The 123,766-nt window shown below is 38.7% G+C and overlaps 5 protein-coding genes across 6 annotated transcripts; 3 read left to right on the top strand and 2 right to left on the bottom strand.

Annotated features, from left to right (window-relative positions):
• Positions 1–8,255: 8,255 nt before the first annotated feature.
• On the bottom strand, positions 8,256–43,917 carry RFX6 (regulatory factor X6; the record flags this gene model as incomplete). Its single annotated transcript, XM_080343025.1, has 19 exons — positions 8,256–8,419; positions 9,551–9,769; positions 10,768–11,277; positions 11,817–12,026; positions 13,394–13,516; positions 14,638–14,755; positions 16,778–16,887; positions 18,134–18,278; positions 19,679–19,838; positions 21,906–21,955; positions 23,984–24,097; positions 24,190–24,267; positions 26,598–26,705; positions 30,220–30,247; positions 33,168–33,245; positions 39,746–39,807; positions 41,513–41,636; positions 43,289–43,445; positions 43,719–43,917. 19 exons carry the CDS (start codon positions 43,915–43,917, stop codon positions 8,256–8,258), a joined length of 2,757 nt encoding a protein of 918 aa, XP_080199151.1.
• A 22,458-nt stretch (positions 43,918–66,375) lies between these two features.
• On the top strand, positions 66,376–78,283 carry GPRC6A (G protein-coupled receptor class C group 6 member A; the record flags this gene model as incomplete). Its single annotated transcript, XM_080342858.1, has 6 exons — positions 66,376–66,569; positions 68,218–68,521; positions 70,358–71,185; positions 74,040–74,252; positions 75,652–75,775; positions 77,163–78,283. 6 exons carry the CDS (start codon positions 66,376–66,378, stop codon positions 78,281–78,283), a joined length of 2,784 nt encoding a protein of 927 aa, XP_080198984.1.
• Positions 78,284–82,344: 4,061 nt separating this feature from the next.
• On the top strand, positions 82,345–86,265 carry FAM162B (family with sequence similarity 162 member B; the record flags this gene model as incomplete). Its single annotated transcript, XM_080341746.1, has 4 exons — positions 82,345–82,462; positions 82,907–83,018; positions 85,831–85,939; positions 86,167–86,265. The coding sequence occupies 4 exons, from the start codon at positions 82,345–82,347 to the stop codon at positions 86,263–86,265; spliced, it is 438 nt and encodes a 145-aa protein (XP_080197872.1).
• Positions 86,266–87,097: 832 nt separating this feature from the next.
• KPNA5 (karyopherin subunit alpha 5) lies at positions 87,098–109,570 on the bottom strand. 2 transcript variants are annotated; one of them, XM_080340924.1, is made up of 14 exons: positions 108,954–109,570; positions 105,923–106,056; positions 103,508–103,609; positions 103,326–103,425; positions 102,428–102,522; positions 101,455–101,586; positions 100,682–100,770; positions 99,395–99,494; positions 97,692–97,855; positions 96,552–96,630; positions 95,476–95,601; positions 94,290–94,417; positions 92,464–92,642; positions 87,098–90,750 (listed from the first exon to the last, which is right to left on the bottom strand). In XM_080340924.1, the coding sequence occupies exons 1-14, from the start codon at positions 109,552–109,554 to the stop codon at positions 90,563–90,565; spliced, it is 2,217 nt and encodes a 738-aa protein (XP_080197050.1). In that variant the 5' UTR covers positions 109,555–109,570; the 3' UTR covers positions 87,098–90,562. The 2 variants fall into 2 exon arrangements, with proteins under 2 accessions (XP_080197050.1, XP_080197051.1); XM_080340925.1 differs by having other exon boundaries at positions 97,692–97,761; positions 99,400–99,494.
• Positions 109,571–112,628: 3,058 nt separating this feature from the next.
• Positions 112,629–117,835, top strand: ZUP1 (zinc finger containing ubiquitin peptidase 1; the record flags this gene model as incomplete). Its single annotated transcript, XM_080341416.1, has 7 exons — positions 112,629–112,702; positions 112,948–113,110; positions 113,864–114,032; positions 115,498–115,686; positions 116,008–116,176; positions 116,699–116,850; positions 117,199–117,835. The coding sequence occupies 7 exons, from the start codon at positions 112,629–112,631 to the stop codon at positions 117,588–117,590; spliced, it is 1,308 nt and encodes a 435-aa protein (XP_080197542.1). The 3' UTR covers positions 117,591–117,835.
• Between the last annotated feature and the right edge of the window lie 5,931 nt (positions 117,836–123,766).

Here is a 123,766-nt window from a genome sequence, read left to right as displayed (position 1 = left end):
ACATGCCCATGTAGATAGACGACTGTTCACCCTTTGGTGTGTTTTACACAGCCTGCCCCACCAACCTGCTTCATGAACCTGTCTCAGGAAAATGGCAATTTATTCAAAATTCCTGGAGGCTGAAAGAAAATTGGTCAATGCAGCATATTATGTGGGTGAGAAATTCCATGTAATTCAATTCTGTCTGACAACAATAATCACTTGTATCAATGATATTGGCTTTCACTAATTTATATCCCACTTGTAAATAAATGGCATGTTTCTATTTATTTCCTTTTCTAAACAAGGATCCTTGTACCGTGCAGTAGTTGTGAAAAAGGTCACATTTTACCTGGTGCTACCACAGGCCAATAGCAGGAAGCAAGACCGGGTCCCCCTCCATGCCCACCCCCCGCCCTGTGAATTTTGTTTGTATCTCTGTGGCTCTTCATCACACACTTGCCTGGCAAAGCCATTTCGCTAATGCCAGTCAGCAGGAATTGCTGAGTGCACAACACTTTGGAAGAACTGTTTGCTTACTTGAGAAACTAAATGCAGATGTGGAAGCGTTGCCTTAGCTTTGAAATTGTGAATAAGCTGAAAGAACGGAGGCTGGTATTTTCAAGCTTTGGATCCCCAGTCTCACGAGTTTTTTGCATGCTTTCATATGTTGCTCTGCTCAGCTTGCAAGAGTAAAGATCTGTTTCTTTAAAGACAGAAAGGTAAGTATTGCTATAGAAGTAATCATAAAATCATAGAATACCAGGTTGGAAGGGAACTCAAGCATCATCTTGCCCAACCTTTCCTGGCAAAAGCATAGTCTAGACAAGATGACCCAGTATCCTATCCATCTGAATCTTAAAAGTGTACAGGTTGGGGAATCCACCAATTTCCTGAGGAGATTATTGTATGAATTTATGATTTTGTAAATTTTCTATAAATTAGATGTCTGGATATCTTCTATTACTTACAGGATTAAGGATTAGATTCTCATATGTATCAAAAACTCTCTGTACCCATAAGCATAAAGCTAAACTCCAAACTCATTTTTCAAAAATGCCCAGGCACTTTGTTAGCTTATCTCTCTGGTCACCTTTCAGCTTAGCCACCAGGACATGTAACACTTAGCCAGATTTTGATTAAACACACCTTCTCCACTGCACACTATCTGAACACCATCCAATTTAATCTGAAAACCTGTGTGACGCCCAGTTCAACCTGCTCTGCTAAGTGACTAGTATCTCTTGGAAGCTGGTGTTAACTCCCATTGACTGCACTGGTGCAGGGTTGCAGCCAGCCTGAGGCTCACAGAGTAGCCCAAGCAGGTGGGCAAACATCTTTCCCTGACCTCACAGATGTCACTGACACTTTCCAGGGCCAACTGCCATGAAGGGATTTAAAGCTTGTCATGTGGTAACTACATAACTGCTGCATGTCCTGTGGCCAACCAGACTTCTCAACCTCAACTGAGGCATCTAGGATCCACATAGGATGCATGGACAGGCTTGTGTTTCACATGGAATTCATGTGAGCCACAACTTTAAGAATCTGTGTGAGCAACAAGTGCTAAGCAAAGGGATTGGCTGAGCAAAAGCATCCCTCAGGGACAGCCACCTGCCAAACTCCATTTTTTCTTGGAGGTAGACGAGAAAGGGACACAGTTCCAGGCCTAAATAGTTCAGCTTTGCTTGTGTATGAGTTGTCCAGAACTCAGGGACGCATGGCATATCAGTGACAGACCATGCTTTGACTGCTGGCAGAAGTACTGTGAAACTCATTCCCAGGTCCCTGAAGAGGGCAGCAGACCGGAGAGACTACTCTTGGAAGACTGTGAAGGGCTGGGGAGGAAAATCTGGTTCACGTCAATAATGTAGAGTAGATGTGGACCCTGGAGTGGAGAAACTTTTGATTTATACTGTTTTCCTGCTGAGGGAACTACTTGGCTTGAGAGTGAAGCCAGGGTGTACTCCAGAAGTTATATGGGATGTGAGATATAATCAGGAGATAAAGACTACTCTGAAAGAAGAGAAGCAAACCAAGCTGACTATGTAGATGTGTGTTTTAGTTTCTCCTGATGACACTGTTCCACTTCATGTAAACTTTGGAGCAGAGTCAGAGGTCTACTTTTCTTCCAAATGAGCAAAAACCATGATCAGCCAGAATAGCTCACTATCAAACTTAATCTCTGGCTTGGTTCATATTTATTTATTTTAGCAAAGTATTACATCCCCAGTACAAGGATTTGAGTCCATTTGAGTCTCATCCTCAATATTTTACTCTTTAAAAATTAATTTCCCTAGAATTTTCCACATACCCTCATTTAGAATGAAATTCACCTTTCAATTTTAGAAGAAACTGAAGCAGAGCAGGTAGTTTCTTACATTCTCTTCTAAAAATATTTTAAAATCATCCATACTATTAATTATGCAATGACAAGTATTTTGTTATTTTCAGGAATAGAAGTGAAAAGATAACAGTTACATCCAGGACACTGAAGGTAGTTCAGCAGCTCCTTTTCAGGAGCCAGGAGTTGGGGAACTACTATCTTAAGCATGCCTGGAGGTTGGCCATGTGATCTCTAAAATTAAAGTGCTTACCAAGAACTGAAAGCTGGGAGCTGTCAGAAACTCATAGCTTCTGTGGGTGTGGAGGAGGACAGACCCCATATATCAGTCAGTGGATGGTGCACCTACTTGTGAAAAAAGGCACACAGAGTCCAAGTAAAGATGTCATTCGAGGATGCTGTATGTCTGGGCTACTTTTTGAAGGCTGATCCTACTTTGAAGATGAAGCTTGGTAAAGACTATATTAGAGAGAAAGGAAGGGTTGTTTATTGTCCATCCCTGTACTACATGCAGTTGGTACTTTTTGCTGTAGAAGAGATTTCTAAAATATGTAACTTAATTAATTAAGTTTTGTATGATCTCTATGTATCTTGATGTGAAACAGGTGACTAAACAATAAAGTCAGTTTCTGAACAAAACAGTTATATGAGAAAATGAAATACGACAAGAATTAAAAAGCCATATAATACCAAACTCTAAATGTACGATTTCACTGTATGTGTCTTTTTACTGTAGCAACCAGGGCACAAGGGCAGTATGAACATGTGGTCCTTTATTTGATCAAGGATAATAATCAACTAAGCCAAAAGGAAGGGAAGTAGATTTTCCTAGTTCAGCCACTAATATAGTCTTTTACATGTCTCCAAATGTGTAACCATTGCTCCATGCAGCACTGTAACATGCAGCCATTGTTAAATGGGGAAAAAATTGTGCCTATAACAAAGAACCCAGATTCAGAGAAATAGTATTTGATGTCACTAATTATGTGATGGGCTTGATACTCCACCTCCCTCCATTTCAGATCCAAGCGCTACTTCTCTCCTCTTTTGCCTGCTCACACCTCTGTTGACAGGCTCAGGTCCTGGTGAGGAGTGGTTCTGCTGAGCCTTGTAATTGCTGCAAATACGTGGTGACCATGGAAGCAGCATAGTTTGTGATAGCATCTCCTGCTTTCCTGATCTTTCACCATCCCAGTAATGTTAATTACTTGAGGTCTTCCGATTAGCGATGATGCAGCATCTCTCTAGAGGCTACAGATACCTATAGTCCTTCCATTAAGGATATCATTCTCCTCTTAGGCTATGAAAGATGCACCTCTTCCAGCAAAGAAGTTTCGGCTAATGACTACTTAGATGTGCGTTGGTCCTGGCACATACCACTACTGATCTAGCCCTAGCTTTTTATTCCAAATCTTAGCTGAAGCTAATGACTATGTCAATGACTCTTAATAATTTTAATAATGAGGATAGATCCTTGCAGATCTTAAATCCATAATTAGTTCAAATTTGTTGCTTTATGTTGACTTAAACTCTAGCAATGACTTTAAATCCCATAGTGCCAACCTCAGAAGTATGATTGACAATGAGGTCTCCATTACCTAAAACCTCAGTTTCTTCTAGAGTTCAGATTCTTCTAGAACTAGCTTTAACCTAAATAACTCATCTTTCATTTAAAAATAAAAGTTTCAAATCAACTTTAAGTCTACTGTTAAGACCAGACCTTAAATGAATCATAACCTAGTCTGGCAGCAGGTTTCATATAATCTCAACACCCACTGCTAAAACCAGAAACAATGCACTTTCACCAGTTCCTGCCCAAGTAAGTCCCAGTTTTAATTCTTACTATAATGTTAATCTATATTGGTCTCCCTACATTCTCTTTTCTCTCCAACTAAGCATAGTTTGTGGCTCCCTTTAAGCAGCAGCATTTATTGGAGCTTGATAGCCACTTCTAAATCCAGTATTGACTCATGGTCCCAGCTTTATGTTGATCCAACCTCTGAAGTTAGCCCTAATGCCAAAGCTAACTGTGACTTAAGCTCCACACTGAATACATCCCTAAGAAGAAAGAAGCAAAATTTCCTGAATTAACTATGTTAAATCAAGCATACCACGTGGGCCCTACTGGCAAGAGCCATAAAATGAGATCAGGCATTATGCAGGTTCATCCAACATACTAGCCTGAATTCAAGCCCATATACCCAAGTGTAGCTATTCCCAAATCCTACAGAGTTCATCATAAAAACTAGATCTGTGACCTCTTTCATCCTGGTGATTTAGAATAGTTTTGTAGGCCCTCGTTTGCAAAAGTCGTAAGACCCATACCAACCAGCCCACCCTTGTCCAGACTCCATCACCAATGCTAATATAAAATTTAATCCAATCCAGTCCCTACAGATAATAACTTGAATTGGACCATAGCCAAAATCTACTCATATAGAAGGCTAGCACTTACAATCTGGGGCATATCAGCCCCAAAACTAACCCTAAACTATCTATTCGCAGCTATCAAAACCATGTAAGGCCTCCTGCATTACTAGATGTAATTACTAGCAGGCAAGCCCAACAATTTTAAGTTTAGCTTGATGGCACTTTAAATTTTAGCACAATAGTATTGGGTACTGTGGATCTCCTGGCCTTCAGGAGTACATCTTTGTCCAGAGGGCTGACATCAATGGCCCACGTTGTTACTCTTTTTCTTCTAGAGATTCTGGTGTTTCTCTGCCTGATCTTTGATTCTGTTCCTAACAGATTTAGTTTTTTTAGCGTAGTATATCTACCCTTCTAAGAGTGATAACATCTCTACAGTTTGTTTTTTTTTCTTTAAGTGTTCTAAGTGTGGGGTGCTTTTTGTAGCTGTTTCTTCTCTAATCCACTTGCAACGTAAAATTAAGTCCACTCAGTTCTGATCTCACACTGAGGGAAACAACACAGCACTATGTCATACAAAACATCTGTTCCCATTCCAGCATATTTGTGATCTACTAGTCTGTCTTAAATATAAGGTTCAGCTAAAGGGCTCATCTCTACCCGCTGCAGTGCAGGACCCCTTCCTCTCTGTGACCATTGACTGCTCACATACTTCTCCAATATTGCTTCTTTTTGGATTATATAATTTGTATTAGAATCAGCTTTACTTTGGAAGTGACAGCAGATTTGATCTGTTCATCTACCTCTATTTTGCCTTTTCTAGCACCAGTTCCAATTCACTGATATTGGAAAATAGATCAAAAGGATTTCATTTTTATCTTTCCTTCTCAGAAAAAAAAAAAAAAAGGTGTGTTTTTTGTTTTTTGGGATTTTTTTGTGTGTGTGTGTTTTGTTTTGTTGTGTTTTCCTCTAGACAACATTCATTTGGCACTGATCCTACCCAAAATGTACAATTTTTTATCACAGATTTTTTGGTGTGTGTATATTTAAACCAACATATGAATGCATCCACTAAAAGGCAACTGAACTAAGACCACCAAGCAGTGACTCCATTGATTCTTCGTGTTATTTATTACAATGCTGCTACAGTACCAAAGGTAGAAATATTCCCATGGGGTATCCACAGAAGCTATGAATTATTTAATTTACCACTGACAAAACTTACCCAATTCGTCAAAGCACATATTTGACTGAACTAATGAGTCTAAAATAGAAATTTCTCCTTTGGCTTTGCTAGTTACAATTTCACGTTTGTTTTGTTCTGCAGCACTCTAAGACATTCCTCTTAAATTTCTATTTGAATATTAGATTTTTTTTTTACTGCTCTTTGCTGTTGACAAGGAAGTGCAATTAACAACAGTGTGATACTTCATGCTACTCTGCATTTTGCAGCCATCATGAGAATCTGCACATTTAATGATATTGTATTGTTTCTTATCTCAGATCAAGTGCAGATAAAGTAATTTACACCAAAAAAAAAAATCCCACAGTGCACAACGGTTCACATAAAAAAGAGAAAATGACTGGAAGTGATGCATGTAAATGACATATGAGTTGCTATGCAGCACAAACAGTGCTTTTTATTTAGGGCTTGATAGACTAAGACACTATTTGTTAGTGGCTGCCTACTTCCTCTAAATTCTATGTATTTCTCTCATGTAAATTCAACAGCCTGGAAGTTTCCAGCTTAAAGTAATTATCTATGCCATGTCATTGGTCAGCAGAGGGAGCCAAGCGTTTCAAGACAGTGAGATATCCCTTCCCTTCATAATCCCCTCCCCCATTTTATCTCACTTGGAATGGGAGGGATCTATCTCCATTAACTATAGATGTGACCTGCTTAGATAGGGAACTTGACTTTTATGGGACTAATTTTAGGAGAAAATATATACTGTTCTGAATAACCATGAAGAATGAACTCTTTTTCAGTACTTACTTCACTTGGTGTAAAGCATTGCCCTTGTTTGAACAGCCTGTATTACACTATATGTCATTGGGAAATTTTGTTGAAACCAAAAATTTAATGCATCATTATGGCATTTTTGGTCACAATGTAAGACTTCACCCTGAATTAGGAAGGACTTGAGCTGGGGTCTTCTATTAGTATTATTAGTAGTATTAATTTACATATCAGGAATTATTCATGAGCTAGTCCAGTCAATGCTCCTTATTGCTTTTCTGCTGCAGTCAGACTTCTCATGATAGAAAACACTAAAGAAATAAAAACTTCATCATGATATTATCCATTTTCTTCCACCAAAAATACCCTACTATCTAATTGCACAATATCCAGCATATATTCAATGGTTTGAATAGGAATATGAACATCAAATAGTCTCAAACAACTCAGAAGACTGGATTAAAATCCAAACCTGAATCTGAGGCAGGGAACAATCTGATTATAATCTGATTATAAAATAACATCTGTTCTTTCATGAACGTGTAGCACAAAGCTTATTTCGTAACTGGGTTCTTTTCTTTGTCCTCTTTAATATCATTAGTGAATATTCTTCACCTGGTTTCATTCTGGTTTCTCCAGAAACATATGTTTGTATACTGAATATCATTGTGCCTGTAAAATATATTGTTATTAAAATAGCTGATCTGGAGTGGCATAATATTTTTCATCATCTTTGCTATTTTGGTCTCAATATAGGTAGTTGTCCTAAACCTATTAAAGTTGATGTACTCCTTTTTTGTGGATTTCCACTAGTAGAAATTTTGGACTCGTACCCCAAGTAATTTTGAAATCCCACAACATTTTGTGGCACAGTTTCATTTGTTTCAGTTATCTGGATAGAGTGGCAAGCTACCACAATTGTTTAGCTTATGATATTTGCATGTTTTGTTGGTTTTACTTGAAAAGAAAGTGGCTTATTTTAAAAGAAAAAAAAAATCTCCACAATATGTTTTATTTTTTCCTGAGGACTTTCACTTACACAAATAGGCACTAAGCATTTGAAATTAACTTTCCAGAGCACAACAGTAAAAAACTTAAGAATTTGGCTTAGTTTCATTTAAAACAGTAAAAATTGACCTTGTAAACATTTCCATAGGAGGTAGGATGCATACATTTGACAATCTGTCAAATAAGAGAAAGTAAACAGTTACTCTGTGATCCTAATAAATAATGAGCAACACAGGTATTAAATAAACATTTTTATACAAAAAGACATAAGTGAAAGACTAAAATAGCATTTTTAATAAATTAGGAATAGATGTAATCATTTTGGTACAACTTAGTCTTCCTTACAAGTATCACTGACTCTTTCTGCTCACCGTGAATTTCTGACTGAACAGCCATAATGGTGAGAACAATCCTGAGTGATTCACTAGCAGGACCCACTCTAAATATAGCTATTTTTTGTGTGAAGAGCTGCTAATATCCCTAAAATGTCTCCTTTCACACCTGTATATAATACTTTTCCACCAACTTGAAGGGGATTGCCTTAATGTTTGGATTTGGAAAGTGAGCCTAAGGTATTGACATGTCTCCCCCAGTTCAGGTTCCTCCAGCAGCTGTACCCATGAAGACAGTGTTGATTGGCGGCAAAGATGACACCATATCTCTGCTTGGTGGGCCATGGGACTCCAGATTTTCCTGAGAATGGAACTGACCAGGTGTTCCATACATACACTGGGAAGATGTGGTTTGCATGTTTGAAGCTGTGGGAAAAAAAGATTACCATCATTGCAATTTTTCTATCTGTTGAATTTAATAAAAAACACAACCTAATTTCATCTGATGGAAACGCTTGTCTACCAGGTAAAACATCTGAAGGACAGAAATGTCAACACTTATGTACTTCACTCAATTTACCTATACTTCTAGAACTTTCCTTCAGTGGATCCTCACACTATCAGGGAATGGGTCAAAACCCATGTGTAAGTCTGCTAAAAATCCAGCTATGGGCTTGAAGCTTATAGCTTGCATACGAGCCATCTTCTATGAAAATTGTCCAAAGTTATTAATGTGCACTATGCTCATCTTTCCATATCCTGCACTATTCAGGTCCATATTCACTGGTGGCATCACTGCCACCACCTGGCACATATGGACACAGAATACTGAAGATACTTGATGGACACAGTCCCTGCTTGGTGGTACTGTTTTTTCCCCCCACCTCTTTAGTGTCCTTTAAAGAACTGAGCACTGAGTTCTTGCAGAGCCTTAATGAGGCAAGTAGTGTCTGATCTTCTATGTGAAGTTAACAGGTAAGTAGTAGGAAGAGGTAATCTTGTGGAGAAACAAACGGTGCCCTAGTTTGTGTTTTCCATGCATGCCTTTTTGGAATGTGAGGCCAAACTCAGCTGCCATTTGTTTAATGCATATACCAAAACAAACTCATTGGAGTTAGCGTATTTCACCTAAAATTCACTGTTACTTGGTGCCTTGCCTAACACACAGTTGAAGCATAAGACAGTAAGGGACCATACTACAAGTGTATATCTAGACATCCCTGATCCAGGGTTCATTTGATCTCTTTGACAGTGAAGATCCATAAGAGCCAAAAAGTGTTTCCTGATATGGATTTTTCTGCAATTCGGGCCAGCTATTCCACTCCTCATGGACAATGGATCATAGTCCTCCTTATGGAAGTGAAGAATTATTAAACCCAGTGTCCTGCAATTTTAAGGAAAATACATCTTATGATACATCCTAGCTACTGAGCTATTTTATCACTATGTTGCATCTCATATACCATATATATGAGCTACAGTTTAATCCTCAGCACTGGTTAGGGTGTTAGAAGGTTCATAGGTAATAGGTCTTGCTCAGTTGCTGCCTATACTTACGCATAGGAGTCCGACAGACAATTGAAGGTGAGGACTCTGTGTAGAATGAGCCTGTTTGTTTTCTTCCACTGTCATCCAAGATATTCAGTGGATCATGTATATCATTGTATGATGGCAATGATCGAATGCTGCTTACACTGCTGATTACAGAAACATGTTGATCCACCATTGTTCCAAGCCTGTGAGATTCTGGATAATTTATATTGTTTCCATAATATCCTATTGACAGGAGATTGGAGAAAAGCAGAGTGAAACTACTGTTGAAGAGAGTCAGTAGGGTAGTAGCATGTGATAACCTGGGACAAAAGGTAATTGTTACCAGCTGAGCCCCTTGAGAGTAAGATTATTTATGTACACACACAGCCTAGAAACATTAGTAATGTATGCAGTGACTGACCCAAAAGAGGGGTGGTAGCAAGGGTGCAAAAAATCCTAGAAGTTCTGTCATGCCTTCAGTACAGAACTGGCCTTCCATTCTAAGTTCAGAACCAAACAGTAGCCTGCAATAAGGGTGGTCATGAGAGACACCATGGGGACTCCTATCCATGATTCAGCGCTCCCTTCTGAAGCCCACAATCAAGGAAAGTATACTTGGAAAGAAAATCTGCATGGTAGTACATACTTCTTGCATATACAAATCCACGTAAAAGCAATATTTCCACTCTGTCTTTCCTCCAGAAGAGGGAAGTGGTTTTGCTGACTATATCTCTGAAGCAGATTGTGGCAATAACTTTACATTTGAGGTACGAGAAATATTAGGGCAAAAATCTCAAACTAATGCTAATGCACATTTTTATATTTCATTTTACCATGCTGACCCTGTGACTAGAACGGTCCATTATGCTTATCCCAGAGCCAAGTTATCTTTTGGCTGCTCTGTTTTATAGTAGATGTTCTGGGGGCTTTTCAAGATTGTTAAATCACAAGGCCACCCTGGTTTTTCTTCCTTTGCGCAAGACATGATGGTTGTGCCAAAGAAAGATTAGCATAGGTGCAGCAGATGCATTTGAGGTCAACAGAGGATTCAGCAGAGGAAAATAAATCCTTAAGTAGCTTGTTTAGCTGCTTTACAATCTTTATGTGTCATGAAAGAAGTAGAAAACAGGAAAGTATAAATAAGAACTGAAAACAACTTTCATAGAAAAAAGCAGAGAAAAAGTGTTCTACTCCAGCAAGGAAAGAGAAATAGAAGAGAAAAAGAAAATATATATTAATACCGTTGGAAGCATTAGCGGGATATGCTGCTCCTGGGCACGTAGACACTGAGTTGCTCAAGAAATTGAAACTCCCAGCATTCAGAAACTGAATATTGTGTGTGTCCTGAGACATGGATGAGGGAACATAGCTGGAAGGGGATCTGGCATTGTATGGAGACACAGCACAACTGTTGCTGAAGTAGTCTCTGGAGAAGTGCTGTTCACTCAAGGCATTGAATCGGCTGTGCTCTGCTCTGTGGTGGTAAACTCCTGAAGTGGAATGGGGCTGAGTTCTGAACATGACCTGGTAATTGGAATTATTTCCATAGTAATTCTGATTAGTTTGTGACAAAGTCTGGTAAAGGGGTTCTGAGTAGGAAGAGCACTGTGAGTGTGTGGATAGCACTGGACCTACACTTGGAGGTCTCACAGCCATTGGCCCCTGGTTGATAACACTTCCTCGGCTGACCATGGCTGGTGAAATGGGTGGAGTCATCAGATGACCAGTGCTTTGAGACAGCTCCATCTGACCTGTAATAAGTAAGCATTAGCCATGATTAGCATTCATACTGCAATACTGCTGAATAGAGCAGATCTGTTAAGACACTAACCCTCTGGTGAAGTGTACACTACCAACTGAAACCTTTACAAAGGATATGCATTGCCCCCCATCTATACAGTGCATGTTCTTTGATCCATGGCTTTAGGCTACAAAGATTCCTGCTTTCATTCTCCAGCTTGGAGGCTGCCACATGCAGTGGGAAATTCCAGCATTTATAATACAAGCCTCAGGTGCTCCAGGTGTCAGTGTTTATTCTCTCCTCACAAGAACCTCACCAAACCAAGAGGTATGGAACAGTTTTACCACTGTTCCAACAGGATCTATTACTGGCAGGGCTTTACAATTGCCACCTTCTGTAAATCAGCACAGAGGGTGAGCTCATGAAATATTATTTACTAGAGGTCTTTATAAAAGCATATGGTCATTGCTCCTACGGCAAAGCGTTACTGTGGACTGAAAGACTAACAAGCAAATAAGAGAAGGATAAATTAGAAGAACTGATCCATACCTGTCAGCTGCATAGTCTCATTATCTCCTGGGGTGAAGGGGTTCAGACCAGAAGCTACACTGCTGGGCTGGCTAGCTGACAAGGACACATAGGTTTGCTCTCCTAGACACTCATTTTTGACTGAAGTGTCACTGGGCAGAGGAGCAGCTTTGTTACGATTTGCTAGGAAGCAAGAGCTTGGTGATGCAGTAAAGGTGGCTTTGCTTGCATCTGCAAGAGTAAGCGAAAATTCTTGGTGGCTGTAATGTATGCTCATTGCATGTAAATTCACCACTAGTATATAGACAGCATATGAGCTGCCTGATTTGTTCATATCTTTGGTCAAGACCCAGTGAAACCTCCATATTTTGCATGTAGCAAATGAATACAAGTATTGCTCTAGCCTTGATCTCCCCAGTGGAACTGTTAGTATCATATTCCCTGACTACAGATCTAAACCACAGTGTCAGCTTCTTACTGAAGCCATCATAGTGAAGGTATGGATCAGATTTATTCCCTTGAAGTAAATGTCAGCAATGGAGTCAAGTAAATTGCACTGAATGAATCAGGTTCATGGCACTTCAGCCATGGCATTTCAGAATGGTTGAGCTCTGTTTTCATACTGATATCTAGAGAAAAGTATTTGTTATACTCAGTAGTTCTTCAGTTTTCTGCAGGCTACTGATAAAGTCAGTGGAAGTTTTGCTATTCTTCAGTGGAAACCATGACTTTACCTTGTGGTTTCAAGTACTTTGCCTAAGCATCCAAGGATAAGGCAAGTATTACATAGGACAAGTTTTTTCCCAAAGACTGAATTGAAAGAAGTGCAGCATCTGCCGTCAGACAAATTCTATGCAAGTTTCTTGCAGCAAAATGCAGATTACAGACCAACAACAACAAAAAAGATATAGATTTGTTGCCAGTGCTAATGTTAATAAAAAATAATTCAGCAGAACCCAGTCAAGTTTCACCAGATTTTAGGGTTTAACCTGCATCAGAACTTGATCCAAATAAATATTCATTCATTTTATAACAAAGGACATGGAGCATATGACTTCAAACTGTCTAATCTTGAAGAAACCTGGTAGATGGAAAATGTTAAGAATACTGTTTAAATTAATTTTGTTTCTCTTCCACATAGTAATACTTCAGCCAGATGTTAAATAGGGCTCCCAACTAGTGTTCCAATGTTACAGGGACATTTGCATTTTGGTAACATTTAATACATTCCTAGTTCAATATGTAATTACATATTTAAGTTTTGACAGGAAAACTGGATTAGGAATTCTTGCCCTTCCTGCTACTTATAGCTCTTTTCACACTTCAGCTTGTGGCCCTTCAGGTATACCTACAAGTGTTTGTTGCATCGAAGATAATTTCACTGATCCAGTGCATTCACATTCCCACAAAATGTTAACTGAACTGTGGTAGGAAGTTGGGAATGAATCGCTGAGTCACAAACTTTTCAGGTGAATTAGATGTTTCATATAACTACACCTTCAGGAGAAGACAGTAACCCTGCTTCTGTTTGAAGTTGAATGAACATGACAAGTTCTGAAAATAGAGGAGTGCATTCAAAAGAACTAAGCTCTAGTTACCTAAATTCTTCATATATTTGTCCAGTAGATTCTGGAGTTCTTGTTCTTTGTCATTGTGGAACTGTGTCTCCATGGCGAGCAGGATGTACTCATCTAGTAGCATGCGGATCAAATGAAAGGAACCTTTTCGAGGAGAAAGAGAGAGAGAGTAGCTGAGTTATCTTTGTGACCATCTCTCAGCACCCTACAAGAAGCCAGTGAAACAAACAAATAATTGTGGACTTTACATGACCTGGCAATACCAACAAGGAATAGTGCCTAACTTCTAGCTCTAATCTCTCTTTGCACTGGCCCACCTAGCTCAATTGTTTACTGTCCTGTAGGCTATTTGACCACTAATTACATCAAAGAAAACTACTGATGAAAGTGAGACATGCTTTATACTTGAAGAGGGCACACAGTGGAGCTAGATAAGGCTGAAGTCTGCTAGAATGCCTCTGCTCTATTTCTGTTTGCCTTGTGCTAAATAACCAGACAATAACTGGTGAAGTCTTTGACCTTATTTCAAGGATATATCACATTTAAGATGTGTGTCTCCTTACAGCTGTTTCAAACACCCTCTAAATTTTAGATAACAATGTACCTACAATGAAACTTAGAAAATTATATAATAGATTTAAAATGAGTTTCATTTGTTCTATCATCTTCTATTTTAAAATGGGTTCTTTCTGAGAGTCCCCAAAAATGTAAGCATTTCTGAAGATGGACATGTAAACCTTGATTTTTAAAAGCCACAAACACTGTTCAATTAACTGATTGCTGATCCCAGAATTAAGTTAGTGGTGATATGCCAAATTCATTTTGCTTTTATGAAATCTTTTATTTTTTTATGAAATCTTTCATGAAATGCACAAGAACTTCTATGGATCAGTAATTTTTTATCAAACTGACCCACATGTAAAACTAATAATTTAAATCTTCCGTCTCCAATACTGAGATATGCAGTTATGCTTTCATTGTTGTATCAAAACAGAGCTTCTAGCTTTTAAATGGTAAAAGAATGCCAAACAGCAATTCAAATGAAAAATGCCTTTGAAAAATTAACATACAACACAGGTCACCAACAAAATATTGCTAGCATTTACTGTGAAATAATAGTTAGAAAAATAAGTTACACAGCATTTGTGGCTTTGATCAAAGAATCTTTAGACCAAGACAGGTTCCTCTGTTGAGGAAATGGTGGAAAGCTGGTAAGTGCTAACACATATGTACAAAATATAAGTGTTTTTACAAAGACCAGGTACCAAAACTCGATGCGTTGTTTAGAGTTAGGTTATGCATCACTCGAGCACCGAAAAAACTCCATTTGAGGAGGAAGTCTTGAGCTCTTTTCTTTAATGACCTCCCATTTTGCTTGCTTGCCTGAAAGAGAACAGTAAAATACTGTTAAGTTCGTTAACTTGCTTTCTGCAGACAGGAGAAAAAGGAGAACTTAATATGCTTGAGAGTTCCAAGAGTCCTTGACTTAGGCTGATGCAGCAGGGTGCATCAAGCTGCCTGATTCAAACTGTCTTCATAATGTATGTCCTAGACTGATAAAGAAGAGCAGCATTCACTCTTTTCAGTGCAACCAGAGTAGAGCTCTGACAATGTTAGATAAATCAAATTGCTTACTGCTTGGGGTTTGTTGTGCCCTGGTGGTATATGAAATGTCTCATATTCTAGTATTAAAGATGCTAAATTATTCTATAAATATACAAGTGTACAGGGAAGAAAAACAAAGCAAAACACCAAACACCCTCTGGCACTATGTTATTCCGGATAAACAGGGAACAGAAATTGCTCTTTGTACTTTAATGTGATCAGTATAATACCGGCCAGTCTTTCCCTTACAAAATGGTATGTTTACTATTGATGCTTTTAATGCTGCTCATTTCATACTGTCCCTTTGCTCTGGCAGTGATTTGTTCATGTGGTAACATATGCCTTGTTACTTTCTCAAACAGCAAGCAGAGAGAAGCTGTTGTGCAAGTCTGACAGTAACCGCACTTTAAGCATGGACAGAGGCAGGCAGCAATGGAAGGATTACAGGTGCTGTAAATTATTAGCTTCTGCTTATTTGACCTAGCCACATATCAGGACTTGCAGGTTTTCTTAACCCTAATTACAGGAAAACAATGCTAGAAACTATACCTGTTAACTTTAATAATACAATATTGCATAATAGATGCTGAATGAGAGAATGCTTCACTTTTTCTGCCTGTCTTGTTTATCAGGAATTGTCTTCTGAAATTGTGGAATCAATTTTACACCATAACAATTCAGTTCTAATAGAAGTTGTAACTGCTCAGCTTCAGTGGGAGTTTTCTGTTTAGGTGAACGTGTATGGGGACTTGTTTTGGTTTTGCTGCCTTGAATCATCCAAAGCTCCTCACTGTGCTGCTCACACATGACAGCAAATGTTAGGAAACCCAGAGTGGTTTAAAAATAAATTATCACTGTCTCTATTGATATTTGGGAAAACAGGTGAATAAAGAAAAAATGACATGCCCATTGTTATTCTGTAAGCGGCAGTCACTCTTCTGCAAGTCAGTCAAGGCTAACTGCACTGTCTCCTCCTCTTGCATCCATTCATGTCAAGATGTTCCCTAAAACAATGGATAAGATATTTCCAGGTACAATGTGACCTGATGGGATGACCAGTGTTTAGCTACTAGCAAGCAATGCATTAACGTTTTATTCTGCTAGTTTACATTCATTAGAGTCACAAAATGGGTAAATATCTCTTGAGTTACAACTCAGAACTCAATTATTTTGTTCTGAACTTCAGTGTAATTGTTCCTGTATAACTACATGCGTATAAAATACTTCTAATTATAAAACATCTGGTAAATCAAGGGGGGAAAAATCCCATCAAAACCATCAATTACCAAGTTAAGCACCTTAGAAAGCTACAAAAGTCTATCTTCTATCCTGGTCTGTAGAAATCCTTCCACAGGTTAGCTAATTCTGAATCCATTTGCTTCATTAAGTTATACCACATACAGTAGATTCTGAATACCATGAAAGAAAGAATTGATTCTCTAAGAAACAACTTTTGTTCACCTTAATCACTGGGCAATACCCCTGTGATTCTGCACGCACAGATAAGATGGATGGGCTTCTTTCGTGTTTATGACAGGACGGACTTTAATGCTTTCGTTAAGATACTTCTTAGTTTGTCACACACATAAGACTGTTCAGCAGCAGTCAACATGATTAATTAGAACTAATGACACTAGAACCTTTCACACCAAACCAGAACTCCCCTGTTCCAATAAGGACATGGGAGCAGAGATGAGAAACCCGTGTGGGAAACCAAGACGACTATGTAAGTAAGAGATTGTGTAAGGAGAAAGGGAAGTAGGATTTGGTCTTGAGTCAGGCAGAACATTTGAAAGGTACCTTGATGACCCTTTGTTCAACCACAGTATCCAACCATTCAATAAAAGATTCCACAGTGGCATTCTTCTTTAGAAGGTCCTTCAGTTCTTGGAACACTGTAATAGAGTCATCTACCATGTAAAAAGGAGAACATATCATTGCACGCTATTCTGAATGTGAGAAAAAGCCACTCACCAGTCATATGACATATTGTAGCATGGAAAGAAAAGGGAGAGAATTAGAGCAGTGAAGAAATGAGCAATTCCACAGCAAAGCAAGCACACACACATCCATCACACATATATATTTTAATTACTTAAGTATTACAATCAAGCAGGTTGTAAGACAATGGAATTTTACAAGAAAACAAAATTTTAAAAAAAATCTATTTTTTCCATTCATTTTAAGATTCAGCCTTGAAAACCTTTCTATTACTAAGTTTAGTAGTAAAGCTTTATCTGTAATGTGGCAGACTTGTATACTGTCTCAGGTTTCCCGTATATTTTACATGTTTTTAACAATCAAATGTAAAGCTAACTTTCCCAATTCTCACTTTCAAAAAAGTACCTGAATGACCAGTTATTTCTCTTATCCTTTTATTCTTTTTAACCAGTGTGATAGAAGACAAAGAACAAAAATGGAAACAATTACAGAGAGAGTAAGAAATGGACAATTCAAATGAAAATATGAATAGGATTGTGAACTGTCAAAGAAAACAAACTTTGATGATCAAAGTAACAATATTTGGAAGACAACATATTGTTATTGCTCTCCTTTCAGGTCTTCAAACAGTAATCAACATGATTCCTGTGATGAAAGTTATCTTTTTTTTAGCAGAGAAAATGGTTACATCTTTTTTCAGCAACAGGTATATATATGAGAATTGAAATTCTCAATATTTGTACTTCACTCTATTCTGTGTATGAAAATAGCTGTTACATTTTATAGAAAATTATGTATTTTTTAAGAAGATCTGCTTGCAGAAAAAAATATTGTGTTTATACAGACAAACAAAAAAGTTACCTAGCTTAAAAATCCAAATACTGAGACACCTTTCAGGAATTGATCACCATATTATTAGGACAAAACTTCAAAAGAGATTTTATTACACTTAGCAACTGACATGTAATTATTTTTGCAGCAGCCATTTAAAGCCATCTGGTTGGGATGACTTCTCAGGGCAAGCTACTGTTCTTGTAGGACACACTAGGGCAACCAGCTGGTTTTCTTGAAACAATTGAAGTTAACACCAAGCTAGATTAGCGAATGCAGTGTCTACATGTGCCCTTTCCCAGTCCAACTTCAAGTAGACTAGTGTATCATGGATTGAAAGAGTGAATTACTTTTAATGATACAAATATATCACCATGGACTTACATTCACTGTAGACCTCACCATCAGAGTCTGTGCTCCCTGAGACTGCAAGGAGTGCTTGAGAGCCAATACTATTCAGATCAACTTTTTCAATATCTGACACCATGGAATTCACCACATGCTGATCGAAAAGGGCTGGTCGAGCAATCTGTAAGAGAAGGCAAAGTAAGTGCCGAGACACTGCTATGGTTTAAGCTCAGCCGGCAACTAAAGCACCACACAGTTCCTCACTCACTCTCCACCGGCCCCCATCCCAGTGGCATGGGGGAGAGAATTGGAAGGGTAAATGTAATAAAACTCATGGGCTGAGATAAAAATAGTTAATAATAAATAAATAAAACCAAATTGCAGAGAAAAGGGGGAAGAAAATAACAGAGAGAAAAATACAAACCCAGAACGACAAGCAATGCAAATGCAGACAATTGCTCCTGACCAACAGACCGATGCTCAGCCAGTTCCCAAGCAGGCGACCCCTGCCAACCTCACCCCTAGTCTGATTGCTGACCATGATGTCATTGGTATGGAATATCCCTTTGGTCAGCTGGGGTCAGCTGTCACAGCTGTGTCCCCTCTTTTTGTGCATTTCTAGCCTATTCATTGGGGGGGCAGTGTGAGAAGCTTTGAGTCTGTGTAAGCCCTGCTCAGCAGTAACTAAAACATCCCTGTATTATCAGCACTGTTTCCAGCACAGATTAAAGCACACTCCAATACAAGCTGCTATGAAGAAAATTGACTCTATCCCAGCCAAAACTAACACAGACCCACACTTGGGGATCACCTGAATAACTCCTCAGAGAAGAATCATATTCTATTTAATTTTCTTATCATGACTGGCTTTCTCACAGATCAGATGTGACAATGTTTCCCTTTCTTAAAACTTTTAATACTCTTCTAATGTGCCTTCCTATCGGATTATCTTCATGGTGTCACCCACATGCTACTTCTGTCTTTATATCTGTGAAAGAGAAAACCATGCCAGGATGAATATATGGTGCATCTACAGTTATTCATGAGTACTACCACCTCAAAACCCAAGCTGCCCCAAAAAGCATTCCATACTTCTGTAAGGTCTACCAAACCGTCACATGGGGATGTCTCTTGATTGCAGACACCTGCATCCTGCCAACATAGCCTTGGAGCCCTCAGCTACCTGTCACTCATGTATTCTCCTTTCAGTCAAAACTCAAAGAGAAATAAGCTCACTAAAGAACATCCTGGACAAGACAGTAAACCTTTGCTAGGCAAGAAGGATTATCTGATATTTTCTGATTTGGAACAAATACCCATATATGCCACTTCGTAATTTGATTGTCATGATAATATTTCATTATAACCATGGTCTTTTCTCTCTTTCCTAATTCTAAAGTTTGAAATTTTGATCAGATCTATTTATGGCCACTTCTTACTTGCATGGTTAACACTACAACAGGTAAGTCTTCCATGGTTGAAGTTGAACCTTGAAAAAATAATGCATTATATCTCAATAGCCAGCAAGGTGTACTGAATCTAATTGACAATTTTTTGGACATATAGTCTTATTCTGTTTACCTGTGCTAGGTGTAGGAATGACGTCTGTCGTTTTAAGGAGGAAACAAATCTTCGTGCAATAGGTAGTTTCTTATCTGTCAGGTTTTCTGGTAGATTTTCCAAAGAGGAAACAACCCACTGTTCCCAGTTTTTTGCAAAATTTCTTATATCTGCCAGTAAACTATAGGAAAAAAAGAATGTTTTAGAGAAACATCAATAAAAATTGCCTTGCATTAGTTTAAATAATTTGGTTTCAATCTATGATAAACAGATTCATGGATATACCGTGAATTACTTCTCAGATGTCACCAAAAGGAAACAGGAAATGACCAATCATCAAAAGGTGAAAATTGACTATATATTGATCTGTACCTCCTCTGAGAAAAAAAAATGTAAGCCATCTGCCAATTGAAATAGGTTGAGAAATGCTAGCTTTAAGAATAAGCCATAAGAAATCCATGAACCATTAGAGATATCACAGAATCACAGAACGTTAGGGATTGGAAGGGACCTCAGAAGATCATCTAGCCCAATCCCCCTGCTGGAGCAGAAACACTTAGATGAGGCTACACAGGAATGTGTCCAGGTGAGTTTTGAATGTCTCCAGAGTAGGAGACTCCACAACCCCCCTGGGCAGCCTGTTTCACTGTTCTGTCACCCTCACTGAGAAGAAGTTTCTTCTCAAATTTAAGTAGAACCTCTTGTGTTCCAGTTTGTACCCATTGCCCCTGGTCCTACCATTGGTTGTCACCAAGAAGAGCCTGGCTCCATACTCATGACACTCACCCTTTATATATTTGTAAACATTAATAAGGTCACCCCTCAGTCTCCTCTTCTCCAAGATAGAGAGATCCAGCTCCCTCAGCCTTTCCTCATAAGGGAGATGTTCCACTCCCTTAATCATCTTCGTTGCCCTGCGCTGGACTCTCTCCAGCAGTTCCCTGTCCTTCTTGAACTGAGGGGCCCAGAACTGGACACAATATTCCAGATATGGTCTCATCAGGGCAGAGTAGAGGAGAAGGAGAACCTCTCTCAACCTACTAACCACCCACCTTCTAAAACACCCCAGGATGCCATTGGCCTTCCTGGCCACAAGGGCACAGTGCTGGCTCATGGTCATCCTGCTGTCTAGCAGGACCCCCAGGTCCCTTTCCCCTATGCTGCTCTCTAATAGGTCATTCCCCAATACTGGAACCTGGGGTTGTTCCTGCCCAGATGCATGACTCTACACTTTCCCTTGTTATCTTTCATTAAATTTTTCCCTGCCCAACTCTCCAGCCTGTCCAGGTCTCGCTGGATGGCAGCACAGCCTTCTGGCGTGTCAGCCACTCCTCCCAGCTTGGTATCATCAGAAAACTTGCTGATAGTACTCTCTATTCCCTCATCCAAATCATTGATTAATATATTGAATAATACTGGCCCCAGTACTGATCCTTGAGGCACTCCACTAGATAAAAGCTTCCAACTAGACTCCACCCCACTGACCATGGCTCTCTGGCTTCTTCCCTTCAGCCAGTTCACAGTCCACCTCCCTACCCTGTCATCCAGACCGCACTCCCTCAGTTTAGCTGTGAGGATGCTGTGGGAGACTGTGTCAAATGCTTTACTGAAGTCAAGGTAGACCGTATCCACCGCTCTGCCATCATCCATCCACCTCGTTATGTTCTCATAAAAGGCAATGAGGTTGGTCAAGCACGACTTCCCCTTGGTGAAGCCTTGTTGGCCGCCCCTCATGACCCTCTTATCCTTGATATACCTTGAGATGGCACCAAGGATTTGTTCCATCACTTCCCCAGGGATGGAGGTGAAGCTAAAGGCCTTAGTCAGGCATAAACCCCCAAACAAGATGCCATTCATGGGAAAGATGGAAAGATTCAGCAGTAATTCTCCTCTTATTAATGTCTCGTTGAGAAAATGTTTGGATATTATGGTCATACATAGAATACAAACCCAAAAAGTACTCTGAAAAAAAGGTAACAATTATTTTTCCTTAAACAACACAAGGACATTTGTTTCTTTTTTTTGTTTGTCAGAAGAAACCTATTTCAAATTATCCAACAAGCCAGTAAAATTGGACAGTAAAGTACTGTGTGTTATTTTAAGGCAGTTCTATAGGTGTGTCAGGGCTGACAGTATTTTGCCATACGTACTCTGCTGTCCTAAAACTGAGATATAGAATTTCCACTAGTTACCTGGCATATGACTAACAAGCAGAATGTAGCATTATTATACAGTGTCAAACACCTACCTTTCTGGCATTTCTTGCATTGTTGCAGGGATGAGCACATCTGTAAGTACCTTCAAAAAGTCAATAGAAAATGATATCAAGCTTCCACTGACCATTTATTCATTCATGTCTGTCTTGTCTACTTAGATCGCAAAGTGATAAGGACAGGAAATTTATACAGAATTAAGCCATTCAACCTCTTGTTCAGATATTTATATACCTAGTTTTCTTCCATCACTATTAGATAGGAACACATGAACTATTTATATACCTAGACAGCTCACACTCCTAATGTGTGCCAGTGTGCCGATAAAACAAGAAAACGCTATCACTCATGTCTTATAGTAGGGAAATCAGCAGAAGTGAGACGCATAAACACTTTTCCAGCATCACTGTGAGTCTCAGTAAAGCATATACTCCAGCATCTCCCAAGCCTTTGAGTGCTATTAAACCTTTGACTCTTCTTTCTGCCATTCTGCACGTGGCACTGAAGGTGTTCATAGCTTGGGACTAATCCCCCATAGCTACATGTGATGTGGAACTGTTTTGTCAAAAAAATTGTGCCCTCTGACATGCTTTCTGGGGAATATTATTGCAGAGAGTAAAGATGTTAGCCTATGTCCCAAAAATCTGTTTCCACTACTAATGTAAATGGTTTGATAAAAACACAATAAAATTCCTCCTTCAATCTGCCAGATGTGCTGTCAAGAATATCTACCATGATTGTAAGTGAGAAATAGTGAGAGACAAAGAAGAGACACAATGGTAAACGTATGAACTTTTGAGAAATTCTGCCTTTTTCAATTTCTAATTTAGTGGTCCTGTAGTACTTCTTCTTCTGTCATATTAAATATTTATTACAAATAAAGTTAATATTGGATCTATTGGGACAGCACAATTGGAGCAGGAAAAACACTCATAAATTCAAGGTACAATATATAACCTCTACAAGTAAAGGAGGCTTAATGGCTCATCTCCAGGGTAGTAATTATCATCTCTAATTATAATCACCTTTGCTTCACTCTGCTAATTAAAATGTCTTCTTAGTTTGCAGTTTGATATGCTTCCAAGAAATGTGTGTTTTCTTATTTTCTGGATTTTTCCCTGCATTTTTGTACAGCAAAGAATGATAAATAGATGACACTCAGACACCAGTGCTAAACAGTCCCAAGTCTCCTGCTTCAACTGCTTGATGTTTGCTGTTAATGACAATAGTTATTTCTTCCCATTGATATGTGGTTGTGAAATGTGTTAGAGACAGGATGACAATCCTTTCCAATGTAATATGGTGTGTCCTATCAGAGGAACTTAAACACATCATAGCTGTTAATTAATGATCAGATCTGATTTTCCAAATTAAAAATTCAAGAAACTTTATTGGCATTACTTTCTTTATTTTTTCCACGTGCTCTATTGCTCAATCCTGACCTTGTAATACTCCTTATTTTCACTTAACTATTCTGTGATCATGCTGTGAACTAGATAAAAGAATTGATGTGGCACAAAACCAAAATTTTTTTTAAACCCAAACCAGTAAGGAGTGCAGCAGTTTTGCTGGTACATCTAGCAGCATTGAAACAGAAATGAGGTGTAGCAGGCAGAAGAGGCAGGAATATCTTAGCCCAGTATTGTTCTAACTCTGCAACATGAAACCACGGCCTGACATAACCTCTGAGTAGCAGATTCACACGTGGAATCCCCTCACTGCACTGCCACACTTTCTTTGCTGGTAGACATTGAAATAATCTTTTAAGTAAAAGCAAGGCCTCAGTTTTCATCCAGGCTTAATTTAGCCAGCCTTGTCAGTGAAGCACAGAAGCATTTCATTTAGCTACATTCAAGCAAGTAGGTCAGGATTTCACCATTTGTGTGTGTGTGTGTAGTCACACATCAAGTGTGCAGCAGAGCTGTGACTGGAATTCAGCTCTTACACGTGTCGGTTTTATGTTCTCGATTTCTAAGGAATCCTTGCTGCTTGACACAGGTAAGAGGCAGAAAGCAGTTGTAGCATCCTGTTATTCTAACTTCAACGCTGTTTTTACACATGCAAAAGCTGTTACATGGTTGAGATTATCCATGTAGCTAAATGTTTAACTTACCTTATACAGGATTGAGTCACAAACACAGAAGATGTCAATGATGATGGGATTTTCAAGCAGGGGAAGAAGATGGTCAGGCATTCCTTGCCAGAAATGTAACAAGAAATGCTGAATCTAAAGGAGTAGGAACCAAATTAATGACCATAAATTATGCTTTCTTGACTCCCTGTGTATATATACCAAGAATGTGTGTTCAAACAACATACCTCTTCAAAGTTCCCATTAATTGCATTGTCAAGGACACACTGACAGTGTGTTTTGTACATCATGATAAGAGTATCTACCTATTTTGGAAGAAAGAAAGATTAAACATTGTTTCTTAGCTCCGTACTGCTAAAGTTATCTGGGTTTCTGCTTTCTGTAGCTAGTATTTAAAAGTAGAATATAAACTATATTACAATGCATATTTACAAACAGGCAGTCTGTATAGTCAGCAGTAATGAGGAGGTCACTCATCTCTACTTTTTAGCAATATCTTGAAGTTGCAATGTTGTTGTCAGAAATGTAGCGTCTGAATCTGTATACAATCTGAAAATGTGGATATCAAAGCAAGGCAACAATTAAGTTAGCCAGGCAGATGGTAAATTCACCTTTCCAAAGCTAAGATTAATCCCAAAGAGTAGTGCAAGTTAATCATTAGGCTACTATAGGCGTCTATGAGTGTTCTGAAACATCATCTAGTTGGACAAATGAGAAAATAGCTGCCAGTCATTTGGTCAAAGTTTAATCACTGCCTTACACAAACTGAACTTTAAAAAGCAGAGCTCCCTTTCATCTCATCAGGCTGATTTATCCGAGCAGAATATTCCCTTATTTTAATAACTGCGCTGAAGTATTAGAAGGCTTTGTAAAAAATGTACTGTTTTTTTAATTTGTAGGAAATTATAAAACAAGAATTTTAATGTCTTTAAATCTAATGTATTTCATGTAAATTTAATGTATTTCAAGGACTTAAAAGTGCTAGAAAAACCATTCTCACAGTCCAGAATCACACAAAGTTTGTTATAGCTTGTGAACTTCACCAGCAAATCAATATCAGCTTTCAAATGAACCCAGTACTGCCTTATTTCAATAGGTTTACTATACAGATTTATTTGAAAATGTACAGTGCTGACTTTCAGACCTGCTTCTGTAACTACATATCTTTGAAAAACAATGGCAAATAGTAAGATTCAAGAACATTTTAAAGATTTTTTTTTTTAAAGGACTGATGGAAGTTTAAAGTTTGGGTAAATTTTGTTCAGAAACAAAAAAATGCAGAAATTATCAATCTATTTTAGCGCAGGCTGCTTCATTTATGAACTCTCCAGAGATTTCAGCTGCATGCAATTTCTTGGAAGTTTAATGCAAGAGTCAAACTTCATATATGGGCTCTCTTCATCAGAGTAGCTAAATACCTTAGGTTCAATAACCCTTCATCAGATAAGTTGAATGAAAAACAGGAGAGAAAACAGGAAATAAAAAAAAAAAAAAAAAATTTAAAAGTATAAGGAAAGAGCAGCAAGGAAAGACAGAGAAACACACTCACAGAAATTCATCTCTCTTTCCACAGTCTTGTCGCAAGTCTGTGAGTCTGTTCCCAGACACGTACAAAGCCCTGCCAGAGACTCCCATTATCTGGTCCCAATATCAGAGCAATTACATGTTGCTGACCCAAGACTGAAGAGAAAATCAGTTGCATCTTTTTCTTCATTGTTGGAATGGTAAAATTCAGTTTTGCTTACACTGCTATATCGGGTCTGCCAGGAACCTCAAATGCTCTTCAGATTTAAATGTTATGAGAATGTTGTATGTATGGGAGATGTCAATGGAGACTATAGTAGTAGGTGATGCACCCTGCTGAGCACATCGGTTCTTGGGCTTTCTTTAGGAACTGTAAGATTTCCAGCTAAGATATCTGTACTACAGATGGCTCCTTTTGTTTAGATCCTCACAACTGGAATCTCAGGCTTCACTACTTTCACAGAACAAACTTAAGAGGAAGGGCTCTTAAAAGAAAAAGATTTAAAGCAACATATCTCAAGACAGCCAGCATCATGATCCTTACCGGAGGCTAAACTGAGGAGTTCACAAGGTACACCAGAAGGTTTCTAGCACAGTTCAGGGATGCAGCAGTCCATAATGTGACCAGAAATGACACAGCAAGTAGTCAACGACATAAAATATATGCCAGCAATACTTGGGCCAGCAAACTCATATGCTCAGATTTTCAGTCTTTTTTCAAACAATTAATGAAAGAGAATGAAGTTTATCTAATTATTTGTTGTGAATTATCTGCTCTGATCTAATCAGAACAAAATTTACTTTAAATCCAAAGGCATTTGTAATGAATACAAGTCTCGGTTATTTGTTTGTTTTGCTCTTCTCGTCTTACATACCATCAGTTTGTAAAATACTAGGTCAGTTAATAGGTAAATAATTCAACCACCTTTCCAGTGGAAAGCCAGTTAATCGGTGTTAGTAAAGGTTTGCCCCCTCTATAAATCAGTCACCTCTGTTTGATTATGGACATTTCTGGCTCTTTCATGTCAATACCTCAAAGACCAAGATATGAAGAAACTTTCTGTGGCAATTTTTGATCGGTAAGTCAGAAGAGAAGTAGCTCACATTTTACCTTGTCTTTAGAAATGCACCCTTGAAGCAAAAGATGTTGAGCACTTGGAAATTCTGGGAGGAGAGTTCCAGTTTTGGAACTCAGAGAATATTTACGAGTGAAACCGCCCTGAAATGGAAGGGAAAAAACAGGAACATTTAAATAGCTAATGTAGATTTAACTGAAGCCAACAACTAATGTTAAATTTGTATATTATCTCATTAGTCCCTCCGTCTTCCAAAATAGTTACATTCAGAGAACCTTTCCAAAATATCGATGCTTATCCAAATCTGGATTCCAATGTGGGAAGATAATTAAAGCAATAAAATCTGTATTATGATCCTGTCCTTACTGACTGAATCATACTTATTCTCATAGGATCGCAGTCAAACCTAGAGAAGACTATTTGGCTGAAATCCTTTGTTTCATTTTAACCCACCCAGTCCTTAGATAAAGGTTGTGTACAGAGCCTTGAGCAAGTCTTCTACATATTCCTGTGGTAAATCCGTTACTTCTGTGCAGATTCCCTTTGTACTAATGGATGGAATTTATAATCATGCACTATATGTTTGAATGATACTTCAAGTCACCTTTCCCTACCCCTTAGCATACAGTCAGATTTCAGTGAGGTGGGAACAGTAGGTACACAGTGGAACGTATAGTGTAAAAATGTGCAAAATGGAGTTTTTTCCTGTACATACGACTCACCATTCAGCAGCCAGTTTCAAGTGAAATTTTCTCAAATACTGAATTCAGAAAACTATATCTGTAACTGACTTATTCACTATATATATATATCCCCATTTTTACAGGGTGATATGTCTGCCAAAACAGCAAGGCATTAAAACATACATTATGTAAACACACGTAGCCTGTACTGTCTATTATTCAAATACATACAAAGCTCTAAATCAAATAAATTGTAGAAATTTAGAAACATTAGTACTTCTTCATGTCAATACTTTTGCAGCTTAATAATTGTCTATCAGTATTCAGAGTGGTTTTTTTTTAATAACAGGAGCAATCTCAATGATTTCATTATGCAATTACCCATGAAATACATTAAAAGCTTGATTAAAAGGGACTAGTTCATTTAAAAGAAGGCAGTGGTGGTGGTGGGAGGTTTCAGAGAAGATAATCTGCAATGTTCTTTACCCTGCTAATGGACTTATATGACTGTGCCTCAGTTCTAGACTTAATATTTTAAACCACTGCCACTTGCCCTTTCAATTTAATGCCATCTGTTTCTAATGGCCATTTAACATTAAGATAATGACAGTAATATTATCTGCCTAATTAACCATGCAGACTCTAATGGTGCACTAACTGGTTAAGATAAAAGAATTTGCTGATATCTCCCCCTACAGAGAGAATACTAGAAAATGTGATAAAACATACCAGAAGTAAACAGTGTCCCTGGCACTCAATAAGTGTTCATTCAAATGCCATTTACTCAGTATATTTAGACAATCAGTGCTTTAACATCTTTTCAATGTCTTTATGTTCCTGCTGAGAATTACACCTTATGCAATCACTGTAAATCTTTCTGGAATACCTTATTGCATGTACTTTCAAGCAAATGAATAAGGATATATCACCTGTTCACTTTAATGGAAAGTATGTTGCCAAATTTTCAGATTGTCAAAAGTCAGTTTTGACCACCAAAGCTGGGGTTTTTTTATCTTTTCAGGCCTGCCTGAATATTTTCAGACAACACAGAGCTAGCCAATCAAACACACATACTGCTGTGCACTTTCTCACTTATTTCCACCGACGTCTCTGTGATTCTTTTTCTGGCAGGACCAAGGTGCCGAACTTTGTATCAGAAACAAGACAGGTTTATGGGACTGCCAATTCCCAAACAGAGTGGCAATGCCACATCAGAATTGGAAGTAAATGTGCATTCATTTATGCCAAAGGAAACAGAATTTTTCCATCTCAAAGCTCTGAAAAAATGAATGGTGTAGTGGTGTTCATGAAACCTTAAATATGTTGGGGATATCCCACAGCATAGCACTATCTTTTTCTTGGTAAGATCGCTGATTATCTGAGCAGGGAAAATGCAGCAGATGTAATCTATCTGAACCTCACTAAAATACTTGCCATGGTGTCACGGTGGGAAATGATTAGTTATGCTGGTGAGAATGGGGATTAGTACAAGAATGTAAAATGTTTAAGAAACTGACACTAGATGAAATGTTGTGTTGACAGGTAAACTACTGGATTGAAAAGGGACTGAAGATTCTCAGAGATTAGACTTGGGGCTGATCTCACTGAACATTTCATAGTTTAAATTGCCTGACATGAGCTAATGAAGTCACCGATAAAGAGGAAGACCAAGAGGTCATTTAGAAAGATCTGGATGGCTTTGAGATAATGGCAATAAAGTGGATGAAAATCAATAGAGCAAAGCTACACTCTTAGGGACCAATAGGAGTTTCTGCTGTCAGCTAGGAGTTGCTTATCAGGAAATGAAAAAGGAGAAAGACTTGCTGTGTATCAGTTGATCACAGGCATTATATTTAGTCTGGTAAATTAAAGGGTGTCAGGTAACGTTCCCAGGCAATACTGGAACAGTATTATTCCGAATGGCTCCTGGTATTCTTTTGGCCCATGACAGTTTGCAGTCTCCCAAACAATTCCTAGTCATCCTTCAACAGTTACTGCATGCAAGGGATTTTCCTCTGTGGCGATGTGGCTGAGATGCACCTATGCTGGTTTGTAGGTTCAGGAGTTTTATAACATGGATGCAGGCTACTCCATGCCAGTTGATCTCAGTGTCATAGAACAATCCAGTGAACAATCCTTAACCTTAATGTACCATAATCTGTAATTTTCTACTATAAATACAAGAATGACAGTGATTATACCACAGCATATAGAGGTGAAAATGTAGGCAACTTGTCAGGGGGAAAAAAACAACCAATCACCAGCACCACCACCAACAAAAACAAACAACAACACCCCCCCACAGTTCTAGGGTTCATAATTTCTAATAGAAATTTGACACATGCCATTTATGAGACTTCATGTGTGGGTTTTTTTTTTCTGTAAAGATATTTAAATATGAACAAGCACAATGAAAGGCTGTAAGGCTGATCCAAGGTGACTAAAAGCTGCTGTTTGTTCCATCTAGCAAGCAAAAGCAACAAAAAGACATATCACAGGAAATTGTCATAAAGAGTAAAGCATAGAGAAAGACAATCTTGACAAGGAGGTATAAAATTCAGTTCATTAAAAAAAAAAATAAAAATTGTCTTCCCATCAGACAAATGAGATTCCAAATTAACCCTCCTGCAAAAGCAATTGATGTGAAAAATTAAACTAGAGCTTGATCCTTTCCTCAAGAAAGTCTATCGTGAACCTCTGTGGTTATAGGGAATTGGACTGGAACAGGAAATGCAGAAAGTGCCTTCCAATCTTATTTTCCTTTGAATAATTAAATGAGCAAATACTCAGCTTCATGGGAAAAACAAACAAACAAACAAACAAACAAACAAACAAACAAACAAACAAAGTTATGCAGTCTAATATTTAATTAAAAATATTGTTCTAATTTTCAAAGAAATTAATGGGAAGAAAACCACAGGTCACATAAAATCTGGATTATAACAGAAACAAAAGGAAAGACTATAGCACTTACCTCATTTTTTAACTTGCTTCCAGAGAACCTTGGAGAAGAAACATATTTGATTATTTTGTCATAAGCAGAACATTCTTAGAATTTGTATATGTTTACATATACTCATATAAAATAAATATATAAAATAGATCAATTAGAAAAATGATCACATTTCTTCAAATAATAAAATTTGTGCTTTTTCTTAACTTCTTCAAATGGTTTGCAAGTGCCTGAAGATAACAGGAAACCTACTGATGTCTTCTAAAACATGAAGATTCAGATCGTTGACCAAATGGTAAAGTATATACCCGGTTTCATCTTTTTCTTTGGATCTTTGCAACTTCACAAATACCAAAAGGGCAGCATAGGTGCAAGTCCATAAGGTCTTTACCAGGAAATGCATGAAGTTTTTCATATAGCTGAGTAAATTCAGAACAGAAAAAAATATACCTAGGATTCATACTTCTCAGGAAATGAAGAAGTCATGGCAATTTTCCATTCTTTTTGATCACAGTATTATGTGATGCAGGTGAAATGCATTTCTGAGATCGAAGATTCATTAACTGTTGAAAATGTGTTGCAGTGTAGTGATGAGTCAAATTGAGATGTCCAATGAAGTCATTGGACTATCAGTCAGCTCTTCAATGAAGAAATTAGAAAGCATATATTTTACATTTTAACTACTAAACTAGAGAATGTGTAATGATAGAGATTCTAATGGATCAGTATAATGACAAATATTGTTTGATTATTGTTATTTTCTGCTAGATGCCAAGTGATAATAGTGTGGGCAACATGAGGTCTTACAATTACTAGTGGCAATGTTATGATTTCCTGCTGTTGAGATGCTCCGCTGGCAGTGGAATTCATCCCACCTAGGCCAGGCATGAGTGCCTGACATTTCCCATCACATGATGATCCAACATATGTTACCTGCACAGTCCCTTTGGTTGTTGATAGACGAGTATGAAAGACAGCATCACCCAGCTGATTACAACGTGGAACTAATGAGCTTCACGCAGTGCTGTAGCTACTAATGTTTTTTGGTCTTAGGTGTGCTCCTTTCACAGTGCAAGGCTTGATATTTAAAGGAATGGGGATGTCAAATTTACAGTGGAATTTAAGGCTTCAGGTATCTGCAACCCTGTATTTAAGGACGCTGTACTCAGTTCAGTTGCCTAAATATTAATACATAAATGCCAACCAAGTCTGAAATGGCAGTAGATGCCTACTTTTAGGCAGCTAAACTGATGCCCATTGCCGCTTTTAACTGTTTGACAGGCTGTCATCTAACCTGCAAGCTTTGTGGTACAGTCCTCCATATGCTTATATTTGTCCATAGGCATGATATGATCTGCTGTTACTGACCCATAGATTTTCTCTACCTATTTCTGCTCCAGGCTCAATCCAGGAATCATTTTATTGTTCACCTACCAGAACACACATCAGGCAAAGGACAGATTTTATGGTGGATCATTATATGCAGTAGCCATATAATTCACTCTCAGTTTTGAAACCCAACACTGTCAGACTTCTTACCCAGAAGCTTGTTCTTAACCCAAGGCTACTGCATCATTCTTTTCACACAGACAAATCCAACCACAGTAATGGCCCAGACCATGCAAAATGAGCTTTTGAGCTTGTGTTCTAAATCACCTAGTGAGACAGTTAGACTGCTGGACTCTGAAAATTCAGTATCTCATACGTGAGAATATAAGTCCTAACACAAAGGTTCCTAACCAGTGAATCTAGTGAATCTAGTGAGTTCTGCTGAAAATCTTAGAAAGTATCTATGCCATCTTTATATGAGCATACACCGTCAGAAATGCAGGGATGGGGAATTTCGCAAAACCTCCACTTCCTCTGCATTCACTGCTGCTAGATCGTGCAAAGACAGAGCTTTACATGGGGACATGTAAAAGGGCACTGGCAGATGTAAAGCAGAGAATTTAGAGTGTTTATACTCCCTTAAGTGAAAATAGCTGTCTTTTAGTCAATTAAATGAGCAATTTGTTCAAGATAATTGTGTATCATGAAAGAACCTCATCTTGCTGTGTTGCAGCAACATCTCTGCAGTTCTAGATAAACACTGGACAAGAAAATGGCATATTCCAGTCTATTATACCTTAAGTCCTGCAGTGGAGAGATCCCTCCTTTTAAGTATCATTGGCAACATTGCCCTCCATTTTTACATGTGTCCTATTGTTTGGAAAAGAGTCTCTTTGGATGTAACCTAAATCCACCAGCAGCTGAATTTTATAGGTGTGATTATAAACTCATTTATTCCTTTCCTTTCTCAGAGTCCCCACTTACACAGGTGTACTGCCGTAGACAATGAAAGCGAACATTCAAGCCATATGTGAACAGAGACATTTGTTTTACGAACTATTAATCTTTGGCAAACCAACAGGCAGCTATCGTAACGTATTGATCCTGCTAGCTGTCCCTTAAATAAATATAATTAGAGCTTCCTGGGTTAGGTTTAAACTGATATTAACCAGTCAAAGGACCTGTAAATATTAATCTACACCGACCCCTCCCTCCCGCCCACAGGTGCCAGCTTCACACCATTCCCCAGAGGTTTCATAATGGGAAGCTGTTATGGGGAAAGAACTTGAAGGGTGACACACAAGCAAACAAAATGAGACAAGTGTTCTGGAGATGGTGTTTTGGTGCCTCACATGAACTTCAACAAATATTCTGCTGGTGTAAGTTGATACAGCTCTACACTGACTGAGGTGGAGTCATTCTGGAAGACACTAGCAAAAGATCCAGATAAGCCTCTTAAAACAAAATTTATGTCTTTAGGGAGCAAAGCGCTACTTAAATCTAGAAATGCCAGACGTTGACATATGCAGCAATACCAGTTCTGGTATCAACAAAAATTAGTATCCTACAAATACCTTCCCCTAAAGGAAGTTTAAAGTTAGACCTTCACTGACTAAGTATCTGAAGTTATGATATTGTACCTGGTTAAACCTTTTCCAGAATACACGGAGTGGTAATATGCACTGCTTTCTTTAATGCCAATTCCATAATAGTGATACCTGTGGAAAAAAAAAGAGAGGAATGTTTATGAGTGACATGTCAAGCAAAACAAAATGTCAAATTGATCTTCAATGCTTTCTGAAAACTTTTCTTAACAGTGTCTACCAATTCCTTTCACTGACATAGAACACAGAAAACAGTGTCGTCATGATTTGATCCAAAATTCAAGGCTATGGTCTTCTTTAAATTAAAAACACTTAGAAGAATGTAGCTGGAACAGCAAATCTCCTAGAAATATGTTACATCTCTTTTCCCTAATATACATTCTCTTTAATTTTACTAGTTTTGTTGAAAGGGTGTTGGGTTTGGTCTACTAGGTATATTTCATCAAATTTACTACTGTTATATTTAGACAGTCCCACAGAGCCCTATTCAACTGAGAACAACTTGACAGTGTACCCTATAAATTAGTGTTCAGCTTTCTATGACTGAAAATGCCGACATGCCATTTGTTCATTCATTCATTCGTTCATTCATTCTTCTCTCAGGTTGTAGGCTGATCAACAGCTGAATTAGCTGCTTAAGCAGTTCTCATACACATGTGTCTCCCTTGCTACTTTACTGGAGATTACTGCCCGCAAAGAGAGCTCAAAGAAGGAAACGTGTTTATTGCTTAGCCTCTGCAGTGCTGAGGCTAACACCTTAATCAGAGACACTGAAAAGGGTGAGCTGGTGCTAAGAAAACTGACTATGCAGTAGATAGTTATTGCTTTCACTGATTTTGCTACAAAAGAAGTGACCTTCAGAGGAAGGGCCAGAGAGCAAGCTGGGGGCAGGTGTTTCTTTACTAGTCATAGCAAAGTTTGCTTGAGTTCATCTATCAAAGGTGATAGGCCCTGTCTTATAAATTCCACTCAATTGCTTTAAAAACTGATTGTGTTAAACAAAATTTGCCTAAGAATGTTATGGACAGTATACTCAAGATCATTTGCTTTTTTTACTAAAGTTATCTTGAAAACAGCATGGCAGCTGGTTTAACTGAACTGCTGCAAAGTAACGCTTGCAGTTCAAGTACATTGCATGTAAACCAAGCCTAACACAGAGGTAACACTTCCCAACACAATGCATCCGCTTCACTGAAACTTCTCAACATCTTAAAGAAATGCACTCTTAAGACACAAAGCCCCCAGAAAATAGTTTGTAGAACACGTAAACAAAAGTTTTCAGTTCGTCTCTGCTGTTCTTGCTGATGCCCATTAAAAAAAAAAAATCACTATCTTACCGTTTGTTCGTGTATGGGACACCCTCAAATATTTTATATGTACAAAGCTGACTAAAAGCATTAGATTCAAAAGATACTTAAGAAAATGTTCATTGGGGTGATATATTTGTTTAGCCTAGATACCTTTGAAAATCTCAGGTGAAACAGTCATTCTGTTTCTGGACAAACTCTTGTGTGTATTCAGGATTGTACAGCCAAGAACTGTGACAGAAAGTGGTTGCTATTAAACATCATCACTTTTACTTTTTGAAAATGATAAATCTATACAACACAACTAGATTGCAGCAGTACCTGATGACCTATTAGAAGGCAAAAGATTCTCACCTATTTATTTACTGTTAGTTTTCTTGCCTTTTAAGTGTATTTTTCTGGGAGATGATGATGTAGTGAAATTGACACCTGTTAATACTCAGAAGCTCACACATAGGATCATCTGCTCATAACAGTTCCCTTTTTATCCATTAACATCAGAGCTGGCTGATCAAAGCAAAGTGACACCTCAAGGTGTTTTAGTATGCTAATGGAACCTTTAACTAAATGCCATAGCACCAGACAGTTGTCCTCCATTTCACATACAGTACTGTGTCACCTATGTTGTGTATTATAGTCCTGAAGGTTTTCAACCAATACTTTTGTTTTAGAAGTATTAAAAAAAAGAGGTATGGGCCAAAGATGCGGATCTGGAACTTCCTAGTATTTGACAGAGTTCTGGCACAAATGCTAAAGGCATTTTTTCTTCTTTCATGAAAGTGAAGTAATTTTAGATATGACAAAAGAGGTACTGAAAATATACGTGTATGGATTCTTTAAATAACAAAATTTACTTAGTCTTGACATTTAAAAGATTGTGCATTAAGCAGGATGAAAAACAAAATAGAGCTGTTACTGGCTTTTAAACAATGTTATCTGCACATTTGCCATTGGTCATGCTAGAAAGTGGTGGCCTACATCTCATTCCAACACTCTAAATCTCCCAGTTTCAATCGCATGCCATTTTTTACATTCTAAAAATAAAACTTCACACTTTCACCACAAATATAGGATTTCCTCCTGCTAAAGTTGGAGTGGGCCAGAGGCCAAGGAAAGGCATTACTTCTTTGCAAAATCAGGATTCAATATCTCCATTATTCAACATTTAATTCAATATTAACATATTTGGGCTAGAAATGGAAAATATTGTATGATTTGGAATCTCAGGTTTCCAGTGGTAGGCAAAAATACTTGTCCCTGCTCTGGAATGCCCCACAATACCAGAATTCACCATTGCTGCATCCTGCTATATGGAGAACAGATATTCTCAGTACCTGTTCAGTGTGTATTAAAGGCACAGCAGTTATCATTCTAATTTCGTTCAGTGATCTGTGTAGTTAACATTTTAGTACTAAAAAATACAGCCTTCCAGTCATGACACAGAAGCAATTAAAAAAATTATGATCCATCCTCTTCAAGCTCTGTCTGGAATACTTCATAGAGCAATATAGATTTTTATTCTCTTACAAGTCAAAGTTATTAGCTAAATAGCTGATTTTGGACTCCGTGTTGAAAGTAGTATACTCATCCCAGACACACCAATAACATATTCAACCTACAACTTCAAGCGCCCTCTTTCTGTCTCTTCATACGTGTATTTCTATGTGTATGTACAGTATATATGTATTTTACTGTGTTATACTTTTATTGTACAATTACTAAAATGAAACTAGCCATCATAAGGAACTTAATTTTCTTAACAAACCTTTAAAAAATGAACTAAACTGCTTTCCTCTTTTTATTTCAGTGGTTTGTTGTAACATATGTTCCTATGCAACTAGTAGCCCTGATTTTAGCATACACTGACACAAATGATAGCTGATAAGGAAATGATAGGCTTAGGCTGTTCAGGGACTTGCAATAACTTGTTATCACAGGGCCAGCTGCCATATCAGTTTTATTAACCCACTAAATCACTCCTAATAAATAAGATAATAGTTTTCAGACATGATGGATAAAAGCTAAGATTTATCATTGATCAAAGTCTACAAAGAAATTAAATTGTAACTTGAGCTCAGTCTTCTCTCTGTATCATCTGAGCAGTATGTACATTTTCCCCAATAGCTGCTCCAGGTAATTCATGTACCATGAAGATTAGAACTGAGTTCTAGCAGCCATCACAGTATGTTCAACATTACCTGTGGAAAAAGGTAGATTCAGAACCTGCTGCACGGACAACTGCTGATTATGAAATACTAATTTAAGAGCAGTTTGATGTGTTTATTGTGCTGGGCCTTCTCCCAGTCACCAGGGATGTAGAAAACTTCCCCTACATTGAGCAGTCTGGAGTGATTAGCATGGGGATGAGACATGAATGAATTTTGTAAACAAAATTGCATCCAACATGTTGTACCTTCTTTGTCAAGTGTTTAAATGAGTGTTTTAGTATTGACACTTTTGTACAAATGGCTTGTTGGATGTAAAGACACAGAGAGACACTCTGAGGATCAAAGTTCCAGGATTTCTTAGACCCGTTTTTATGTCTCTCCTTTGCCCAAAACTGGAGATGACAAATGCTTCTTGGAATCAGAGAATGAACTAATATGTGTGTATCTATCTTGCACCTTAGAGCAGCACCTGCACCCCACACCTTAGAACAGCAGATCTTTCTCAAATCCAATTCATACTCATGAGAATGCCTTGTTTCAGTGTGGGAGAAACACAATTTCTGTCACCTTGAAGATAGTGGAAGAGGGAACTGATTTTCTTTGCTTTCTCCTGAACATAGCCAGGCTGTATCAATATTTCACTGTGTCTGCATGCAGTGTCCAGTAAGGGACTTTATTCCTGGAGAGTTAGCTCTACTTTGCAATATGAGAACAATAATTCCATTGGAGAGGAATTGTCCTTTTCCTTTCACTTTTTTGTAGCATCTGACTCAGTAGAGTCCTGGACAATAATCAAAGCTAGCATGCTTTAAAAAATATGATTTAATTGCTAGCAAGAAGTGTCTCTTACTAGTCCAAATAATCCAGGTTTTTTGCACACTGAAACAGCTTACAATATTTAGACCCCATGCTGATATAAAAGCAGAGGGTAACTAGTCATTTACCAAAACTGATGAACAGTCCATTAATTTGCTTATTAATTTAATGGAAATACTTCCATAAATTATATTTATGTGCCCAACTGCTACCTGGTGAAAATAGAAACTAATTTGTTACTTTGTTCAGTGAGTCCGTGATTCTGAGGGTAATATGTTCCACAACATCAGAGATAGATAGATAATCAGATATTATTGTTTATACTGTCACTTCTCTATGGCTACTTGCTGTTACATTCACCCTCTAACCTGAAGATATTGTCCTGTGTGCCTTTTGTGAGGTCCTTTTTTGCACAGCAAGAACAATGCAAATGTATCTTAGTAGAAATGAGAATTGCAGAGGAGAGGTCTGAGGAAAAGTCCAATAAAAAAAAAAGGTAGAAACAAACACCATATGTTCAACCAAAACCTGCTTATACCTCATCCCTCTGAGGAAATTGTTCAGGAACAGTTAATCCATATGAAAATATGGCACATAGTACTACCAAGGTCAGTAAAGATATGAGATTTGCTCAAGAACTATTGGGTATGAGGTACTTCTGTGCTAATACCGTTAAATGTCTTAAAGTAAAGGGCAATAGAGTGGCGCATGTCCCAGTGCAATTAATTTTATAGCTACATTTCCAAGTAAAATACTAGATTTGAAACATACTCCTTTACTTAATAGACATCAACTTACTATGCCTTCAATTATACAGATACATGATACAGGGAGAAAATCAAGCATAACAACATGAAACAACCCCCCAAATTTATGAAAGTAAACAATGTATCTTTCAGACATTCCTAGTATGTTGCAGAGCACTTAGGAAAACCACAGTCTCATAGGTTTTTATCACTTTTCAATCTCCTTTAATTTTGAGTTTTGCTTATAGATTTCTGAAATACAAGAGTAACTTTGTCTTTCAAGGCTACATCATTCAAAATAAAGAGTTTTCCCAAACAGACAGAATTTTTGAGTTTCTTCTATTACTACCAGTATTCTGGGTTTCTATCTTATTTGTTAGCAACATGTTTCTTGGCTAATTTTCTGAGCTTTAGTTTTGTTTCAGTAAGCCATCAACTGTTTGTGTTTCTCCCATAAGTCAAGGATAGTTTTGTGAATCTTATTCAGTAAGTACATACACACATTTTTGATCCTGGGGCTACTCAAATATTTAAAGGCATGCATCTCCAAAAATACAGGTATTAATACTAAATGTTTAACTTCTGTGTATACACAGAAAGCTGGACACAAAATCTATCCTAATTTGTTCCTTATAGCAATGTCTTACTTTTAGGAAAACCTATTTTGAAATCTATAGAAATATACAGATAAGGATCTGGTCTATATTTGATTTGGACTGAAATCCGTTAAGATTTCAGAGAATTAGTTTAAAAGAACAAAATTGTCTAACTACTCCTATTTTCTGTGGAATGATATGGGCACACTATTTAGGTTTAAATACTTTTTAAAACCGAATATTGATAAACACTGAAATAATAGTTTAAAGAACAACACTCAGAAAAGGTCAGAGCCAATCTTGATTTCAGGCAATACAGAAAACTGTTGTATTTGGGACTCCCCAAACAGGGACTGAAGTTTTATAGAAATACCTAACTCACAGGCTGACACTAGCAATACCCTAGAGCATTATTCTGACTTCTCTAATTCCTTACATCAATATACCACACAGGTTTTCATTTTCTTAGAAGTAGTATTCCCCTATTGAAAAAAAAAATTTAAAAAAATTCGAATGAGGACAATTCATCAGTCCTTCCTCAGCAGTCTTGATATCAGGATGTAGAAGAGAGGGCTCATGTGAGGAAATATCTTGTTGCCACCGTTCACCACAGTTTCACAATAACTTTATAATGGCAAAAACATAATGCCGGAACCAGCTGATACATAATTATCTATGGTCTATTCCTACAGCCTACGATTCCACAGATCAAATGTACAAGTTGATTGGATACAATATTTATGAAATGGCTGCACTATAGGTTGTGTACTTTTCAGAGTTCTTATACATTACCCACAACAAAGAACAGACGTATATTTTCTTCTCAGTTTAAGACAACGGTTTTCTATAGTGTGTTTAATCCACATTATTATATAGACAACTTAACCCCCCTGCCAATTAGTATATATTATGGAGACATGGAAATACATGCAATTCCTAGAATGGATTCTAAGAGTGGATACACAGATAACTGTGCCTTACTTTGAATGGCCCCTTGTTCCAAGCCGCCTTGTGGTAAGGAGAGGGAACTTCTGGCGAATGGTCTGAAGAGAAAATAACTGTATTAATTTCTAGCACTGGGGTAGGTTCTTAGCAATCTGTTCACAGAAAAAATTGTAGTGTAAATATATGGTTTGATGCAGTCCATCAATAAATATTTGCAACACTTATGTCACAACATAAAAAATGAAGCACGTTTTATACTGCAGGGGTTCTTCCACCCTTGTACACTTCGCTGTGTACCTCCAGTCTTCCCACTCATTAATTCCTTCCCACCCTTCCCACCTGTTATTCCTTTCTGTTTTCACTTCTACAATTTAAAATCTCGTTTTCTTCACCAGGATCCTATTTCATTCAGGTCCTTGAAGTACAGCTGTATCTTTTGCGTCAGAGATGTAAACAGAACCAGGGAAAGATATGCCCTCTACCTTTTCTGTTTTCAAAGTCAAACAACTAAAAATAAATTGATTTTTGATTTGAAAAGTGTGATCTGAAGGTTAAAGCAAGCAAATATTTGCCTCACAGGTACTTCTGTGTCCCCCACTATCAAAGTGCTGGACAGTCTTAGATTTATTTACACTCACTGAAACCGTATGAAAGTTTCTGTTAGCTCTATGCTGCACATAAAGAATTCATGTTGTGTGATTTAATTCAAGTCAAGCAAACCATTCTGTCAGTGGACTTCCGAGATTGAGATCAGTGCTCTAAAAAAAATCCTACTCTTTTTGCAAAGAATGATGTTTAAGACAAAGATTTATTAAGTAAGAAAGCAATTCTGTAATAGAGGTAGATTTAATAGATACATCTAGTAGATAGACCACTGTCAAAACAGTGTTTAAATGGAAAACTATTGTCTTGCTTATTTATATGGAAACTATGTAATCAAAATTAGACATAGACTTTTTCAGTATATCCAGTTGAAGAGGAAAAAAAATAGTAAGTGAACATTTTATGAACTTGATTTTAAATCCATTATTATTATTTAATTAAATTAATGCATTTTGCTATATATGAACAATGACTAGATCAGTAGTGTTTAAAAAAAGATGATCCTTGAAGCATTTTTGGTTTCTTGTTTCACTAACTACTCAGGATTTAATTTGGAGAGTTCACATCTCCCTTTCATTAAATGATTTCAGGGTTAATTGTAAGGAGGGGTAGAAAAGAGGATGAATCAACAATTTTTCATCCAGGAGCTCTTTGCGTTATTAACTTTTATTCCCCTTCTAGTACTGCTTCTTGTGTCACATCTCACTTTACACTGCCTTTAGTATAATTAAAAGTGTCTTCCATGTCAGATCTGGTTTTGTGGGAAGAACTCTATTAATGTCATCATCAAAAAAGAAAAAGAAAAAAAAAAAAGAAGAAAAAAGGAAAAGGAAAAAAGAAAAAAAACTCACAAACATACACACTAAAAAAAGAAAAAAAAAAGCAAACACATACAACAAAAAAAAAAACAAAAACAAAAAAACAACCCACAAACGCAAACCACCACAACAACAAACTCTAGGAGAAAATGCCTTTTTTTGTATGAAATGACAATAAATCAAAAGGGATTTCAGTGTTATTCTCCTAAAGCTGATGTACAAAAATCCCTTCACATATGGAACAGTGTAGTTAGTCTGATTCCATGATGTACATTAGCAACAAAAATCATGTGAATTGGAGAGGAATGTTGACACAGGTATACTAAAGTGTGATTCTATCAAATAATTAAGCTAAAATATTACAAAGACATTTACTTTTTACCTTCCCAAAAGTTGCAGCACAGGCAGGTTCCAGCTTTTCTTTTCTGCAGAAGTCTAAATAATGTGCATAAAGGATGCATCTTGGTAAACAAACTCCTTCACAAACGATGTAGTTTTCTTCCAGCCTGTATAGAGAAAGAAACTGCCACAGTAAGAAGCAACATGTCACATCTCCCAGTTTTGTTTTCCTTCTGGTTTTGTTTTGTTTTTTGGTTTTAATTTGACGGAAGGATTCCACAAGAGCACACAGATGAGTTTCTCCTGAACCAGACAGACACTGCAGACTGGCTCCACACTTGGTGCCCTGGTTAGTTGCAGCATAAGGAAAACCTGTGGTCAGCTGCCTTTTCTTATAGGACTTTTTAAATGTCTGGACTTTTTTGCTTTATAATGATCATCACCTAAGAGCTAGCCTTGCTCTGAAAATAAGAGCACTAACTAGACTATGAAAGATTTGGGTTTAGGTCTGTCCTGTGAATAGTACAGGGGCTTGAAGTTGCATCTTCTGTCCCATTGTATCTTTCATACTTGGGCTAATGTCTCTTCCTGCTTTTGCTTTTTATTTTCCAGACTGGACCTGAAACTGTTTCATGACCAAACCATACTGAAAAGCAAAGAACTGGCTTTTTCTGAATGGGATGCATTTTTATCTACCTTCCTAGTCCATTCACAGAATACAATGCCTAGCTATGGTCATTTAAGTAAAATTTTAAAAACTGGAGTGAAAAACTGTCTCACTTCACTTAAAGTGAACTCTTGGTAACAGCTGGGTATTTCACTGTTTTTCTGTTTCTTTTCTTTATCAGTTGACATTATTTGCTACTCTTGGGATTATGTGCAACAAATTTATTTCTCAGATTACACCAATCTGTAAGAAAATACTGTGTAGTAAATGCTGCATACCGAATAATTTTGCACTGACTCACCAGATTCAAATCCTTACAGTTTACACTCAGAAGTCAGATGTAAACTAGACTAATAAACTGGGTAATTTGGATTACTCTCATTTTTCAGTTAGAAGGAAAAAAAATCTAGATTTACATTCTGCATTTAGTAACTAAGTTCCCATTTCTTTCAACAGCACTCCTCCTTAATTTCAAGTGTGATTTAATAAAAATACTTATCAATTGATGTGTCCAGAATCTGACCTCTTATTTGGTTAATTTTTGCCCAGATAAAACGAAGTTAGAGCTTCCATGGATGGTAGAATATAATGTAAAAACATACATTATAAGACAGTGAAAATCTACCATTCATAGCCTTAAAGGATAATTAAAACATTCATTCACAAATATGATTCTTAAGTAATGTTTCATTTCTACATTTTTATATGTTTAATCGATTTCCTACGTTCCATCAATAGCCACGTATAGCAAAAATGTGATAGAGACTTCTGTTAACTTATAAACCTCTGGTAATCCTTATTTGTAGATGAAACTTACCTAAAAACCAAAATAAAATAAAACAAAACTAATAACAAACACAAACACACCACCATAAACGAACAAAATAAACACCAACACGCCACAATCTCATAAATGACAAATATCTCTAAAAAAGCTGTGAGATGTAACTCTCCTTGCCGGCTCAGCTTTAAAGAAATGTCCCTTTGGGCCTGACGGACACACCAGCTCGATCCTGCCGGTGTCAGCTCAGGGAAGATGCAAGTGTCCCCGCCGAGCGGTCGGACCTGTGGCTCCGCCACCGCCGGCCCCGCAGCGCGGTCGCTCCGGGGCGGCTCCGGGCAGGCAGCGGTGGCTCACGGCTGGGGCCCTACCATTGCAGGGTGAGCTGCGTCTGCTTCTTCTTGTCCTTCATGATCTGCGTGATGCTCTTCTTCGCAGACGGGCTCTGGTCAGCGGCTTTCAATGCGCCGTCGCGAGTATCTGCATCCTCTTCTTCCGAGGAGAGGGCTTCGCTGGTAAAGTCTGTTTCTGGGCGCCGGCGGGGGAACAAAAAGACAAACCCAAGGGCATCGTTACGGCCCGGCAGCACGCTACCTCCTCCCGACGCGACTGCAGCCCCGGCAGTCGCCCGTTTAACCGGCCGCCCTGCCCGCCGCTGCGTCCCCGCCGGCCCCCGAGCAGCAGCGACAGTTCGGGCGCCCGCCGCGCCTCGCCCTGCCCTGCCCTGTCCTGCCCTGCCCTGCCCTGCCCTGCCCTGCCCGCGGGGTGACAAGGGAACGCTACCGGCACCCCACCTCCTACCTGACTTGATGCCGGCGGGCAGCACCGGCTCCGGGAGCCCCGTCTCGGCGCCCGCCGTGGCGCACAGCCCCTCTTCGGGGAAGGGCAGCAAGCTTCGCCCCACCAAGTCCGCGTAGCAATCCTCCTGCGCGGCGGCGGGCACTGCCTGCGCGGCCGGGAGGTGCAGGAAGGCGTCCTCTTGCTCGGGTCCCCTGGCCATGCTCCTCACCGGCGCCTGCTCTGCCCCGCCGCGGCGCAGGCGGCGCCCATGGGCGGCGGGGAGTGGACAGGGCGGGAGCGGCGGCGGCCTTAGGGTGCGGGGGGCGCCGTTTGAGTCATGGGCAGTCCCGGCAGTTTGTGCGGGGCTTCGGCACCTCAGTGGGAGACGGTGTCAGCCAAGCGCCGACGCCGGCAGTGTGATGGGGAGGAGAGGCGATGCGGGGGCGGTGGCGGCGGGAGACAGGTATGCCCTACGGCGCCTTCCCGGGAGGCTCCATGGCTCCCCTGCGGGCAGAGGCGGCCGGGACCGCGGGCGCCACTCCCTCCTCACAGCAGCTCCTCCGCGCCCGCGGAGGGGGCTCCGCCTTGGACGGGGTCCCGTAGGTCGTTATCGGGTGGCAGCGGGGACGTGTACCCGATTTGTGTCTTTGCTTTACTCCGTTTCCCTGACTCCCGCTCCCCCGCCCGCCGCGGTGCTCAGTCAGGCTGGTCGCACCTGGCCGGGAGGGGACGGGGCATGGCTGAAGGCCCGGGAGTTTCAGGGGAGCTGGTCAGAAGCGGATCTGCCACGGACTTAATGATTAACTCCCGTCGGCTCTGGCTCTGGCTTGAGTGAGGGATCAGCGCTTGGCCTGCCACCTCACCGTGGCGAAGGTGAGGGAACGGCTGCGGGGGCTCCCCTCATCTCTTCGGGGCGAGGATGAGTGATGCTGGCGGGCACCCTGCTCCTGTCATTGGCCTCCGGACATCCACAAGGACAGGAAGAGAAGCTGGCCGTGCCTGGCAGGCTGCGGGACCCTCCTGGGCATCATCTGTTACTGTCAGTATTTTGTTATTTCACAGTGTAATTTTGTAGATGTTGGAAGAAAGCATCTTCATTTTGTACAAATAAATGACATTGATCTGGCAGATGTGTCTTTGCTTTGCTCTGTTTCAGCATGTTGACTGAGAGAGATTGTGGGGGACAGTCACAGAAATATTATTCCAGCTTTTTTAGGGAATGAAGTTGGCAGTAGGATGGAAAATTAATGTGATCGCTGCAACATCCACTGTTTTAACACAACCTCTTTAAAGCAAAATCTTGGGCATTGTCCTCCTCCTCAGTAAGGGAAATGTAGCATGGCTTGTGGTGGCAAGCAGCCCTGAAATGCTGTATCAGGTGAATGTCAGAGGCATTCTTCTAGACGTCAAGTAGTGTAGACAGAAAGCTTGTGAAGAGCTATTCTTCCTTCTACTGTCTTTGAAATTTTCTATTGCACCTCAAGTCATTGATCCCACCAGCAGCACAAAGCAGCAGAATATTAGCACTTCCACTTCTGCACAGATATATTATCAGATCAGCTACCAGCTATAGCTGTCACACAAGTATTTAACAAAACCCCAGCCTGTATCTGCCAAAATCAGAAACTTCAGAAATGAGGATGACCTGTAAGAGAGTCCTAGAGTCAAAAATGGCATTTAGCCCAAATTTTTTGCTGCTTCTACTGACACCTCTTCCCTTAAATGTGTAAAATAGATTTCCTTCCTTACTGGTTACTCTATTAAAACATTTCTTCACTGTTCCTATGTCCCCTTCTTACTTTATATGTAATGCTATACATGACTTTGTCCATATGCCAATGTCCACACATTGTTTTGTCAGTACATCAGTTCTTAGCCTAGCTCAAGGAGACAATTCAGCTCCTGGTTTCAGTGGCTTTGTTTTGAGGTTACGGTACAATGACATTTGTCTCTCTGATTTCTCAGTGACTTTTGGCTGGCCCAAGTACTTCAGAATTTGTCCCATGAGGATCAGCATTTCTACAGTATAATAAAAACTCCCAGGTGCTAATTATTATGTTGAATCTTTTGTGAGCAAAACTCGATGTGCCATTGTCTTTTTGGTAGTACTGAGTTAATGTGGTTATTTGTTGTATAAGAGCTGGACTCTCCTTTGCCATGACGTCAGAATATCCTCAATGACGCTAATGAATTCTAACCACCATCAACACAGGGATTAACCTAGTCAGGGGTCTGGTCCAGGGACCAGCTAGTTTCCCAGCCAGGGCAACAACCATTTGTAGTCCCTTCCTGTCCCTGCTGAGGGCAGGCACTGATGTAATTACCTTTACCTAAAACTGACTGTGATTTTAAGAGCTTTTTCAGTAAACAGAAGTTCTCCTTGGACCTACTAACCTTTTCTGGCTCATACAAACCAAGCTCTACTTGTTCTTTCAAAGTTAGTAAAAGATTGTTGTCTGGTATTACCAGCTTTGTAAAAAAACTAAGTTTACGTTTACAGTAGTGAAGAAAGAAAAGTGGATAACTCAGTGTTCCTAAGCAAACACAAAATGTTTACAGCATGCATGAGAGGATATCTACTCTATAATTAATAGAAATAAGTGTTTTTTTAATAAGTAACATACAATAAATTTGATATAAAATATTCTCCTGTGACAGGAGACAGACAGGACTCTTCAACAAGCTAAATTTTTTTTGAAAGTGCTCTATATGAAATCACTGGCAATTAAAGTAATTTATAGGATGAAAAGATTAATCCTGGCAAGCAAAGGGAAATTGTAGTGTTTGAACTGTTCACTCATGCAGCAAGAAAACAGCCAAATCTTTTTGCTTTATAGAAAATACTTTTCTATAGTTGGAGGTTGGTGCCATGTCTGTTTACAAAGTCACAGGGCCTGCAGCTCAGCTGAGCCAGCCTGTGAATCTTGTCATTATGGGTGTATCCTTCCCATTCGTGCTTGTGCTGTAGGTGTGCTGCGCAATGTGGACATACAGTCTTCAAGCTCAGTACCTCATCCTCTGCTGTTTATTCTTGCTGACTTTCTTGAAATTTTTGCTTATTCTCTGATTCAGTCTTATTTTCACAGTCCTGGACTATAGGGCTGAAAGACTTAACGGACCAAAAGAGATCATCTTGTCCATCCCATCCCTTCCAGTGGAAACAAGGCAGAATTACAGACAGATATCATTATACCCCTATGATTCCCAAAACTATTTGTCTCACTTGTTCTTACAGATCTCTGGTGATGGAGAGTCACATCATACCCAGATCATCTATCAATGAAAAATGTTTATTAGTGTCAAACAATCTCCCTTCAGTTTCTGTCAAGAGCTTTTTTTTTTTGTCTAAGAATACGATTACTTTTGTTCTCTTTTTATCACTTTTTCAGTGTTTGAGGACTGTTATCATGTGTCCTCTCTGATTCTGTGTCATTCCATTGCTAAAAACAAACCAGTATGATTAAACTGACTGCACCAGTTTCTTGCATCTCCTTGTGGCTTCCAGTGTTGCCCCTCTCACCCAACTCTCTTCAACTTATTTTTTCTCTTTGCTTGAACTTGGTTTTGCCTTTTCATATCACCATTTTCCATTCCTCAGAGTATCCTTACTCAGCAGTTACTATGTCGTGCTTTGATCTCAAGGAGTTCTCAGAGTGGTTTTTAATGTCATATTTCTGGTACCTGCATGATACCTCTGCGGTATTTTTGCTGGCACTTTGGAACTCCCAACATGGACTGCCAAACCCAGCCAAAAAGCTCAAGGAGCTGTCCACAGGTTTGCAGCCTCAAGTAATTTTCTTTGCCACTTTGCTATTTTATTTATAACTTCCTTAAAAATCATGATATCTTCACACTCTTGGAAATAAAACATTTGCTCTAACTTTACACTTCTTACTTATTTCATCCATCATTACCTTGTTTCAGACCATACCTGCTTCCATACAGTTCTTACCATTATCTTTGTACCATGTTGCTTCCATTTTCAAGTCCATTTACTAATCTGTTGAGTCAGACTTCAACTCTTCCTTCAGTGACACCTTTGATATTATTTTTGTTTATTTGCATGACTTCTCTAGAGCCTTTGCCTCACTAATGCATTCTGAAGTACTCACTCCAGCACAAGCAAATCATCATGAGTCTGTCTTCTGTTTATTGGGCCTTATATACGAGAAGTTATCACACCATCCTAGTGAAGGTGCTGATTTGAGGCAACTGAAAAGGTGTCTTACAAAATACACTCTTACACTCTTTTAACCTCAAGGAGTTAATTCCTAGCTTTCTGTTTAATGTAGCCTCAGAAGCATTTATCCTGATGGAAAGATCATATTTCTTATAAACAAAACATACTGCTTTCATTATTGCTTAGAATTCTTATCCTTGTACTCTCTTCCAAGGCTATCATGGCTAGAAAAGTGCTCTGAGTCCTTTGAAGCAAACATCTCTGAGTTGCAACTCCAAAATTTTCAAAACTGATTCCATGCTAGAAACAACCAGCTGGATTCCATGCTAGGATCTAACTCAAGTTTTGAGTTATTGTCCATCTATAGCCTCAATGTGCACAGACGAATGGACTCTTGGACTAATCCTCCTGCAGCAGGGACTGCTTTTCTCCCTGCACTGTGTGCAAATCAGCATAGCAGTATAGCAGTATCTCCACAAATAATGCAACAGATTGGGAGAATATCCCTGTACTTCAGTTGGTTACAGGTAGATATTCTATACTTGTCTAAGGAGTCAGAAGTGGCAATTTTAATGCATGACATTATGTATTTTGCCTAAACATATATATATATATATATATATATATATTTAAGCTAGTAATGTCACAAGAAATAAGACCCTTTCCCAAAGGCTAAATCTGATTCTCATTTGTGTTTCAAACACTTGTTGCCACAGCTAAGGAAAGGTAGGTTTCAACTTTCCCAGGAAGCTGGGATCACGACTCCCACCCTGTATTAGTCAGGAGATTTGTTTCTGCTAAGCAGTGCCTTAGACACAGGGATGGAAAACACTGTTTTAACGTCTCCTAACAGTAAACTCAATAGTACTGTGGACAGCTGAACCCTTGGGAGATGGCATCAGGGAGGTCCAGGGTGGTTTATGTTGCCTGGGATATCATTTTCATTTTTTCATAATGAACTCTACATTTGAGCTCTTGATTGACTTTGTTGTTTGATACAAGCTGCAGAATAAAGTGAGCCAGAGGGCACTGGGACCTCCTTGTCCCCTTTGCTATAATTCATACGCAATTGAAAGGTTTGCTACAAACAGTAGCTCGAGAGCTGCGAGGTGCAGACTGGAGGAATCAATCAAAATGAGGAGTTTAAACATTTGTAGTGTGAATTTTGGGGTTGTCCTATGCAGGAATAGGAGTTGGACTCAATTATCCTTGTTAGTCTCATCCAACTCAGGACATTCTATGATTCCATCATTCCTGGGATTAAGAGACTGACTCTCCCACCATTGCACCTTTACTCAGTCTTGTTTGGAGATCTACAGACCCGCTCTGAGCAGCAGCTCTGTGTGCTCTGGCTTTTTGCTGGAGCAAAGGAGGGACACCAAAAACTATGGCAAGTGGACAATCTGACCCGACATTTAAGCTCCCTGCTGTTGGGGTGGACAGCCCACCTAAGATGTGTGATCTCAGCCTTTGGGAGACAAAAGGGGGCAGATGCAGAGTGGGGCTAGCTGGAGCCATAAGTACCATGGACATTACAGCATTGCTAGTGCATGGGAATACTTATTGCCATTTTATGGTGTGCCCATTGAGAATTGTGATCCTATCAATAATGCTTATTACTGAGTGAAATCTAAATTATGAAGTAAAAATGTTAAAATATATATGCACATGTATCTGTTTCTTTATTATTTTCCTTTTAAAATATTGCACTTGTATATGTATCTCTGTCTAATTGCAATGATGGCATTTGGGATGGGATACCTTGTCTAACTTTATCTCAGAGCTAGTTTTCTGAGCCTAATCTGGCTACCTCAGTGTCTCTTTATAGTCAGCTGAGAAGAAAAGGTTTCTCCCAGGGATAATTTGTACCAGTCCATTATCTCACAAATCTATTTCTCTTCCTTGTCTGTACTGAGAGGCTAGGAAGTCTTGCTTAGTTTTAGGTGAATTTTGTAATGGCATAATCCCACCAAAATTCAATAGATTCTGTTATACAGCCTGAAGTAAATGCTCAGATACATGTGCTCTGCAGCACATTAGAATTATTTTTCAATAATTTACATGTGAATTATCTTTTATATTGGCACTCAGGTATTGCACAATTTCATCTTGCTGCAATGTTCCTTTTCTTTGGTGCCAACACAGCACACTGAAACAGAATGTTTTCAACAATCTACTTGAGGGATTCTGTGTGTTGAACCAAAAGAGGTTTGGAAGATAAATGCAGCAACAAAAATACCATTTGTTATTGATCTGTTCCTGTGTAACTTCATGAGGTTTACATAAGTGTTGGAAGGTGTTTCATCCCGTGTCCTCCCCAGATAAATGAACTACACAGAAAATCTGATACAATGTTGATGTCAGGACTCTCTGGTAGTCTCTAACACCTGTTTCTTTCCAAACAGGCGAAGAGTACAATAACAGTACAGTACAGTATGGTACATACCTGTATTCCACAAGGAAACAGTAATTTCTCATTATCATCACTGTTTGCCATTCTCTCTGCCTTGATGTAACACAAATCTAGCTCTTTCCAAAGCTTCATTTCTGATGTGACTCATCACAATGAATAATTTTAACTCCCAAAAATTCAAACGATATCTTTTCCTTGTTTGTTTTTTGGCCCTTTCCACATCTCAATGTTCACTTTTTGAAAGTATTTTGCTCTTGACCAAAAAGAAAAAACAAACAAATAACAAACAAAACCACCACACAAATCAGAAAAACAAACACTCAAACAAAAAAAACTTTCAGTGCATTAAACTGAAAGCTCCTGTGCATTTTGCACTGTCACTGTCAATATTTTTTAAAAGGATATATCCAGGGATAAGTTTTTCAATTACACAGACTTCTTTAGAGAAATAGCTATGAATTAAAGTAGGGGTGTCAAACTCATTGTCACTGAGGGCCACATCAGCCTCGTGGTTGCCTTCAAAGGACTGAATGTAATTTTAGGACTGTATAAATGTAACTACTCCTACATTTATTTCACTTGTGGTAAAAATTAGTTTGGCACTCCTGAATTAAAGGATCAGAACATTGAAGCACTGTCCATAATCTTAGGCTTATTGTTTCCCAAAGTTATCTAGTCATTAATTCTGACAACTAATTGCAATCACGGATTTAAATCGTCACTTGTTGTAAGGAAAATTTCTTTGTCTTTGCATGTCTGTTGCAGCTTTTTTTTTCCAAGTCCATCCCAAGGTGCTCACAGCTCAGCAACTTCCCCTAAATAATTTCTCTAAAGAATTTATTTACTTTGGGTGGCTTGAGTCACTGGCTGTGTGAATGCAACCAAATGAAGCCTTAGAGAAAGCAAAGGGAAACAGGAGGGTCCTCAAAGTTTTAGGACTTCTCCATTAGATCTCTCTTATACCACCGTGGAGGCTACTTGTATCACCTCTTACTGCCCCACAGTGCTGGGGCTTTTCTGAAACCTGAAGATAAAAGGAGATGGGGAGAGACAAAAATGGGGAGGAGGGGTGGCGCACCAGGCAAGGAAAGGGCCATCCTTAAATGAGAACAGAGGGACTTATGTCCTCTGCCCAGCAGCTGCAGCAGGATGGGAGTGCAACCTGCACTGGTGTCTTTTGCCCTCAGCAGGCTCTCTGAGCCCCACTTCTAGTCCTGGTGCTATAAAATCACACAAATACAATTGAACTTTACCTGTGCAGCCAACAGAGTGAGCAGGTAATGTTCAAAACTATGGAACTTTAGTCAGCACGAGCTACCTAGGGGGACAGCCATGCGACTCTGCTGCGTGTGTGTGTGTGTCTACACAAACATACCACAAACAAGGTGATTACCCAAAGGATACTGTTGCCCCCATGCCTGACTACACCCACCTTCTTTTTTAAAGTTCCCATTATGGCTTATTAACAATTTCAGAGACTGTCTTATATCACATTGAATTTTTTGAGTTTGTTTTCATAATGTTGAAAACCTTTTCCCAGACTGGTGCTGAAAAGGTCCACAAACCTCGGCCTGCCAATAACTATATGAGCAGTGTCAGATCTGCGAAAGCAGAGGCTTGTCTGACAAGTTAATTCAGCATAGAAGCTTAGGGCTCCCTTTGTAAGGAACAAATGGTGGTATCCAGTAGATGGTGGTGTTTCATAATGTATTTCCTGCTCTGCCTCCAGCTGATAAAGGCAGACATGTCTGTCTGCCTCTCTACATCTGGATGTTTTATCTCTTTCCTGTTCTTAGAATCTTTAAATGAAAAATCAATCTGCTTTGCATAGACATCGATGCTTTTGGTTTTTTTCCCCAAAAAGCAATCTTTAAAATAAATAAACAGTCATTATATATTTGTGTTACACTAACATCTTCACTGTTGACGTGTCTCCATCCTCTACAAACACAGGGAGACTCTGCACTCTATATGTAGCCAAGGTAAACTGCAGGTGGGGGCTTCACAGTCTGACCTTGTGTAGCTACATGGAAATAAAAATTTCCAGTGCTTAACTTTCTCTTGAGCTGATGTTAGACAGTTATCTCAGGTTGCTTATCTTGATTTTGAAACAGCATTTTTTCAGTATGTATTCATTTTTACTTTGCCAAATTGGGAGAAAATGTTTGTTTTCATATAAGTATGTGCTCCAACAAGCTTGCAGACTGATCAGCCACTTCACTATTCATGTATTTGCACTGTGCTTTGGTGGGCAGCATCCAGAAAAAGAAAAGTAAGGAGGCCAGCCAAGTTTTTCACTGAGCAAACATCCCCAGTTTCCTTGTGGATGATCCAAGAAAAGAACTGAGGTTAGAGAATATGTTCACCCTTGAAGAAGTGGTTTTGAGTGTTTCTGCAGATACCCCAAGCAGCTCTGTTAGCAACACTTGTTCTTGTACATTTAGTCTATCTGCAAATCACTGCTAAACAGGTGTTAACAGCAGCAAACCACTAAAGTGGAAGCACTATTCTTTTTATGTAAAGCTGAGTCCAAAAGGCTCTATACCAGTTGGGTACAGCTCCCTGAAATGCTGCACGCACAGACAGCTCACCACTGCTGGAAACAGGTTATTTTCCCCTTCTATGCTTCTCTGTCCACACCATTCCTGGCCACAGACTCCTGCTGCTAAGCTTGTGCTGGCTTCAGCCTCTGTGAGACATGTCTGTGAGCTGGTTTAATTCACTGAAGTAGCAGGAAATGAGACCAGGAGAAAAAAAAAATAACAGCTTTCTGACATTTCAATGAGTTAAATCAGCCAAGGAGTGCAATGAGAACCGGAATATGGGGGGACAGTGCAATTGGGACTGAGGGAAAGAGGAGGACGATGGAGTAGGATGGAGGAGAGCGTATGTGAGAATGGAGGGGAAACAGGATCTCCGCAGCTCAGCACCAAAGCTGTCAGATGTGGTGAACTGCCTGTGGAACCACAGATGTATTCACAGTTTTCATAGGTCTAATGCATCTGAACAAAGATGTTTGTTAGATTTATACAGCCTTCATTAAACAAATGATCTCATGCAGATACTGTGCAAAATTACAATTCTGTAATGTACAACTGACCTCTTCCTTCTTCTTGCTCGGCATGAACAGAAGTGTACCACACTAGGAATCTACTAAGTGCTATGACTGGGTTTATCTGAGTCTGGTGTTCTGTCACTTTGGATAATTCTGTTTTGTTGGGGTTTTTTTCACTTCAGGAAACATTTTTTTCTTGGAGCTGGTTAGACACAGTCTTCAGAAAGCCTCAGGGACAGGCAGTGACTTTGCTTGGAAGTTTCTCAGACCCTCTGCTAATCTGGAAACAAAACTACTGCTTGCCCTTTTGCATATTCATATTCATAGCATATAGTCTGTATCGAGATGTGGGAGTCAGGCTTTGAATATCCTTTACCTGGACAAAAAGAGATTGATACATTTGCTAGTGTCTGAGTTATAATAATTCCAGCAAGAGTTTTCTAAGGTTAGGAACAAAGTGTTTGAAGTTACCTGTCACCAATTGTCATTGACACTGGTGCTTGCTGGAAATGGATACATTATAGTCAGTTATTTTAAAATTTTTGGACAGAAGAAAAAATTATGTTGTTTTTCTGCAGGTTGTATTCGAATAATAATTTTTAAAGCATTTTATATATATATTATACTTAATGACATACAATGTCAGAACAATTCAATGAATCATCCTGAGGCAATAGTATTCTTCCCACTGCCTTCAATGGGCTCTTAATTAGGACCTTATTTGCTAAGTAAACAATAGATAGAAGTTCAGCTTGTTGCATGTACACAGTCACAGAGCTATTGTGCTCTAGGTAAAACCACAGCTTCTTGCTGGTAGCAGATTCTGGAATCTGCTCAGGAGGAAAATTGTCTCTGATGTCATGTCAGAGAAGCAATGTTGCTTACTGCCAACAATCTCTTATTTTCATCCATAAAGTGGTCACGTTGCTTTCAGAGCTTCTGAACATAAATACTAGCCAAAGACAAGACCCTGGGGATGCTGAGGATAGTGGACAGAAAAGCAGCCATGCCCTGGGGAGGGCTCAGTGTGAAGCTCCACATGCAGCAGAAGATTGAGAGATCTGTATTGGTACATGTTGTTTGCTAAACAGATACTAGTTATGCTTGGCGGTGGTCAGGCTCCTGCTGAGAAGGGCACTTCCCAAACTCCTAACATTAAATAAGCAAGCTGGCTTATTTCCTGCTTGCTTAACACACTGAGCCAAAGGAGAGTGAACATCTCCTCAGCACCAGCCAGCCTCAGCTAGTCCTTTCCTCAACCCAGAACACCTTCGACGCCACCTGTTCAACCTGCCACATGTTTTGAAAACATCAGAAAGGTCTTTGCTGAGTCTCTTATCAACAAATTAAGTGAACAGAACATTTATGCAGGATTTAGCAGTACATCCCACTGCAATCTAAACTAATGAGTGCTCAAGTTAATGACGTACTGAAGTGATGGGTGGATTATTATGATGGTACTTGGTTAAGGGTGCTATAAGAGGCAGGTCTCGTTTGCTTCCAGCATCTCTGGTTTGCCCTTGGAAAAGTCACCTGTTCTACCTGTAAAATAAAGTTAAATGGTTTCTTGGTTTCAGTGAACTTGTAAATCTTTTGAGGGAAGAACTGTGTCTTATTACGTGTAGTGCCTCGTATTGTATACATGCTGATAGTCTCAAACTACTGAAATATTACAAGTAATAGTATGTGCTGCTACTTATGAAAAGTGCTACTACAATTACCTTGCAGAAGACAAAGAAGTTCTTAAAGTCTTATAAGCACATTTTTCTCTGACTTTTCTATGCAACCTTCCTATTATTCTTTATAAGGACTCCAGAAAAGATTATCTCATCATACTTTTATTTCAACAGTAAGGGGAATCTCATAAGAACCTTGTTGATCCCATAATACTTTCTATTTCAGAGTGAAAAATGGTAAGTCATGATATCAGAGACCAGCCTTTGGTCTTTATCTAGCTACATTTTTAATTTTTTATATATGTACATATAAACTTGCAGAAAACAGATGCGGATTTATCTGCTCTTTATCTGAATTCCAATCAAATGCTACTGCTACACTTCATTAAAAACAAGGCACTTGGGCATGCACTGTTTATAAATGGGAAAGAATATAAATAAAACAGGCTGAATAAAGCTAGACCTGGTGAGAAGAGGAAAACTCTCATGGTAATGAGAAAACTGAAGATGATGGAAACTCTGGAAATTGTTTCTTCAAAACATTTTGTGTTGGATCGATGGGATTAAACAATTCTGACCCTGAAATTCACGTATGAAACTTTTGTTGAACACCTACATATTGATTTAAGAATGATGTTTTTCTCTGGTATTTGATATAGCTCACAACAGGCAAATTAATGAAACAGCAGCAACATCTTCAAATCATCTATTAATGTAGCCGTGGAAAGGCAGTCTGAATAAATACTTCTACGATTTCTGTGCCTAAGTTAGTCTTCAGACAAGGGTTATTACCTGTAGTGTGAACATAGAGGAAGTTCTGTTCTTATGTGCAAAAGAGGTTAGGAGAGAGATTGCCAGAGATGCTGCATCTGTGTTAAATCCTCTGAAACATAATTTTCTAATCAGTGAATATGAACTAGAGACATTTCCTTTTTTTATTTATTTTCTTTACTTATCTCACAGAATAAAATTGTTACAAATAATAAGTTAATATTTGTTTTAATATATACCCTATACTTTAATTTTGAAGATCTCTTCAATTCGTATTTTCTGATTACTGTGTAGTTACTATGCCAATAAATGCAAGATGACTCCAAGCCTAGAGAAGCATAGGTATGGGGAACCGCCGGGTGCCAGAGTTTGGGAGGTTCTGTGCAAAACAGATATAGACAATTTCACTCTTCTTGATGTAGATTGCGGTGCAGAGAGGAACAGGCCCAGGACGAGCACTCTGTTTGTTTGTTTGTTTTGTGCAGGAGAAACATTGATGGTGCCATCATAATCTTGAAATATTTAAATACAACAAGATAGTCTTTCACTGGCAGTCAAACTTGACATCTCATTGTCTACTACTCTGCTACTTCATATTTTAAATCAGTCCACCAGCGATCATTGAACGTTAGTCTGTGATGAAATGCGTGATCTGTGCAAGGACAGAGAATGGGAGGAATGGTAAGGAACTGCTGGATATACATACACTGAATGATGTGTCAAGAATAATAGTAAGAGTCATACTCATGACAAAATAATTTTGTAATTGTTTTCCTTGTTCTAGCTGCTCACTTTTGCTTGTTACTTGGATATATACACAACACTAGTATTTCTTGCAGATGAAGTATTTCCCTTTCCTTTCCTTTCCTTTCCTTTCCTTTCCTTTCCTTTCCTTTCCTTCCCTTCCCTTCCCTTCCCTTCCCTTCCCTTCCCTTCCCTTCCCTTCCCTTCCCTTCCCTTCCCTTCCCTTCCCTTCCCTTCCCTTCCCTTCCCTCTTTCCTTTTTCCTTTTTCCTTTTTTTTCCATTAGTATTTGTATCTTAATAATGCAATGCATATGTTACCCTGCCATATATTAAAAATGGTGTATTCAAAGAAATTGGTAGCTAAGAGTTTGCGTTGTTTTGAATTTGAAGGTGTGTTGGTGCATTCCTGAACGTGATGGTCTCACAGTAAATCTGGAGGTCTGTCATTGTTCGGTCCTGAAGCGTGCAGGTCAGTCTAGTATAACTAAACACCTCTGCAGAATTAAGCTGTGAATTTCTCCGGTGTAATTCAGAAAATATTTTAGTTTTCTGCTTCCTAATTTCTCACTAGTAAGTTAGGATTAGATGTGGCACCTGCACAGAGACCTTTCTTACTGCCTCACTTCTTGGAATGATAATTATGAATCAGCTTTCATTAACCTGTAGATATGTTCACAGACTCCAATGTAAATACTACCTGACATCACCATCATAATCAGCATCATCATCATGTTTTTATTGTGCCTGGCTGATGATTTATGAACACTTGTATGTGGAAATAATGATAATACTTTTTGAAAATAAAACATTGTCTCAAGAACAATAAGAATATTTTTGCAGCCTTTCAGTATCTAAAGGGAGTTTACTAGAAAGATTGAGAAAGACTTTTTACCAAGGCCTGTAGTGACAGGACAAGGGGAAATGGCTGTAAAATGAAAGAAGGTAGATTTAGAATGGATATATGGAATACATTTTTTATGGTGAGGGTGGTGAGCACTGCAACAGGTTGCCCAGAGAAGTTATGGATGTCTCATCACTGAAAGTGTTCAAGGTCAGGTTGGATGGGGCTTTGAGCAACCTGATCTAGTGGAAGATATGCCTATGGCATGGGCGTTGGACTAGGTGATCTTTAAAGGTCCCTTGCAGCCCAAACGATTCTATGAGTGTAAGAATCTGCTGTCCATGTAAAACTTCTTAGATAAATGTGTGTTTAAGCATTCTGCATCCATGTAAACAATAATTTTTTTCTATAGTTTTAAGGAAAGTTATATCTGTATTTCAATGTATTTGAGGTAAAGGAAGGATTTTAGTTGTTTTGGATATTAAAGTTTTTATTAGTTCACAGTACAACTTTGTCAGCCATTAGTTATGAAATTACAGCTGTAGTTTCATTTAAATCAAGGTTTTCAAGTTCATTTTTTGGTTTTCTGATGCACCTTACAAGTATGATTTTTCTTATGAGCAGGAATAAAGTGAAAACAGGAGTTCTCCAATGGGTAATGTAAATCTACGTAAGCAAGTTGATGAGTGAAAAGACGGAAACCATAGTGATTAAAAAACAAAACAAAAATAAACACCAAAACAAGCAAACAAACAAAAACAGATGGCAAAACAGTACATGCACTGGCCTCAAACTCCTGAAGTTCTTTTTTCTCCCTGTCCTTCTGCTATAAAACTCTTTCACTGTTGGAGCAACGGAAATCTTTAGAGTAACTTGTAGTACAATGTTTTATATTTATCCTTTCAGATTTTAAAGTGAATCCATCTAGCAGAAAACACTGGTAAAGGAATAACCTTTTAAAATTACATGTATTTAATTATGCCTCTAGGAAAATATTTGTTTTTTTCTTTTCTTTTTCAAATAAAACTTCGTTCCTTTTCTATGGAATCATGCAATTTCTGTCTCGCAGTGTGACAGTAACTCTTTCATTAACATAGTTCACAAAGGGAGTACCTGAAAATTGCAGGAAATTGAATGCCTGAAAAACTTCTCCTTATCTGAAAGGAATTTTTATGGGTGTCACCTGTTCTGCCTGTACTCTCTTTGCAGATGTATGTTTACTTTTATAACACAATCAGTTAAACCTTGTAAGATAAGCTGAGATCTTCTAAGATCTTGAAATAAAACCAAAAATAATTTTTTTAAGTCCAGACTAAGAATAACAATGACAACCTTGAATCAACTCTCAAAAAAAAAATTGACAAAATAATTTGAGAGCTGGAGTACTAGGGATGAAAAGGTTTTAGAGTCAAAGTTAAACATTTTTAAACATCAATCCTCAACTGAGTTACCTAAGGCATAAAACCCATCTACTTTCAGGAATCTTGACCCTCACCTGAACAGCTCCTTACAGCTAAATAAGGAGCTCCTAACAGCTTCAGGGCAAGTGAAAACCAGCCCTTTCCCTGGTGTACTGTTCTAGATCATGTCAGCCTGCACATTTGGGAGACATGGACTCAATTTTTTCTTCTATCTGAAGAGGTTTAAACCTATGTTTTCCAAAAGTGTTCTTGACAAAGTATGCTGAGGAAGGGAAGCAAATGATTTCTCATTCTTCCCTATAGTGATATTTGCACAGAGTAATTGGAGGCTTGGGATAGAGAAAAACCAAGTATTACATGATATCTATTAGTGATCAAGGCATTCCCTTAAAAGTAGGGCCCACCTGATTTTCAGTCCCTGCTCCCAAAACTGAACCTTTTCTTCATTTCTCTTATTCTAATTACTGTTTAATATTATAATTTCTGTTTCAGGTCCAAATGACTGAAGTGCTCATATTTTTAAATGAGTTTATGTGGGACAAGTACTGTAAGAGTAAAAACATCACTAGGTACTATTTACAAAAGTGATTCAATAAGAATAAACACAAGGTCACCAGGACAGATGTTTGGATTTAGGTAGCTAGCTGTCCCTTTAACAGACTATATCCAAAACTAAGACCTTTAGATCCCTCACAGTTAATTGGAGATGTCTAAAAACTATAACCATTATAACTATTTTTGAACTCAAAATCCCTGTAAGCCTAATTCTGTTTTAAGGCATGTTCAGTATTAATAACACTGAACGCTTTGGCATCAACTTCATACCTGCTTGCCATCAATGTTTTCATGTGAGATGATCTCCAGCCTGACTTTCTTGCAGGGTGGCATTTCCAGAATATACCAAATATACTAGGCAATATGCCACCAGCAGTTTCTGAATATACTGACTCTCTGAGGAGGTTTCCAAATGTGGAGGCTAGAAGGACTTTATCAAAAAAATCATCAGGGACATTCCAATGAGTAGAGGGCACCGGGAACAGAAAGACTTGAGTCCCCTCCTTTTTGTAGCAAAGATCTCACTTTAGGATTGTGAGCAGTCATTGGTAGAAGGGCTGGACCCCTGGCCTCTTGCCTCTCAGGAAAAAGCCCAAATATCTAGGCTACAGGTTTTCTTTCCCTCTGGGTGGCCGTTTTACTATAGATTGGGTCCAAATGTTGGCATAGTCAATAGAAGAATTACATTTTTTCTCACTTGTTTTCCAGTTGAGAAGAGAGGTGGAACAAAGGAGGGAAACAAAATCTGATGAAGCATTCTGAAAATAACATCTCAATCAACTGGGTCATGCTTGCCATGCTGGCTTTTATGAAAAACTGTCTTGCATCCATCCTGAGAGCTGACAATCTTCTTGGCTGGGTGAGATAGGAGCAGCCTTGCAAGATTATTTGAAAAACAAAACAAAACAAAACAGACCTAGTTTACTCATAGAGAAATTCAATTTTGGAATGGCTAAAAATACTTAACATCAGAAAAGTCAAATCCATTTGATCCTTCATTTCAAATTTATATTTGACTTGAAATTTAATCTAAGAGTATTAAAATGTTAGAGAAGACAAATGAACTCTCTGCTCTGAACTCAAAAGAAAGTAGAAATTGTATTTTCCCCTTCACAACTCTGCTTTAATTTCTTATAGCTCTATAGTGGCAAAAACAGCAGAGATACACTGAACATGCACAACACTGACTATTGACTTAAACACTTTCTGGAAAAGACATTACTGTGGGGCTGCCCAGGACTGTGCTGACAGTCTTAGCAGGAGGCTGAAGGGACAGTCACAGTCCTACTCTAGGTAGACTTTCCAGCATGCCAGTTTTCCACCAGAAGTACTTGAACAAGGCCATTTGCAGCAGGGGAAAATTCAGCTACCAGAGAACACGAGGAGGCACATTACAATATTGTGACCTGACAGAAAAAAACAAGACTCGTCCTCCCCATCATGCATCTCAGCTGACACACTCTAGAGGACAAACCCAATGAACTTGAAAATTGAGTTAGTTTGTTTCTCAGGAATTAATGTGACCGCCTGGCTTGCATCCAACTTCCATTTCACTGTTGATGTGGTTTTAATTTTTAAGGTTTTTTTTTAGTAATAGACCACAAATCAAAATAATGGGTATTCTCCTTTCCATTCTTTAATTCTAATGTTTACTATTAAGCTATGTAGAGTCACAGTAAACAGAATAATTTTTTAAAGATAATTAAGTAATGCAATACTTTTTTTATTTTCTCCATCATTTAAACTTCCTTAAAAGAAATGAAGAAATCCAAAATCATTGGATTAAATACAATGATTCTGTTGGTCTAGAAAGCTGGCAATTCTAACAAATATTTACTGTTCTTAATGTTTTGACCTCGGGACTATCTACTGTCTTTATTAATGTAGATGTAGTCTATCATATTGAAAGAAAATAGCTCGATAAACTGATTGCATGGAAAAAAAGAATGATTTCATGAGGGACAGCTCCTTACTGGCCTGGAAGGTGTTAGCATACTCATGGTTGGACATTAGGAAAAGGTTCTTCACCCAGAGGGACTGGAACAGGCTCCCCAGGGAGGTGTCACGGCTCCAAGCATGACAGTGTTCGAGACTGGACAATGTCTTCAGACACATGGTGTGAACTGTGGGGTTGTCATATGCAGGGACAGGAGCTGGACTCAATGATCCTTGTGGGTCCCTTCCAACTCAGGACATTCTGTGATTCTATGATTTGTAATGGCTTCCCTGCTGGAAACAATGGCTGCTTTCAATTACACAGGGATCTTTAGTGGTGATTTTAGAAACCAGTGCCACATGTGTTTTCCTTGCTATTTCTGGTTTTTGAAGTGTTCTCAAACACTGCTCGTAGTCAATATATACTGAGGTTCACACTTTGACTCTCTGATTTTCTTTTCCTCCCTTCCAGATTAGCTTTCAGCTGGCCTTTCAGACTTGCTGGTGAGGCTCACCAGCTGCTATGGACTTCTATAAGACCATGAGGGAGCATCTGGGCTACCTGGGAGCCTTCCAAGTATGCTGCTTACCATCCCAGAACAAAGGCACATAGAGAGGTGACTTGCTGGCCAAAGCGATGGGATACACTGTCAGCTCATGAGTGGAAGCGAGGTGGCAGCAGACATGGGCATTTCTACTGAACCACTCCCTGGTGGGTCAAGGCTTCTGTGACCACATCATTCACAGTACTGCCAGGCTTGATTAGAGTTATGTGAAAAGCAAAAAATTTTTAAATAGATGCCTCACACAAGATATGTTCCTTTGTTTCAGCACTGATTTATACTGGGACATGGCTTATTCTAGCTCTTCTCTTGCCTGGTTATGTTATTTATTACTTGTATCAAAATATACTATATAGTCTGGGGGGTCACCATAAGTAAAGGACAGTAGTTATTCTAAACAGTTTACGATCTGAATGGAAAAACAATATTGTTCTTTGTTTCACAGACATTATACAAATCAGAAGAAGGTTAAGTCTAGAGTTTCGAGACATCAAGACTACTTAATTTGAGAGAGAGATGGAGCCTTTTACAAACCTAGCTGTGAACACCTGACTGGGTTTGGGAAGTCATGGCAGAATTCTGTGCAGATCAGACACAAGAAATCAGTGGTAGAACTGGAAACAAAACACTCAGTTAAAAATTCTGGCTCATCTGCCTTTTTTCGTGGCTTATGTCTTCTCCAGGAACAATCTGAGAAGGTGTGGTCACTCAACTAATACAAGCATCAGCCTCATAGCAAATGACAGGATTTCATTTGAATGCTGCTGTATTCTCTAAACAGGGAAATCTCCCTTGTAGGTAGAGTAGGTCTTGTCTGAGAGAGGAGGGGTTATCCCACTCTTTTGAATAACAGTGAGAAAATCCAAATTATTCTCTTCCTTTCTTTTCCTTCTTTCTTTTCTTTCTTTCTCTTTCTTTCTTTCTTTCTTTCTCTCTCTTTCTTTCTCTCTCTCTCTTTCTTCCTCCTTTCCTCCCTTCCTTTTCTTTCTTCCTTTCTTCCTTTCTTCCTTCATTTCTTTTCTTTCCTTCCTTCCTTCCTTCCTTCCTTCCTTCCTTCCTTCCTTCCTTCCTCCCTTCCTCCCTTCCTCCCTTCCTCCCTTCCTCCCTTCCTCCCTTCCTCCCTTCCTCCCTCCCTTCCTCCCTTCCTTTTTCATATGGCTAGCAGAGGATTTAGCAATCCATTGTATATTAGTTTGGAAACAGCACACTTAGAAGCAGTTTAAAATAGAAAGTGACAAAAAATGTTCTTCTCCTTAACCAGTAACTGACCAGATGGGCTTCAGAGAAAAGGTATTCTTGTTGGAATTTAACCCATTAACTTCTCCATTGAAAACAACAGCTAAGAAGTTCAACCAAAATCTTAATGTTTGTTTCCTGCACAGTATAGTGTCTCTTTGTTTGATCAAGCTACTGACAGTTGCAAAACTTTCTTTTGCACAAAAGCCATAACCTATCGAGGTTTAAAGGCTGCAAAGACAGGAGATGTAGGTGGTCCATTTACAGGTATCTACTGCACTGAGGGTATACTTGGTTGGTCTCATATTCAAGTCTGCCTGGCTTCTTTTGTGAAGTTTGGATTCTGGAGCCTTTCAATAGGTGTGGCACTGTTGCCAAAAATGTATTAACTGTACATTTACAAGAAGCCACATGCAGGATTAGTGGTGAGCTTGACAAGGCCATCTTCCAAAACCCACTGGTTCTGGTTCTTCTCAAAGGGAAGCTGAAGCCCAGGTAGAATAAATAGCTATTTTGGCACTATAGCAGTTATCTCTGGGGCATACTGAGACACTAACAGAATATTTTTGTCTCCCATCAGATCCTCCAAAGCCTCTTTGAATTCATCTGTGGCTCTCAGAGTAGCTCTGGGTTCAGTAGGTCCTGGTTTCTGCCTTCTGTCTTCATTAAAGGCTGCTTTCTAGAGATGATGGTACTTCAGGACTTCCCCTGAATCTCATGCTTGATTGTACCTGACAGGAAACACTCCTATGCAGACGACTGTGGAAGTCCAGCAATGTCACAATAGTACATCACTAAATTTTAAGCAAAGAACATTTTGTACTATACACTTATTTATATTGGTACTTACGCACTTTGCAAACACTTCCAGTTAATTCTGCAGTACTAGATTAGGCTGAGCTATCTCAGTAACTTCTAAGTACTTCTCATCACTAGTAGCAATTATGATATAGGTCTTGAAAACAAACAATAACAACAAAAATCCTCCCTTGTGAAAATATTCGACACTGTGACATAAACTTAATGTAGTTGAATTTGAAGCACACCTCATCTTGTAGTGTTTTTATAAGTAACATGAAATCATGCACCAATTATATGTGATGTTTATTCTGTCAACTTGCACTTTCGAAAGTGACTGAGTAAAGATTTCTGTTTGTAGGTAAAATTCTCTTCTATAAAAACCTTTATAGAGACTGGCTAAAGTAAGTTTCTTTTCTGCTTCTAATAATGAATTATAAAAAATGTGAAATTTCAGATTAACAGTACTATATTTCCATTGAATCCTTGATGCAATACCGAGTGTTAGATCCTTAAATGTTACATTTTATACTGGAGGCATATGGCTGAACACTTATTGTGGGTTGCTTAAGGAAATTACTAGCTTCAATATTATGCTTTAATTACATAAAATATGCACAAAGTTTATAGACAAAGTTATATTCAAAGTCAACAAAAAGGAGACACCAGAATATATACAGCCACGCTTTAGGGTGCATTACCTGAATGGAAAAGAATCACTATATGAATATTTGCAAGTGAATGTCTCATAACTCAGGGCCAAAGTCTGACTACCCTTACACTGCTATAAGCCAAGAGGAAAGCATTTGGAATAACTGGAATTTTTGCAAGTCAGTACAGAAGCAGAATAAATCATCATCTTTCCATAAACGCATGTGATCAGATACATTAAAGAAAATGCCAGCAGCTGTTTACTTTATGCCCTGACCCAGCAGTGAGAATGCTACATGGAAAGAAAGAAGGCAGATGAAAGAAACACAAGCTGTTATGTTATAACAAAGGAGAGTCTGATTGGTGACTTAACTGGGGATTAACATTTGGATTTGCAAGTAATATGTCTGTTGCTTTTGCATTTGCAGGAGATGTCTCTGTTGTAAATGGATACTCTAACTACAAAGAGACTAGTGAGAAAAAAAAAAAGAAAAAGCAAAATGTAATGAATAAAAAAAAAATATATGGTATGTGTTATGCTTATCAGAAACAATATGTAACAGACATCCCAAACATCTCTTTTTGCTTGCTGGAAAATAAACCTTGTTTCAATTTTTTTGTGTGTGTAAAACCCAGCTTTTTGTATAGTACAACCATAGACAATAAACACTATGACTGACCCCGTTCTTCTGAGACTGTTTTGGCACACTACCAAAAGAAGCAAAATCTGAAGAAGCCATTATAAAAAAACAGATAAACAAGCCAATATCAAGAACAGAAAGGGATTATTGTCAAATCTGTGTCTCTTATGCAAATTGTTATTGTTTAGTAGAAACTCATGTTTCTGTCCTGCAGAAGTTCACTTTGGTGTTTATGGTTGGAGTTTATGAAAGCCGAGAGTCCAGCCCATGCTCTTCTTATCACCCAGTTGCCTTCTGGTGCAGCATTGAACTCCTGCGAATCTGAACAGAATGGTGGCACCAAGAATGGCTGCTTCCCGGTTCTGCCATAGCTGAGGAGCTGCTGCCCACATGCTGCTGTCTTCAGTGAGAGGCAGAAGACAGTCTGCTCCTCCCCTGTCAAAAAACTAGGACTAGTATGCTTTCCCACTGTTCTGTGTTTATGAGATTAACCAGCAGCAGATGTGGCCTGACTTGTAAATACAGAGTCTGATCCAAAGCCAACTGGTGTCCCTAGGGGCTATGCATTCTATTAGCTTATTAATATTAGCTTATTCAAACATTTTTTATACAAATATTTCAAAAATTATAAGAAAAAAGTTGAGAGAGAAGCAGTCTTTTGTTAGTTTTGGGGTGGGGTTTTTTTGGACTGGAGTCTGATCTGTAATAAAACACACTGTAGCAAGAGGGTCTTTTTTCAGTATGCTCTAGCCCAGACCCTTAAAATATGGTAACAGCAATATCACTACCATGTTATGTGATTGCTTCTTCTCACCCTGCACTCAGTGAATAAGTATTCAAGACCAGCCCAAATTTATACCAAAAATATTTGCCATGTATTTTAGATAAGGTATCATAAACTTCGAATACAGCAGAACAGATTTTATGTCCAACATTTCCTTTTCAACTCATTTATCGTTTTCCCTTCCTCTTCAGTCTCATACCCCTACACACATTTGACGTGACAGTGTTGCTTAAATACCTTCAATAAAATAGCCTCAGCCAGTGAAGCAAACACAAGCACCTTATGAGGTGTGGCCAACTTCTGATTGCAGCCCTTTTCTTTTGTTGCTGTTTATAGATGACATAGGAGCACTTGTTGACCCTGCAGCTCACTTAATTGACTTAAAGCTGGTAGTGAGTGAGGGAAACAGAAACATGACATTCATGAGCTTTTTGGTCTCCTGCTTTGTGATCAGCACTGATGTCGCTTTCTCTTGCCAGAATACCGATGACTTTGTGGGGGCCAGTTCTCCAGGGGACATTGTTATTGGAGGCTTGTTTGCAGTTCATAGTGAAATGCTGCATCCAGAAGAATATCCCATCAAGCCAGTAATTCAGAATTGCTCTGGGTGAGTAAAACTGGAACTGAATATATAACAAAGAAGAGATGACTGACACTGGGCATGTACCTCTTATATTAAGATCAACAAAATCTGCTTCTCTTGCATTTCTTAATCTTAAAAAAGACCTTGGACATCATATAAATTGTGCATAAATTAATATAGGATGATAAAGTATGGCAAAGTTATAGTAAAAAATAATGTGACTGTCTGAAGAAGGGAATGAGCTTTTTATCCTATTTCATTCTTCATATATAATCAAATAACCCTGGAGGTTTGTGCTGAACAATCATTTAATTTCCATGTAAATGCTAATTTGTTGCTATATGTGTGAAGTACACTGCTGTGCAGCTGTTCATTATTTGTTACGAAGTTGGACCTACCTGATTTGAACACAGGCGAAATGTTCCATTTTACCAAAGCACATAATGGAGTATGTCCCCCACCTCACAGGGCAGCTCAGTTGTAATCTATGACAGAACCTTACTGACTAGATTGTAATTATTGTTGTAATTACTGTAATTATTACACTTTGTATTATAATTGTGGCATTGCATTATATGAGAGACTATATGTAAACACCATGTCATGTATGCATTCAGGTTCAGATTGTGCATCAGAATATTTATTTTGTTGGCTTCAAATCCTCCCATGCTTAAAATGCCCAATTTTCTAGAAAGAATGCAAAGGAAACCTGGCGAAGAACTTCATTTTAAGTATTTAACAAAGCTTTCCTAAGCCCAGGAATTCCAAATATGTGTTTTCTTTAATTTTAATACATGAGCAAATCTTCAAATTTTATTTGAATTTTACATGCAGCTTAATCTCACTTCTGAATCTAATAATCAGCTGAACATCAGGTATCCATCTGGATTTATTTCAAAATGATGACAAAGTCGATAATTTCATCAGTCTTACATTATTTTTCTAGAGAGTCATCAATTGTCTCAAGCCCATTTGAAGTTTAATTTAGTTTATAAGATTTGTAAACTTGTGAAGCTTGTCTGAGAGGAGGGTTAGTTGTGTTGCAGACATTCTCTGTTAGCACAGTTCTGATTAAGCACCTCTTATAATATCCACTGGAGATAAGGGGAACAGCTGGACTAACTTCATCAGGTTTAGAGAGGATTTTAAGAACATAGATGCAACTAGCAGAAGATCTCTACTTCTGAAATATCTTCTTATATCCTGAAATATTTAGTGCTTTCTTTTCTTTATTTCATTATTTTGATGAAAGTAAATACATTTTTAAAATAGCTTACTGGGCAGATGAAGTAAATTAGAATACGCTCACTGACTTTGAAATATGCTTCCTGAAGATATCACTTGCAAATTTTCATGTAACATGAAAATTAATTTTTACCTTTTTGTTTTCAGGAAAACAAACAAACAAACAAACAAACAAAAACCAAATACTTCTATTCAGGTTTATTTTATGTTTTGTGTTTATTTTGCTTAATATCCCATTTAGCTGAGACAAAAATATCTGTTTTCTAATCTTTTGCACACTAAAACCCAATCAAATCACACAAAACATAGTATCCATCACTTCTTTTCAGTAGTTGTCAAGTTCTTAATGATGCTCAAAATGAAGTTTGCTTCAGCCTTGTTCCCAGCAATGTTTTTTCTAAAATGAAACTTCTGTGTTTTCTGACAGCTTTGAAATTCAAATTTTTCTTCAGACACTTGCAATGATACATGCTATTGAAACCATCAACAATTCAACGCTCTTACCTGGAGTTACTCTGGGCTATGAAATCTATGACACGTGTGCAGAAGTTACAAAAGCCATGGCATCTGCTCTGAGGTTTCTCTCTAAATTCAATTCTTCTGAGGATGTTGTAGAGTTCAAGTGTAACTACTCAGACTACGTCCCGAGAATTAAGGCTGTCATTGGAGCCAGCTACTCGGAGGTGTCGATGGCAGTTTCAAGGCTGTTGGCTTTGCAACTAATCCCACAAGTAGGTTTGAGGAAATTATTCCATTTTGGAGAGAGGGTCAAATTTACCATGCTTAGAATAAAGGTGCAGCTCTGATCATAGGGATTGCAAAAGCCGCGTGTTTGCTCCAGGGAAGGATTTGGCTCAACTGAAGGACATCAGAAGGGATTCAACTCTAAATGGAGGGCTTTATTCACTTGCCTAAACAAAGGCATGACGTACATGGCTCCAAGCGCAATATCAGGATGGTGCTGGGCTTTTGTCAGCCTGACAGTGCCATTAGTCCTGCATGGCTGTGCCAGTTGCTCCAGTGTACCTTGGATGACACTTAAGAACTTTGTTCAGGCAACAAAGCTACGCCCACCGTGTTTAGTCTGGCTGGTGGTGAATATGACAAAACCCAATCTCAAGCTGAAAACAAAGAGACAAAATCAAATTTGGCCAGAAATTTGGAAATTCTCTTTTGCCTGAAAGAGATCAGATTTTGGAGTCTAACTATGGGCAATGAAGTGAGGAATACTGTTCTAAACAACAGTTTTACTCCTGTTGCTCTTCAAGCAGTTGTAGAAAAGAAGGAATACAACTCTCTAGATCCACACTGGTCCTTCCCAAAACATCCTTCTCTATTTCTGTCCTCTCTATGACTATTACAGTCTCACACTTGTACTTAGGCCTACTTTCTCCATGGTAAAAGAGTTGGGGTCAAGGCCAGGACCAACAAGGAAAAAAGAGATCCACTTCCACACCTGCCTGTGTTACACATTGGGTTTGGCAATTGGACATAAATGACCTCACTGCAAAGTAGCAACATAGTAACCAAACATGTAGAAAAGATCTGAACTAAATATAACTTCTAACTGAATCTTCTCCTCTGCAACAGTAGGAAGCAATTATGACCTCCAGCTCCACCACAGGAGCAATAGTAAGTATGAAAATTAAAATGCCACACTTGAACATAATCAAAAGGCAAGTCATGAAACAAACCTGCACTGGGATGTAGAGGTGGAAAAGGTAAACCAACAGATTTTTCTCATCAATGGCATCTGTAATCTTCTGACATCAGTAAGATTTGGTATCCCCTCCAGACAGGTGACTCTCATTTTGGAAAGCTTAGATTTATTTTTTAAGAACTGTCAAGCAAGGTATGAAATATAAGTGTAGGAAAACAAGCAAACAAAACTTCTACAAACAAACAGAAATGCATTAAAAGTAAAGAGATTTAAAAAAAAATGTTCCATTTACCTTTGTTCTAGCTTCATTCACAAGGAAAAGGTAATAAATCTTTTATCTGAAAGAATCATAGCTTTATGTAATGTTGGTTGTTGCCTGGTTTTCTGGGAGATTCCTCTAATAGACTTAATGATCCTTTTAAAACATAGTAATTAAAACTTGGAGAGAAAATATATCTGTGGGTGAACCATACCTACATACTCAGTGACAGGAAAATGCCGCAAAGTGTAAGGTTACAACCAAGTTGAATAAATCAAACAATACTTAATGCTTCCAACATTTTAAATATTGTTTGGGATAGCATGTTGATGGTATTTGAACAGTGTAAAACAAAATCCATCTACCAGCATAACTGTCATATCCATTCTGGAAGGTTTTATGATCTGCCTTTACCAAAGTAATGATGTGCATGAGGATGAACACAGTGGAAGTGGTACTGGCATGAGTCTGCATCCAAAGAGCAGGGCAAAGGAACATGCCCCTTCTGGCTGCACATTACTGGTGTTCAGCCACAGGATGAGGGAGCTCTGGGTCAGGCTGGATGAAAGAGCGGTTGTGGCAGTTTTGGACTTCTTGGCATCCTTTGCAGAAGACCTCCTCTGTAACTGAATCGTTTGCTCCTCTTAGGTCAGTCCTGCGTCATCAGCTGAAATCCTCAGTGACAAAATCCGGTTTCCTTCTTTCTTCAGAACTATCCCCAGCGATTTCCATCAGACAAGAGCAATGGCCCACTTGATCTGTGAGGTTGGGTGGAATTGGATTGGAGTAATAGCCACAGATGATGACAATGGACGCTTTGCTCTGGAGAGCTTTGGGGTCCAGGCCATGGCAAACAACGTTTGCATAGCTTTTAAAGAAATGCTGCCTGCCTATCTCTCTGACAGCACCTTTCACACTAAAGTTGATCATGCAGTTGAGAAAATTGTCAAGGAAACCAAAGTAAATGTTATTGTTGTCTTTATGAGACAGTTCCATGTGCTTAAACTATTTAAGAAGGCAATTGAGAGGAATGTAAATAAAATCTGGATTGCAAGTGATAATTGGTCAACTGCAGTCAAAATCAGTACAATTCCCAATATCAGACAGCTGGGAACCATTGTGGGATTTGGATTTAAAAGTGGAGACATCTCAACATTCCAAGACTTTCTGAAAAATCTTCATGAAAAACCTACTGACAACAACAAGTTTTTACACGAATATATTATGCTTTTGTCAGCTTGTGCACACCTGGAATACCATGATTTTCAAGCATGTATTGCAAACCAGTCCCAGGATGATCTATTGCAAAATGTTGAAAATAAGCAGCAGATCTGGAGAGATGATTTTTTGAATGCTAACATTGAACCAGGATTTATCCATAGTACTATTCTTGCAGCCTATGCCATTGCTCATGCCATTAAAGGGCAATGCAAACACAGAAACTGCAAGGATCCCTCTGCCTTCGCGCCCTGGGAGGTATGATGATAATTCTTTCAGGAGTCGTTCTCTCTGCAAAACTTTAATCTCATTTTTGCTCTGACATTCCTGGATTTACTAGCTTGGTCCTTTTACTAAGTGGCTTTTTATTCCTGTTCCTGCCTTTCTTCACCAACTGAAATCACAGACCATGTGCTGGAGTAGCAGTATCTAACTGCTGTAGTGCTTAGAACTACAATCCAGTTTTGTCTCCCCTTTTTTTTGGGGAGGGGGGGGTTGGAGGGCGGGGTGTGCAATGTAGACACAGAAGCTCCTGGTGCTAAGCCATGGCTGTGTTCTGCTCTAGGTAGGGAATGATTATTGTTTTTCACATACAGATAGCTAGCTGATCATAACTGCATACCCACCATCTCCTTCTTCATGGATACAATAGCAATGCCTGTAAACACTTGACTCCATGGGCGCAGAAGGGATTTTTAGCTGCTGGGCCTCATTAGCTACCCTAACTCTTCCCCTATCCCCTCCAAAGGGCACACAGAGTAGGCACCAGCTTGGATGAAGGCTCTAGTCTGCAGACTACTTGCTGTAATGTGTTGCCAGGTACTCATGTGGTACAGAATAAAATACATGGTCAATCTACAGTCTTCCTATCAGCTGTTCAGCTACCAGTGATTGGTCCTTTTGCTGCTATAATACACAGCAATTAGTCCTCTTGAGAGATGGGGATATTGCAGGACAGGCGCATTCAGCAGAGTTTCAGGTTTCCTCTCTCACCATTGTCCCTGTTTTGTCTGAATCAAGTATTTTCCAATGTGAAAATGCAACAGACTATTTGTCTGTCTGATCTTTATTTATATTGAAGTGATTGGTAGGAAAATCAGACACAATCTTTAAATATGTCAGGTATTTCAAATCAAACTCTGCTGGGTGGGAAAATAAGAGGAAAAATCAGACAAGTAAACCTGATCTGACCTTTTGCCCAAAAACCTGCTCAGGAGTATTCACTTTCACACACTTTTGCTCAGAGGATTAAACAAAAGTTCATTTAAAAGTCAAACAACCACTGAAGCACTCTGACTTGCTCTGACCTCTTATCCTAGGTCAGGGCAGGTCAAACCAAGATAGAGAATTGGAAAAAAAAGTCCTAGTAAAAATCAGACTCATACATGAATTTGTAAATGTGCATGGGACAATTTCAGGACTGTTCCACAGGAAATGCAACAAATGCAACTGCATTTGCGTCATTGTTGAATTAATTCCCAAACCACCCAAATCAAAAGTCCGGTTAAGAGGCTAAGAACTCATGAAAAAAAATGAAAGAGATAGTTATGTCCCCTATGCTGTTTTTATAATACATTTCCTCTACATTAAATTTAAACCCTCTAGAAACAAATATAGATATAGGTATATATACAAAGCTTAGGATGCAACTAATCCATATCACACATCTCCACATACTGAGAAACAGCCGAGACATTAGTGTTACAGACTTTGCAGAAATAACCATCAGCTACGTCAAACTGTTGCTATTTATTAGGCCTTTCTGTCTGAATCTCAAGATGTATTCCAAAAGCTCTGTTTTTCCCATATTGTTAGAGAATTTGAAAAGTGGAGAAGAGAAAGATTAAATTACTAGCCTAAGTATATATAAAAATTATATATAGTTATATACAAGTATATAAAAATCCCCTTCAGTCCCACAAAGCTATGCAACACACAACTCAAATGCAATATTGATTAGAAACATGCTTTGATTCCTCATAAATTGGTAGAGATGCAGGGACAGTATGTGAAGTCTCAAAACAAATCCATGTTATATATGAAAAAATGACATTATATACACAGAATGTGTTATATACATATATTTGCCAAAGCCTATTGAAATAATATACTTGTTAGTCTGTTCAGTAAGTGCTACTTATATCACAAATGAATTCACGTAAGATCATGCTTTTCAAAGGGCAGTTAAATCCATCTCGTCACCAAAACCTTGGGGTTTTTCTTGTTAATTAATCCCTGTTGCAAAAAAAATTAATCGTTAGGCCTGCAAAGGGATAAAACTTTTGCTTCAGTTAAGAGCCATGGTATCTAAGGGAAGTCCTTCTGCGGTCTCCTCATGAATGGGGAGTGGGTCATATGTGCCTTAATCGGTCCTTTTCTAGATTTACACAGAATTTTTTGATCTGGCTGTTTGTGACAACAGAGACAGAAATTTCCCCTGTTGAACAGAATGTGTTGCAATATGAAGCCTTATCAAAGCGTGTTTGCTTTGATGTTTCCTAGAATATATCAAATATGGCCTTGTTGTTTATTACCATTGTGCCATTAATCACTTCATCTGAGCAAACTGGCAGGTATTGTTCACTTAACAGTTCTGAGTCTCACCTGGCAATAGACAATGCCAGTCAGAGTCACAGCTGAAAATAATGTTAGATATGCTGGGGAAGGTTACTCTGGAACCAAATATTGCCCAGATTGACTCTGGTGACAGTAAAATAACAACAGGAGCATCACTCACTGTCATTCTTTATGAGATGGGGAGTTTCAACATTAGTTCTTGTAAGCAAAAAGCTTTTCTTTTCCATCATCATACCAGAATTTCCAAGGCTGGAAAAAAATACTAGCATGAATATTTGCGCACATTGCATAGAGTTAAGAAATTATTATTCTTTTATTAATAGGTTTTTAGGGTCAACAGGATTGTCTGAATAATGTAATTCTGTGTCAGACATCACGTTAAACAGTTACGAAGATGACTTTTAATTTTAAGCTTTCTTTTACTCCTAAGAAGCGATATTTCTTTTAACTTGATACTGTATGGATGTTGAACTATTGACTTCATCACACTGACATGATGTTGATGTATGTTATCATTCCTCATACTTATGTTCAGCTCCTTGAAGAACTTGAAAAAGTTACATTCATTGATGATGATAAAGAAATCAAGTTTGATTCCAATGGAGATTTGAGCACCAATTACGATGTACTTCTTTGGAAAGAAATTGATGGCCACATGGAAATCACCACTATGGCAGAATATGACCCAGAGAAAGGTCACTTTATCTTTGAAGATGAAGAGAAAAAAAAAGAATTTCTGGATTTACGGGTAACTTTTCAGTTGTTGACAATAACATGTGAAATTTGTTTCATGTTTTCTTCTCCTCCCCGTATTTGCAACTGAAGTATGTGTCAGCTAGAAATCTCTCTTGTGGTTTCAAGTTCTACTTTTAGAGGAAAGAAACTTCTCTGTGTATATTCTACCACCTCCATGCACCCTGAGAAGCATGTCAGCCTGTCAGCAGGCTCAGCAGTTTGAAATTGTATTATTTCTCCAGAATGCTCCTAGGAGATTTCCTAAGATGAGGAGTTATGTCTGTCCTAAGGATGCTACTCCAGAATCTTGAGAAGAGGTTTTAAAACAAAAAATGACTGTGAATAAAAGCTCCCTCTCTTACAAGCACCACCACTTATTTTGTACAAGAAGACTCATATCTGTTGATTTTACTGTTTATATATATATATGTAGAGTTGTGTTGGTTATTTGCTCCTGTTGGAGCATGACTACACGAGCCTGAGGTAGGTGGTACAACCTGGAGCCCCAGCACTGGTGTAAACAGGACTAAGGGGTAGCCCTGGCCAGTTCCAGCTGGATAATCTGTCATCTGTGCATGGGTGGAGGTCTTAGTTCCTTGTGCAGCTCTGTGCTGCAGAGTGTTCACCACTAACAGGACAGGGAGAGGCTGCTTACTCAGTGAGCTGAACGCAACTCTCAGCACATGGACTCGGCTGATAGAAAAGGCTGAGGACAGAAGAAAATCTAAAATCTTGTCCATCTTTGTGGCACTGCCCAGGGCAGCAAGCAAATGTCTCCATCTCCTTGTGAGCACCATCTTGGAGGGAGAAGAAATAGCAGTGTCCCTCAGGGCTGTTTCTCCATTTTACAAAAAATTGTCTTTGAAAGGAGGACCTCAGCTCAGACCTGATCACACACCCCAGGGTGGTGCTTCGTCACTCAGGGATGAGATACCAAGGGTCAGGAACATTGGAGCTGCAGTTCAGAGCACCTGCTGAGGTGTTTCCCCCAGCTGAGGTGTCTTCCCTGTGCTCAGAGCAGCTGAGCAGTGTTTCAGGATCTCACTTGTGAAGCATTCCACTCGAATTTCCCATCAGATGCTTCTAGGCTTGCTTTGGAGCTGATTCTCAGAAGCCTAAATTCCAGGTTCAAAGAGACACTTTGATCTGCATTTTAAAGGTACAGATGATTCCACTGATTAGGATTCAGGGCCAAAAAATTAAATTATCAGGTGGAAAAAGTCCCGTCTGTTGCTTTGTTTACTGTGTGGAGAAAATATAAGACACATACAATGCCTTTTTTCAGCATCATTTTCAGATGCCCTTAAAACATGTTAGATACAAAAAGAGACTTCAAATTGCAGAATTACTGGAGGTTTATTTTAATGTTATACCTGAGTTGATTCCTTTTTTTTGTTCTCTGCCTACTGCAGAAGGTTCGGTCAACGTGCTCCCAGCACTGCAAGCCAGGACAGATGAAAAAGATTACAGAAAGTCCACACACATGCTGCTATGAGTGTGTTTACTGCCCAGAAAACCATTATAGCAATCAAACAGGTAAGGAATGGTGATCCAAATAAAGATTTATTTAGACATCAATACAACTATTTTGTTTGGGTGTAATGTGCCTTGGCAACCTTGGGTATAACTTTGGAATGGGATTAAAATATTTGTTTATGTTTGGTTTCCCAAATACAAGTGTTTGGCCTACAAAATGCTTTTAAGAAGACCAAAATAAAGCATTAGATTTTCCAATTGACTGGTATTATTATAGTTAGGATGGAAAATCTGGCTGATTTGTCAGTAAGACTGACTCAAGTTAAAATAGAGCCTTGCTTGCCTGTATTTCTGCAGTACACCCAGTTCAATAACAAAGAAATTTTTTACAATGAGGGTTGTGAGGCACTGGCACAGGTTTCCCAGAGAGGTGGTAGATTCCCCATCCCTGGAGACATTCCAGGCCAGGCTGGACAGGGCTCTGAGCAACCTGATCTAGTTGAAGATGTCCCTGCTCATGGCAGAGGGTTGGACTAGTTGAGCTTTGCAGGTCCCTTCCAGCCCAAACCAGTCTATGAGTCTATGAAGTTCAAGGGTTATGTATTCTGCTTACCAGCAATTTTTTCTTGCCTTACCAGGGACTGTTGTAAAGTTTGATATAGCTGTACAGTAATACTTGCCAGTATCAAATCTGATGTGTACTTTACTACTGGTTCATTTATAGGTTTGTGCAAAAATTTTTAAAGAGGAAAATTAAATATGGAGGAGAGAGTTGGAATTAAGAGATTTGCAGTACAATGTACTTTTTAATACCCCATGAGCAGGAGAAAATTAAGTTTTACGTTTTTAGTTCAAATAATTGTGAAATTTCTCCCTGTCAGAGGACAGGAATTTTAAAGCAAAAGTAACCTTTCGAAGCATAATCTAAAGCAATGTCTGTTCTTTCAGTTTCATTTCAAAAGCTGTCTGTACAGAGAAAGCTGGGTTTTTTTCTTGTCAAAATAGGCAAATGAAAGAAGCGTAGTTCCAATTTGTGCAAGATAATTGATTTCCTCTCAAGTCACCGTTCAGGTTTCAGTTAAAGTTTGCCTGTCCAGAGCTCTGGTCAGGTCACGTATCTCTAGTCAGTGATGACCAAGGCAGTTTTAGGACCCTCTTCATTCTCCCTGTCCCCGGCTGCAGGCAACCCCTGCTCCCAGCTGGCAGGCACTCCTCCTTTGCTCCTTCTCCTCCTTTGCTCCTTCTGCCGCTGCCACCGCTGCCACCGCTGCCACTACTGCCACCACTGCCACTGCAGCCCTGCAGCTCCTCCGCCTGGACGGCGACAGCAATAGTCGGAAGCAAACAGCCCTTCCCACATTCCCCTAGTACCTCAAGCCCAGACAAAACGCTTCACAGTTTATTTGCTTCGGGTCTCTAAATTACCTTCCTTTTTTTCTGCTTTCAGATATCGATTACTGCTACCAATGTAACAACAAAACCTACTGGGCTCCTGTCAACAGCACCACATGCTACAGAAAGACAATCCATTTTCTCGCCTGGACTGACTGGTTTGCTATTTTCCTCCTCCTCCTCTCTGCTTTTGGGGTTGTGTTGGTTTTGTCAATTAGTGTAATATTTGCTAAAAACGTGAGCACACCAGTTGTAAAGGCATCTGGAGGTCTAACCGTCTGCTATATTATTCTCTTCAGCCACTTCTTAATATTTTTAAGCACTATCTTCTTCATAGATGAACCCACAGAATTCAAGTGTAAAACTAGGCAGGCACTCTTTGGCATAAGTTTTACACTCTGTGTTTCATGTATTTTAATAAAGTCACTAAAAATTTTACTAGCTTTCAGCTTTGATCCTAAGTTGCAGAATTTCCTGAAATGTGTATATAAACCTGTTCCCACTGTGGTCACCTGCACTGGAATTCAAATCATCATTTGCACCTTTTGGCTCATATTTAAGACACCTTTTGTAAAGCAAAATTTCTCAATCCCAAGAACAATAATTCTGGAATGCAATGAAGGTTCTATTGTGGCTTTTGGGATCATGTTGAGCTACATTGCTGCCCTAGCCTTTGTTTGCTTCATATTTGCCTTTAAAGGTAGGAAGTTACCAGAGAACTACAACGAAGCTAAATTCATCACTTTTGGCATGCTAATTTACTTTATAGCATGGATTGTATTTATCCCTGTCTATGCAACTACATTTGGCAAATACCTGCCAGCAGTGGAAATCATTGTTGTTTTAATATCCAATTATGGAATCCTCTGCTGCACTTTTCTTCCAAAGTGTTATATCATCATTTACAAGCAAGAAACAAATACAAAATCTGCCTTTCTCAAAATGGTTTACACATATTCCTCCAAGAGCGCCAGCAGCGTTGCTGTTAGTCAGATTTCTCTGGATTCAAAGTCTTCCAGCTCCCGAGCTACTATCTCAGACTTGTGTAAATCTGAGGGAAACTCTGTGAATGGAAACAGCCGTTTGCAAGGGCCTGGGCAGAGGCTAATAAAAGGGAAAGTTCTTCCTAAAAATACTGCAAGAACTATGGCCAGGAGAAGACTCTCCAGCATATGACTGGCAGTGTTAAAATACTAGAAGATGAAAAGCCATCTTTGGGAGCAGTTTTTCCTTCAGGTCTCTTTTCTTTTGGCATCCCCAGGGAGAGCAGGTCACACAAAATGCCTTCTCCTCTTATACTGAAGCAGTTATCCGTTGCCAGATGTGCAAGGCTCTCCTTGCTCACAGAATCCAGCTGCTGCTCCTGCAGGCACCATGAGGCACAGTCCCCTTCAGCAGCTCCCTTCCTTCCCCGGCCCGCTCACATAGACCTGTGGGAACTTATTCTGCAACTGTACTTCCCCAAGTGAAGCAGAAGCATCAGGAAATTATTATTTCTCATAGGCGGGAAGGTGGGAACAGATAGGTTTACCCTACTTTTGTGTGTGTGTGTATTCGATGTCCAGTTGTTTAAGGACCTCTTCTTCCCACTTGGCCCTGTTTTACAGATCAAACATAATCCTCCCTCAACCTTTGTTTGACAGGATAAATAAGTCCCGTCCTTTAGTCTCCACTTTTAAGATAGGATTTCCATTCTCCTGAACATCCAAAAGTAACCCTTTTTACCTGGTATCAGTGAATCCTTTTCTTTCTCCTCTCCAAAAGTACACACTCGATTCCAGACAAATACTGCAGTAACTTTTAAAGTTCCTTGTATTTATCAGGATGATAATGAACTAGAGACAGGTCTGTATAAAAATGGAAGAATTTCTCTGGAGCTCTGTAGTTATAAGTATGGTTGTCTACATTGTTTCCTCATACTCAGAGGAAATACTCTGATTCACCTCATGCACCTCCTCTGATGCATGAGAAGAGAGGACCCACTATGTTTGTCCCCAGGTGTCCTCTTAGTTGAGGATGTAACATCGATGTGTAACATCAGAACTTATAAACACTAATTAATTCCTATCATTACCATAAATAATGTAACAACCAGGATAAGCATGAGCTTTTTTTAGTATATACTTAAAAAAATCTGATTTTCGACAAGAAGATGACAATGCACCATAATGACACATAGAAATAGCACAAGAATGAATTTATATGAGCTGCACTGCGTAAGTCTCTCCTCTGTAGCTCAGTGGCCATAGCTATGCCCTGCTTTCTGTACGAGAGGCGAAAGGCACATTTATAGAAGAAGGAATTTTTCTGATGAATCAACAGTATCACGGGGCTATTTCAAAGCTTAAATAACAGAGCTGTGCTGCCAGTCTAGGACTGTGAAGATTTGTTTTCCATGTTCTTAAAGTCCATGTCCTGGACCACAGAAACTTCATTATTTTAACTTCCGTGCCATGTTACTGTGCAACAATATAAATTACTTGAGTTTTGTCTATGCTTCTGTTTAGATCTGGAATAACTGGATGTTGTGGCAGGCCAAAATAAAATTTAGTAGATTTGGTGTTACACAGACATATTGTATTATTGTTAGAATATGTACAATACATCATTTTTTCTATTATTTCTATTTATATGTTATAACCCATATCTCTATGATTTTTTCCTACTCATATTTTGTTGAAACCAGCTATAAATTGCATTTTAACAGTGGACACAGGCAACGAAATTACTGTGACATGCAGACTATATATGTAATACTTATCTGTGAAAACATTCGTAAAGTCATTTGAATGTAAAGCATGCAATTTACATACATGTTTGAGCAATTAGCTAAGTTCCATAGCTGACTGGAAGAATGAAAGTTTATACACGTGTATTTATATGATGAATGCTATTCATACATCAGCTGTTATGAATAATATTCTGAACATGAAATTACGTACAACAAAGTTAAAATTCCTGCAGTTTGGTTGACAATGCAACAAAAAGTCTCTCCCCAAAAGAGAGAAGCAAAACTTAGATTGCACAATGACTGTCAGCACTAAGCTGGTTAGAAAAGTTAATTTGGCTCAAATGTTATACCTGTATTTATTGCTTTTGAAAGTGTTCAGTATGTCATGTCTTGAAGATAAGAGGAAAGGGGATGATTAAAACCATGTCGTTGTATAAAACTGATTTTGCTTATTCAATTTCCTTACTTTTCCCCATGAGCTTTGGTTTGTCTTTGAACAGCAGCAATACGTGCACCAATGCCGTGTTTCCACACAGTAGATCTCAATCTGCTTCTTACAAATGTCCTTTAGGTTGAAAGCCAAATATGATAGAGCAATCCTCCCTACAAGACAGCAAGAAAAGTGTCTTGAGGAACAGGGAGTGGGGACAGCAATATGAAGGTCTCCACAGAGGTACCTTTAAGGGAAGACACCACATACGGCAGAGTTTCAGAGTCCTGCGTGCTATAATATGTCTGCCTCTCCAGCTACTCAGGTCTTCTGGATAAAACACAGTCAATGATGAAGCTGAGAAGATGTAACAGGTTTGCTAGCTAGACATGGCAGAAAAAAGACACCGTACCAAGCTGTGTTACATATGTCTTTAAATGCCTTGTCTGCAAGAAGCAAGTGATCGTAAGTAGGTAGATCTTAAGAGGATTGTGCTATCCTCTAGAAAGGATTTTTAAAAGCTGAAAATAGGGGTGCAGGACACTACAGGGAGCATCTGCATGCATCCCCCTGCCCAGAACAGTAAGCATTCCAGCAATCTAACCATTCTTGTTACTGGCCACAGACATTAAACGATCCTGAAACAGGTTTCCAGCCTCAGAGCACAGAACAGGGATCACCTTCCTGAGCCACAGCGAAATCTTGGTACGGTCTCCCCCGAGCCATGGCCTGTAGGTGAGACTGTGTGTCCAGTAATAAGGACATTATCACAGAATGTCCTGAGCTGGAAGGGACCTACAAGGATCATCAAGTCCAGCTCCCGTTCCTGCATATGACAAACCCGCAGTTCACACCATGTGTCTGAGGGCGTTGTCCAGTCTCTTCTTGAACACTATCAGGCTTGGGGACATGACACCTCCCTGGGGAGCCTGTTCCAGTGCTCCGCCATGCTCTGGGTGAAGAACTTTTTCCTAATGTCCAACCTAAACCTCCTCTGGCACATTCTCCATCCATTCTCTTGAGTTCTGTCATTGGTCTCCAGAGAATTACTTTAATGATGCAGGAATGGAAACTGTACATTTGTGAGTAAGAAAAGATCAACATGGGACTACTAAATGAATGGAAACTGCTTTTAAAAATATCTTCCCAGAATGAGATGTTCTCCAAACATCATTTAAAAAAACCTTTTAATATTGAATACGCTAGATCTCACTTATGGTAACAAATTTCTGATTTCCTCTACTCAACAATTTGCTTTCAGAAAACGCTGCTTACCTCTGTCTCTGCTCCTCAAAATAGATAACTGAATATTTGGCTACAAATGGTTCAAGAATCCTCATTCGCGCTGTCACGCCGAGGACAGGGCTTCAGCTGCTGCCAAGCAGTGATCCATCCCTGGGGAGTGGGGCTTCCTCAGTTCACCTGCCCGCATTCTGGCATTGGTGGAGGATGTAAAACCCTTCCCTGTTCAGTGCATCAGACCCACTGCTGTTGAGACACTGGTATTGTACTGGCGCAGGCTGATGCTTACTAAATATGTATTCCGTGCTGACTTTCCTGAATTATTTTTTTTCAAGGATATGTTTGTACAGATTTTCTTTTTAATAAAGGTTTACTCTGTCCAGGATGTGATGGGAACAAAACGAAACAAAACAAGATTTGCAGTTTAATTAAACAGAAAAGCATGTAATGAGAAATGGTATGTTTGAACCTTTCAAAAGTGGTAAAATGACAGAAACACGGATACGGGCAGGTCTGTGTTACGAAACTTGAGTCCACCTTGTGTCGAGTCGTGAAGCTGAACCACCTCGGGTGTTTTTTGAATCGACTTTTGACTTTAACGTCGACGTTTCTATGCTCCAGATGCATTAGGTGAGCAGGATGGCTTCTCAGGGGACCGGCCCCCCCTTGCCGGTGGCTGCCCCGCCTCGCCTCCGGGCGCGGCTGGAGGGGGCCTGCGGGGTGGGGACGGGCGGGACCGGACCAGGACCGGGGCCGGGGCCGCTCCCGCCGAGGCAGAGGGTCTCGCTGAGACAGAGAGTCCCGCCGCTCCGCGCTGCCCTCGCCGTCCTCGCCATGCTGCCGGCGCGCCTCCGCCCGGGACGGCTGCTGTCCGCCGCGCCGCTCCGCCTGCCCGCCCCGCGGGGAGCCGCCGCCGGCGGGGAGCCCGCCCGCAGCCCGGGCACTGTCCGCGGTAAGAGGCTCTGCCCGCCGCGCCGGGAGCGGGGGGCTGGCAGCGGGGCTCCGGCGGCGCCTCGGGGTGCGCGGGGAGGTTTGGCGGCGGACGGGCGGTTCGGGGCCGCGGCGGATCGGGGCTGGGACCTCCCGGCGGCCGGGTCCGCACCGTGGCCGGCACGGCAGCTCGGGTGCTCCCAGCCGCTCCCCTGCTGGCGTGGGTGCCCCCACTCGCGGGCTGCGGGGAGGTCGAAACAGACCCACAGAGATTCTCTTTGCATGGAGGGGTTTTCAAAACCCCTCGTGGTGATAACTCCGCATAACGGAAACCTGGAAGTTTAATCACCTAATTATTCTTCCAACTACCAGGACACGCAGGGGTTTTCCCCCTCCACCGTTACTACCACCCATCATTCACTCTCAGTACATGATTTGACGAAGTGTTTTTTTACTAATCTTTAAGCTGAGCAGGCTCACAAGGTGGTTGCAAGTTACAAACCTTCCAAGTTTGACAAAAAAATCCTCCTCTGGACTGGACGTTTCAAGACAGAAGAAGATATTCCTCCAAGGATCACGTAAGTGCACCGCTCTTGTCCAAGGGGAACATGGAGCTGAAGGGAAAGTGGTGGCGTGATCCTGATCTAAAGCTTTTTCTGCAGAGTTTGAACTAGTCAGTTTTTCAACACTGAAAACTTGGAAACAAATTAGAGGGCAAAAGAATTTCCTGTCCTGGTTAGAGGTTAAGATGAAAAATGTTCTTTGCTGTGGTCCCCAGAGCCTGGGATTAAGAACTAGATCCATCTGACTAGACAGCTGTGGTTACAATTATGTGCTGGCTTGTTTATTTTGTTTATTCCTAATGTGTGCTCAGATAAGGATGTTGGTAAACAATATTTTCTGCTTATAGCTCCCATCAACAGTTCTACAGGAGCTGTCATTGAATGATTACATCAAACAAATTATGATTTATTGTAGAATTTGAGGAAAAGTAGAAAAAGAGGTTATGAGAGAAACATCCTCCACCAAGGAAAACCAAGTACTTGACGTAGCCTTAGCCTCATTCTTGTAGACCCACTGGACTAGGTGATCTTTGAAGGTCCCTTCCCATGCAAGCCATGCTGATTCTGTGGTTCTCAGGCTCGCTGGAAGCTGTCATCCCCCAAGGGAGCCAGTCGCTGAACACATGAAACCTCTGTGATGTTAACTGCTGCCTTTTTCTTAGGATGTTTGAGTGTGTTAGATGTGTCTCTCCAGGACGCTACTTTTTATCATTGTGATAACTCCCTGTTGAGGGTCTAACGTTGAGCATAAGCAGCATACAGAGCTGTGTCATGCAACAGGTTCAACCTCTGCCTGTTCCTGCAGGTTCCTGATGGTTTCACTGACGTTTCTCGAGCTGGACGGTGGCTTCCCACTGTCTCACCTCTCTTGAGCTGTGTCAGTCCCACTATCTTCCCCTAGAGAAAGGTTCAGACAGGTTGCAGAAGCTTTAAAAGCTGTTCACATCATCTGGAAGTGTTTATAAAGACACACACTTTCACCAGTCCATACACATACATGCACACAAATTGCTCGTTTCCATGCCATAGCTGGCCTGCCAAGTGCCTGTCACCGCTTTGTGCTTTCTGGGTGAACAAAGTCCTTTTAGAACGGTAAGATCATAAATACTAATACACCAGAAGTGAATTGTGAGACATTGAAGCTGAACTGTCCTTGCTTTAATTATTAAAAAAAAAAGGCAAGATAGCCTGTAAACACAGTCTAGCTGCTGAAGATAGTTTGTGCTAAGGGTCAAATCTGCAGTCCTTATTCAAGGTTTTTTGTTTGATTGCCTTTTTTAAAAAACAAAGAACAACAAAAAACAACCAAACAAAAACAAACCAACCAACAAACCAGCTGTTATTGACTTCAGAGGAGGTTTACCCAGACACTTGAGTAAGGATTGAGTAGCAAATGCCCTAATGTGCAATTAAGGAAGAACATAATCAGGTCTGTTTTCTTTAAAGCAGAGGCAGAAAGCAAGGAGAAAGTGACAATCTGCTTCAGAAGACTTTCAGTTAGTGCATTGTGAAATATGATTAGGCTAATAAACCAGGCTAATAACATTCATGGTTTTACTTTTGTTGCTACAAATGGATTAGTGGATTAATGATTTTATGTGCCAGTCTGATGTGCGTGGTTTTTATTTTTGTTTTTGATGATGATGTATGTTTACCACTGCAGAAAACAAAAGATGTTACTTAGAATTGCAGGCATTGTCTGCCCTATCCCATCACTCATCCTCTTTAAAGTAAAGCTAAAGGCTTTTTGGGGAAAGAGATCTTCATTCACAACATAAAATTAATTATTTATGCAAGTATCCTTTTTGCTTATATATGTATACAACCATAACTATATATGATGTATATTTATATTCTAGATCTTAGGAATATATATCTTTACACATATTAAGCATTCCAATGTGATTTATGAAAGGAAAATAGCACAGAGACAACATTATAATGAATATCTTAAGAACTACTGCCAAGTATAACGTCTGGCTCAGAAAAAGACCTAGCTGAAAGTTTTGGGACGATTTTAGTGATACAAAGATTTCCTGTACTCCAGGTTCTTGGGGTACGCACCCTACTGCTGCTCAGAGCAGAGGAGGGTGGAAATGGGAGCGGAACCAATGCAGCGTGCTGGGCCGTACAACACCTCTTGCAGCAACTACCTCCAAATGCAGGGCAGAAGTTTCCTTTACTTTTGCCTTTAACCAGCAAAAATAATAATGTAGCTTGTTCTTGTTCAGGCATCTGGTCCTGTAATAGCGAGGAGGCTGACATCAGCTGCCAACTTTAAATAAAGCCGCTGTTTCTCTAAAGAAGTGACTAAAAAAGTCTGGCTTGTACTAGTGCAAACTCTGTTTCAATCACCTGCTGAAGCATGTGAAGTTCTTAGCCCACAGCATACTGGTTGCCACCTGAACAGGTTAGACGTGACAGTAATTAATTTCCAAAGTTAATATTGAATAAAGTTAACTTGCTCACACATCTGGTTGACACCATGTACACTTTTCCATCTGTCGAAAATAGATAAAAATCTCTTAAATTTCCAGAGTTTAAGATATGATTTCTAGTATATTTACCCCAAATATTTAACTGCAAATATTTATTGCATTAACATTTTTTATCCAGCTTAAAAAAACCCCAGCAAATAATTTAATCCATTAAATGTTGTTTTTTCACTGGAAATGGTTTGGGGTCAGAAAATGCAAAGTTCTTGCGTGGTACATAACCAATCACAGGGAGCTAGTTCTATTGCTTTTCAATGGTGACACTACGCCTGCGATGCTCTGGAGACGCGTCACAGTTTTGTAATGATTCAATTCAATAACTTTAATTTCAGGCCAGAGATGCTAGACAAGGCAAGAAACAAAGCTCGAGTTAAAGCTTGTTACATCATGATCGCACTCTCAGTTGTTGCCTGTTTTGCAGTGATTGCCTCAGCTAAAAAGGTGAGTACAGTGCTAATCAACATGTAGCAAACTTAAAAATTATGGAATTCTGTGAAAAGTAGAGAAATCTCAGCAGCAGTGACTCACAGCTGCACTTTTAGCTGACCGATGTTCCTGTCACCCTGACACGTAAGTAGTTGCAGGCTGTTCCTGAGGCTGGGCAGCTTTCCCCAGGAGCGTGGTTACTTGCACCATGCTACTCTTAAGTAGATGTTTTACTTCCACAGGCTGCGGCACGTCATGAGTCCTTAACAAGCTGGAACATGGCAAAGAAGGCCCAGTGGCGGAAAGAGGCAGCACTAGCAGCGGAGCTGAAGACCAAGTAACTTGCTTTGAAATGGCCGGTGTCCTTGTAGGAGCAAAATTAAGTCTTGCTGAGACATATCAGTGAATTTCACCAGGAAAAGGGAACTGTAGTATTGCACAGACTGGAGCCAACAAGGGTAGTTACAGGATCACAAAATGAAATGAGAGATACTTGATGTATTTGTTGCAAATTATTAAAATTAGAATGTAAAAGCAGTAATTAATTTCAAAGGAGATGAGGTAGATTCCTAAGAATGTCATGTATGGGGGAGCCAAGTTTCCACTGTCTGTCTTAAAAGCTTTCTTTCAGGCTTATCTTGAGCTGTTACACAGATAAGAGTTCCTTACAGAAAAACTAGCTCTATTTTTCAATGAAAGGTTAAACGTGGCAAAGACCAAGCAGTAGCAGAGGTATGAAAACTGCAAAAATAAGGAGACTTATGCAATTCACTTCTGTAAATCTAAATAAAGAACAAACTGTAATCAGCCAGGATATTACAAATCTTAAACACTGAGAAGAAAAGGTTCCGAGAAGGGAAGGGAGGGGAAAGGGCCTCACAATTGCACAAATTTTCAAGTCCCTATAAACTTCACGGGAATTCTCAAAGTGATCAGTTCTGCGGGCAGAGACAGGACTGTGATTATTGTACAAGTGTATGTTTGGTTAGATATTGACAAAACACATTTGAAACCCAAAAGTTTTCTGTCTGGTGAAAGTGTGTAGTTTTACAGTGCACAAATAACCCAGTTTGAATTCACTTGCCTGAATGCTGTATTCAAAATGGCATTTGTGTTTTCTAGTTTAGGAAGCCACACTTATTGAAACACTAAAGAAATACAAGAAACGTGTAAAATAGGTTTTATTGGTTTCTGCATGGTATCTGGAGATTTAACATTCCATAATATTGCATACTACTCATATGTGTTCTGTTACAGTAATGGGCCTTTGGCCTGGATTTAAAGATGCACTATTACTATTGGAAGTTAGTATAGGTATTTTAGTTTCCACACATTATATGAAGATATTGTGCCACAAGTAACTGAAATTTCTCATTCCAGATTTCAGTGAACTCTTGGAGTCAGAGTTAAACTTCACCTATCAATATGCAGACCTATTACAAAAATCCTCAGCTGTACAATTTAAAAAATTTAAACTGAGAACTAACCCTGGAGGAAAGACAATAGTGCATCTTTTCTATGTTTTTTTCAAAGACAGACCCAACAATAAATATTTTCCAGTTGCAAACTTGTTCTACAGCTAACATATTTCTGTGCCAACATTACTATTTTCTGATTGCTGCTAGCAACAGTGTTTAAAGCAAATACTAGAAAATGAAAAAGCTGTATGAACCAGTCCTCAGACAAAAGTGCAATTATGAAAAAATTAGATATGATTCAGTGTATCAACAGTAGGGAACTAAAAAAATCTTATGCTTTGCATAGTTGCATAGATTAGATAGTTAGTATTCACATTTAAACAGAACAAATGGTACCCTTTTAACCCAAACCAAAACAACCAAAACCCTGTACTTTTAAACAAACTTGGTAACTGACAGGGCACTTCAGATTCCAAACGAAATGCCAAACTTAAAGAGATTTTCTTGTCTTGGTTACTTCTTTCCTTTTATCCACACTGGTTTCATCTGTTTAGGCAACATCATCATGTTCATTCCCCTGTCTGCAAATGACTATACCAGAGCTGACCTTAAGTCATCATCTGTTTTTATATTGTTCATTTATTGCTTTTAACAAAGCATGTTGTAAACCCAGTGATCAAATAGAAGAGGCCATCCTATATGTTTATCCTTTAAAGAAGAATTTTCATTATTATTTTTTAACAATTTTAGGGTAAACCAAATGTTGAGTTTAAATAATGGTTTTCAGTAGCCAAAGGCCATCCATTTTAGTTCCCTTTTAAATTGTTACATTTAAATGGATCAGAGGCATGAAATACAGTTTATCTAAATGCATAAAGTGCAGTCACTAACCATTCACACTTAAATTGCCACAAAACTGAAGACATTCTTTCAAAACAAATATAATACTTTAAGTGTCCCCTCTTTTCTGAATTTTCAAGTCTTTTATTCAAGATTTTTATAGTTCAGATTTGGTTTAAATTAGAGAGGCTTATAAATGCAATTTTTACAGGGTTCTCCAAATAAAAAGCAGGCACAGCTGGTTATGTAGTATTATCAAAAGAAGGTTGTTAGAAAGAACAGAATACCCTGTTACCTGAATAATTTTCTTACATTAGAAGAACATTGAAATTCAGCATTTACTAGTAATCCTGGTAGGTTTCCATGATTGTTACCCTGTACTCTGAACAGATGGGGGGAAGGAAGGTCAGTATATGAAAATTTAAAACTATGGGAGTAAAAAGGGCACGAATACAATCATCTAACATTACATGAAAATTTGGCAGCTGTACTCAGTATTATCATGCTATTCAAAACTCTTGTATGCTGTACAAATCTAGGTTTCAAGTGTCACTTGCTAAAATATCTCATTATTCAGAGTTCATAAAGTAAGAGCACTCTTATATACACTTCTTACACTTCTGTCTTCCACTAAAAAGAGGTTTCTTCTCTCCCAGTTACACCTTAGTCAAAACCAACCATTAACCTTAAAATCCACTTCAAGTCCCACATTCAATTACAATATGGTATATATTGCTGTAACAAAGTTAAACATCTTAAAAATCTTAACTTGCATGTAAAAAAAATTCTAAAGATAAAATGGTACTGTAAATGATACCACCTTTAACCTGTATTTTTCAGTGCATTAAAATATTGTTTAGTGACAAGCACAGTGCCATGGGTAAGTAATCTGAAGTTTAAATTGAAGCTGTTTATGAAGCATGAAATGCTCTCATATGTCAAAGATTTCACTTAATCCAGGAGTTAATACATTAATTACAGGTTAAAAAAAATAATCATACTTTAGAGTTAACCCAAAGTACTAATTTCTCCAAATGAGATGTACTATTAATATGCCAGAAACACTAATTATATACGAGTCTAAGCAGAGTATACATTTTTCTGTATTCAAAATTATTAGTGTAAATATTAGTATTCTATTTCTTTTAGTGTTTAACAGCAAACACTGTATATTGTAGAGCCTACATATGTAGATGACAGTAACTTCTAGCTAGTTTTGCTGTCCACATACTTAATGCTATTTACAGTACAACAAACTTTTCCTTCAACTGGAGTGATTCACTATTCATTCTTCACTGCAGTATTTCTATTGTCTTACCAAAAGAAAACCAAGTTAGTAACTTAGAGAACAATTCAAGTGGCAGTAGCATATTTGGTCAAAAAAAAAAAAAGTAACATCTACTGTCTAAACTTCTAAGAAGCTACAGTACTAGAAAGGCAAACATCACAATGTTTCTCAAACTAAAGCAGTGTTACCACAGTTTGACAGGAGACAGCTGTAAACTCTCTGCTTGGTGGTTTGTGCATATCACCATCTCTGTCATTCATAATCACAGCATTCTTGTGGTAACTACAGCAACTGCTTCCACAGCAAAGTACTGTCATTGTGGCTGACTTTTAATGCCATTTAGCAGCTTTAATTACAGAGCCAACATCAAATGACCAGCGAGCTCCCTGCTGATTTCAATTTGAAAACCTCTGAAATAGTCCTCTTCCCACATAATTCAGAAAAAGCTTTTAAATATATTCAATATTATATTAGGTAATTAGCATTATATATGTATATCTATTATGTCTTTAAATACAGTTTATAATTAAATTCCAACAGTGTGTTGTAAAGTAAGTAATGCATAAAAGTTTCACAATTTAAATAAATATTTTTCACATTCCAATTCAGCTTCTTACAAGCTCATCTTTATTTCATGTCTTAGTTCTGAAGCAACGTTTTTGCTTCAATACAAGAGGTAGATTTAATAGAGACTGGGCAAGTCAAGCCTACTGCCAAAAATACAACTGTCAGTAACTGTATTGCTGATATGCAGTTTGAGACTAAGTGGAAAATTCAGAACCACTACCTAAAATCCTACCAAGTCTTAGCTTAACAGTTCTTGTTGAATCACATTTAATGCTTTACTTTAGACATGATTACTCACAGTTGTTTTCTGTACATATGAGATAATGAAAAACACAAATACAAAACAAAGAACAGTTGTACCTAACAGAATATATAAAAGTGCATGAGCTGCTTCTTCATCTATTTCTGCAAAACATATTCAACTTTTCCTCTAGCTTTGGCCATAAAGAAAAGACCTCTGGGAGGAAAAAAAACCCCAAAACCCAGCAAGTGTTTACGTTTTACAGCTGTCTTCAGTTCAGTAGTTTACAGCTGAAACCCCTCCATTGGAGCCTCCTGCTGTTGAAACACAAACTGCTGCTGACTTTCATCCACCTGAGGTGCAATACTGGAGTCCTCTTCTTCGACACCAAAGTAATGCTCTATGAGTTCAAAAGCCTTTTGGTAGATCTCTTGGTTTTCATGCCTCTGAAGGAATTCAATTTTATCAAGTCCTAAATTCGAAACAAAACATTTTAAAAATCTAGTTGCTTAAAAGAATGATGAATGCAAAGGAAAACATCTTATAGTATGAAAACTTAGTGGTATTTCTTAGATTAAAAAATGGAACCCCAAATCATTCTCATTTTATTTGATATCACTGATTCTTAATTTCTTAATTTCCTAAGCCATGTATTTCTAATCTTCATTCTCTGCAGTCCAAACTAATTTTAAAACTATGTTAAATGGATATCAGTTAAACTAAGGAAAAGGAGGAGGCTGTACTATCTACAGAGAAATATGCCATACCTACAAAGAAATTGTATCTGTATAGAATTAAGATAGCATAAAGCTGTTTGCTGTAGCAATTTTCAATATCTCCATTTCTTTTCTTTTACTCCTTTTGCCTTCCCCAACACTGAATTCTACCCCCTATTATGAAGCTGTCACTGAGCAGAGTTCAGTATCCTTTTTCAAATTCAAGATTTGAAGATATTAGTTTTCCAAAGACTTACTGTTTGCAAGCTAGAGGACATAACCTCTGTTCTGCTGTCAGAATTCAGTGCTTGGCAGTCAGCTGACTCAAAACTCCTTTTTAACTATTTAAGACAATTCAGTTTTCTCTTAAGATGGATTAGAAAGAGTTCATATGATCCCTTCTGGTGACTATAGAGGCCAAAGCAATGAGAGTGACATAATCAGCTGTTTCCCCTACTGAACTTCCACTCCGCAGCTTCAGCAGCCTACACTTAAATGGTAAAGGAAAAAATGAACCTAGACATTCAGTAGTTGAAATTGTGAACAGACTCAAAATCTGGAACAGAATAAATTCCATTAAAGTATTCAGTACTTTTTCCTCTTAGATGTCAGACCGCAAAGTATGTTGTCTGAGTATGCGCTTGATTTTAGAAATGCAACTCTAACAGGGAATTCGGATTTCAAAGCTGCTTTACAGAAAAGTCAGTACCATTTAGCCAGATATAGTGCAGTCAAATAGAATTGTTATTGGCAGTTCCTGAAACACAAATGTCTGCCAATTCTGTTTTGTCAGACACCATGAAAATTCAAGTCTCCGTAAATTACATCAGATTCGTTATTGAGACAGTTTCAAAGTTAAATCAAAAGTATCCCAGTCACGAAAGCCCACAAATGTCATTTTAGTTTTGATACCCTGCCTTTAAAATGCGGTTTAATTCAACAGGTCTTACAAGAATAAATAGAACAAAATACTTTCAGAAATAAGTAGAAACTTATTTAATTTCATGATCTGAAGCTGATTTTTCTATTACTGATATTTACTATTGTTAAAAAGTGATAGACTTTGGGAGTAAGCAAAAAAACCCTCTGATCTCACATCTCTGTTGGTAATGAAACTGTACCAAATGGGAATATATGGTTAAAATAATAAAACTATATTTAGGACTAGCTGTTGAACTTATGCAAACCATGGCTCCAGCAGACTAGGATATCTGTGTATTTCTGAGAAAGTTTCTCTAGAGGCACATTTCATACACTGACCACAGACAAAAATATTCACAGGTTTTCCACATTTAACCACTTTTTCCACCATGTTACGTTACTTAATTTATGATGCTTCGATATCCACTTATGCTTGAAATAAAAATTCTACTATTAAACTTACCTATTCATGGTTCACAATGGTTTTGTTTTTACAGCTTGAAACAAAGAAGTTCAGGTATGCAGTTTCAAAACAAGTAATTTCTTACCATATGCTTCCTCTATAAGAGCACAATAAGGATTAATGCCCATTCCATTTTGCTTGGACTCCTGTTCTCCAAGACGCAGAATATTTTCAAGTCCATTTAAAGCCACTTGTACTATTTTTGAATCCATCACAGTCAGGAGGTCACAAAGAGGCTTGGTACAACCTAGTGCTACCAAATACCTTTATAAGAGCAGAAAAAAGAGGAGGTGGGCGGGAAAGAAAGGATGTTAATCCTGCACATTTATTCTGACATGCCTGTCTATCACTATTGGTCCTTAATTTTGCTAAAAGAAGTGGCTGGATTAAAAAAATTCTAAAATAGAACAGAAAGATAATCTTAGTCTGAAATTCAATAAATAGTCTAATTCATCCTAATGAGAAAATTTAATGTGCATGTTTGGAATTTGTAGTCTTTTCAATTCCTTTTCACCTATCTTCTTCAGATGGGTTTAACTGAATAGAAGAAAAGAAGTTAGTTTTAGCAGTAAGTTCTTTTCTCAGACATTTGAAATTTTGTAGTGGCAAAAATGCCAAGTAAACACATTAGAGACAAATAAGAACACTAGACACTGCTCTATACTAACACAGTCCACAGTAGCAGCCCATTGAGCAATTAGCATTACCTACTTTAAAGGAAGAACATAATTGTAAATACATAAAAGATATTTGTATTCTGAGTACCCTTTTCCTTGTCCCAATTTTGCACAAAATGGTGTAGGAACTTTGAAAGTCAGAACCTGTGTCCTTGTTTCTAGTGTGCAAGTAAAATAAAGAGAGTAATCTTTGCCAGCATCAGAAGGTTGCTTAACTATAGTTTACTTAGCGGTTTTAAATCATCCCTCAGTTAGATAGCAGTTAAAATGGCAAAAATGTCATGACATAAATAACATAACTGTATTTTGTGACAAGAAGCTACTTCTACGGTACTACATGCACATCTATTGTTTGAGAATCCTGAATTAAAATTTACTTAAAATACACTAAATTTTAAGATGTCACATTCTGCAAACAATCATAGTAACAGCGAAAAAAAAAAAAAAATAAAAATCAAGAAACTTTCCTGAACTCTGATAAAACTTAGTGGTTATAAGAAAACGAGGATTGTTTACATTTCAAATAAATCAGAATTCACTTATTGCAACAGATCTCCCCAGGGTGCTGGAAGACTTACCACATCACACTTTCAGTTCTTGTTTTCAAATAATACACTATCAGTTTTAATCCATTTATCAACTACTGATTCACACTGATTGCTATGCTGATGGTTTTCAGAGAAACCAGAGAGTATTTTATTCCAGTCATTCAAGAAGTCCAATTTTTGCAGCATATAAATAGCTGTTGACAGTAACTTTTAATCAAATCAAATTTTGAAAAAAAGAATTCAGGTATCTGTTTTAAAATACTGATAGTGGGTTTAAAATCCACTAAAATTCCTGAAGTCTCTCCACAAAAAGATACAAACCCATCGTGTAAGCTTTTGAAACAAGTCTCCCAAAAATTTCCATTTTCAAATACTGAAATTGTTCATTAACTTGTTCCAATTGTGTTTGACAATCTAACATCAACTCTGGAAGATAACCTTGTGAAAGCTTTAGGTGTAATATCACTGAAACAAAGCAGTACCAGTCAATTTGTTATTAAGTCTACTGCATATATTTCATTCATTTTTTTCTGAATTTCTACATGTTTAGTCTCTGTACAGAGTTTCAAGGAATCACAGTTATGGTTAGGATTTTCTTGCTATGTTTGTCAGGATTCAAATGCAGAAATAAAAATACCTTCAACAAGACGCTTTGGCAGAGAAAACATTAACATATACAAATTTACCTAATCTGTTCAGGGGTTCCTCCTGATGTCGCATTAGTTATGGCCCACGCCGCTTCTTTTCTGGTGCGAAATTCAGCTTTCTGAAGAATTTCAATCAGTATTGGAAAAATATTTGCATCTATAACAGCCTAAGAGGTGAAATGATAATATTTTGTGTTAATTAATATTTAGTACACACAGAAAAAGAACATTAATACCCTTCACTACAAGAATCAGTGATGCCTGCTGATATAAAAGTAAACAATGTTTTGTTAGAAAGCACCACACTAACTAGAGCAACCAAACTGAAATTCAGAACTACTCCAACCTTGCACTGCAGTAGCGATCAGAGTATTTTCTTTGTTGATATCTCTGTTTCTAGTGGACAGAATACTGCTTTCTGGATATGCCCATTTAAAAATCATATGACAAACACTAAACCTGAGGTTTTGAACTGCAGATCAAGCCTGAGAACAAAACTTCACTTTGTCCATTTTGTTCACGTTTGTGGTCTCCACAGAAAGACTATGTCTATAATTGAAAACTGTATTATACATTTTAAATGACATCAAGAAGTAACATTTTCATCCCTGACTGAAGCATAAGGGGAAAAAAAAATCATATTGAAATATGTACTCTGATTCAGAATTCTCATTTTTGTCAAACAGAACCTTTTTTCAGGTAACTCCAGACACCTGGAGCAATAGTCAGGACGTAGTAGTTTCCACAAGAACACAACTCAGTATTGATGACATCATGCAGGTTTTTTTATCCAAGCAAAATGTTGGACATTTCCAAATTGGCTGAATCATCCACTTTTCACTGGACTAATTTGTACAAGATGGTTTCAACTTTTAATAAAAGGAAAAATTGCTTATTACTTTAACATGTATATTATAATGCAGAACAAAACTAAAGAGAATATATCAGCAGATGATGCTCCCACAGGGAAAAATAACAACTATTGATATTAGATCTAAGAGAATATTTAAAGTTTATATTTAAGTTTCAAAATTTAGAAAAAAAACATTAAAGTTAGGTAAAACTACAGACAGGACTAACATAAATAATCATAGAATCATTTTGGTTTGAAGAGACCCAATGCAGAGTGAATGTAGTATCTACATATTTCTCCTTGTGAAAGAAAGCCAAGTGAGGTAGTAAAACGAAAACAAACCCAACCAAATAACAAATATACAGGCTTTACCTGAATCTGAGCTCTGTTTCCTGCAGTAATATTCGAAACAGTCCAGCACGCTTCCTTTCGAATAGATTCCTTGGGACTACTAAGCAAGTGCAAGAGGCAAGGTAATGCAGAGCAGTTTAGAATCACCTAAAATCATTTAAAAGTTGAAATTTGGGTTGTGCAATATAGATACATAAAAGCAGATTTTGCAACACATTTACACTACACAAAGTATGACAGATGATGTCCTGCAAAACTGAAGTGCTTAATGATGCTGGATTGTCTCGTCATTGACACTCCAATTTGAAAGAATCTGCCCTCAATTAAGTCCAGACCACAAGACTAAAGACAGCAAGACTAAAGGTTAGAATATGAATATGCTTAAGGTTAGAATATGAATAACTGAGAAGTGTAAATTCAGTTTGTATAGTTCTTTGTTCATTTGTTTTTGAAGAGACAGATGTTTTCTATTTAATTCCTTAGCAAAATCCTCTCCTATAGAGCTCAAAACAAATTAAATAGTCAAATTATTTCCTTATTTTCCCTTTACACTAGTTCTGACAGTTGTTTAGACACAATTTTCTTTAAACCCGGACCTTAGTATTTCCTCCATGGCATCAAAATCTATTCCATTGACTAAAGACAAATCTTTAGAACAAACTGCATCAGTAAGACTATCATATACAAATTAACGGACAAACCAAATATGACCTTTGCTTACAAGCAAAAACTTTGACTGCATTTGAAGACTTAAAAAAGGGCATGCTAATAAATAACTGAACCTTCACTAAGGAGGGAAAAAAAAAAAAAGTTACTTGCATCATGAATGGGAAGCAACATTCAAGGTATCTTAGAAGAATAAAGCAATCCACTGCCTATAGTGCTGTAAGAAAATGTTTATTCTTGCAGTAATTTTATGTCTAAAATAACAGTCTAAACTGACTGTCAAATAAATAATGTGGATTTGTAGAGTGCCTCTTTTACTGCAATATGCAGACACCTGTACTAGATACGTATTTTGTTACAATGAATTTCTACAGAATTCTGTATTCATTTTTCCACGTGCCAATCATTTTTCTTAAATGAACCAGTCTTACCTGTGTTTGGATATCATCTCCAGTAACAATATTTCCAACTGCTCTTAATGCAGGGGATACCACCTTGTAATCATTATGCCTGGAGACAAATATTAAATCACTTGATATTACCAAGTGTTCAAGTATAATTTTACATTTTCAGTAAACAACGTTTAACTTCAGGTGCTAAATTAATGTAGCGTAGTAAACGCTACATTACTTCTTACACTTTTTCCCCTAGTTAGCCAAGTTTAACAACTACAAGCCCATAGCTGAATTGCTGAGTCAAGGAAAGGGCATCTCTGTGGAACAACACAACTTAGAGCAATCTATTTGCCCAGCAGATTCATTTCACCCAGCTCAAGGACGATTTAATACAATAGCAGAACCTGCATTATTCAGTAGCCACAGAAACAGAAGGGGTTTTATTAGCTATATACTAAAATTTAGCAGTACCCCTTTGTAAGGCATCTTTCCCCTTTTGTAAGCCAATAACCCTAGAAGTCAGTACACAAAGCCTGAGGTGTGAGGGAAGGAAATCTACTCAGTTGTGGTAAAGCATCTCTAAGAGAAAAAGCAGTCTCGCCCTTTCCTGAGAGCTGTACAAATGAGCTTATCATGGGCAACTGTGCTGAGCTGCCAGTGCTGGGAACTAGTATCCCTGACCTGCTCTGCCGCCCCCATGTGAACACAGGGATTTACTCTCCCTTTCTAGGAAAATAATGAACCATAAAACAGATATAGTGGAACAGTTCAAAAGTGGCACACGCCTGCCTCTGGACTTTGTGAGTCCAAGAACTGTCTGTATTGCAACTACATCCCGTAGAAAAGAAAACAAAACGGAAGAGTGAAATTAAAAAAAAAAAAAAAAAGCTAAGAAATTAGTTTACAATTCAAGTTTGGTCTTCAGTCTTGACCTTTCTATTTCTCCATGTAAATGAAATTCTACACTAAGTTTTAAAGAATATAAAGGAATTAATTGGGAAAACTTTTTTTCACTGTCAATCTCAGAAAGAAATCCCAGAAGCCAAGCAACCTAGCAAGCAAATGAAAAGGTTTCAGAATGAATTAATGTTCATCACTTCTCACAAAATAAAAAACTCAGTTTGAATTCATGAATATTATCAGTACTGTAAAGACATTTATTAGGTGAAGACTTACATCAGCAGCTCTACCAATCTTCGACACACTCCAGAATCAATAACAGCTTGAATTTTATCATTGGGACCATCTGAAAGGTAAGAGAGGGCCCAGCAAGCATCTGCTAAAACATCCGGGTCACTGCTAAACAACAGTCTTGACAGAACATTTAAGCAAGGAGCAACCTAGGTTAAAGAAAAATTTTGCATAAAATTAGGTGTTGCATATTTTTCGGGTTTCAGAGAACTTTCTGCAAAAGCATAAAGGTGAAAAACTATTTACTCCCAAAGCATAGGAGCTCATTAATGAATCAGGACCTATGAAGAACACTTCCTGAATAAACAAGATATTCAATTCAAACTGGCAATTTGGATAAATTCTGATTCACAGCCTATTTATTCAGAGATATTATACTAGGTATATAACTGTTCAGCTTAAACAAAAAACACCTGTTTTTACAGGTAACCAGATGACCAGGAATTACAGATGCTTTTTTGAATCACTTGGGGAACAGAATTTAGAAGTGATTTTTTTTTTTATATTGGTGTCTTTGTAGGAGGACTGGAGGTTATTTGTAACAACCAATTTACAACTCTTTTACCACAAAGAAACTCAGAGTGATTCAGAAGGGACTTAACATTCACTGTACCAAACCAAACAAGCAACAGCTGACTTCCCTTCTCACTGCAACTCTCTGGCCTTAACCTCCTACAAGTTTCGAACAGAGCCAAATGAACATGACCATCTTAGCACCACTTGGAACACGACAGGTTTCAGCTGTATGGCTTGGGAATTTCACATTCTTTGTAGAATATAATTCTTTATCTTGCATCAGTTACACAATTTAGCCTACTTTATGTGTCCAACCCGTGCTATTGCAAAGGGCTTAAGCAGCAAGAAATCTCGTTGGTTTTTTACTACCAGAACAACATGCTACTGAAGGATGTAACTTAGGCAGAAAAATTGCGAGGTGATTGATTAACTGACATCAGAAATCCCACCTTTTAGCAGAAATCTCTGCCAGAACTATTAAAATGCAACAACAGTAATTACTATGCCATGAGGTAAGCTTCAACACACATGAACCGTCTCCAGATTATCTTTCATGATCCTTTAACCTCAGTCTCTTCTACCAGCATATCCAAAGTTCCATCTTCTAATGTCATTAAACTCACCAGAAATCAATTTCATACTGAAAATAAGGAGCTAATACTCCCACTAGCCTCTACAGTCTTACTATATTCAAAAGCACATACTGGAGAGAGGAGGAATGGCAGAGTATACAGGCAAATCACCTTTGTCATCACAGTCTGTTTTAACTGCGTCTGACAGAGCAGAAAACTCAACATTTTACTCCTGCAGCAAGCACTTGTAACCATAAAATTAAAAAAAAAAAAAAATCTCACTCTTAACTCACATCCTCTAAAACAGTTCTGGAGAAAACACAGCCCCAAGGGTGTTAAGACTGAATGTATTATTTGTTCATCATTTCACACCAGTGAATGATTTACTGCATCTGACTAATTACAATCTCAAGTTTTTAAGTAATTTGATGTCAAATTAGATGATTTTGTGCAGATACAACAGATGGATAAGGCTGTGTGATTACATTAAAAAGACAAAATTGAGTCTATCTCCTGATTCAAAGATTCTGTGTGTTATAACATTACAAACATAAGTCTTCTTCAGCTCTCTGATTTCTCAAAATGAACACTTTATTATACCTTACTGAAGTCTGGAGGTGGGTTCTTTCCTCTACAGAGATTTGAGAGAGCCCAGACTGCATTTCTAGTTGTTGTAAGACGATTTGAATTTGTTAACAGTCTGTCAAAAAGAGATGACAATAAAAAATAATAATTTCTTATTGAAAAGGCAAGCCTTTTTATGTCTATTATTACCAACAGTAACTCAAATCAGGAAAAGAAATCCTATTACGGGGCACTAGTTTCAATTTATTTCTCTTCATAGCTTACATGCAAATATTTTCTTAGAATACACTGAATCTGAACAGATTATTTTGCATGGACATCTCATTTCCAAATCAAGTATATGCATACAAAATAAACTATTTCTCATATGAAAAAAATTCTTCAATTAATGTTTTCTGAAGGTCTTTAGAGGCACTAGGAGATGCAGCTCTCCCTTAACTTGATTTTGATGTTTTCATTCAGATAATGCAATTAATAATAAAAACAGTTCCATAAAAAGTTAGAACTTAAAAGATCTTCTAAAAAAATTAACACTTCACTGTTTTTGCTGAACAGAATGCGAAAGATTCAACATGTGAAAAATCAGGTTCATTTTCAGGTACATACCAAAATGTCTAAAACTGTTAATCCTTTAAATCCTCGAGGAAAGTAATCACATTCTCTTCTATTATTTTAAACTATTTAATGAATGTTTTAAAGCATTTTATTATTTTAAGCAAGAATGAATTTAACAAAATTTGTATCATGTAAAATTTTTCCCTGTGATGAAGCTGCCTTACATCCTACTCTAAGCATATAGTAAATGCTGCAATTATATTCCTAGTGAAGAGAAATCTTCTGGTGGAATGTAGCTCATGTAACTTAGAACTCGTCTGCCAGCTCATCTCAACAAGCAAATGGATAGTGGAGCTTGGAGCTACTGGGCAAAGGTGAGGAAACCAGCCTACTGCCCAGCCAGCTGGAATCACGCGAAGTGTGACTCCAATCATCTCTCCCACTCTATATATCCAGAACTCTGAAAACACAGAGTTCTGCACAACAGAGAAATTTCATACCTGTGAAATAACACTTTTCTCTCCTTTTAAAAACATTGGAAAGCTTCCAGTCACGGACTAATTAAAGATATGCATGAAGCTCAAGCAATCCAAAACATTAGATTCATAGCAATATAATAATAATAATAAAGAAATATTCTCAATTTAGCAAAAAAGCTTATATTCTTCTCAAATAAATTCTAATTTGAAGTTTACAGTTATCTACACCTATATGCTACAGTTAAGAGTATTAATTTACAGTACTTACTCCAAGAGGGGTGGTAATATTCCACAGTTTAAAACAAAGTCTCTGCATTCTGCATTATCACCAGCAATGTTACCAAGAGCCCACACTGCCTTAAAAAATAAAGCATCCAAGTGAATATAAACATGCTTGCAAATCAACTTTTACAGATCGTATATATTTTTACAACAAATATTACAGAATCAAAAAAGCAGTATCATTCCAAATACAACATTTCAGAAGACTACTGATTTCTATATTGCATTTTTTGAGAACTGACACAAAGTCAACTACCTACACTTGAAGTCACCCTTTCAAGGAAAGAAAGTCTTCTGTTATGAAAATATATCGATTCATGTGCTTTTCAATAAAAAGGATACACGCACACTTTTCATTGGTTACATTTGCTCACTATGTGTAATAGATTAAATAAAACTGCCTCAAAGTTGCAAACGATGTAATGTAACAAAAAAATAAAGTTCAGGAAAATGTTAATGAAGACTGTAACATAGTAAGATGAAAGAGCAGAAGGATACAGGAAATAAAGCTACAAGATAACTTAGGGAAAAAAAAAATGCACATTGTTTTATACTATATTCTTTCTATTATGGTGCTTTACATCCTATCCACCTGTAAATGCCCCAATAGAAATGAGGTGCTTTCTTCAAATGACTCAGTAACATGAAATAAAAAACAGGTTCAAAGAAACCTGAAAGAATCAGAGGGAAAAAAAAAAAAAAAAAAGGGATCATAAATTAATTTTAAGGAATTATAAAACACTCCAAGAAAACAGTTACCTGCTCCTGTACATCTTCATGTTCCGAACTAAGCAACTTAATAAAAATTGGAACAGCTCCCGTTTCAATTACAACTTTGGTGTGCAGAAAAGTTCCAGACGCTATGTTTGTCAAAGCCCAAGCCGCTTCGAACTGTTGAGGAGCACAAAGACCATGTAAAACCACACAGCAGTAAAGCTTAAATTCATGAAGAACAGTTTGACATGGGAGCTGCAGGGATTAATTTTCCAACTTTTTTTCCTTTCTACTGAATAATAATTGTTACTATTATTGTACTTTCTATTATACACAGTAATTGGCATTGACAAAATCTCTATTTAATAGGCTCCATCAGTATGTAAATTATTTTTAGGTTTTGGCTTGCAGCACTAACTGTAAGGAAGTTTTCAAATCTCTGTTAACTAGTATAAATCCCTTTTGTTTATATTAACTCTTCTGGTATGAATGTACATAAGGCCTAAGTGCCATGCCATAGCACAAGTAGACAGAATCAGTTACTCCTACTATTAGTTATGTATCTTTCAACGATTTTCTAAAGGGGTTTCATACAAGCTTCTCAGTTTCCTGTATTGTTTTCTTCTTTTTTTTCCAAGATTTCAACTTAGAAATACTACAATATACACAAACCAAACCAAACAGATGCTGCTCACACATCGATGCTGATGATCTTAATGTAACACTCTGGAAACTCTCTTGAACACATTCTGCTTTCAACACCCAAGTATTTGACCAGCTGCATATATAACCCTAAAGACTACTATGAAATTCACAAGAGTCAAGTCATAATTAAAGTGGCAATAACTGACATTTTAGACAAATAAAATTTACAGATTCGGTTGTTAAAAGTAATTAAATTTGGTTATTAAAAAAAAGAAAAATCGCATGCTTTACAAAGCTGTTTTGAAGGGTTTCTAATCCCATTCCAAACTTCCCATCAGTACCAGCCAAATTCACTTGCACCAGCCAAACTCACTTGCAGGGTGTAATTCTCATTCCTCTCCAGAAATTTCACAAATCTCTGTACTACTCCTGGTTTTTGTATGACTTCATCTATAGGTGGATTAGGCTCTAGGGAATAAAAAAAAACAAACCACATTTGTGTAAGTCTAACAAAAAAGACCAAATAATGTACTTTTCCAGTATGATGCAAAAAAATTATACAATTCTCAATTCTTACAATAATTTTTAGCATTCAGTTATTTTAGTCTCAAATGAAGGAGCTAAACTTTTGACTTTAGAAGACTGCAGGATTATCTCCATAAAGTGCTGCAATTTAGTAAATACCCTATTATGTATAATAATAGTAACACATAATATTATCCATTGGCATGTCAGTAACTCATTACAAAACGCTGTTCCCTTAGTCAGTAGCTCAGGTCAGTGGAAGGGCAATTATGATTAGATACTATTTTAAACACCCAACCATAACTTTACCTATCATGCTATACAAATACCAGCATTAATTTAAGACTGCATGCCTTACACTCTTAAGAAAAACAAGTTACAACTCTTCTTTGGCAGCTATATAATTTTTCTACCCTCAAATACAGAACAAGAATCAGAAACTGGATCACCACAACAAGTGCTGTAAGTAATGATAGTGTGCAGTTAATTACTGACCTAGACATTTCAATCAAAAATGTCCTTGCTTTTGTTACTTTGTCTGAAAGACTTAACATCAGAATAATGAAGCTTTCTGTATTTAGCCATTAGGTCGGAATAGATTTGGCACCGTTTCTCTATAAACAGAACTAGAAGTTTCAGCAAGCTGTATTTTGAAGTAAAACAAAACTAAAAGTTAACTGACTCTGATTAAAATTTGTAATGACAACACAGAAGGAATGAAAATAAAATATGCAACGTTTACATACCTTTAGAGAGTAATTTTCTGAATTTTTGAGTTGCTGTGAGCTGCTGATCAGGATCATCTGAGAAAATCATCTGCACCATATCTACGGTAATAACTTCTTCCTAAAAACAAAAGGATGATTTATTATATCTAGTAGCATGCACCTTAATAGATAACATTCTAAACACACTCTGAAGTAATTACCTCTGGAATAGGTACAGTAGAGCTGACATCGGGATCCTGAATTGGACTTTCTACCATAGATTCTTCATTTCCAGGAAGAGAAACGTTTCGGCGTTTAAACAGCTAAACAAGGCAGAAATTTTCAGAAGACATTAGAAATTACCAAAGAGTGAGCACTGATGACATACATTTGAAGAAGTGCTCTCACCAATACTAGTCAAAGTATTTCAACTACTCACCTTCCTACTCACCCATGCAAATGGAATTCTACATAAAAATTTAAAGAACATACAGGAGAAAAACACTACTATACTTGTATCTCGATAAACTGCACTGCAGGACTTCAAAGAGACACAAAAAACTGAAGTTCTTTTTAATTAGCAAAGATCCATGAATTTTTCCACATCTAAGGAAAAGATATAAAACTTTTTACTTTTACTCTTTTCTCTCTCAAAATCAGTATTGATTTTTAGGCAGGAAACAGTATTCTAAAAGATACTTTTTCCTCTTTAGTTAATAGGCTAAAATCATACGCATTGAAACAGTATTTGTGTTTCAGCATACTGCATTCTTCCCTTCAACAGAAGGACTACAATTTATGTACTTTCTTTGCATGACAATTTAACAGCAGCTATATTTAATATACAGTTGCAGAAAAAATAAAACAGAAACATTTTAATATGGTTACAGAAAAAAATAGTGTAGCTTCAAGGTAAAGTTTCAAATTATGTAACATTAAACATTCTCTATGTCCAACAATCACTTTAAAATTGGCTGCATGCACTGCCTAGGCTCAAAATACATACCTGCACAATAGTATTTAATAAGCTATGTTTAATGAGTGCATCTTCATTTTCTGGCATACAAGCATAACACTCATATTAGCCTGTTTTCTTTGAGAAACCAAACCTACATTTTTACCTTTAATTCCATACTACACTTACAACTATTATTCTAAGAATGTTATGCTGGCATCTTCAAAAATAAATGTTAGGACCTCAGTTCACTGACTAAAAACTTCACCTGTAAGCATAATAATGAAACCTCTTACTAAATCCTTAAGATTTTGTCCTCTGGGTGTCAACAGACACCTAGGTTTCTGCTGTTGTATATGCCCAAAACTGCAGAAGCAATTCCATGTTTGCATCAACTCATATTTCAGACAGGAACCTGAAACAAGACTTTCTCTCCCTTGTTCAACACACTTCTGGATTGGGCACAATCCTGGACAAAAAACAGCTGCAGAATCCTGGACACAAACAAGGTTTAATTCCATTTAAACCCACAAAGGAAGAAGAAACACTACTCTCCTTTTGGAAGACAAGCCATTCTTTCTAGCACTGAAGGACACAGAAGCTCAAAATGTATAAACCGCTTTTGCTTAGGATCACAGTCTATCTACCAGTTATAATCTCTTCTGGAACAGAAGCAGCCTCATTTCCCTGCATAAACTTTTCTCCCCAGTTCAAGCAGAGCTGAAAAACACCAGTCCAGCAAATGAAGATCAAGGAGAACATAACAGTATTCTAATTGTTACAAAAGTCAGTGTGGCAGAAGAAACACCCATTATTTTCATAATTTATCCAGGGAGTATTTATTACAAAATACACAAACAATACTTTCAGCGGGAACTGCAATGAAGTTACCCATTGAAAAGCAAATGCTCCAGTATCATACTACTCTTCTCTGAACAAACTCACTTAAATTACTCTTCCATGCAGTAGCACCACTTTCCTAGGAGAAAGGTAAGGATTCCCAGCTCAGAGAAGACTGTAGGTCAGTGCCTGTGGACTCTCTAGGTTGTTGAGACAAATTCAGCCACTTTAGACCAAGCAGTAAAACAAACTACATTTCTTACTTTCCTGGGAAGAAACTAAAAAATATTTTGGGAAAAGAAACTACCACGAACCATTAAATTATACAATGTTCCATGTACTCTGATCACTAAAACCCCAATGAGGACAACTGTGAATGTTAGATCTAACAGTTCAGGGACCAACAATTGGTAACCACTTTACTAAGTTGTTGCAGAGAAGCTCTTGGGCAATTTGAAGTATGGCTTTAGAGATGAAAATAATACTCTCCCTTCTAACAGTACAACTTTGGCCCAAACTCTAGAAGCAAATGCAAGGTTTCTAATCCTTATCAGAAACAGTATCCTTTAGCCCAGTCTTACATGTTTAAACCTAGACTCAGGACTGAACTTAAGACATGGGTCTCTCCTCTGCCCTAGTGACTTAAGAGGGTTTCTGTTCACTTATTTGTTTTATGATGCTGTCAAGAAGTAGCTGGTGCTCCCCAGGATTGCACAGAAAACAGACACTCACCCTGGCACTTTGAATTCTGCACCAGAGGGGTCATCTGCTCAAGTCCTTTCACATAACTGAATTTAGCTTCGCAAGCACTTAACAGTTAGAATCTCACCAAGATACTTACTTGTTCTTCCCTTTTCTGTTTCCGAAGCTGGATTCCTTCCTCCTCTCTTCGTCTGCGCATTTCTTGGGGATTTAGTGCATTATTCTTGTAACTTTTCATTCTGAAGTTGTCCTTACCCGGGCTTGCCATGTTGTCTATTAAAAAAAAAAAATAAAAATTACTCCAAAAGGCCAAACCCTGCAAAGCAAACTTGCCACCTCTCATACTATAAAAGTATCTACAGCAACAGCTATATATTCCTGTAGCTGCTTGCAATACCCAGTTGACCAACAAAAATCTCTTAAGTAGGAATCAGAGAAAAACCTTTACTTAGACAGGTATTTCTAAACTACAGATTAAACTACAGATCATCTCAGGGATCAGATACTTCATTAAAGCACATAAGCTACTGCAAGAAGTCACAGGTCTTATGAATGTGTGTTGGTTTGACTGAAAATGAGTTAATTTTCTTCATACAGTTAGAAACCTTTCTTTTTCGTAGTTAGCACAGTCATTATTTGGACTTAGTTTGAGAACAAGAGATAACAGAGTTAATGTTTTGAATGGCTCTGGCCTGAGCACCAAGAACATTCTGAGCATTTTGGCTACAGGTGTGAGGCATCACGGAAAGGGGGCATGGATGGGGCAGAGCTTGACTGACATCCAGACTGATCAATAAGAATATTCCATCTCATTAGCATCATGATTCATTATTTAAGGAGAGTTGGGTCTTCTGGTGTCTCTCGCTTCTTCACCACCTTCACTCTTTTTGTCAGAGCCAGGGGAGTTCGGTTTGGGACGTTTAGTTCAGCCTTTTGCCATTTCACAGAGGCCTCTGGGCCTTTCTGCCTTTTTTTTTCTCTTTGGGATCAGCTGTTAGGGACCAGGTGCTGCTTCCTGGGACTGGCTGCTCAGTGTGGACAGAGTTCATGAGGAATAGCCTTGAGTATCTTCTATCTTACACTCTATTTCTATTTTATATATATATATTTACTAGTAGTGTATTAGTATTTTGTTATTTTATTAAACTGTGTTTATCTCAATCCAAGTTTCTCCCTTCCTTTTTGATTCTCTACCCTATAGAGAGGAGAATGTATGGAGAGTAGGGTGAGTGAGTAGCTATCATGGTTGTATTGCTAGCTTGGGTTAAATCACGACAATAAACTAAGAAACAAAAAGCACAAACATTACGTTGCTAAATTTTTATTCTATCAGTAAGTAAAGGAATTTGCTTCCTCCTCTCAAAAAGGAGACATTAAATGTATTAAAAAACAAGGCTGAATCCAAGAAAATCTTCAGTAATTACTGCTTCATTTAATAGCTTATTACATTGTTTCTTTATTATTTTAAGATGCTTATCTCACAGACATAACAAAGGATCTAAAGGTTATGCTGCATTTCCTTCTAAACTTTATACACAAAAACAAGTTAAGGATCAATAGCATCCAGATAGGCATCCTCTTTTCCATTTTAAACCAAATGATTGACTCAATCTAATTAACAGCTCTTTTGATGGATTAGAATCTGACTGTCATTTCAGGCATATTAATTGCGAAAAGATGAAAGTGATAAAACATGATTCTGCCACTGAAATGATCAAACTGACTGATAAAGGTTGTAACAGTACGGCGCTAGTTTTTGAAGTTAAAATTGCAGCCTTCATTTGAGAAAACACTATCAAAAACATTAAGACACTACATGAACTCTCACTTGTCTGAAATTCTTCTACAACAAGAAAACATACATGAGAACATATAAACTACAGCTCTTGAGCTGCGCAGAATTCGCAATCAACTTCCATGCTGGGACTATTTATTTTTTTATACCAGCAGTACCAAGGACTGCTCAGCAATAAATACAGACTCTGAGAGGAAAATAGGTTGCAGACTTAGTCTGACATCAACAAGACACCCTGAGGACTCAGCAGCCTATTTCACCCAAACACAATTGCTTTGAATGAGCCTTAGTAAACTACTGCCATCCCTGGACCACAATGCTAAGTGTGCCATCAACTAAAGCAATTTTCTAGTAATCGTCATGTAACTTCTGAGGCACAATTTAAGATTTTTTTTTCCAACTACACTACTGGCTTAACTAATCCTAGACCCTCACCACTTCCTTAATCATCCATGTCTCACTAATTTAGTTGCACCAATAAAACTGTCAGGCCAAGCAATGAACCAAACAAGAGCAGCATGCATTCAAAGTAACCCAATTCAGGTTACCAGCTCAATAAAGAGTTACAGAAGCACAACTGGGAGGATGTGACCATCAAAACTGTTTTCAAAAACCTATGAATTTAGAGTTTCGTTCCACCCACAAGGCTTTTGGTATAGACATCATAAGGGCAAAAAGACTGGCAGTCCCCAATGAATTCAGGCTTCACAACTTCTACATCTAGATTTAAAGAAGTCTGCATTTCTGCTCTGCATACTACACTCGCTTGAACACTAAATCCCTCCATCATCCTGCATCTCGCCCACTTGTTGTGCCTAGATTAATAGGTTTTTTTCCTCCCTGCCTACATAAGGCTCCCCACATACCGCGCCTGGCTCTGCCACCGCACCCTCCCCGACCGGCAGCGCTGGAGGAGGCCGCGCGGGTCTCCAGCCACTACCCGCGGGCTTCGCACCAGCCAGAACTCCGGCGCAGGGCCGAGCCGGACCACAAGTCCCCTCGCTCGGCCGAGAGGACACCTACCTCGGCCACTGAGAGCCACCAGCCGGGCTCCTCACCCGCGTTCCTGGACGAGGGGCTGGAAAAGTCCTCTCCACCACCAGGCAGGGAAGCGGGAGGACGGCAGTCCCCTGACTGAGGAGGCAGCGGAGAACAGCGCGGCAACACTGCATACCAGCACCGACCACCCCGGCTGGGGGGCCCGAGCTGCCGTGCGCGGCAACGCCCGCTGCTGCCCGCCGCCCCCGAGCAGGCAGGACACCGGCCTGCGCCGGGGAGCCTGACAGCAAGGAGCGCCGCACCCCGCCCCAGGAAGAGGCACAGCCCCTCCTCCCCCCGCCCGCCCGCCGGCTCTCAGCTCTCCTCTCGCCCTTACCCATCAAAGCGAAGACACACGGCGCCCGCCGCCGTCCTCCAAACGAGAAACCTCCGCTCCGCCCCGGAGCGCGGCGCCGGCAGACGATCGCGACGCAAGATGGCGGACACCGCCCCGCCGCGCGCCGCACCGGCCTGGGGGGCGGGCCCCTCCGCTCCCAGCAGGCGCTGCGCGCGCAGCCACCCGCCCCGGGCAAGAAAACGACACTTCCCAGCAGGCAGCGGGCAGGATGTGACGATCTGCGGCCGGCGCGGGGGCGACCGTTGGGAGGGAGTGCGGCGGTTTCGTTTCCCGGGAGGGGCGGCTGGTGGCTGTTGGTGGCGCGATGGTGGTGTGCGATGTCTGCGGGCAGGCGCTCTCCTCGGAGGCGGCGGGGCGGCGGCACACGCAGCACACGCCCCCGGGCCGCCAGCCCCGCTGCCCGCTCTGCGGCGCCGCCGCCCCGGGCTGTGACGAGCTCCGCCGCCACATCGAGGCGGCCCACCCGGGGCTGCCGGACGCCCGCCGCCCCGAGCTCGCCGTGGGGCCGCCCGAGTGCCCCTTCTGCGGGGAGGTGGCGGGGCAGGAGCTGGAAGCGCACGTCAGGGCGCGGCACGGGCATCTGCTGGGCGCGCCGGGAACAGGTGAGCGGCGGTGGCGGGGAGCGTCGCGTCTGAGCCCGCGGGGGTTGGGGTTGGCCGCGGCCGTCCGGGTGGGGAGTGGAGAACCGTCCTGCGGCACTTTGCCGGTCTGCCAGGGACTGACCGCCCGGGGCTGCCTGCACCGTGCTGGGGGCGTAGCCCGAGCGCCGCTGGCGCAGTTTTCACCTTGGCGGATGCAGCTGGAGAGCTGCGAGACCGCTCGCGGGCACCAACAAGGGGCGGGGAGCGAAGGCGGTGGAGGGGTGTTACTTGGGAAGGGACAATGAGTGAAGACAGCGGGGACATCACTTGAAAAATCTGCCTCAGAACAGAACTAAAGCCGCTAATGCAGACGAACCTGCAATGTTTTGCATGTCTAAAATGTGCCATCCCTATTGATGAAAGCAAATCGGAAAGCTTTTTTGTGTTAGGGAGGTCGTTTTTATCTACCTGACGTGTGTTTGGTCACAAACGTTTGACTTTTCCTCTTCTTAGTTTCTTCTCATATTTAAGTGGAACCTCTTGTGTTCCAGTTTGAACCCATTACCCCTTGCCTTACCATTGGTTGTCACCAAGAAGAGCCTGGCTCCATCTTATAAACATATATTTATAAACATTAATAAACATATTTATAAACATTAGTGGGGTCAACCCTCAGTCTCCTCTTCTCCAAACTAGAGGGACCCAGCTCCCTCAGCCTTTCCTCATAAGGGAGATGCTTCACTCACTTACTCATCTTTGTTGCCCTATGCTGGACTGTCTCCAGCAGTTCCCTGTCCTTGAACTGAGGGACTCTGAATTGGACACGGTATTCCAGATGTGGTCTCACCAGGGCAGAGTAGAGGAGAAGGAGAACCTCTCTCAAAGCAGACAGTTAGGAAAGATCCAGCACTGAAGTATTCTGAAGTACTAAATGTTGATTTGGAGACCACAGGTATATTTTGTGGGATAAAGTTGGAGTAAGGAAAACATTTATTTGAATACTGGGGTTTATTCTAAACATGTTCAGAATTTTATTCTGATAACTGTCCAGAGTTGCTGGTAGCTATTTCAAATAGTAATAGCATCTCTGTTAGAAGGTAATTCTCTCAAAAGACTAGCATTCTTGGTATAACAAGCTGTGTACACTGAAGAGAAAAACAAGTGATGATGAGGATACAGATTTGGCAGTATAGTCAACCCCACTATGTATTCTGTGATTAAAAATATGTTTTTCTTAAAAAATCCAGATCTTAGCATTGAAGAATATCTTTCTTCTACATGTGCAAATAAGGCAAAGCTTGAATAAGTAACTTACTTGCATGCCAATTTATTTATTAACAAGAGTTGCATCAAGAATGTTTTGGTTTTTTATGTACATGATGTGTTTCAGGAAACTAAATTTTTGCAGTGTTATGTAAAATGTTACCAGCGAATTTGGATTATTGTACCATCAAGGTTTCCTTCAACCAGTCATGAACTTGTAGCTTGAGCAAGCATTTTCCAGAAACAGCTGACACAGCATATTAATTCCTGTGTTTTGTGGACTTAGGAAGATGCAAGTAAAATCTAGGGACTCAAAAGGAGGACAGTGACGATGGAGTCAGGCTCTTCTCTGTGGTGCCCAGTGACAGGACAACAAGCAGTGGGTGCAAGTTGAAATACCAGAAATGCCATTTAAACACAGGAACACTTTTTTGTTGTGAGAGTGGTAAAACACTGGAATAAGTTGTCTAGGGAGCTTGTGGAGTATCTATCCTTGGAGATATTTGAAAACTGTCTGGAGAAGTCCTGTAGAACTTAGCCTGTTTCTTTTGACCTTATTTTGGGGGACTAGATGATCTCCAGAAGTCCCTTTGAACTTTACCTATTCTATATGGTACTCTTCAATAATAATGCTAAAACTACACAGAGAGTATTTATTTGAAGAGATGCAGGAAGACCAACAAAGCGAGAATGACAGCATGTTTTGATTTTTTTCTTTCTGCTCCCCAGCTGCTGTGTTATCACACAAATTTTGAAATTTTTTAAGCAAATGTTTTTCTGTTAGCTGGATGTATCTTTTGATTAACAGTTTGATAATTCAGAATAAGCATTTCTTATTATAAATATTATCATAGCAAATTGCAATCTATAAGTTAAATGGAGCAAAACTTGATTAATTGAAAGAAGGAAAATGAGTTAAGGTTGTCAGCTATTTAAATACAAATTCTTAAATCGTTAAGAGAGTAACAGCTGTTTAAAATTTGCTGCCTTGCACTGGGAAATGTCAATGGCAACACAAAACTCATTACTGTGTATTTATCATAGACTGTTCATCAGTTAGAGAAGTGATTCTCACAAAAAGCAGGCATTACATTAATCAAGAAACTGCATTTCTTTTTCAGACACAGGAAATGATGAACAGCTATATGAATGTCCAATGTGCAGTCTTACCTGTACAGACATTCAAATTCTTGAAGAACATGTGGATTTACACTTAGAGGAACATAACTTTTCAGAAGGTACATGAAAGGATACAGGTTTGATAATACTTTAAAGAACTTACAAGCATTTGTGTGTTGCAGTATAGAATCTCGGACAAAATTTAAAGCAAATATTTCCTTATTGACAAAGAGAACTGGACACATATACAATGAAGTTAACATGTTATAGTTAACAGCAATTCCTATCACTTGCCCAAGTGCTTTGCTTAATTACACATGCTAAAAGAAATATTTGTCTATGAACACCTGTTAATTAAATGTGTGTTAGCCAAAACTAAAACTTAAGGCAAAAAATGTTTAAAAGACAGCCTTTTTTTTTTTGGTAGCTCTATAGAAGGTTTACATACCTGGAATTAAGAGTAGCACATTCTGGTATGATGATCTGAAAAATCTATAGCTTATGAAAACCTCAATGTTTTTAAATTTATTTTTTTTCTAGATGCTTGTACTGGTTCATTAGTCATAGCAATGAAGTAAAGGGATCAAAATTAATTTTGTTTATTAGCATGTCTAATAAAATCCTAGAGATTTCCTATCCAGTTCTCTGATCCAAAATTTAGTTTTGTCACTTTATGAGACTGCTGGGAGTTATGGTAGAAGCTAATAAGCATGTGTTATTCAAGAAACTGGGATTTCTTGCTAACAATGAAGTGAAACATAGTAGGTAAAAGCTGTTTTCTTAGTAGTAGAAGTACATGTGTTATTTGCCAAGGAGTTGCTCCTGTTACTTGGCATTAATTTTGTCCAAGAGTTTGAGTCATTGTAAACTGAATACAGTCAGTCCTGTTTAGTGTTCGCTAATAGTTCAAAATAGTGTGGAATGCATCTCCTGAAATTAAGGCCCAGTTGTGTTTGTGTTTGTCTGCTTAGAAAAGAATCTTTAAAAATTAAATAAGTGATCCATCAAAGCATTGTTAACCTCCTGTTCAAGTCGTCTATTTTGGAATGTTATTCCTGGGTAGATGGAAACATAAGAGATCTAGAACTGGCTCAACAGCTCCAAACTGAAGAAGATGAACGGCAGAGATCAGAAGAAGATAAGCGAGAGAGGGAAGAATTTAAAAAGCTGCAGGTATGGTAATATTTCTAAATGGTAAAATATTGAACAGTTGTGCCATTAGAAGCTGAGTATCTTGGCACTAAAATGACCTGGGATACCCATACCAGGTCAGAACTGTGCAGTCAAACAGGCTGTGTTGAGGTGGTCTACATGAGTGGATTGCAGGGAAACACAAGCTCTCAGCAGCCTGGATCCTGGCACTGGTGCTGGGCATGCCTGCCCTTGAACTACTTGGCTTTGTTGCTTTGAGTGGTGTTGCTCCCTGTGCATATCACTCTGCTCTGCCCAAGGGCTCTGCCCACCACCTCCTACTGTGCTCCACCCAGCTCCAGTGCTCTGCCCTGCGGCACAGCCTGGAGCGTATGCCTTGTCAGAAGGCCCTGAGCATCCTGGCTCTCCTCTTCCTGGACACCATCACCTGCTTCCGTGACCATGCTCCTGCTAGGTCTTGCTTTGCTCTCCCTCCCACCTCACAGCCCTGGTAGCTCATTTCCCACTCTCCCTACCTCCTGGCCACTGGCTGCCTCTGTGCCTATGGCTGGCTGCCCAAGATGGGGTAGAGGGATGTGCCTGTTCTTGCTGGTGTGGTTTTCCTACTCCCACGTTTCTGCTCAGGAGTGAAGCTTGGCCTTCAGCTCTAAAATATCATAAATCTGAAGCTTTTATGTTCACTGTTTTTCAAATGTCATGCATGCAGCATCTCCAAATTGCTAAAGGTGAATTTAAAAAATGTTATTTAAATCATATATATTTGATCCCTAACAGAGACAATATGGCTTGGATAATTCTGGAGGCTACAAGCAGCAATACCTAAAGAATATGGAAAAGGAAGTTGATAAAGGAAGTATGCAGCCTTTTGAATACCACAAGAGAAAAGCTGAACTGATGGAATGTTTGGCTTTTGGTATAGATGATGGGAAAACAAAGACCTCAGGTAAAAATGCTGAAATTATATGATTAGACTGTACTTTTTAAACCTAGGTTGTAGAGTTTAAACCTGTCTTTAACAAAGCCTATAATTGGATGTTTGATATTGGTTGATTCTACTTCTAATCTTTGTTTTCTAGATCAATCTAATACCATTTTAGTCATAAACTAATAAGGAAATTAAAGCTTGATATATTTCTAATCTCTATTATAACTTGAAGACTTTTTTTACTTCTTTTTTTCCCTATGGAGCCTTGCAATCAGGTTCTCTGGTTAAGGGCACAAATGCAATATATATCAAAAGATGCAAATTTCTTCTTATATGTTGATTGTCCTTGAGATTGTGCCTTGTTTACTACTTAGTACTCATTGGTTCCTAACCTAGTGTAGCCGTGAAAATGTACAGTAGCTTTTTATCTTGTGTTTCAGTTAGTTGTAGTATCATGTAAGCTGGTCCCAGGTAAGCACAGTGTTCATCTGATTACAGAGTCTCAGAGAGGACTGGTAGGCGTAGACATCTACTTGATACATCTTTGAAATTTTTTATAATTGGTACAAAAATACAGTGCTGATGGCTTTCCATGTCCCTTTCAAAAGGCTTCCTTGTTTTCACTTGCCAAGATCACAGTTTCAAAGGTCTTACAGCTTATTGCTAGCGGTTCTAGTTTACAAAAAATCCATTTGGTTCTTAACAAGTAAAATGAAATTTCTTCTGTAAGATGTGTTGACTGGAAGTAATACATTTAAAGTTTTCTTTCTTGGTAATGATTTAGACTCCAGGGAAGAATTAAAAAAAAATCTGTGATGGCCATGGAATGATTGTCTTCACAACAGCATGGCAATAAAGTGCCTTTGAGAATTTGCATTTACAAATTGAAGACACCATTCCTAAGCCTGTTCTTTCATGTAACAAAGGAGGATTTGGAATATCCTGCAAGTGTTTCTTTTGTTGTTGTCGTTTTAAATATCTACAGTAATTCTCAAATTCTGTGCCATTCCTTTTCTTCTCTTACTTTCTCAGGAGAAATAATCTATGGGGAATAAAAGGATTACAAAGTATGCATAAGTATTTCCATATTTTTAAGGGGACGTTGTACTGGAACTGACAGTGACATAGGAGTGCTTTATTGGTGACATTACTTTTCCTATTTCATTGTAGTGGTTCCTGTGCATATCACACTTTACAATGTAGTCCAAGCTGTTTAATTTAAAATATTCATTATGTAACAGCAGTGAAAAAATAGCTTGAATTTTGAAAGCTGCATAGTGAATTCATCAAAGTAAAGACCATCAAAATGAAATAGGTCTAATGTCCACTGATTTTGTGATTTGGGTTCTGGATGAAATGTAGGATCACTTAGAAATTTTAAATTGTCTTAATCTGTATCTATTCCAAGCTGGGGAAAGAATTTTTTTCTGGAGAACTTTGCAGTTCATTTTACACATAAACTTTGTATTTGGTCTTATTTTAGGAGTCATTGAAGCATTGTGCAAGTACTATCAGAATGACAACAAAGATGTCAGGCGTGTATGGCTTTCAACAGGAGTCGATCACTTCCACTCATCTGTGGGTGACAGAGGCTGGGGTTGCGGTTACAGGAATTTCCAAATGCTTCTTTCCTCACTGTTGCAAAACAGCTTGTATAATGACTGCTTGAGAGGTATTAAACAATATGCTGCCTATTTGTTTCACATACCTTGGATGGCAACCAACTGATTAGTGTTTTGCCTTCTCGTTCACACAGCAAGGCTTACTAGGTCCATGATACCTATTAAGTGCTTGTTACACCACTGGAACACGTACTGTGGAAAGAATCAGAGAGGTGAATAGTGGCAAGGCATGATGTGGTTGAAGTTTTAGCTTTAGTATTTGTGATGCATCTTTGTAACATTGACTGCCTCTTATAAAAGAAGATGAATAGTTTTAATTAATGGACTGTTTCAGTAACTGTAACCACAATTCAAAAGCTTTTTTGTTCCAGATACTACACTAATTCCTAGTATACCAAAGATTCAGTCCATGATTGAAGATGCCTGGAGAGAAGGCTTTGATCCTCATGGGGCATCTCACTTCAACAACAGATTACGTGGTTCCAAAGCATGGATAGGAGCATGTGAAATTTATTCACTCTTAACCAGTCTCAGGATAAAGTAAATATTGCTTTCTTTTGTTGTTGTTTTTAAGTGCTGGTTTAAGTCCTGTACCTTGAAAGCTCAGGTTTGCTAACTGTGTGATGACAAAGCCACCTTAAAAACTTAATTTCTCTAGAAGTTCCTTCTCAAGAAGAAACTGAATTTCAGCTGTTCACATGCATAATTCTGAAAGCCGTTAATTAGATTCTCTAGTGTACATGTATTGCATACAAAAAATCAAACATTTTAATTTTTGCAAGCTTCACAAGTTCTTGTTAGACAGAACAGAATAAAGTGTTTCTTTGTTATGGAATATATCTTCCAGTTTTGGACAGTATCAACTGTATTGCTTTGTAATTATATGTCCCCTACTCCTGTTTTTAAAAAAAAAAAGTGGTAATAGCCCCTTGCCACCTGGAATTGCTGTGTTTACGAAACATTCTTGGTGCAGGAGAAAGGGACTGAGAGGTGAAAAATTGTTTTAACAAACAACCCGCTTGTAATTTTATTGTTATTTTCATTCTACGTGTTCTGTTGTAGGTGTCAAATCATTGACTTTCACAAACCGACTGGTGCTATGGGTACACACCCTCGTTTATTTGAGTGGATTTTGCATTACTATTCTACAGATAATGAAGGTGGTGCAAAGGTAGTGTGTACTTCCAAACCACCGATCTACTTGCAACATCAAGGTCAGTATCACAATATACCAGTTTCTTACTCCTCTCTATCTTTCTTTATATGTGCTGCAATTCAGAGCAGCATTTTACATTCCTTCATTTAATAGAAGGTATGGCTTTGTTTCCTGTTTTGCTTTGTTTTTTTTATTTAGTAAGAGCAACATCAAAGTTTATATTTTTATTGGATGGAAGAGCTGGATGTGATTGGGATCTCAGCTTCTTGACATCTGCTCTTTACTTATAACTGCCTTATTACATTTCAAGTAATGTCATCTTTAATCTGGAAATAAGTAGTATGCTACGAGGAAGTAAATGGGATTTCTATGTTTTTAAAATACTGAAACTCTATTTTGAAACTAGGTCATAGTCGTACTGTCATTGGAATAGAAGAGAAGAAGAATAAAACCTTATGTTTGCTACTGTTTGACCCAGGATGTCCTTCCCAAGAAATGCAAAAACTGCTAAAACAAACCAGTGATGGTACTAGTCTCAAACTACTTCGGAAATTTTTGGGTAGCTTAAAAGAAAAGCAATACCAGATAGTGGCTGTAGGTGGTGTCCTCTCCTTGGAAGAGAAAGCTGTAAGTATTCTGGAAAATAGTTTTTGTCTAAGAAAATTTAAGAGAATCTGCATCTTTTTTAATACTCAAATGCATATGTGCATATGGTTGTGTGGTGATTTTTTTTTTTTTTTTTTTTATTTTAATCATTTCACTTTTCTCATTCTTTTCTGCTACTTAATTCTGAATTGAGAAATCACAGGATATTAAAACCAAAAACGTTTTGCATGTAAATGCATGCCACCTTGATGTAACTGGCAACTTCTAAGCCTTACACGAATTTGCAGCTGTTTGCAGGCAAAGATTAGATTTCTTTTTCTTTTCATTTTTGTATTGTATTTTCTTCTAAATAACTTATTGTGGACATATAAGGTATTTCCAAAGCATACATAGTCCAGAATTACGTTCAGGGGTTTTTATTGCAACTTCGTAAAGCTATGTGGTGTCTGTCAACCTTTGATAGTTGAAGAAAAAGGCGCACAGATACTGAGACCTAACCGTCCAGTGTCTCCTCAGCTTGGGCACTAGAACTATGGCATTCTGCTTTCTGAAAGTACTTAGAACTTCATATATTCAAAACACTGCTCTGAGCAACTTATATGTTTGAGCTGTCAGAATTTTATAAATCCTGTCCATGTGTTTCACTTTTGGCATTGTAACTTTAAGACCTTAGAAGTTTTCAGCTGAATGTCTGTTGTATTTCTTTGTTCCTTAAGCTTTCTCTTTCCTACACTAACAGATTGTTTCTGAGGAACCATGTTCTGATTCTGTAGTGTCTTATTATTACTGTTCAGCATGTTCAAGCTTTGTGACAGACTTCTATTCAAACTAAGAAATACCTGGTGGCTGAGTCACCTGCTGACTGTATTTAACATCTGTGTATTGACATGAGGTGTTAAGTGTTTTCTAGCCCAGAAATAGCAGTGAAACACAACCAACCTCTCTTTCTCCTGCTGACAAAATCTTTACAATTCAGGACACAGTAAAAAGAAGAGTGTTGTTTGGGATTTGTGGGGGGTGTTTTGGTTTTGTCTCTTCGAAGATTTGATTTTATATTTACGAATATCAATTATTTAGAATTTTGTCTTTAAAGCTCCCATTTAATTAAGATGAAATATAACCCCTCATAAAGCTTACTGAGCTACTAGTTTGGAAAATGCCCTTTTAGTGTGATATTTTCATTTATTAAATTATTCTCTTTTCTCTCTCTCTGTTTTTTCTTTTTTAGGCTCGCTGCCGTGCTTCTCAAGTCTTAACATCAGAGAAGATTCCTTAAAGGATGCCTTTAATTACCTCTTTTGGAATCTGCTGGATGCAAAACATTGAACTTCTGGACTGTGCCCCTAGCTCAACAGTTTCTAGACTTGAACTGTGTCGCCATAAGTGTTTGGGGATTTTGGAGAAGCACAACAGTAGAGTAAATCTGTAGTTTTGATCTTCAGTCAAAACTCTGCCCTCCTGATGAATCTGTAACTGAAGTATTACAGTTCTTGTTTTACTAGAAAATTTGCTGTTTTCTTAGTTGCTTAAATACGAAGCAACACATACCATCCTGTAGCAAACTGTTCACTGTAGTTAACTGTCAATAAGCAGTGGAGAGAAATACTATGGAACCACTTTATTGGAGTGCATCTGTAAAATGTATTTATGGTGACTCTGTGGCCAGTGCTCTATTTCTTACCAAATCTGATCAACAAATATCTTTTATGGCTCAGTAATTTTTCCTGCAACTATTTGCAAAGTAGAGAGGTAGTTCAGTGACTTCACATGATACAGTCTGTTCTACCAGGGAGTAGTTTACTACTGAACCTCTTTTCAGGTAGCTGGCTTCTCTAGATGTGTCACTTGCAAACTTGAACGTATGTGCTTATGAGGTGGACTGATGTCAGCATTGGCTGTGAGGTCTAAGATAGTGGTGTCCAAAGTAGGATGCGTGTGCTCAAGGAGCTGTGCGAGACAATCCATTGGGACATAGGAAGCAGATATTCTTTTGTACTGTGAATAAATAAAATAAATATTTCGTAGAAGTGTTTATTTCTTTTTTTAATTTCAATTTTTGCGTATGCTCAGAAGCATCTGGAAAGGATATTTGAACTCGTTGACTAGGGGCACTACTGTTTTATAGTTTTACTATTAACCCATTTCTCTCATGTTTAATATGCTCTCATGTTTAATATGTTTAATAAGAGCTAGTAATTTTTGGAAGTAGTGAAGCACGTGAATGTGTAAAGATACTACAATCCATAAATCCATAATTTTTCTGAAACATGCATGAAATTATAAAAAGTTAATTATGAAAATACATTGATTTCAGGAGGTATGTGGAATTGGCCTATAGCCTGTGAATGGGTTAAATATAGAGGACACTGGAAGGGCTGAGACTAGAGATAGAGTTTCCGAGAATTGGGGGACGATCAGCTCTGGTCTATGTGGCAGATGTTCTTACACCACGTGAGATTTTGTAGCCATGAGGTTATTTAACCTCTCACAGATACACTTCAGTCTTCTGCACTGTTACCTCTGCTGTGACTGGGGCTTAGTCTGTTCCTGGCTAAGGTTTTGCTAGTTCCAGACCCAGCAGGTTCTTCACCAGAGTGACACTGTGCCCAGATGTGTGAGCTTAAGAAGCAGGAGTCACAGATCAGCCCCAGGATCTCAACTAAAGTGTTCAAACTGCCGGTGGATCTAAACTGGTGTTTCAGTGAAATGCTATAATGTGCCAAATCTTTTTGTACTGGTTTGTGCATTCTGTTTGATTCCTACGTTATCACTGTGGGACAGCTGGATTAGGAGTGAGCAGAAGAATGGAAGTCTGAGTATGCATCTGCCAGGGCTCTTGCCACAGTGGTTCCTCGCACCACCTGGACAGGAACCAACCATTTGAGATACTTGATTTCCTTGTGTAAGCATGACTTTATGCTAAGTCTCAAGAAATGTTGTGTGTGGTTTGTTGGGGGAGGGGGGTGTGTGTTTCTTTGGTTTTAATTATTTTTATTTATTTTTTTCTTTGTTTTAATTTTTGTTTGTTTTTCCTAACAAGCACTCTGAGAGTATTAGAGCAACACATGCCTAATCACAGATTTATTAAGGTCAAGTTCCTGGTGTCTCACTTGTTTCATCTTGATTCCAAGAGTGCCATGTAAAGGTCCAACCAACCAAGATATTGATGGTATAACAAAAAATAGCCTTTTCAGGGAATGGCAGCTGGGGCAGGGTAATGGGGTAACTTTCAACTATTAGCTGGGCACCACTGGAAAGAAAGCATTGGGATAACAAAACATTGAAATAACCCTGATGAGACCCAAGACTTATATCCTGAATCTCCACCAAATATTTGCCTTAAGAGAGAAAATTAGTGCATTTGGGCTCAATGCTGACTAAAATAACTGCTTAAGGGACGTTGCCTGCCTTTTTTGCCAAACTCCCCTGTCTTCACAGAAGCTGAACTTCTTTGCAAATCATGCCTCAGAGAAACAATGGGATCCTGTTCGGATCTATTCACAAGACCCTGGATATTTGCTTAACCACTTGGGTGAAGAAACTGGCAGCGTGTTCCTGAAATTCCAAGAAAGGCTTTGATCTGCTTTTCTCTTCCCACATGGCAGGGCAACAGAGGGAGTTGTACACTTCTGCAATCAGAAGTAAACCACAGCGACTTGTCACTGCTGGGGATCCCAGCCACTTGTGTTCAGCTGCAAACTGCACTTCTTGAAAAAAAGCAGTGTAGGAATGACTGTGAACCTATGCAAGATGGAGCACACATTAATTACTGAAAGTCCTCCTGAGTATGCTATACATCAAATGCTGAAGTAGTTTATTCTTTACGTGGAGTAAACTAACTCTCAGAAAAGCTTCAGATGATTAACGTGAAAATTGCCATTTGTGTTTGTCAGAAGCTGGAACTGTTTTACCATGCTTTAGAAAGTGTGCTGATTTCTCCTTGGGAACAATGTCAAAGCCGTCTGTAAATTCAAAATTTTGGAGGCAAAATGTTTCATTCTTGTTTGTCTATTTATATTCAATTTATATTCTCTTATATATGATTCATCCAAATGCTTTTTTATATATGATACTGAGAACATATAGACACTTTAATATAAACATTATTTTGAGGCAAAAAATGAAGTCATCTAATATGTTAATAATGTCCTAGTAATTCTAGTATTTAATTCTAATTCACATTGCTTTATGGATAGGCATTCTCTTCATTTCTCAGGACAAGAACAAGGTAAGAAGAGTTTCAATGCTTATATCAAAGCAGTAATAAGCACTCAAAGAACGATGAATGTTTTTTCAAAAAGAACTTTTCTGAGATGCTTTCTGGTAAAGCCGAATCCTAAATGTAAAGGAACCTACTTCCTCAAATTATTGGACCCTGTGATTAATATATGGACCTCTGTAGCTGCCTTCCCCCACGCAACGCCTGGAGCAGTGTATCCCCCTGGCAAAGAGTAATCCTTCTGGACCCCCTGAGGCACTGGAAAAATATTATTAGTCCCAGCCAGGTTCATATGACAGCTAAAAGCAGAAACCGCCATAACACTGCCAGCGGCCTTCCCATTGACTCAATTAGGCCAACACAATCCTATGCAATAGTATAGCCAGATGCACAGGCTTCTTCATCGCTTACCTGTGTTCAGTTCTTCACACCCCTAAACTTTTTGTTTTGCTGGTAATTGCAGCTGTTACAAAACTTTTGCTGATATGTAGGACCTCTAAGTATATTACTAGCTTGTTGAAATGAGACTGCTGCTGATAGGACCACTTTGATATGGAACTGGGATGAAGTGACCTGAAGCTAGGATGATTTAATTGTCTTGCCAAGTATAACTATTCTGATAAGACATAATATGTGTCTGTAGATGGTAAAAGGAGTAACTGTGTACATCAAATGGCATACTGCAGCCACCCTTTCATGGAAGAAGGAAGGACCATTCATTGAGGTCCCATCTCTCCCACCACAGAGGAGAATCGAGCTGTTTTGGTTGTTGTGATTCGCTCTACTTGTAAACGCTACATCTTGCTAGCAAAGGCTTCCAGTGTTCCTGCCTCTGCCCCACAGAGTGATCTTCGTGTTATAAAGCAACTCTTGTTGCAAGAGCCCAGTTTCTGGAATGTGATGGCAGCTTTCCAGGAGATGGGAAAGAGGGAGGTGACGATGTAACAGCAGCTGCCCTCCCAAAGCACAGGGATTCCTCTTGCAAGGCTACAACAAGGGGGAACTAAGCTTTCCATAAAAAGCCAAGATTATTTTATTTTCCCTCTTCATGAGGATTTTATAAATAGTGTTGTTCTGGTTTTACATTTTCTCTTACCAGAACATCAGTTTCTGCTAGGAAGAAGTCAGAGGAGTTATGGGAAAATGAATTTTGTCTTCTGTTGAGTTTTGAACTCAACTTATTCCTAAAGAATTAGTGCATTTTTCAGTCTTTTACAAGAGCTCAACCTTTGGGCCAGCACTGGGAGGAACATAATGTAATACTAGTATCCTCTAGATACAATCCTTCATCTGCCTTGGCTGTCTCAAGGGCTGCACTGAGCTCTGACCATATAATCACACCAACTGGTCCATGGCAGTCCATATTTTTCAGGCTACTCCAAATAAAATAGTATTTCCAAATGCTTTAAAACAGAAGATGTCATATGTATCAGTGACCCAAATAGAGGAAAAAACTCAGTTCTTTGTCACTTTTGCCCTGTCGTGGAAACTGGCAATATAATGCTTGTCAGGTGATAAGTGAGGCTGCGGCTGATCTGCTGTGCTATCAGAATTTAACAAAATACAATGCTTTCCAGCTGCACAGATAAATTTCGAAGGTTTATGATGTTTTTGCCTTTAAACATGTACTTTGACTTAAATAATCTGAAACTAAAGGTTAGGAGATGTGTTTATGAGGTACTAATACACCCAAATAAATAGTATTATAATAAAATAGCCTTCAGGGGTCTTTACTTTCTTTCAAGAGACTATGTGGGCTTAGAATATTTTGAGTTCAATATTTTCTGAAGAGGAGAAGGCATGGAAGTAAGGGCTAAGAATCTATGACAGGGGTTTATTTTAAGTAACATGGACCATCACCTCATTTCTTTGCTACACATTTGCTTTACTCCTTAGCTCCAGGAAAGGAAAGGGCAGAGAGACAGAAGGAAATGTTATTTCTGCAACTTGTTTAGAGATAATGCGTTATCAGCCCTTGTCCTTAACACATGTTCTCAGGATAACCTTATCCTCCTCCACGTGAATGGTGGATTTAGGAGACTTTGGAGTCTTGTATCTTGCCCTTCCTTTCTCCACCTTCAACACCTGCCAACAGAAAAGAAAAAAGAAGGCAAAACAAAGTGGACAAATAAAATCTTCAGCTCAAAGC

This window comes from Nesoenas mayeri, assembly GCF_963082525.1.
Source record: "Nesoenas mayeri genome assembly, chromosome: 3".
NCBI lineage: Eukaryota > Metazoa > Chordata > Aves > Columbiformes > Columbidae > Nesoenas > Nesoenas mayeri.
This window is presented reverse-complemented; position numbering and strand designations above follow the sequence as displayed.

What these genes read in the sequence shown, in the direction of transcription:
- KPNA5 (XM_080340924.1), bottom strand. Translation starts at nt 109,554, where the DNA reads ATGCCCGTGCCGCGCCCTGACGTGCGCTTCCAGCTCCTGCCCCGCCAC. An exon ending in CAGAAAATTACTCTCTAAAG is followed by an intron (nt 102,523 to 103,325) that starts GTATGTAAACGT and finishes TTTATTCCCTAG; the next exon opens with AGCCTAATCCACCTATAGAT. An exon ending in TCTTATAGAGGAAGCATATG is followed by an intron (nt 90,751 to 92,463) that starts GTAAGAAATTAC and finishes TTTCGAATTTAG; the next exon opens with GACTTGATAAAATTGAATTC.